The sequence below is a fragment of the Antechinus flavipes genome, chromosome 2 (assembly GCF_016432865.1).
Source record: "Antechinus flavipes isolate AdamAnt ecotype Samford, QLD, Australia chromosome 2, AdamAnt_v2, whole genome shotgun sequence".
In the NCBI taxonomy this organism is placed as follows: domain Eukaryota; kingdom Metazoa; phylum Chordata; class Mammalia; order Dasyuromorphia; family Dasyuridae; genus Antechinus; species Antechinus flavipes.
The window spans coordinates 40286529-40426419 of record NC_067399.1 but is presented as its reverse complement, the minus strand read 5'-3'; the positions used below and the strand labels follow the sequence as shown (position 1 = coordinate 40426419).

The 139891-nt window shown below is 39.9% G+C and overlaps 2 protein-coding genes across 2 annotated transcripts; one reads left to right on the top strand and one right to left on the bottom strand.

The window, feature by feature from the left end:
• Positions 1–6154: 6154 nt before the first annotated feature.
• TEPP (testis, prostate and placenta expressed) lies at positions 6155–15871 on the bottom strand. The gene is made up of 8 exons (XM_051974562.1): positions 15657–15871; positions 12420–12653; positions 11747–11808; positions 10773–10947; positions 8860–8921; positions 7672–7736; positions 7553–7585; positions 6155–6342 (listed from the first exon to the last, which is right to left on the bottom strand). Exons 2-8 carry the CDS (start codon positions 12640–12642, stop codon positions 6312–6314), a joined length of 651 nt encoding a protein of 216 aa, XP_051830522.1. The 5' UTR covers positions 12643–12653; positions 15657–15871; the 3' UTR covers positions 6155–6311.
• Positions 15872–59114: 43243 nt separating this feature from the next.
• Positions 59115–137579, top strand: CNGB1 (cyclic nucleotide gated channel subunit beta 1). The gene is made up of 21 exons (XM_051974561.1): positions 59115–59447; positions 65637–65724; positions 69217–69244; positions 79313–79582; positions 83015–83177; positions 96871–96978; positions 98335–98492; positions 100081–100239; positions 102570–102778; positions 103465–103515; positions 105399–105485; positions 107476–107540; positions 107881–108003; positions 116313–116454; positions 118340–118499; positions 122289–122386; positions 122494–122577; positions 123495–123613; positions 124095–124241; positions 129977–130199; positions 131908–137579. Exons 4-21 carry the CDS (start codon positions 79360–79362, stop codon positions 132307–132309), a joined length of 2721 nt encoding a protein of 906 aa, XP_051830521.1. The 5' UTR covers positions 59115–59447; positions 65637–65724; positions 69217–69244; positions 79313–79359; the 3' UTR covers positions 132310–137579.
• The last annotated feature ends 2312 nt before the right edge of the window (positions 137580–139891 follow it).

The window sequence follows — 139891 nt, the reverse complement described above, 5'->3', positions numbered from 1 at the left end:
TTACTCGGCTCCTAGACTTCCTGACTCTTTGCCGCACCTCGTGGACTCAGCAGAGTGGTACCTTCTACTCTCTGTGAGTGGGTATACATGATGTACACAGGAAGTGAACGCAAGGTAGTGTGAGAAGAGAGCCTGGACGCGGCGAGGGAAAGGAGAAGCTCCATCCGTGGAGACGAGGCTTTCCATACCCGCTGGGCTGTTTATATGGAGAGCAGAAGGCTTGGGATGGTTTTTGAGCAGAGTGGCTGTCAGACACCTGAGGAAGATTATTTAGCCTCCATGTGGAGTCCGAGTAGAGGAAAGAGACTGTAGTAAGGAGACTGATGAGAGAGCGTTTGTGATAGACCGTCAAGGGCTGATGAGTTCAGACAGGAGAATCAATGGAGCAGACCCAGTGGGATTTGGTGCCTCCCTAAAATTGAGGGCTTAGAGATAGAAGAGTCAAGGATGCCTCCAAATTTTTGAACCTAGATGACCAAAAGGATGGTTGGTTGTGCCCTTAATAGGAATAAAAGGAATTTAAAATAGGAAAGTTAATTGGGAAGGGGGGAGGAAAGGAGGTAAGGAATTCCATTGGCATGGTCCTTTAGACTGTGAGCTACTGGAAGAGTTGGGACTTTTCCTGATCCCTTTGTTTTCCTAGCATTTCGTGCAGTGTCTGGCGCAGAGTAGGCACTTAATACTTATGCTGATGGCTGTTGTTTTGAATGCTGATGGGACATCCAGGTGGAGATAACTAGTTGGTAGTTGGCAAAATCAAAAAGAAATGAGGAGTATATAGATTTGAATGTCGTCTGTGTAATGACAAATCCAGAGGAGATGATGAAATCACTAAGGGTATAGAGAGAAATTGGAGCCCACAATGGGATTTTTGGAACACCCGTGTTTAAGGTCATTCTAAACATTAAATGTCTTCTGTGTGCCAAGTATTGTGCCAAATACTTGGGATGTAAAGAAAGGCAAAAGCCAGTCTTCAAGGAACTCACAGTCCAACAAAGGAGACAAAACATAAAAAGGCAGGAGGGATGGGAGGGAGAGAACCTTCATGGAGCGTAGTGGAGTTGTGCAACCAGGTGGGATGCTAAAGCCGCTGAACTCCCACCATTGAGAATCTGGAAGGAGCTCTCTGACCTCCACCTTGGGAGGGAAGGGGAGGGGCTACTGAGGAACTGTGAATCATAGAATTGATTTGATCTTGTTTAGAAGGTGAATTTCTAGAGACTATAGTTGAGTCCAGGTGAGCAACCACTTGGGAAGTGATGCTTTGGGCTCCCTTCTTAAATAGAGTTCTCTGGTGTGTCTCCAGTCAGAGGGAGGCGAGGGCCATAGGGGAAGGGAGTGCTGAGAACTGTGAAATATATACTGATCATCGGAGGAAACAAAAACAATTGTTCTGCTGGTAGGAGGAGAAGCAGAGGGAGCATTCAAGCAGAGGGAGTGGCTGATAGTGTTAAAAAGCTTGGGAAAAGGTCAGTACGATGAAGACTGAAGAAAGGCCATTAGATTTAGTAGTTAAGGTAACCTTGGAAAAAGTGATTTCACTCGGGTTGGAATCTAAATTGGAGAAGCAGAGAAGCGAATGGGTGAGGTAGTCAAGGAAATGAATGGAGACAATTTTATTGGAGGTTGTCAATGAGAATTAGGGAATGCCAGGGTCAAGGGAAGGATGTATTTTGGGGAGTTTTTTTTTTTTATAAGTATGAGGGAAACCACATAATTAGAGTCAATAGAAGAAATGTCAGGGAGGGAAGATGAAGACTATAAAATCTGAGAAGAGAGCATGGAATCAAGGGCACAATTTAAAAGGGTTGGTCATGGCAAAGTGAAGGGCCATCTTTTGGGTCCTGAGGCCCCTTCTTTCCCCTTATAACATACCACAGCTGTTCTGGATTGAAGCCAATCGGGTTTTTCTAATTTCTCTATAATATCCCTAGAGAAGGAACCTAGATTTAGAGTCATGAGGGACCTCAGAAGCCTTCATGTCTAATAGCTCATGTTACAGATGAGGCAAAAAATGATCTGCCTGTGGTCTCCCATTGTGAAGATTCACACCCAGGTCTTCTGACTTCAAATCCAATGTTCTCAACACCGTAGTGAGAACACATTCCCTTCTTTCCTAACCTGACTAGATTAAATTTCTGTTTTCATCATGGGCCAGCTTCCCAGTTCTTAAAGAACTGCAATGCTGACCTACACCTATTCTGATCAGATTTTTTTGTTTGTTTGTTTTTGGTCTAAACTAAAAAGAATTGAGGGTCTGAAGTGAGCAGCCATCTACCCAGCAGAAAGGCCAGAAGCAGCTTTTGAAAAGTGGGCTCTTTCCCCTGTTTATTGCAGATGGGTTTGGAAGTAGATCAGGGTCCAATTCTGTGTCAGTTCTTTGTCTATCTGCATTCACTCATCCAACAAAATTTATTAAGCTGTATGTTCTGAATCCTGGGCCAGCCACTAGGAAGGTTGCGGAAATATGAGCTTTGCACTTAAGAATCTATTCTAATCTATTTGGAAACCAAGTTTTCTAATGGAGGCTTTTTTTAGGGGAGAGAACGAGGTGCTCAGTACCCCCATTCTGGTCCTAAATCAGCATGGGAATATGCTCATTTAACTTTGGAACTCCTAATCAGTGGAAATGTGGGAAGTTAGCTTGACTGGTATCTTCCAGTCACATAATAAGTTTGTTGAATGACTATTACTGAGTCTCTTCTCCTTTGACTAGAATCTGGCTTTCTCTTGTGGACATATATTTAATTGCCAAAAGATCAAGGATTTTTCCATGGGAGGATTTGAAAGTTGACTTTAAAAAAATGATTTAAAAAAAAATTTTGTCCTTTCCTGCCTTCACTGAAACAATTGAGCCTTTTTTGTAGCTTCCACTCATTGGTTCAAGCTCAAGTAGAAATGGCTTTCTGCTGGCCAGGGACAAAATGACATCACTTGTGATATATTGTCTTTCCATTTTGTTAAACATTCCCAATTACATTTTAATCTGTTTTTGGCCACATTTAGGAGTTTTGTGGGAAGTCTTGCATTGGACACTCTGCACTAACACTACTTAACTCTAGTTTTGCCATTTCCCAGCTATTCTTCATCTTGCTTGATGATATAGTGAAACAAAACCCAGTGGGAAATTGGGGAGCACAATTCCACTGGCACAAGATCACTCCCTGAGGCATGAGAAAGCTGCCATCCAGTTGGCATTCTGAAGAGGAACATCCTGGTGCTTCAGTAGCTGCCCCTGGGATTGAGGAGATGGGGGTGGGTGGCTGGAACCCAGGACAGATAGAGGCTTGTAGATTAACTGCTATAAGGCTGAAAAAGGAGGAGCTAGGGCGACCTTGGGCTGCATCAAGAGGTACAGCTTCCAGTTTGAAGAGATGCTAGCCCTACTATACATTGCCCTGGTCATCCTGGCCTGTAAATGATATAGCCTTTACACAGCCACTTTATATTGCAAAGAGCTTTATGGACATTTGATCTGTACAACTCCAAGAGTTACTAAAAAAAAATAGTAATTTTACAGATAAGAAAATTGAGGCAACTAGAGGTTAAGTAACATGCCTGAGATCACAGAGCTATTAAGTGTCTAAGATATGATTTGCTCTCAGGTCCTGACTCCAGACTTGGTACTTTAGCTATAGTACATCTGGAGCATGATCAGTTCTAGTTTAGGAAATGGAAATTGTAGAACCTTAAATGTTGGCTAATGGTGGTGGGGAGAACCTCAAACTTGGGCCTTGGGAGCACTGGGGATGGAGAAGATAACGTAGTCATCGTTTTCCAAGATGTGAAGAGCGGCTCCAAGAACAGGGACTATTTTGTCCTATTTGGCTCCAGAAGGAGAAGCCATGGGTGGTCAGTACAGGGAAGCCACATTGGCTTAGTGTCAGCGAGGGCTCTGCAAGCAATTGGCGCCATCCAGAAGGGAATGGGCCCTGGATGTAGCGAGGATGCCCCCATTAGATGTCTTCAATAGAAGGCTGAAGGATCATTTATCGGGTAGGGTGTAGGAGGGAGGGATTTGTTTCCCAGTTGGGTTTGCCTAAATGGCTAGAAGTCCCTTCCAACTCAGATCTCGTTTTCCTAAAACGAGCACTTTCAAGCACTTATTCAGCAAGCTTCCTTTCTCACTCATCCCTTCCTTAATAGGTAGTTTTATCATTACTAGGAAGTCCCGGGACACTTTAAACAGGTTTTCATAAGTGGAGGAGTCCACGGTGGACTTGGACCTCCAGTCCTGTGGGTCGAGGGAGGGAAGGAAGCATCTGTTATCCCTCGTGCTTTCCAGCTGCTGTTCACATGGGCAGCTCAGTTGGCACAGGGCCCCGACCCTTTCTCACCCACTTCGGGTGGCATTTGAGGTAGCCTTTCTCACCATGACACGACCCACCAGGTTCACCTCATCCCTGTGACTAATGCTTTGATGGGAAGCCAAGCCCAGAGACAAGATACCATGAGTCCAAGGAAGCCTTCACGCCCTCCCAGTGACAGAGATTGTGTCAGGAAGGTACTCTGAGCTACCTGGGACCTACGGGCCTTTAATGTTTTGAAATAGAAGGATAGCTTCCCTCTGCATCTGTCTGGCACCATAGAAAGCTGTTGAATTAAAAGCTCTCTTTAACCGAGGCCGTATCTAGAGAAAGAACACTGAGCATCTTCAGGTGTCTCAATGGAGAATTTAGAGCCCAGGTCTGGGGACCTTGGGGCAGGGGGAGACGCCTCAGATGGTCCTCCTGATTATCTGATAGGCTCTCCCCTTCTGGTCCTTCTGGCCGGACACACACACATCTTGTCCCCTCACTTGGCCTCTAGAGGTAGGTGTGGGCTAGGGGAACAGCCATCCCAGCCCTGGTACGATAGAGGGAGCCCCAGAGAGGCTGATCCCCCGGAGTCAGGAGCACAGGTGTGTGGATAGGGAAGTTGGGTGGTGAGTGCTCAGGGAGCTGGAGAGCTTAGAGCTTTCAGCTCCCCACAGAGAGGGCCCTTCCCTTCAGACCATTTTCTTGAAAATCTTTGTACATTTTCTATTTTGTGGTGAGCTGAGAAATAGTCCTTTCCCCCTTCCCCATCCAGCCTGGGGCTGCCTTATCCGCTTTGTTCTGTACTATAGCAGACATGGAAGTTATTAGTGGGTGAACGGGGAGACTGGACAGGGGGAATGACAGGGAAGCAGCTCTGGGCTCAGGGGAAATGACAGCCCTCCTCCCTGAAACAGTACCATATACCCTCCCCAGAACTAAGCACATCAGACCCATAGGGCTAGACCATGGAACAATGGGTCCCTATTTCTCTGTTTTCTGCCCCAGGTTTTCCTAGAACATTCTTATGGGACTCCTATTGCTCCCAACATCTCTTACCTTGTATTATATTTATTGACCTCCAGGTTAACCCCTGCCTCCCCTCCCTATTCTAGTTGAACTTGAGGTCGAGAATCATGTTCTCTTCCAGCTTTGTCTTCTCAGCCTGGCACAGACCCTTGAGGGGAGTGAGTGTCCATTAATTGATTTGAAAGGTTTGATAAGACCAGGTCTCTGAATTATCACACCCCTGGAGCTGGAAGGGGCCTGGGAGAGCATATTACCTGACGGAGTTTCGTAGAAGACAATCAGAAAGCCCAGAGTTCTCACGGGTATTGAAGGGAAGGGGATAAATGTTGACATAGCGCCTACTAAACGTTTCCTCTTGCTGAGCCCTTTTACAAATATTCTCTCATTTGATCCTCATAAACCACCCCCCCCCCCCAGGGGAAGTGCTATTATCCCCATTATACAAGTTGGGGAAACTGAGGCAAACAGGTTAAGTGACTTCTCTATTGTCACACAGCTAGGGAGTGAACCTAGGTCTTTCTGATTCCAGACACTGCTATTATACCACCTAGCTGTCTCCATTAAGTAAGCAGAGTCAGGATTTGCCTCTTTGCCCTTTTGACTCCAGAATAGCTGTTTTTCATGCCTTGACACATAGAGAACACCTTCCCCAATTACAGAGACTCTCTTCTATTGCCCAATCGGGAAGGCAAGCTGTAGTCTTTTCCTCCCCTGAAACAAAGGTACATTGTTCCCACGAGGCTAAGAGGAGTTGACATCCTTTGTTATGAACTCCTTAGCCCACCATCGATACATTTCTGTGATTTTGAGGTTCAAGCCTTCTTGGGTGGGTTGATTATTTTATTACTACTATTGATATAGATTCCAGATTCCTCAAGGAATTGAAGGGTTCCACTTGAGCCATCTCTCTCTTTGGGGATCTGGAGACCTAAGATGGCCTGGTCCTGCTGGCTGAAATCTCCAAACCCTCTTCCTCCTCTTGGGGGGCTAATGCCAGGGGGTCAGCTGGTTGACTTGTCTGGGGAAAAAGCAGGTGCTCATCTTGTCACAATCCTGCTGCAGAATCGCTAGTAACTTCCTCTTCTATAGACTTAAAGGTTATTCAAGCTGGGAATTAAGACATCATCCAGGGCAACCCCGCTTAATTTTAAAGAGGAGGAAATGGAGTCTAGCTACTCCAAATGGAGTGATTTAAAGGGTTTTGGAAACCACAAGTCCCTATGTCATCCTCCTCTTTCTCATTAGTATTTTCTAAGTTCTTCTGTTTGGCATTCTGCCCTGATTTTAATATTTCTCACTGCTCTCCAAATTCCCCTTTTACTCTGCCCTCCTTGTGTCCTGAAGATACCATAACTCATTTCCACTCATGCTGCTTTCCTGGCTGAAATGCCAACCCTGTTACCTTTTCTCTAAATTTATTCTTTTTCTACCTCTCTGCAAAGCCTTTCCCAAGTGTTCTCACCCTTACCTGAGCTCTTTCTTCTATGCCATGTATAGGTCTTGCTGTACAACTTGAATTTTATTTCCTACTTATAGTCCCATTTCTCCACTTAATTATAAACTTCCTGAGGGCATAGATCTTCTAATTCTCACTTATTTCCTATGGTATTCAGCTCAGGGGTAAGCACAGAATGAATGCTTAATCAAGGCTCCTTCTCCTGCTACTTTGCCTCTACCTGCCCTCTGTCCAAACTGGAAGTTAAATATCTTTGTTCCCCCCGCCCCCAACAATTCCACCAATATCTGTGTCCATTTTCATGGCCTTCTGACTAGATGATGTCTGTGATCTCTGCCCTCTGACAGCCTATATTCTATAAATGTGGACCTTGAGGCCCCAAGAGGTGAAATTATTTGTCCAAAGGCATAGTTGGGTCTTTTCACGTCAAGTTCAAGCCTTTCTGCCACTTTTCTATATGAGGACTCTCATTTCCCCTCCCCACCCCCCATTTAAGATAACTCCTAACCTCACCTCCTAAGGAACTTATGGGGCTGGACAGCTCCCCTAGGCTTTCACTGTTTTCTTTGTGACTGTTATGACTGACTGATCAATTGTTAGTCCCTTGCTCTTTCCCTGATCTTATGTCCTAGTAACCTCACACAAGCTATCACAGAACTGGCTCTCCCAAATCCTGACCAATGGGAACTAAGCCCAATCCTGCATGGGGAGCACTTGGCTTAGACATGGCAGAAGAGGGGATGGATGCTTGGCAGGGGTCCCATCCTGTTACCTGTAGGGAGATCTAAAGCTTCGGTAGCTGTTCCTGTGGGGGAAAAGCAGTATTATTTAGGTGAAGTGGAGAGTCTCTCCCCTAAGCCCCATGGACAATCCCTAAGATAGGTCACTTACGTGGTATCATTAGGCATGGGTGGCTGTCCATACTCATAAAAACTGGAGTTTGGGTTAAGAGAGTACTAAGAAAGGACAAGAGGAGATAGAAATCAGTAAATAGTGGCTTTTTTGGCCCAGATCCTCATGGAAGCTCGGAGCTTCTTGGGGAGAATGTTCACAGGGCCAAGGATTTATACTATCTCCTGCCTCAGGGATGAAGGCTGGAGTCAATGGATTTGGAAGTAGAACTTTAGCATTCACTTATTCCAATTCCTTTACAGATGAAGACAAGGAATAAGTTACTCAAGACTCCAGATATAGGGGCCAGATATAGGGGCCAAGCTGAGTCCTCTAGCTCCCCAAAGACTTTGGAGGGGTTTTGGGGGTGGCTGGGTGTGGAGTAACCCATTAATTCTGCCCGTGTTTCAGTTATGAACGCTCTAACCAGTGTTGTGGCAAAGAACAATCCCTGGCTGACCTGAGAGAGGAATGATGGTTTTAGGAAGAAGGGCCATTTCTTTGTCCTAGTTGATCATAATCCCATCTTGCACAGATAAGGAGCTTTATAATTTGATGCATGTATTCTCATCTTTAATTTGGAGAAACTGAGGCTTAAATAAGGGAATGGCATGGACGGGGCACGGAAAATCCAGAATTGTAAGAACATAAACCAAGACCCTGAGGTTGTGGAGTTTAACAACATCCTTCCTCCCTTCCCACCACTACCCTGACCTCATTCTATAATTAGGGAACTTGAGACTCATCAAGCTAAGATAATTTGCCCAATGGAACTGAGGGAGCAGAGATGTAAATAGGGGGCGGTGGTAAGTAGGCAGTTATACCAGAACTCCATTGCCTTAAAGGTTGGGAGAGCCTCCTTCCTTGTCAGACCCATCTTGTCACACAAGTCAGAGTGGGGGACTCTTCTGTTTCCCTGATTCCCCTTCCTTCCTTCACCAAAGTCCCCAGTCATTCCTCTAATCGATAAAAAAAAATTCTTTTTTCTATGTTCTGTTGCAGCCAGGGGTAGGGGAGAGATATTCCCCATCATCCTCTTCCTTCATTCCCTCCTTTCTCCCAATTCCATCCTCTCTGGGGTGTCTGGGCTGATGGGAACTCCATCCTAGTGAGATGTGTTTGGGCTCTCCCTTGACTGGGACCCAGGATCACCAGGCAGTGGGGAGCAAGGGACTTGAGCAATCCTACCCGCCAGCACTGAGTGATATCGGGCTTCAGGCACCTCACGGCGTAGCTATCGAAATCCTCAGCTGGAGAAAGAGAAAGGGGATTTTGCATGGCCCAGGCCCAGGTCTAGGCTCAGGCCCAGGCCTCTTCCACAAAACAGTTTGAGCCCATCCTACCTAGAGGCCTGCCTGCAGCACCTAATACATCTTCATGTCCCACTTGCTCTCATATCCACCCCAAACTTTAAATTCTTGCTTTTAGGTTCATTTTTGGAGGTCCAGATACTGTCTCCAAAAGGAGACCCCTTACCCCATACTAGCCTAAAATGTTTCTGGTAAGGAGAAGGCCTTATTTTATAGATCATTTGATCTAATAGCTCACAATCTGCCAGTGGGTGAGGAGGCCCTTAGAAATTGGGGCACAGAGTAAATAGGTTTGAACATGGAGAGCAGAGGAGACATCCCAGGGAGGAGACAAAGACTCCAGAATCCTGGTAGAGGGTCAGGGTGTGGGGGAGGTACTGAGAAGAATGGAAGGAGGGAGGAGAAAGACAATAGCCCAAGCTTTCTCCGGCCATAGCCCAGCTTCTACTGTGCAGAGAGGAGGTTCCCTGACTCCAGCCCCAGCTCTTCATATTTCAGAATCTGACGGGGGCTGGGATGGACAGGAAAGGGCCAACTGGAGGAGGAAGACTCTATTTCCGGATTCAGCAGGACCCGGAGGTGGGACAATATCTCTGTTGGACATCGGGAGGCAACTGCACACAGACTTCCTGTTCCTTCCTATGGGCTATGCTAAAGATAATATTAATTACTGTTTCTGTGGCACTTTCAGGTCACAAAACCCTTGGCTCCCAATATTTTTCTGAGACATATCATGCAAACATTTTTATTATTTCTGCTTTATGGCTGAAGAAAGCTGGCTCAGACTTGACTTGCCCAGGGTAACAAAGATGATCAAGTGTTGTAGCTGGGATTCAGGTCACTAAGTTGGAAATTTTAAAAAGCAAATAATCCAAACTAGCTGTGAGGGTGATACGTAGGTAAGAATGACTGACTTCTATGTGAAAAGGCTGCCATGCCCTTAAGAATGTCTTCTGGGCAGCCTTGCCAGGCTTAAACTACTCATCATCCTACTCGCAGGTGGTCTAGCATACGAATGGTTCCAAAAAGGTTTTGAATGAACCAAGTAGGTTTTTAATCTAATTAAGATAATTGATTTGACTCAATAAATCATGGTTCTACCCCATGAATACCTTATGCTTCCTATTAACCTAAACTCAATCGTGGCTTTGGCCACTGGACTCCAAAGCCACCGGTCACTTCAGTTCTTGGGAGTGAGGAGATACGAAGAAGGGAAGTTTTAACGCTTCCCACAGCCCTTTCACATTCATTCTCTTGTTTCATTCTGTGAAGCCAGAAGCAGTTGGTACTCCCACTTTACAGAGGGAAGAAACAAGGGGAGAAGGGTACTTGGGTCAACCATGATCTGCATGGAGCTAGAGGAGACACAGAGGAGCTTGGCACACTTGGGCCTTAGTGTATTTTATGGCTTTGGCTTTTATATCCTGTAGCCATAGTGTCTAATAAAGTCTTCTTTCCTTCCTTCCTTCCTTCCTTCCTTCCTTCCTTCCTTCCTTCCTCCCTCCCTCCCTCCTTTCCTTCTTCTCTCCCTCCTTCCTTCCCTCCCTCCATCTTTCCCTCTTTTCCTCCCTCTCTCTTTCCTTTTTTCCCTTCTTTTTCCTCCTTTCCTTCTTTCTTTCCTCCCTTCTTCCCTTCCTTTCTCTCTCCTTCCCTCCCTTCTTTTTTTTCTTCCTTCCTTCTTCCCAGATCCTCTCTTTTCCTCCTACCCTTGTCCCAGCCATGACTACCATATACCTCATGTTTCCCCCTCCCCACAAGGAGCCTTCAGGCTGGCCCCTGTTCCCTACAGACCCTTTTTATCCACAAGAGGAAGCTTGAACTCTCCTGAGTTAGAGACAAAGTGGGTCCAGTCTTCAATGGCCCGGCTGTGGCAGGGCCAGTCGATTTGGTTGATGCAGGGTGCTAGTGGGGTCATCTTTCCCCTTTGGAATCTCTTTCTAAGCATTTGTCCTGTCCCAGTGAATTCCTGTATAGGGAACCCCAGGCCCAGAGTGAGAGAGGAGAGACAGCTTCTTGTCCTGAGACACAATGGTTATGGAGGAGGGGATGGGGAGGAGATAGTTCCCAAGAGCATGGGCCTAGGTGGAAGAGATATGACTTTCTCCAGTGGGTCCACTCTAGAGCCAGGGCAACACTGGACCTCTGACTGAAACTGGGACTTAGGAATGGATCCAACCTCCCCCTGGCCCACTGTTCTTCTGTTTCTCCCTCACCACCCCCTTCTTCAGCCCTTCCCCCATCAATCAATCAACAACCATTTCTTATGTGCCATATGCCAGGTACAATTCTAGGTGCTGGGGAGTCAATGAGGAAAAATAATCCCTCCCCCCCATTTGGCCATATGCACACACTGGTATATGTGGCCTGGAGCCGAGCCTCAGGAACCTTCCTCCTTCCCATTCATGGCCCCCCTGACCAGGTAGTAGGGGAGATTGTTCCATAACTCTCTTGCTTAGTGGGACACAGAGAGAAGATACTCATTGGGAGTCACCTCAATCATATTCATCGCTCAGGTTTTTGTGACTAATAGTTCTGAGAGACCAATCACATCAATAGCTAGAAAACCCCACCGTGCGACTGAACCCAGAAAAGAGATTTCTAGGTGGGACTTGACCTTTGGAAAGAAAGCCAGTGGGGAGAGGGAGAGACTGACCCTTTTTTTTTGGAGGGGGTGTCCATATATACCCAGGACCCCCCTTCTCCCTCTGCTACCCACCCTGCCGCCCTCCCTCCACTTCCAAGCCAGATCTAGCAGAGCCACTCACCAATCCATTCAGGTTTTTGTTGGGGACACCCAGCAAGCTGAAGTGTGCGTTGTTAAAGTCATCTGCAGGTGAGAGAAGCAAATGGGAGAGGGGGTGCATGTACAGGCGCTTGTGTGTGGGTTTGTGACGTGTCCCATGTCTGTGCTGATTGGGTCTGGATCCTGTGTGCGGCTCGTCATGGGCAAAGTCCTTTGACAATCACGTAAGCAGTTGTATAATTGAGCTTTTACTCTTGCGCTGTGGCGATATGTCTGGAAGTTGGCTTGTGTGTGTGTGTCTTTCTGGGTAACAAAATTACTCTGTCTAGGTTACAAAAGAGTGAGATCTTTTCCTTAAATGGCTCCTACTCTTCCTGGCTTTCTCTATGATGGTGTTGAGTGAGAGTGAGGTAAGCAGGGATTAAACACTGTTCTCCCCATTTTCCAGATGGGGAGAGAAAGGGGGGATGGTCAAGGAAGGGAATATCTTAAGAGCATCGATTTAGGACTGGAAGGGACCTCAGAGGCCATCCATTCTAACTTTACAATGAAGGAATCCAAAGACCAGTTCAATGGTTTGCTGAAGGTCACCCAGTCTCCACTAGTTCTTTCTACATACCTGGACTTGCCCCTGGTCCCATAGAGGTCCTCTGGACTGGGACTCCAGACAGACCGGCCCTTGTGGGCATTATTACCTTTGGTACAGAAGGTGGACGTCTGGCAGTGCTCCTCAGGGAGTTTCCCCAAGACTGTGTCCATGTCCATTTGCCGCAGGGTGGGCAGGTAGGGGTGGTAGAGCTGCTGTTTCACCCCCGAGAGCATGTTCCTCTTTGGAGGTTTGGGGAACACGATGGCTGGGGAAATGCACCCTTTAACAGAGTTATCGTTCCAAGGAACCTTGTTAGTGATCCGTGCCATGGGCGGGAAACCTGTGGTGAGTTAAAAGCAGATGGCAGCTATTCGGTAAGAAGGCTGAGCTGTGAGATCACCAGGGACCTTGGACTCTCCCAGGCTCTTATGTCTCCCACCAAGAATTGAGAAACAGGAGAAAAAACAGAAAAAAAGAACTGAGAGCACTCCGTGGAGAGGGAGTAACTGGTCTAAGAGCCCTAGAATTTCAGAACTGCCAGTGATCTAGACCTGGTAGATTGCTGACTCTATCTAAATTACTTCTCATCTCCTTTCCTGATTGCGTTTGATGAAGGGGGGAGGAGGAAGGGGTTTTCTGGGACCCTTCCCATCTCTACCTCATGCTAATCTGAGCTTCTTGGGTTTAGAGGCGTTATTTGCAGTCAGGTCTGCACAATAGAACTGGGAATCTGTTTTTGAGACCCTGACACCTAGTCAGGTCCAGATTCTTCAGTATAACCAGGAGACTGAAAAACTCCATGATATGCCCACTAAGCAGCCAGGCCTGAGGAGAGACACTGCCTCTGTCTAACTGACCTGCCCCCCTCTCACTTGAGCTAAGGATGGCAGGATACTCACCTCCCAACTTCCATGAACAGTCTTAACTAGACCTTCTTCATCTTCATCCCAAGCCCCACTTTCACTGTTCTCTGGGTCAGGGGCAAAAGGCTTCAATTCCCACAGCCCACCCTGGCAGTTGAGAGAAGGGATTGAAGCCTTGAACTCCCGAGAGGGAAAGGACTTACATCCTTATCCCCCAGGAGTTTGATCTCATCCCTATTCCTCTTCCCCATCCCCCTCTAAAATCTCCTCCTCTCTTTCCAAGACAGAGGAAAGTCCTTGCCTCCTCCTCTTAAATTAACCAGAAAGAAGAGAGTGTATAGTATTTGCCATATGTATACCCATAGGACAAAGCTCTTTACATAGATTGTATCATTTGATCTCTATTTTACTACTTTCCCAATTTTTCCAGCCAGAGATGGACGAAAACTTCCCACTGGGCAGGGGAACTCCAGTGCATATTGAACACATCACTCTGACTCTCATCCATGAACAGAAAAATGAGCAGTGAATTTAAAAAGAAAAAAAAATCAAGCCCAATTAAAAGCTACTGCAACATAAAAGACAGAAGGGAGAAAATTCCTTCAGAACTCCAACTTGAAATATTCGTGGATTGTTATGGACCAGAACTCTGTACTTGAAGCAAGGATTCTTACAAGGTGCTAACTTAGTGGAATTGATAAGCCAGTGGTTGTCTAGTTTAGCGTGATGCTTAATGGTTCTCTGGTTCAGAATATGTGCTTAGTACTTAATATAGTTCTACAAGAGTCACACCTATGATAATGTAATTATAAGCTGGGACAAACTCAGCCAGACAGATTCACTCCATCTCACACCACCATGGTGGCTGGTCTATCCTCCTGCATTACCTCCACTGAGACCAAGCTAGTCCAGGGCCCTAGGCAAGGAGACAATAAAGAATTTGGACTTTAACACCTGACTATTATTGTGGTGATTACTCTGCTGAAAAGAAGGCTGGTCCAGAGACCTCCAGAAAACCAATCAGAACCTTACAGTGGATGACTTGGAAAAAGCTAGTAGAGGGAAAATTAAATTGGGTAACAAATATATAAATATAAATAAATAAATTGGATAAAAAGTATATTAAAGGAATTCAAGAAGGATTCTAATTTAGTTCTTAAAAACCACATACCCACAAGTCACCAGGTAGGAAAACTGTGAAAGGATACTTCCAATCTGAAAACCTTAGTACTGGAGTCATATGTGAGATCTAATTAAAGAGAGCCAAGGTCATTAGATGGAAAATCAAAATGGAAGAGGAAAGAAAGGCAGCATGGATTGCAATAAAAATGGTGGAGGGATGCATCTAGCAAAATAATTTGGAATAATAATAAAAAATTTGGAAAGCAAAAAAGTACAAATATCAGATTAAGTATGCAGAAGACATTGAAAAAATAAAAAATAAGGGGAGATGCAGTATTTGAGGAACTAATTAGAAAAAATCTCTATGGTGGTCTAGAATCTAGATCATAAAGTATCAAATGAGGGAAAGTACTGGACAACAGTTAAAACTTGGAATCATGAACATATTTAATAGATCAATGAACATTTATTAAATGCTTGCTGTGTGCCAATCTCATGCTTAGCACATGACACTTTATAAGGGCTTGTGTTTATTGACTAAATACTATGGATGCAAAGAAAGGAACCCCTCAAAAAAACCCCACTCAACTATCCCTCCATCAAGGAGCTCCCAGTTTAATGAGGAAGACACTCTGGAAACAACTATATGCATACAAGACGCATACAAAATAAACTAGAGACAATCAAGAGAGGGAAGGCACTAGAGTTATAGACAAAAGAGTAGACCAGGCTACCGTTAGAATTAGCAGCCATATTCCTGGCTCCCAGTCCAACATTCCTCTCCCTGGTTTAGCATGAGGGAGAGTCCTTCTCCTGTCCTGACTCCTATGCCTTTGTCTCATAACCTCAGTCTCCCACCTGAAGTGGATAGGTACCTGAAGATATGAGAGTTTTATAGACGAGGAAAAAAAGGAGAGAAAAGTCTGGAGCATGAGGTCCTAGAGGGGAGGCAAATGTGCAAAGTAATCTTGAGGAAGAGTGTCATATTGGAAGATTTTTGGAAGCTAGTGGGCATTATGGAGTGACCAAAGTGGCAAAGGATGGCAGAGGAAGGGAATCAGTAAAACATCACGGGATGTTGGGATTTAGAAATGGGAAATTTATAAATTTAGAATTTGGGGCTCATCAAGCTCAACTCTTTCATTTTAAAGCTGGGGAAAATAAGGTCTAAAGGGTTAATAAAGTAACCCTTTATTGGGTTGGCAGAAGTAGTTAAGTGCCCGCCAGAATTTGTTAGCAGGTCTTTAAACTCCAATCTCATTGTTCTTTCCACAAATCTGATGCTACCTCTAAGGGTTCAGAAAGAAAGGAGGGAACAAGGACTCAGAAAGGGAGGGGAGGAGTTGCTAGTAACAAACCTTGCCTACTATGAAATCCTCAGAAAGCCTGGTTTCTTTTGGTTATAAAGAGGGAGATATCCAGGGAATAAGGAACTCTGATGCCCTTGTGGCGTAGGTCTCCTATTTTATCCAAGTCACCATACATCCAAGGAAGCAACAGAGAAGTAAGAAGTGAAGAAAGATCAGTGCGCTAGCAGAAGGGATTCAAACAAGCAAACGTTCTGAAGAGAGAAGATCTATCCTCTCTAAGTTCCTCCCATTATGAGGTCTCCGTTCCTGGTCCTTCTGTTTACTGTTCCCTTTATTCACCAGGGCAACGGACAGCTCCCATCCAAAGTCTTTCCTGGGCAGGGAAAGGAGGGTTGCTAAGTTACTGGAGCTGTGTCACCAAAGTTACCTGGAAACTGGTGAACCCTATTCAGCCCAGCTGAAAGGAAATTCTCCCTATTGGGGAGGGCTCTGGCCAGCTGCTACAGAGGAGAGGAGAAGCTGTTCTTCAGGGGAATAAAAGTCAGAGAATTGGGGGGGGGCTACTGTATTGTGGAGAGCTAGGGAGGATGCCAGAGGCAAAAAGGCTCAGGGGAACCCTGTTTATCCCACCCCCAGCCCTAAGCACTGCCAAGCGGAGCAGAATTCACCTCGAGGAGGCAGGCTCAGGGAGGAGAATTTCCTCTGCTCGGGATGTTTGGGTGTCCCTTGTAAAGATTTCCTTGGCTTCAGCTCTTTGTCTCTTAGAGCCAGGTCCTGACCACATCCCAGGAATAGCTACTTTCTGAGTTAGGAGCATGGCTCAAGGCACGGTTTCAATAGAGGAACTTGGGAAAAGGGTTCAAGGCAGACTTAGAAAGCCAGGAGTCTCCACTGGGGTCCTCAGACTTTTGGCAAAAAAAAAAAAATGACTTGTCATTTCCCTAATTCTTAAAAATAGCTGAAATGTGTGATAAAGTTGGCAAGAACAATCCACAGACAGGATCTAATTTGGACCTCATAACAGCTCTGGGGAGTGGGAAAGGGAGAGGGGTGGAGGACCAGATCCCATCGTATCTGCTTGCCCTGAGCCATGTTGCAGTTCCCATCATCCTTGCTGTCCAGCAGGAAACCTTCCTTCTCTCTGGTTGAGACTTCTGGGTAATTCCTTTATTTGCAATTTGCTGAAGCCCTCTCAGGCCCACTGAACATTTTTCCATTGCTTTTTGAGAGAGCTTCAGCTTTAAATTCTTCATAAAAGCTAGTAATCCATGATACATAGACACACATGCATATATATGTGTGTGTGTGTGTGTGTGTGTGTGTGTGTGTGTGTGTATAAATACCAGATGAATACTGGTGTTTAACAGGTGAGCTTTTGTTTCAAAATGAATTGTGAGGAGCAAGTAGGTGACTCAGTGGATAAAGCACCAGCCCTGAAGTCAGGAGGACCTGAGTTCAAATCTTGCCTCAGACACTTAACACTTCCTAGCTGTGTGACCTTGGACAACTCACTAAACCCCAATTGCCTCAGCCAAAAAAAAAAAAAAAACAAAAAAACAAGGAACTGTGTGTTTTATTTTTAAATTTAATTTCATTCAATGAACAGAAATCTATTTCTCTCTATTGAAAAAGAAAAAATTTTTCTTGGAACAAATATGCATGATTAAGTAAAACTAATTTCTGTATTGTCTGCATGTCCAAAAATACAGTTCTCAGTCTGGGGAAGGGAAGGGAATAAGTTTTTTTTTAATTTATATAGCATTTATATACCACCTACTGATGATATGAAGAGTATCCCAAAATACTGAGGTTCATGAAGATCCCCAAAATGTTCCAGATATGTGACATGAGGTATCTTGAAGAATTTACAGGCTCAGACCCATCCCCAAGTCAAGAAGCAAAGTTTATTATACTTGTAACACCAATTAAATTCCAGATGAGGAAGATAACAAAGAACTAGGAGCAAGCAGATAAAGTTAAGGGGAAGTCAGAGAAATCTGGTGCTACATGTCATGAAAACGTTAATTTTATGGCTTAGAGGTAGAGTTGAGGAGAAGTTAGGCTGTTACTTTGTGCACCTGGGAGGATCCTGGGTGTAGGTGTGAGGCAGGGAGGGTGTTTTTAGGCCTGAAACATCACTAGGTCAAGGGGAAGACATCCAATTTTGTACTGAGCTTCTATTAATTTTAGGCATTTCATTATTGATGCTCATTAGCTCCAAGTATTCTGTTATCATTGTCTGGAAGGCTGTTATCTGACAGTCAGCAATGTTTTAGACTCAGTTTTCTGGCCAAGGTAAACTAAGGCAAGATAACTAAGGAAAGAAACATATCATTCTTAAGTCAAGATAGCTCAGGGTCTGTACTACATCATTCCCAAGATCATGTAGCCTGGAAGTTATTACTACATCATTCCCAAGACCAATACCACACCACCTTTTAAGTACTAAGCCCTTTGATGAAGATTTTACAAATACTATTTCATTTTATCCTCAACAATCTTGCAAGAGAGGTGCTATTGTTATTCTCATTTTACAGTTGAGGAAACTGAGATAAATGGAGGTTAAGTGACTTGCCCAGAGTCTCACAGCTAGGTAAGTAACTGAGATTGGATTTGAACTCAGTTCTTCCCAACTCCAGGCCCAGAACTGTAATCCATTGTGTCAATGATCTGCTTTTTGTTTGCTAACTCTCTGTCAGGAGGTGGATGCCATGGTTCATCCTGAGTCTTTGAGACTCATGATTGGTTGTGATCAGAACTACAATTTTCCATATTCCAAACTTAACCTGCTCCTTTCTACCAGTTTAATTTTGGATTCAGCTCATTCTCTATTTCCAGTGTCCATTCCAAATATATAGGACGTTCCCAAAGTTTCCTTCCAGCTTTAAGCTATGAAATCTTGATCGTTTAAGTCAGTGGTTCTCAAAGTCTGGTCTAGAGAATCTTGGGGATCTCTGAAACCCTTTTTAGAGGGTCGACAAATTCAAAAATAGTTTTTATTTCCAATATGGTAAATGTCTATAAATATAACCCAGATAAACAAAAACGCTTTGGAGAGATCCTCAATCATTTTTAATAGGATAAAAATACTGAAAACAAAAGTTTGAGAACCACTGGTTTAAGTAGATATGACAAGGATTTGATGTATTTTATAGAAGAGGGAGTGGACACTATGAAAGATTAAATGACCTGTCCAGTTAGTCTATCTTTGGTAGGAACAACTCTGACTAAAGATCCAACACGCAATATCCACCACAGCGCACACATCACTATTACCAGCCTACCTTGGGAAGGTGAGCACGGATGCAGAAAATGACATTTCATATCTGAAGAATGGCTATTATTGTTCCATATAATCCTCTTTCCTAGTGGGAATCCTAAGAGAGAGCCAGACATGGCAGTGGAATCAGACTTAAGGTCTACTTAGTTAAGCCTCTGTCACTAGTGTCAGTGCGTTGGATGCTGGGCTTTAAGTGAAGAAAGCAGACTTTGCTGCTTCCCCACTGTGTGACTATGGATTAGTCACTTGCCCCTTTGGGTCTCAGTTTCCCAATATGTCAAAGGAGCAAACTGGAGCTAAATCACAGAACTGGATGGAACCTTGGACACCATCTAGCCCCTTAATTAAGCAAATACATTTTTACAAAAAAACCAGAAACCCTGAAGATGATATTTAGTTGATCAGAGCCACGCAGGGGGAATAATCGGGAAACAAGAATTTGGACTCCAAAGCCAGTGCTCTGACCATTCCGATTCCAGGGTACTGTGAGCTCCTTGTCGCACCCAGGCTGTTGGTCAGTAACCGATTCTGTAGCCACGAAGTGGTGAAGTCCACAGGTTTCAGGATTGGGAGTTAGGAAGACCCAAGTTCAAATAATACCTCAGGCACTAACTAATCACGAGATCCTGGACAAGACACAATTTCTCCCTCAGTTTCCTCATCTATAAAGTGGAGATAATTATAGCACTAGCTTCCCAGGGTCATCGGGACAAGCAGATGAGATAATATATGTAAAGTGTTTTCCAAACCTTCAAATGCTATATAAGTGGTAGCTATTATAATTTCTAAGGACCTCTCAGCTCCTGAAGAGCTGTTGTAAAATCCAAGATGGAAGATAAAAAGAGGTGATTGTTGCTTTTGTTTTATTTTTTTTTTCCTTCTGTGGAAAAGCAATGGGAGGATTGTTCTGAAAACTCAGTAGAAGCGGGGAGGAGGGGGAAGAAGAGAGCTCTGACTGGCTTCTTTCTTCACTGGTATGTAAACATAGTTCCTGGTGGAGATTAGAGACTGCCCTGGAAATCCGAGGTCAGTGGTAAAAGGATCAGGAAGATTGGCAGCCTCAGCAGATCCTGGATTAGCTCAATGACACTCATTCTACCTTAGGTCTTCTGGAAATTGCCCCTCTTCCAGGTTTGTGACCTGAACAGGAAGCAAGAGGAAGATAGGAAGAAGAGAAGGTCTGGAGAGACAGACAGCCTTCCCCCTGGGCTGCTTGTCCTGTGAGACTTAGTCTACCATCTTCCCATTTAGGATGCAGAACAGGAAAGGGCTTTAGGGCTCATATGGCATTTAGTGATCACTTTTTTTTTTTTTACAGTTGAGGAAACTGAGAGCAAGAGAGCAAATTGCCTCCTTCCTTCCCCTCCTCCAACCTCTCTTACTTTCTCCAAGGGCAGGAGGAATGTGGTTTGTCTCCATGGCTCAGTGATGCTGTCTTTCACAGGCAGTTAAGAATGCCTTGGTTCTTTCCCAAGAGCTTTTATTTCTTGACAAATGACTGCTCCCTTGTCTTATCTTTTCAGCCCCCCTCTAGGACTGTTCTCCCATTCCAGTGTCAGCTGCACATCCCTGACACTCCATCCTGAGCACTTAACCTCCCACCCCCCACACCTTCACAATCTGACCCTCTCCTTACCTTTCAAGGCATTATCTCCTAGCCAGGGAGTTCAACTTAGAGCTCATGGGCTTCCTGGGTAGATTTCAGGGGGTTCATGAACTTGAATGGGGGCGGGAGTCTCTACTTCAGTACCACTGGTTTCCTTCATAATCTTGCATATTTTTTATATTTAAAAGCTTTATAATGGGGCTCACATCGTAGCATTCTCACTCTTTTTGTTGTTTACTTGCATTTTGTTTTCTTTCTCATTTTTTTCCTTTTTGATCTGAGTTTTCTTGTGCAGCAAGAGAATTGTATAAATATGTATACCTGTATTGGATTTAACATAAATTTAATGTTTAACATATATTGGATTACTTGCCATCTAGGGGAGGAGGTGGAGGAAAGTGGGGGAAAATTTGGAACACAAGATTTTGTCGGGGTCAATGTTGAAAAATTATCCATACATGTGTTTTGAAAATAAGAAAGCTTTAATAAAAAGGAAAAAATAAAAGCATTATTCTGAAATGGGATCCATAAGCCTCATCAGAGTGCCAAGATAATTTTTAGAACCTCAGTCTTAGAGTATCTCCTCAATGCATGTTGCACTCCACCCATCCCCTGAGCATGCCCTCTTCCTCCTCTTTTGCTCTTTCTATCTGCCCTAAGTACCCAAGAGTGAAGAATTAGGCTCAAAATGCCTCCTCTGAGAAACCCTACCTGATCCTGACAAGACAAGTTTCTGTGTCTCTGTATTTCTCTGTCTCCCTAAGGGAGATACAACAAAAGTGCTTCTTTTAGCTCTTCTAGAGTTCAGGAACCTTAGAGGCCGCCTCATCCAACCCGGATCAGAGGGGGGGAGACCCTGAACAGCCCCTTGGACAAGCTCCTCCAGCTTCCATCTGCAGATTTCTTACCTGGCCTTAATCACTGATTGGATATTGCCTCAGTCAAACGGAGGGAGACCTATTAAAGACCTTAGCTTAAGAAGACTGTGGTCTCCACTGCATCCAGGGCCATCTCCAGTCCTCCTGATCTGGCCACTGGACCCAGATGGCTCCGGAGGGGCAAGTGAGGCAGGCGACCTTGCCCAGCCCTCCCTCCCTCAAATCAAGTTCACTTTTATGTCACTTTTATATCCTTCCTTCTGAAGGATAAATATCAGCAACCTCCGTGAAGATCCCCAATGATCCGAAGCTCCTTAAGCTGGTCTATTCCTTTCTGTGGGATAGGAAGCCTCTCGGACCAGGCAGGTCAAGGTTTTCCCCTCTTGGAAGAAAGAATCAGTCCTCCGAGCATTTGAAGACACTATCTCTCCATCCCTCACCTCCACAACAATCTGCTCTTCTCCAGGCTCAACATCTACTCCAATTAACCTTCCACACAAAAGAAATGCTTAACACAAAACACTGGCAAACAAGCAATGAGAAAGACTGAACCTAGCGGCAGCAGCCTAAATCTATTAACACTTTCTGAAGACTGATATTTAAAACATAAAAACATAAAGCCCCAAAAAGGCATTTCATCTTCAGCTCAGCACTATTCATATTTTCTGGCAAGTCAAAACAGGAGCTGTGCTCTTCTTGTTGACATTGGTCATCAACCCTGACTCTGAGACTCAAAAGTTACTGAACTTCCCAAGGCCTCAGTTTCCTTATCTGTAAAATGAGTTACATTTATACAGGGGTCCTCAAACTTTTTAAATAGGGGGCCAGTTCACTGTCCCTCAGACTGTTGGAGGGCCGGACTATAGTAAAAACAAAAACTTTATTTTGTGGGCCTTTAAATAAAGAAATTTCATAGCCCTGGGTGAGGGGGATAAACGTCCTCAGCTGCCGCATCTGGCCCTCAGGCCATAGTTTGAGGACCCCTGGATCATTAGAAAGTCTGAAGGTTGCTTCCAGCCATTGGAGGGAGGGGATGGACTTCCTGTAGTACTGTACGAAGAACACTTTCATTTTTACAAAAAAGTAAACTGAGGCCAGAGGAGGGAAATCATTGGCTCAAGATTACAGAGACAGGAGCAGAGACTGAATTCTCCAGATTGCCACTTTGATATGCATAAAATTTCCCCACCACAAGTTTCAAATATTCCTTGGACTATGATGTAAAGCTCAGTACTAATACACAATCTTTTTTTGTGTGTGTATGTGTGCTAAGGCAGTTGGGGTTAAGTGGCTTATCACACAGTTAGGAAGTGTCTGAAGCCAAATTTGAATTCAGGTCCTCCTGACTTCAGGGCTGGTTCTCTATCCACTAGCTATCCTCATACACAGTCTTTAAGAGCCTAAGACAAGGGAAAGGTCTATAATGGAAAATCACAACTAAACTTGTCCTTTTATTAAGTTTTGCATATATACCTTATAAACCTGGTTAGATTGTAAACTTATAAGATAATGTAAAATCCTGCAAAACCAGATTTATATCTTACTTATTTTTTAATTTTCCATTATACCCCAAACCTTAACTCTAACTCGAAACCCTAATCCATGTCATAATTTTAAATCTAACAAGAAAGTTATAACCCAATTCTAAACATTAAACTTAACATTAATTCTATAACTCTAAGTCACTAATTCTAACCCTAACCCTAACTCTAAACATTAACTCTTAACTCTCTCACCATAACGCTAATCCCAACTCTAACCCTAACCCTCACCCTCACCATAAAGCTAATGCTAACCCTAATCCTATTCCTAACCCTAACTCTAAACCTTAAAGTGAATCCAAAACCTAACCCTAACCCTAACCCTAATTATAAATCTTAACTCTAAACCAAAACCTAACCGAATCCTAATCCAACTCTAATCCTAACCCTAACCCAAAATTTAACTCTAACCCTGCCTCTAAACCCTAACCTTACTGGGCTTGCCAGAGTCTGGTAAATATTGAACATTATATAATGCTTTTATAAAATTTTGTTGTTGTTGTGCAGTCATTTTTGACTCTTTGTGAACCCATTTAAGGTTTTCTCAGCAGAGATACTAGAGTGGTTCTCCATTTCCTTCTCCAACTCATTTTACAGATGAGGAAACTGAGGCAAACACAGTTAAGTGACTTGCCCAGGGTCACATTGCTAGTAAGTTTCTGAAGCTAGACTTGAACTCAGAAAATTAGAAAATCCCTTCCTCGCTGTTCATTTCCAAGGCTGATTCACTTGGGGGATGGGGATTTTTTAGCTGCCTTCCCTTGAATCACTGAAGGCATTGAATCTGGAAATATCAGGCAGACATCCCTCTTCATCCTCAGTATTGGAACACTTCCTCTGGTTCCTGCCTTCTCAAGGCTTTTTCTCTCATATACACTCAGATTTTTCTTGAATTACTGAGAGTTCCAGGGTCCCACACCTTCACATCCAAGCTTGGCTGCAGATGGCAGGGGATCCCGGGATTCTAGACGTGTCAGTGATGTCCCTATAATTTTAAATGCCCAGTGACCTACTGGATCCTTTCTACACTGAGATCCTGGGCCAGTGGGTATTGCTGGGGAGGGGCAAAGGGAGAAGATTCCCCTTCTCTGTTGTAGGGTGACCTCAGCCCCCCACTGTGACAACTACTTTTGTCTGGTCTCTCAGCATTATCACTGGATATCACTGGATCTCCATTAATCCCCTTTGTGGGAAGGCTTTTTTCTAATCCCACTAGAGCCCCCGCAAGTCTTGTAGAGGGAGCTGGCAGCAACGTGGGCCAGTGGCTGGGCACTGTCACACCAGAGAAGGTAACTGCTTGGGCACTGGGACTTCCTATGGGACCGAGGGAAGGGAGGGAGACTCCTACATTCTCCCGGAACCTTTCAGGATCCCTGGAGAGACTCTCATCTCCCAGAAGACGAGACATCAAGGTATGGGGTGGCCAATGGGCATTGCTGAGCTCTTTCTGTTTCATTCTCTCGGGTTTTAGAGAAAGCAAAAACTTGCCTTCCCTCCTGTTTGGGCAATGTCTCCTAGAGCCAAAATGGACTTCCTTGTCAGTCCCCAGAGGAGCTTGGTCCTTTTTTCTTTTTGTTCTGTGGCTCATCTGTTGGGAAGGAGATGGGAGAGAATGTGGAATTGGAAAAGTCTGATGGACAGGAGAATGAGAAGTAGGTGGGAGGAAAGCCTTTACCTGACCAGCTAGTTCCATTTTTTCAATCCAGTAGAGGGGCAATGAAGATTAGGTCAAGAAAAACTTCACAGAAAGTAGAAGCATAGAATTTCAGAGCTGGAAGTGAAGCCCCAAAGTTACTGAATGTAAGTTTGAGCAGAAAGGGAAACCTCCTTTTAGGGATATTATAGACACTCTTAAAAAGGGGCTATCCAGTCTCCACGTGGAGACCTCCCAGGTTAGGGGGCTCATCCCTTTCTCTGAGAACCTGCAACTGTCCATGATCTCTATTTTTTTTAGAATCCTTTGTTTAGATCTTTCCTTTGCTTCCACCACTTTCTATCCTGTATCATAATTACTGATTTCATCCAGCATCAGTCCCGTGTCTGGTCCATATACTCATTCAATGCAACAAATGTTCAAAAACTACTATTTCTAAAGTTTCTGCTAGATATAGAGAGTCCAAAGCCCCCAAAGAAAATAAAAAACAAAAACCAAACAGTCCTTGCCCTCAAAGGTTTATATTCTCCAGGAGAGATATGAGTCATAGAAAAGAAAGTAAATACATCTAGCTAGTGGCTTCTAGAGGTAGAGAGTGATAATATCTGAGGTTTTAGGAGAGGTCTGACCAGTGTACCCAGATTGTGCTTTGAAAGGAGGGAGGGATTCTAAGAGGCAGAGATGAAGCCATGGGAACATGGCTTGTGCAAAGAAGTGGAGGTGGGGGACAGGAGGCTTTCTTCGAAGAATAGTGAGTGGGCAACATATTTAACATATATAGGACTGCTTGCCATCTTGGGAGGGGTGGAGGGAGGGAGGGGAAAAAACGAAACATAAGCGAGTGCAAGGGATAATATTGTAAAAAAAATTACCCTGGCATGGATTCTGTCAATACAAAGTTATTATTAAATAAAATAAAATTTAAATTTAAAAAAAAAGAAAGGAAAAAAAAAGAAGAATAGTGAGTGGGCTAGTTTGACTGGGTTGGAGGGTAGGATGTGAAGGCAGATTAATGTAAAGTAATACTGAAAAGGTTCAATATTTGAGGGTTCAATGTCTATAGAGGGGTTTGTATTTTATTCACTGGGGGACAAGTGGGAGCCACTGAAGATTTTTGAGTTGGAAGAAGAGGATGAGGTAACATGATCAGATCTGGATTTTGGAAATAGCAGTTTGGTGGTTATATGGAGGATGGGGAGAAAAGGGAGAGGCTGGAAGTAGGGAAACTAATTAGAAGAAAGAGCTGAATCGAATTTATGGCATTGACAGTAATAGAATACTGTCCAAATAGGAGGTACCCACTAGGCAAGTCACTTAATTCTATTTGCCTCAGTTTCCTCATCTGTAAAATGGGCTGGAAAAGGAAATGGCAAATCATTCCAGTATCTTTGTCAAGAAAACCCCGAATGGGGTCACAAAGAGTCAGACACAACAGCAATAGATATTTAATTAATGAACAAATGAATGAGTAAATAGTTCCCTGAACTGAGACTATGACTTCAGTTAAGTTTATTCTTTGGATTCACTACCCACGTTCAACTTAACGCTCTCTACCGGAGTCCTCAATATCTTCATCCTGTCTCTGTCTTTTCCATTGAGGAACATGTCTGATAAACTATTTTGCATTCCCGTGAATGAATTTTAAAATATACAGTTTAAAAAAATTTACACAATAACTTTATTATATATTGTAAAGGACTAGCAAGCTGTATATAAGTTTTATGTCCAATCATCTATTTTTCTCATTAGTATTTTATTTTTCTAAATGCAAATAAAAATCATTTTTGTAAGATTTTGTGTTTCAAATTTTTTCTTCCTCTCTCCCCTTAGCTCCCTCTACCCTCAGACAGAAAGGTTATACATATGCCATACTTAAAAACATATTTCCATATTTGCCATGTTGTGCAAGAAAAATCACCAAAAGGGGAGAAGCCACGAGAAAGAAAAAAGCAAATAAACAAAAAAGGTGAAAATACTATGCTTCCATCCACATTCAGCTTCCATAGTTCTTTCTCTGGATGCAGATGGCATAAAATATACAGTTTAAAGGAGGATAGTAGGAAAAGACTCACTTCCATCCAAGGAAATAACTCCATAATGCTAGAATTGAAGGCACCGGAGGGGAAAATGTTTTAGGGCAAGGTAGTTTTTCCATAATCTGAAACAGAGCTTCGATTGGGTCAGTACTGCAACAAAGATGGGACAATCTGGCCTTTGGCCCAGGGCTCGGAATAGGGAGGGCTCTGCCAACACTTGTACAACTTTAGCAAGTAGAAACAATCACATCTTAGCACAAATAAGAAAGGTCTCAGGTGATCCCCTCCTGCATCATCCCCAAGTGGGTTCTCCCTGGTCCTGATGCTCCTTGCATCTTTCCCTGGGCAGCCTTTCTTTAGAGGATAACAGCCTCAGGGGGATGAAATCCTTGATGTCTCTGTCTCCGCCTCTCATCTTCCTTCCCCCCCCCGCAACTGCATTCTCTTTAAAAATTCATTTTAGTGCAGGATGCTCTTAGAAAACCCAGGAAAGTCCTTCATGAACTCAAACAAAGTGAAATGTACTATGTCCAAAGTAATAGCAATGTTGTGGGACGATCAGCTGTGAACCACTTTGCTATTCTCAGCAATACAATGATCTGTGACTTCTCTGAAGGATTTAATGATGAAAAATATTATCCAGAGCCAGAGAAAGATCTGCTTGTGTCTAAATAGAGATTCTTTTTTGCTTTTATTTTTCTGGAGGGTTTTTTTTTGGTATATGTGTGTATGGGGGAAATCTGTGTTTTCTTTTAGAACATGATTTTTTTTTTCTGAGACAATTGGGGTCAAGTGACTTGCCCAGGATCACACAGTTACGATGTTAGAACATGATTTTTACATACTTTTTTTTGTTTTGTATAACTTCACATGTGCCTTCTTAATTGGGGGTGGGAGTAGGGAGGAAAGGAAAGAATCTGGGACTCAAAGTTTTTTTTAATAACTTTTTATTGATAGAACCCATTCCAGGGTAATTTTTTTTTACAGCATTATCCCTTGCATTCCCTTCTGTTCCGATTTTTCCCCTCCCTCCCTCTACCCCCTCCCCCAGATGGCAAGCAGTCCTTTACATGTTGAATAGGTTACAGTATATCCTAGATACAATATATGTGTGCAGAACCGAACAGTTTTCTTGTTGCACAGGGAGAATTGGATTCAAAAGGTAGAAATAACACGGGAAGAAAAACAAAAATGCAAGCAGTTTATATTCATTTCCCAGTGTTCTTTCTTTGGGTGTAGCTGCTTCTGGGACTCAAAGTTTTAAAAAACAAATGTAATTTGCAGAAAATAAAAAATTTAAATTAAAAAAAGTTCATTTCAGGGCAGCCAGTGTTTTATGTGGGGCTTCCCCTCAACTACTGGTAGGTACTTCAAGTTAACATTCTGGAGAAGGGAGTTTAGGATTAGCATCACAGCTTTAGAGGTAGACATTGAGTCTAATTCTCTTATTTACATCTGTGGAAACTGAGGCACAGGGAATTTAAAGTGACTTGCCCAGAATGACACACCCAATAAGCATCTGAAGTGGAATTTGAACTCGGGTCTTTATAATTCTAAGCCCATTGCTCTACCCACTGTAGCATATTGCTTCAGAAATCATTTAGCTCATTCAATGACTTGTCAAAGTCACACAGGTAATAAGTAGCAGAGGCTAGTGAAAGTTCATGAAAACATTTCATAGAGTGGCCACCTTGGGACCCAGAAGAGGCTCAAATAAAGTAATTAATTCATCAGATTCTTCATTAATTGGGCTTCTAGACACCTTGAGGGGGGCAGGCAAAGGATCCAGGAGCCAGAACCCAGAGATTCAGTGTCAGGGATTTGGACACAGAGACCTGGCAGGCAGGTGACCCAGACTCGGTCCTCTACCTCTCTGGCGAGTTTCCATGTCACCTGGGTTGCCTAAGGCATCTCTGCGCTTGTCCCTGGCTCTCTACTGGGCTTCTTAAGGGCAGCTATCTTGTTTTAGCTAAGCTTGAAGCACTCTGGGGAGGGGCTGGACAACAGATGTTTAAGAATGTCTCTTGAATGAATGAAGAAATAAATGAGTGGGTGAGAAGGGAGTGGATGACCAGAGCTTCTGGGATCTGGGAAAACTTTATGGGATCTAGACTTCCTAGAGACCAATGGAGCTAGCTCAAGGGTCACTGTTCCCCGCTGTTCTGCAGAGCAAGTCCAGTAGTGATGTGGGTTCTGGTTTCTAGAGCTAGTCCAACTGCCTCATTTTACAGATCAAGAGGACAAAAACCTAGAAAAGTTGGGTATGGTGACTCGCCCCAAATCACATGGTTGGAAGTCTTTTCCTGGACTCCATGTTCAGTATTCTTTCCACTATCACTTTTCCTCTATTCACTGAGTCACAATCAGAGAAATGGTCACATGTGGAGTTTGGAGAGGAAGGGAGTCAAAAGAAGAGAGGGAATAGGAGATCTAGTAGAGAACAAGGAGATTGCTTCGGGTCTGTCTCCCCTGATCAAGATAAAAGCAATCCTTTGGTCTCTCCCACAATGGGAGTGTGACCCACTGTGGCTCCCACTGATCCCCAGAGGTTGGAGGCTGCTCTTTGTGGCAGATGGGACAGGCAACAGATGGCCAGGGGAAGGCCTAAAGAACAAAGTCTTCTTCCTTCGAGGTGAAGGGATGCTCAGCTGGATTGAGAGGGTGTTGCCTCAGCCCCCGGGAGCCCATCAGAAGATCGGGGCAGAAGAGGAGGCAAAGTTGGAGCTGAAGCCAGATCTGACAGAAAGTGAAGTGGAAGAGGTCCAGCCGGTGAGGGAAGAAGAGCCAGAGCAGGTAAAACTGGTCCTCAGAGCTGCCCTCTGCCTACTGTTCTCGCTGCAAGGACTGCCACTGTAGAGATGGGAAAACAAGGGCAAAGAGATTAAATGTCTGAGTGTCTGAGTAGGGTTCTAATCCAGGGCTTCCTGCCCTACCACTGGGCTACCCAGGTGCCTGGGAAGAAGCTTGGGGGAGGAAGCTGCTAGAGCACGGCATGGAAGGCCAGCTTCTCCTGCTCTTCCACACTGAAAAGTCATTTCTATATTGCCCTAATGTTTGTTCACTATACTCCCGTGATGTCAGCAGAGTTAGGATCTTTATTCCCACTTTATAGGTGAGAGAAGTGAGCCAGATGGCCAGTGTCAGGGCTGGGGCCCCCTGCCATGACCAAGCATCTCTTCTACCACCAGTCATAGCCTCCCGAGGTCTTTCAGGCCTCTCTTTCCCTCACCTTGCCCTCCAGCTACGTGGGGCCTGTTCCCATTTACCCCGGATCCTTGGGGAGGGTGGCTGAGGAGTCTGACCCCCTTCCTGTTGGAATCTTCCTAGGCTCCAAGGGAACCACCAGGATGTGCAGAAGTGCCTCCCCAGGGCAGGACCCCCGAGGGTGAGTCCAGGAAGCTCCCAAAGGGCCTCTGAGTCATTGCCTCCAGAGATCAGCTAAGGAAGGATGGAAAAAGCTAAATGTTAACAGCCCCTCCCAGCATCCTTCACTAACTGGGTCGCCCCATTCTCATGGTTCTCCCCCAGTCTCCTCTCTTTTGGTCCAGCCCCTGCCCAAGAGAGCAGTTCCATGACTTGGGGAGACTGGACTTCAATGTCATGCTTTTATTTTTCCTAGTCCCCCCGGAGACTGTGGAGTTGCTGCCCGCATCTCATCCAGCCCAAGCTCCTCTGGTTTCTGTGAACAGGTACCTTCCCTCTCCGGGACTCTTATCCTGTCAAAAGGGCATGAATGTTTTCCATGGGGGTTGGGGGGAACTTGAGTGGGAGCAAGGCATGTGGTCATTTCTGGGCAAAGACCTCAGATTTTTTCTAATGTCTGCTAGTCCCCAATAGGTAGAATGATCACATTTCTTGGGCGGTGAGCCAAAATTAGACTGGTTCCACAAAATAAGTAACCTCTGTGATCTAGCCAGAGTGAAACTAATAAGGAGTAGTTCTATCTAGGCCAGTCTCCTCTTCAAGAATCTTCAATGTCTCCTGATTGCATCTAAATAATAAATAATAAATTATCGGTCATAAAATAAATAATATAAAATATTATTAATATTTTAATTAGTAATGTAATTAACAATTTAATTATAATAATTTCAATTATTAAATAATATTAATTTAATAATTGTTTAACAATTTATAATAATCTAATTAATAAAATAAATAAATGATCTGTCATATATTACATGGACCAATATTATATATTGATCTGAACCTTAAAAGATTGAGGTGACAGACCCACAGGTGGGGTAGGGAGACTTCATTGACTTAGAGGCAAGTGCTGGAGATAATGAAGAGACTAGTCTGCCTTGAGACAGAGTGTATGTGGTAAGGGGCTGTGGGAGATGAGTTTGGAGAAGGAGAGTGGGTCAATGGCTGGAGGGCATGAAATGGCTGGGAGTGGAAGGGTGGACTTTCTGGGAGGAGGACCATAGCTTATCAATGATGAGTATGGGAAGAAGGGGCAATGTCTAGAACACTAGTTCTTAATTTTTGTTATGTCATGTCTGGGGAAGCTTATGGTTTCCTCAGAATAATGTTGTTAAATATATAAAATTTGGTAGAAATTACAAATATATTGAAAGAGATATATTGAGAGATGGAAATTTTTTTCCCATCCAACTTCATAGAATCCCTGCAATCTATCCTTGCTAATGAGCCTAAAAGATGCAAAGAGTAGGAGGGGGAATGAGGGAGAGTAGTGATCTCTGGCCTGACTGCTCTCATGGCTCTTGTCTTTCCAGCAATACCAGTGGATGGATCCTGACCTTAATGACAAAGGGGCTACAGAGAGTCGTCCCACAGCCTCCCCAGGCCCTGATAGTCCAGAACTTGGAAAGCAATACCAATGTTCCTGACAAGGTACCTGAGAGGAACCCAAAGGATATTTGGGGCTGAGTTTCCTGCCTCGGTGTTCTTAGAAATGGGAGGTACCTCAAAGGCAATTAGTCTTGAGTCTTTTTGCATTATCTGTTCTCTGCAGGCTGGAGCACAGACTCTTGGGAATGAACAAATATTGAACCCAGGTAAGGACCTACTGAATGATTGCCTTCTTCTTTCCATTTTTTCCCTTACTTTCTTCCTCCTTTCTCTGATGGCTAATCTGAAATAACTGAGAAACAAAGTTCTGAGCATTCAAGCAGATCAATTTATTAAGCAGTGTATGTCAATTATATAATAAATTGGGACCAGATCTCCTCAGCTTGGTACTGTGGCCTAAAACAGGGGGAGACAGATGTTTATTAAAAAAAAAAACAACAATTAATGGGATATAAACCAGGATACAAGGTTAGGTAATCTAATTTCTAATTGGAAGAAAAATGAGGGATTTTCCGAGCTGGGAGGAAGGAAAAATGAAAAGGTGAGATCAGAAAAAGAAGTGTCATCCTCCCACCAAGTGTCTGTATTTAGTCAAAAGAACAAGGAAACAGCAACTGATTGACTAATAAGGGGTCAGTTTGCAGAGAAGACACATGGGCGAGATGTACAATTGGGAGAACACTCTTTGCATCAATCTTTGGATTGGATTGGGGTCTGGTCAGCCTAATGTAAGAATTTCTTAGCTGTAGGGAAAGTGGGGAGGCGGGGGAGGGGGGCAGCTTCCCAGGCTGTAGGACTATGTTCAAACAGGGCGAGAGGGTTTTTTTTCCACAATTTCCACACTTGAATACAAGTTTTCTCACAAGACAGAAATTGGACTGGACTTGTAATCAAATAGAAGGAAACTAAAGTAGTTTCAGAATTGAGCTACAAGATGAAGTCATTCCCTCTCTCCCTACATCTCTCCCTCCCTTTCTACCTTCTTTCTGGCTTCTGAGACTGTGTGTAAGTGCCCTCTAAGGCAAAAGGAGACTGTATCTTTTTAGTTTTTTTTTTGAGATGTACAGCCCATAGTTCCCAGGTACCAGAAGAGGTGCGGACCCATCCTTTGATCTCTTTTGGTTTATGATCCTTGCAGGACTGGCACCAAATGACAACACCAACAGCCAGGACAAGGGGTAAGTCTCCAAACCCATGATCCCAGGAAACTGGACCAAAGTTGTGGTGAGTCTGGTACCTTTGGAGGAGAGAATGCTTTCTATGTGACTCATGGAGGGCAGCCAGGGATGGCTCCACATTTGGATGGGTTAGAATGGTTGGGCATTTTAAAGGGAGATGGGAGTTCTGATTGGATCTTGCTCTGGCCATTGACTCCCTGGCTCTTGGTCAGTGTGGTGTCTAATAGAAGCCCCTGACAGGGAGTCAGGAGACAGAGGAGGCAAAATGAGGGAAGCTAGTAATGGCAGAGCTGAAATTTGAACCCAGATAACATTCCCACAACATGCTGTCTTGTATACTCCCCGTGCAAGGGGCTTATGAGCGTTACTAACTGGTGTAGGGGTGTATGGGCTTTTAAGGGAGGACTAGCACCTCTGGTGTGAGAATTGCAGAGCTCTTTTCAGGGATTTTTCAGGAAACCTCTGTGTAATGACCGCGTATTTAAAATCAGCCGGAGTCAGGAATTCAGGTTAAGGGAAAAATCTTCAATATTTATTGAAGTGAAGAGGTGAATAAAGATTGCGATAGCAAATATAGGCAAGAAAGGTTGCGATAGCAATGTGGACAGTTGCGACAGGAAGCCAGCTAACAGAGAGAGATGTGAGCTGAGCAAACCGTGGCAAGGCAATCCCAAAAGTCTCTCCTTCCCCTTCCTTTTCCACTCCCCTGCCTCCACCCACCAAAATCGTCATTTCCTATACAACACATCAGGACTTGCACAAAGAGTGGGCGGGGGCCATTCTTTCTCCAAGCTTATATATTAATAGAGTATGGTCCAATTACTATTTAGCCTCATATGCTTGGGACCTCAGTGCATCAACTCAAGCCTCAGCCCATTACACCTCTGTCTGTCTCAGTTTTCTCAGTGAGGATAATAACAGTAGCTTCTTCCAACCAGTTGTTAGGAGCAAATGAGAGAAAATTTATAAACCCTGGCACATAATAAATGCTTGTTCCCCTCCCTCCCCTCTTCTTCACAGGGCTGGAAAAAGAGTCATGAAGTGGCTGGTGCACAGGTTGGAGAAAATGTTGCCACAGCCTCCACCCCAGATCCCAAAAATTCCAGAGGTAAGCAGGAGGGAGAGCGTCCCCTGAGGCAGCGGGAACAACTGGTGCCCCTCTCCCACCTCACAAGGTGGAACTGGGGTGGGGTGATCTGGTTTTGTCTAGGCTCCCTAATCCAGAGAGTGCTTATCCTTCTTTTTAGAGAGTTTCTGTGCTTTGGAAGCATAGAAACAAGGTTAGCATCTAGTTAGAGAGCACGGTTAGCTTGCAAAAGGAAGCTTTCTCCTGGCATGATGCTGGGGTGAGCCTTTCCTTCATCTCACCCTTCTGTCCCCCACATCATCAGGGACAATAAGCCGGGGTCCCCGCTTCCCTGTCTCCCCATCCCCTCCATCTAAGGGTATCTTTGGTCACTTGCTCCAAGGTGTAGTTTGCAGTGTTCAGCCCATGTGCAAAAGATTGCTGATCAAGTTGAGATCCCATCATCCACAGCTTTGCCAATATGTTCAAGCAGACCATTATTAGGGGAGGGCTTGGGGGAGCTTGCGACTCACGATGCCTCAGTTTCTACATATGTAAAATGGGAGAGTTAGATTGAAAGGTCTCAGGTCCATAGGTTGAAGGTGGGGCTATGTTAAGAGGGGACACCCAGACCAACAGAGCAATAATATCCACCTTCTTCCTGATTATCAAGAAGTAGGAAATTCATAAGAGACCTTGGCGGTCATCTAGCCTAAACCTTCTATTTTACAACTATGGAAACTGAAGCACCAGGGAGTTGAGAAGGGACCTCAGAATCTTTAGTCTAACTCTCCTGTTTTATAGATATGGAAATTAAGGCTCCCAGAGATTGAGTCATTTGCCCAAGGTCTCATAGCTTAGTAAATGTTGGGGGTAGGTCTTAAACTCAGTTCTACTGAATCCAAGTCTTGTCTTCTTTCCCCTCAATAAGCAAATCTTGTTGAATACCTTCTAAGTGTTCAGCCTTGTGCTAAGGAAGGCACATTGTAGGGGAATGGAATAGACAAGCACCATTGGGGTGTGGAAGGGAAAGAAGCTTTCTCCTTGCCCTCATAGGCATCGGACAATTTGAAGGAAGCACAAAGTAGGACGGTATTCAGAATAATGATATTAATATTGGCAAAGGACTTCAGAGACAGGAAATACCAATGTGAAACTGAGATAATCAGGGAAACCTCCCAGGAGGGGGTGGGGACCTGGGAATGGCTTCAAAGGATGGGTAGGATTTGAATACTAAGAAGAAAAAACAGAGAGGTGATTTTATGTAAATCCAGTGGCAAATTTTTTTCCTCAGAATATTAGTATTTAAAGCTAGAAGGGACCTTAGAAATTGTGTTGCCCTATTCCCTCGCTGCCATTTTAGAGGTGAAAAGACTGAGGTCCAGAAAGATTAAGGGTTCACACCTTTTCTTTCTCTTGTTTGTCCTTGGTTCTCGAAGAAGACCATGACATTAGGGAGATGATGCCACGATATGCAAGTGAAGTGGATTTAAATGAAGGTCACCGGCCTCACTTTCCCCTCCAGAACCATCTGTGTCCAGTGGCCAGATAGAGATCAGGAGGACTGGAACTGGCCCTGGATGCAGTGGGAGACCTTGGCCTTTTTAAGCTAAGTTCTTAGCTTAAATTCAATTGACTAAATTTGACTGAAGCAAAGCTCAATCAATGATTAAGGCTAGGTAAAAAATGAGGCAAAGAATGGCTTCTTTTACTAGTCAAAAAAAAGGGAAGACTCTCAGGATTTCTGATCAAAAGAGAAACAATTGCAATTTAATATCCACTTCAAGGCGGTCAGGACTCAAACAATGGCCAAGGGGGGCTTGGGCTGGGACGTATTGTCAGAGCCAGAGGGATCTGGTTTCAGGCATGGTCCTTAAGAGCTCTGGTCTCCGGGAGAACTTCAAGATATCTTGGGGAGTTTCAGGGGCCAGATTTATATTCCTTTGGAAGGAGCACTCATGGGAAGGGTGTGCTACCCTATGTGGATAGAGTAAGGGAAGAGAAAGAAAAAAAAGAAAGAAAAATGAAGAAAAGTTCCAGTTGGGTACCATTAGGGCAGGGCTATTACTCATAGAGATTGTAGTTTGTCCTGCTTTCTCGAAGAGAATCATGGTATCCGGGAGGTGATGTCATGACATACAAGTGAATTGGATAGGAGGGAGGGATTTGATTGGTGCAGTCACCATCTTGCTTTCTTCTCCAGAACCATCTGGGTCCATTTTATCTCTGGTTCTTAAAGAGAACCAGGACATGAGGGAGGTGGTACCATGAAATGCAAATGAGTTGGATTTAAGTGAGAGAGGGCTGTTACCAGCCTCACTCTCTCTCTGGAACCATCTGAGTCCAGTTGCAAGATATGGGTCAGGTCGCCTGGAGATGACCTCAAAGTGATCACATAGGTAGTAGGTGAAAGAACTGGGTCTAGCCAGTCAAACAAGTAAGAACTGGGATTTGGACTCTTTTATTCTCCAATTGGATCCAGGGTTCTTTCCACTACATCACAATGGGTTCAGTGAAAGTGGGAGGGGGTTGGGATAGGATTAGGTAGATATTACAGTTTTCTAGTAGCCTCAAACTTCCTGAGTTAAGTAATAAGCATTTATTAAATACCTACTACATGCCAGGCACTGTGCAATATATATATATATATATATATATACACTCTTGTAGGTGATGATGGCAAATATGGTGAGCAAAGCTTTTGTCTTTGACCCAAATGGGCCCAAGCCCAATTAGCTGTGTGCTTTTGGGACTGTTTCCATTCTGTAGATTTCTGAGCTAGGTATGACCCTTAGTGTCCCTTCTGGTTCTGATGAGTAGACAGCAAGACCATACTCCTGGGACCCTCATTTAGCTCTTCCCTTTTTGCTCACCCCTTACTTAATCTCTTATTAGATCTGGAAACTTGGGTATAAGCATTATTCCAGTAGACCTTGTGGGGCCCCCAGAATTACATGGTGACCAGTTTCATGAAGGAAGGTATTTGTGTGGGGGCAATAATTAACATTCTCAAGGCACTGTTTAGAGGCATTCTATAAGCCCCCAGCAGTGGGCTGACCTTTCCACAGTCAGCCTGAAGCTCAGGGTCATTTCACTCAAGTCTACAGGAATCTTGTCTTCTCCACAGCTGTCCAGGGTATGTAGAGTATGAGAAGGGGGAGGATTATTAGGTACTCAGTGGGTCGGGGCTGGACCCTGAGACCTTGTCCTGTACAGTTGAATTGGATGGAAGTTTCCCAGTAATCAGTGTTCTTAATGTTGATACAGGTAGCCTGTACCGGGCTAGAAGAAGAAGCTGCAGAACCAGGTAGGGATGATGATGGATGGGCTAACAGTTTATGCCTGGGTGTGATTTAACAAAGAAATCATCAGGGGAGTCTGGGGGAAGAGGGCTAACTGACCTGGACAGGTAACAGGTCTTCTGCTTATTCTAGAAACTAGCCAGCTTGGTCTAGACTTGGGACGAGGGAGTGCTGAGAAAAGTCAAACTTAGTGTTTCTTGGGTGGGGAGGGATAGAGAAAGGAGTTTTGTGGAGAGTATTTCCCTAGGACCACTCAGGGGAGGTGCTTGGGCAATTTGAAACTCTGACCCCATCAGTGCTGTCTTTGGTCTTTTTCTTGCTTCCAGTAGTAGCAGCCCCAGAAACCCCGCCGGAACCTCAGGCAGAAGAAACAGAACCTCCACCAGAGAGCCCAGTGACAACTCCTCCAGAGGAGCCACCCACCAAACAGGAGAACCAGTCAGATACCTTGTCTGACTCCTGCCTTTCTCCCCAGGAGGATGGAACCAGGTGACTTGGGGAAGGGCTCAAGTTTTCCAAGTTCCTTGAGGTTCCCCATTCCCCCAATAATCCAAAGAAGGAGTAGGAGAAAAAGTAGGGGGTGGGTAAGATCCAACCAAATAAAATAAGACAGGGAGAGTTGGAGATAGCAACTCCTCCCCTGCCTTTTTCCCCATCCAGGTTCATTCAATATGACATTCTGATTAGTTAAAACAGGATAGAGCACTGAGGAAGACTTGAGTTCAAATGCTGCCTCGTGTGCTTATTGGCTATGTGATCCTGCCTCAGTTTTCTCATCTGTAAAATGGGAATAATGATAAGCATCTACCTCTCAGGGCTGCTGTTAAGGTCAAATGAGATAATATTTGTAAAGTATTTTGCAAGTCTTAAAGCATTATGTGCTAGCTATTATTATTACATCTTAGTGTTAGCTACTATTTTTATTAGCAGTTTAGTGTCAACAGCAAACAGGTCTCCCGTCTTTCAGGAGTGGGCACTGCTCTGGTTTTTTCCCCCTCATACCTTGAAGCTCAAAAGGAAGATGGGTTTTGGGGAGGTATGGAGGTAGAAGCTGGAGGAAAAGGGCTCTTGTCCAAAGCCCCCAGATCAGATTCTAGACCAGATCTGGGTGGGGGGGACTTGGGATGAGTCAAGAAGATTGTTATTTTTGTCCTTCCTTCTCGAAGAGGACCATGACATGACATGAATTGGATTTGAGAAAGGGAGGCTGTGCAAGGTCATCTGCCTCACTCTCCCCTCTAAAGCCATCAGGGTTCAGTGGCCATCAGGATGACTGGAGATGGCCCTGGATGCAATGAGAAACCTTGACTTTCTTAAGTGAAGGTGTTCCACAGATCTCAGTTTGACTAAGGCTGCGCCCATTCGGTGATTAAGGCTAGGTAACAATTGAGGCAAAGAATCTCCTCTCTCACCTAGTCAAAAAAAAATCTAAATGAATGAATGAATGAATCTGGGAGGGGAAGATGTTCAGGGTTTGTGTCCAAAGCAAGAAGTAGAGGAGCAGGAATCTCAGATGTCAGAATTGTTTCCAAGAGAACTTTTCTGTCCTTCAGACTGTTGGAATGGGTCAAGAGGAGACTGGAGATGATGATACCTCAGCCTGTCCCTCGAGGGAAAGTGATGCAGGTGAGTGGAGGAGCCTTCCACTAGGAGAAGTTGTGGAGTCTGGGATAACCAGGGAGACCTTATCCCCTGAGAGCCGCATTCCAGCTACTGGAGCTAGAATGGGGGAAATGACCCTGGGGCTGTCATTGTCATGAGGATAAACTTCCAGGAGAGAAAGCCCCTTCTCCCCATGCGGGTAGCATTTGCTTTGTAATTTGGTGTCTTAGAGAGTTGGCTAGACCAGCGATGTCATTCACACAGAAATTGGGTCCACTATACCACACATAAAGGTCCTTGTTCCTATACATTGGCTTAAAAAACCCATATAACCATTATCTGCCTTCTATTGTATTTTTATTTATTTTGTGAAATATTTCCAGGGGCAGCTAGTTGGTGCAGTGGATTAGAGCACCAGCCCTGAAGTCAGGAGGATCTGAGTTCAAATCTGCTCTCAGACACTTAACATTTCCTAGTTGTGTAACCCTGGACAAGTCACTTAACCCCAATTGCCTCAGCAAAATATATTTCCTAATTACATTTTAATCTGGTTCTGGGCAGCCCTGGGGAATATTGTAAATACATTCTCATGTAGGTATTGCTGGACCTTCAGAATTGAGCTTTCCAGATATCAACGTCTGACAAAGTTGGTCAACCTGATCCCAGAGCTGGAATTGTTCTATGGGGACCCAAAGCTGCAGTCCCCTGCCTCAAACTTATTCTATAACCCAGGCATCCACAAATCCCATTCAGTGAATTCTAAGGGTCCAAAGCTGGAGAACCATCTTTTCTTCCTGACTCATTGACTAATACTCTTCACTTGCACACTCTGCTTACTCACAATCCTAGTTTCCTCTCTCCTTTCTCACCCTCTCCCACTCTACTTCATTCACTAAGTAATTCAGTGTTCAATGTCTGCCCTTTTATAGCCTGAAATCTTCTCTTCCCTTCTGGGGGCCTTCCCCTCCATGTTGTAAAGTCCATCTCTAAAATCTCCTACTCTGATTCTCTGATCTCCTTCAATCCAGTTCAGTGATTCAATGTACCTTTTTCTGACTAGTATTTAAAACTTTCCACAGCTTGCTTCCAATCGGCCTTTTAGCCTCATGCACCACTCCCCTCACACTGCACTCTATGATCTGGCAAAACCTGCCTTCTTGCTTTTCCTCACACACAACAATGTTCCACCTCCTTCCTTTCTACAAGCCTTTGCCCAGGCTATGTCCCATGACTGGAATGCCCTTCCTCTTCATCACTGCCTCTTAGACTCTTTTTTCCTTCAAAGTTCAGCTGAAACAACTTCTACATAAAGTCTTCCCTGATTTCTCAGGATTAGTCCCTCCTCTCTCAATGTAGACATATACACATTTATATACACATTTATCCGTACACATATGTGTATGTGGTATCTCCCCCAAATAGTAAGCACTTAATGAATGCTTGTTGATTAGGCATTAGGCAACAATTAAGGCTTGTTGATTAGGTTGAGTAGGCAGCAATTAAGTGCCTACTGTATGTCAGACCCTGTACTAGTGTTCAAAACCAAAAATGAAGCCGTTTTTGCCCATAAGAATTTTTACTTGGTAAGGGTAGAAAGAAAGAGATTTGCTCAATAGGGAGCCAGTGAGAGTTCTTTAGCTGAAGAGTTGTATTTTAATAATATAAACATGTTATTGATTATTAATTACAATTAATCATAAATTATAACCAACAATATAATACAATGATATATACATAGTATATAAACAATAAATAAATAAAATAAATAATTATAAATTATATTAAACAATATTAGCTTATATAATGAATTATGTCAATATATTATATAATATGTTAATATATAAGAAGATTGATCTGTATAAGGTCAATGGAGGGAGTGGAGTCTAATAACAAGGGAGGAACTTTTGGCAATGATTAATTTTGTTTCTTTCTGATATTGTAGGAGGTGACAGCATCCACTGAAGACACTGAAGACACCAGTCAGAATAGTAAGTGACTGACTTGGGGACCTTGGATTGGGTGGGTTTCTGAACTGGGTTAATTTGTGCTCTGTGGTGTAAGTCCATTAGGCATGGGGGCCATGCTTAGTCCAGCCTGGAGTAGATATGAGATAGTCCAGTGATGAAGGGAGTTATTTTAACATGTCCTTCATGAACAGATGCCTGATCATAGCAAGGGGTGAAGAATGACCATATGGTCAATTTAATTCCTCCTATGGGCTAGGTACCTTAGTAAATCACTCATCCTTAGTTAAGAGAGTATGTTAAAATGTCAGCAGTTCAGAAGGGACCTATAGAAAATGAGAAGTTGAGAGGTTAAAGTTTGGAAATTTAAAAAATAAATGGCAATTCTTTTTCTTAATTAAAGCTTTTTAATCTTTCAAAACACACATATGGATAATTTTTCAACATTAACCCTTCCCTTTTCCCACCTTCTCCCCTAAATGGCAAGAATTAATTCCTCCTATAGAAGAAGGAATTTTTACTCCCTTCATCTCTACAGAGAGAGGGATGTGGATTGATAAATGGGGTGTGAGATATTCTGGTTCTCCTCAGGTGATACTGGATGGGGAAGAGGCAGAAAGGTTCAAAGCACTTATTAACTCTTTCTATAGCTAGATACTATACTAAATATTTTACAAATATTATCTCATTTGATGCTTATAACAACTCTTGGGGTAGTTGCTATTATTATTTCTATTTTATCAATGAAAAATAAACTAGCAGACAGAGGTTAAGTGACTTGTCTAGTATCCTCCAGTTATGAGTTTGAAGCTAAATTGAAATTTAGGTTTTCCTGACTTTAGGTCTGCCTTTCTATTGACTGTAGCTGCCTCTAGATGGGCAGAGATGGAGTTAGGCTTGGGGGATTCCCTATGGAGAAGAGTCGCTGCTTTATCCCCTCTCTTTGTCCAGTCACCCTGGAGTAGCCCTTGCCCAATGGGCTTCAATCTTACCCAAGGATTCATGATACAATTGGGAAGTCCAGGTCTGGGAAATTCATCTCTAATGGAATTTCCCCTCCACTGATACTGCTCAGAAACTCATTTCTAATTTATGGTTTTAGAAAGTTGCTTGGGTACAGTGAGGCCACAATATATGGTTAATATGTGCCAAAGATGGGGTTGAATCCAGGTCTTCTTGGTTCCACAGCTAGTTCTCTATCTATTACTCCATAGTATTTCTCTGCCTCTATCAGTCTATCATTTATGCAGGGCACTGTGCTAAGCACTGGAAAGATCAGGACAAAAATAAAGGAGTTCCTATCCTCAAGGGGCTTATAGTTAAGCCAGGAGAAACAACAGGTGAAAGGACAGACACGTTATAGATACAGGTAAAATTTTGGGACAGAGGCATTTAGCCCTTGAGATGGTTCTTGGCCAGGACTAAAAGGATTCTGAGAGATGGAAGGAGAGTAAGTTCATTCCAGGATATAGCCTAAGGATTAATAATTAAAATGGCTATATTGCTTTAGGTCTAGTTCTTTTATTTTTCAAAATACATTGCTATGAGTTATTTCATTTCATCCTCATAATACTTCAAGGCTGGAGGGCTGGAGATTTTTATTACAATTTGACAGATGAGGAAACTAAAACCCAGAGAAATGAAATTGTTGACAAAGTCATGACTTGAACCCAGTCACAGAATCCTAGGATTTCCAGCTGGAAAGGGCCTTAGAGACCATCTATTTCAACAATCTGAAGTGAGAGATAGTGGTGAATAATGGGTAGAATGCAGGACTGGGAACCAGGAAGACCCTTCTGTTCAGCTCTCCTCTCAGATACTTTCTGACTCTGTGATTTCTCTGCCTTAGGGACTCTCTTGTAAAGTGAAGTTAGATCCAATGACTTCCAAGGTTCTTTCCAGTTCTACATTTATGATCTTTTGAATTGTAAACCTGCAGAATTTTTTTTGAGAGGCAACATGAAAACTAAAATCCCTTCTAAGTTTAAACATGTGATTTTATGAATCTGTTCATTTTATAGATGAAAAAATTAAGTTAGACAAGTTAAATGACTTGCTTGTGATCATACAGGTTTTTATCGACAAAGTCAGAATTTGAACACAGGCTTTCTGTCTTCAACTCCATCGCTTCCCCCCATGCTAGGTCTCCTGGTCCAAAATCCCTCTCCATTAGAAAATTAATTATTTTGCAATTTACAAAGTATAAGAAAATTATTTCTGAATTGTCTGCTAATTGACTTAAATAGACATTTGTTCCCCTTCCGAAAGATCAGAATAGGGAGCTTTGTCCATCAAGTTAGGAGGTAGAAACCTAGGGACAAAGGCCCTAGATTCCAGGAAACAGAAGCAGGGAGGGGAGGGTGACGTTCTGCAATGCTTTACAAGAGATATATTCTCTCTGCTTTTCATGGCAGCCCTTGAGATGCTTGGGGTGCTATCTAAAGGTGTCAGGGACCCTTTTTTTTTCACTTACACAGCTTCATTCGTACTCAGTCCTCCCTTTTCACAAATACTTCACATAGACACATAATCTAGCTAGGTTCTCTAACACAAATCTTTTAATTTTTTTATTTTAATAGTATTTTGTTTTTCTGATTACATGTAAAGATAGTTTTCAGCATTCATTTTTGTAAGATTTTGAGTTCCCAAAATTTTTCCCTTCTTTTCCTTCCCTCCCCTCTCCCCAAGAGAGCAATCAATCTGATATAGGTTATAAGTACACAATCAATTTTTTTTTTCCTGAGGCAACTGGGTTAAGCAATTTGCCCAGGGTCACACAGCTAAGAAGTCTTAAGTGTCTGAGATCAGATTTGAACTCAGATCCTCCTGACTTCAGGGCTGGTGCTTTGTCCACTGTGCCATCTAGTTACCCCCACAATCTTTTTTAAATTATAGCTTTTTAATTTACAAAACATATGCATGAGTAATTTTTCAATATTGACCCTTGGAAACCTTCTGTTTCAACTTTTCCCCTCCTTCTCCCCACCTCCTCCCCTAGCTATTGGTAGTCTCATACATGTTAAATATGTTAACATATATGTTAAATCCAATATATGTATACATATTTATGCAGTTATCTTGCTAAACAAGAAAAATCAGATCTAGACAGAAAGTTAAAAAAAAACTGAGAGGGAAAACAAAAACGCAAGTAAACAAATAACAGAAGTGGAAATGCTATGTTGCCCACAATCATTTTTAACATATGTGCATGTTAGTCATGTTGGGAAAGAAAAGTCAGAATGAAAGGGAAAAACCATAAGAAATAAACAACAAAAAAGGTAACATCAATCTTTCAAAAAACTTTTAACTTTATTTTCCAATTACACAGAAAAACAATTTTAGCCTTGATTTTTTACAATTTTGAGTTCCAAATTCTCTCCTACCTTCTCTCTCCTTCCCTCTTATTGAGAAGGCAAATGATTTGATAAAGGTCTAAGAGTAGTCTGGAGGCTATACCTGCATGTCTCCATACCTGGTTGAATCCCTAGCAGCTTGGGGCAGTTGTGAGCACCTTTGCCCCCTTGCTGCCTTGCTGACTATTCTTCCTGATGTGGGGCATCATAGGACTCTGTCCATCTCTCCTCTGAAGACCTTCTCTATCTCTTGGGTTTTTTCCTCAGAGGCAGCAGTGAAATGTGATGGTGGGTGTGGGGAGGTGTTATTATCACTTTGTCCACATTGATAGGGAGGCAAGTTTGATAATTCATGTATTCATCCAGGATAAAAGTGTTTCCAGCTTGACTGTGTAATGGATTTCCTCCCCTTGCCTCATGATATCATACTAAAAGCTAACACTCCCTTAGAACTTTAAGCTTTACAAAGGCTTTTGCAGTCCAAATCTCATTTTATCTTCACACTAGCCCTGTAAGGTGGATGCGATAGATATTCTTCTCTTCGTCTTATTGTGTGGAAACAGATTTAAAGAAATGAAAGGGCTTACCCAGAGTGTCAGAGCTAGCAAATATCTCAGGGGAGAATCAAGAGATCTCTCTTGATGCCAAATTTAGTCCGATGTCCACTCTGCTACACCAGTCATGCATCTTGGGGACATAGGAGTGCTGCACTTGGGTGTTTAAAGGGTTTAGAATTGCTCTGTTTGGCTCCAGAAGGCAAGTATATTGGGAGGAGGGAAGGAGGGAAGGAAGGAAGGAAGGAAGGAAGGAAGGAAGGAAGGAAGGAAGGAAGGAAGGAAGGAAGGAAGGAAGGAAGGGAGGGAGAGAGTGATGGAGGAAGGAGAAGGTAGGGAGGGAAGAAAAAAGGAAGACGGGAGGGAAGAAAGGAAGAAAGGAAGAAAGAAGAAAGGAAAGACAAAAGGAAAGTAGGAAGGAGAGAGAGGGAGAGAGAAAGAGAAGAAAAAAGATAGAAAGGAAGGAAGATGAAGAAGAGGAAGGAAGGAAGGAAGAAAGGAATATTGGGTGGAAAGAAAGAAGGAAGGAAGGGAGGGAGAGAGTGATGGAGGAAGGAAAGAAGGGAGGGAGGGAAAAAGGAAGGAGGTAGAGAGGAAAGGAAGGAAGGAAGGAAGGAAGGAAGGAAGGAAGGAAGGAAGGAAGGAAGAAAGGAAGGAAGGAAGGAAAAAAACAATTTTATTAAGCTCTCACTTTGTGCCAGTCCTGAGGTATATGGAGTGTTTGGGAGGATTAGCTCTTTTCACTGAACTCTCACTAGGAGCGTGGCCAGTGGCCACATCCCAGTAAAACCATTTCAATAGGCAGGCTCTACCAGGTGCAGGGTAACCAATGGGCCCAGATCTGTTGGTGTGTTAGGGGGATATCTGCCCAAACAGGTAAAGACTCTCCCTGGTGGAGAGAGTGCTTGAGCACAGTGTGTTCCAAGGGCCATGAAGGCTGCTGCAGCTGCATGCTCAGTGGAGTGCTTCGAGCTTGGGCAGACATGGGAGATGCGAAGGTCATCCAGTCCAGTTGTCCTGACTTTGCTTCCCTCTAGATTTTGATGCTCTGGAAGAGTGAGAGTGATGACTTTGCACAGCTCTGCCTCCCTTAAATCCAATTCACCAGCAGGTAAAGACATCACTGTGATGTCACTGGTCCTCTTTAAAAATGGAAAACAAATAACAACTCTGTGCCAATATTGACAAATATTATATCATTTTGTTCTTACCACACTTTTACAGTTATCACACACAGTGAAGTGAGCTGCTCACACACATAGTAAATGTCTGAGGTCACATTTGAATTCAGATCTTTCTGACTCCAGGCTGAAGGCTCTATCCACTGCATCATCTAGCTGCCTCTAAATCTGCAAAAAAGCAAAATCAACTTCCAAATAATGAGAGCTGTTGGAAAGCCAATGGGGAAGGAGCACCATTCCTTTCTCCCTAGAGGTCTTCCATCAAGGCCTTTATGACCATTAAATTCAAGCAGAGGTTGAGCTACAGGATTTGGGAGGTCTCATCCCCCTCTGAGATGCTGTGATTCCTGTCCTCTCAACTTTCTTTTCATTCTTCCTATAATTTTGATGACTTGAGATCTTTCACTAATACAGATAGCACCTTCTCTTTAACTGTGTAGAGAAGCCTTAGGACATTTCCAGAAAGGCTTAGAAAAATTAAGTAAAGTAAAAGGAAAATTGAGGTTAGAGATAGTATTAAACTAGGAGATTATGTGTTTCCCACAGAGAGTGGGATATGAACTGAGGCTTGAAAAAAGCCAGAAATTTGATGATGGAGAGAAAACAAAGGCATAGAGTACAGTGTGTGTGTGAATGCACCAAGATAGGAAATGGTAGGAAAAGTTAGTACTTTGGTTTGATTGGGATATTGTTTGTGAAGTGAAATAATGTGAAATACAACTAGAAAGCTAAGTGGAAACCAAACTATGGAAGCCCTTAAACGGCAGAAGGAAAAGTTTATTAGTCAATGGGCAATACAAAGCTGTTGAACCGGGCAGAAATATAATCAGATCTGTGCAAGGTTATTTTGGCAGATGTGTGGAGAATGGATTGAAGAGGAAATATACTAGAAATAGAGATTCAGATTATAAAGCTTTTACAATAGTTCAGTGTAGACATGATGAAGGAATTAATGGGATGACTTCAAGTAGAGAAGACAATGCCCTTTGATTTGAGCTATAAGGATAGCATTGATAAGATTTTGGAGTTTATTAAACATAGAGTCTATGAGAGACTACTGGAGAAGCAAAATCAAGGATAACTGAAATTAGAAACCTTAGTAACTGGAGGAAAATGGTACCTTTAATAGAAACAGGGAAGTCTGTAGGAGGAACTGGTTTAGAGTGAAAGATGAGGAATTCTGTTTGGGACATACTGAATTGGAGAAGCTGTCTGTCTAATATAAACACTGTAGTTCCTGAGCACCCATTGGTATGTTGCCCATTTAAAGTAATCAGTCATGATGATACCATTTTAATTATGAAAAATTTAGTAAGAAAGAAAGCAGAATCAAGAATAATCATAACATAACAGTTTTCTCATAAAATGGGGTCACGTGTTCCAATCAATGCAAATAGTATTCATGGTTGGGGGTGAAGGGGGAGCAGGGAATGGGTACAAACCCATAGAAAATCTAAGTTGTCCAGGACAACTCACAACTCTGCATTTCAGGTCTTGAAATTCTTTCTTTCTTTAAGAAATGACTTGCACTCTATCCAGAGCTTCTTAAACTTTTTCTACTCATGACCCCTGTTTGCCTGAGAAATTTTCACTCAATGCTGTTTTGAATCTGAGCTGAGATGTGCATGTTGTGTGTTCAGAACCAAGGCCTCAGTGAAGTTGTTTAATGCAACATGGGCAAATGCTTCCAGAAACACATCAAATTCATTATGTATTTGATTTTGAATTAATTTTTGGTTGTCGCATTCAAAAACCTTTGACTGTTGCCAAATTTTTCGTGACCCCCACATCCAGTTATATGATTCCATATGGGGTTGAAACTCAGTTTAAGAAGCTTCGCTCTATATCATCTGCTAAATAATGCTTAGCACAGCATCTGACAACTAATACTTAATAAATGTTTATTGACTTGAACCAGGACCCTCTTTTTCTGGGCTTCTTTATTCTCCTACTAGATGTTGCTTCTTTAGGGCTACTAAGATAGTGTCAAGCCTTTAATGAAAGCAGAGATTCTAAGACTAGGATCTTCAGAGCTGTTTAAGTCTCTTCTTTTGGTCTGTCCTAAAGCAGTGTTAACTCTTTCAGCAAAACAATTTCTCTAAGTTAAGAATCCACAGAGAGAGTCAGGTCTGCTACCCGATTTGTAAGCGGTTTTCCCTTTTCAGTCCATATATAGCAATAAAAAACAATTCCGATAAGCCTTCTCAGAAAGGTTTCTACCTGTTAAACTGTGTAGGTAACAACCAAGGTCAATGAAATCTAATGTTTCTTTTCTGCAGGAAGTTCTTCAAACAACTTTTTCTCTCCTCTTATCTGCTCTTTCTAACAGTAGAGCTCTTCTCCAATCAGATCAGCTCTTAGAAACTCCTGTTGTTATGAAATAAGTTGAGATGAGTCTTTTAAGAAAAGATTTAATTTTTCTCAGTTACATATAAAACAGATTTTTTTTATGTTTGTTTTTAAAACTTTGACCTCCAGATTCGCTCCCTCCTTCCACTATTGAGAAGGCACATGTGAAATTATGCAAAACATTTCTATAAAAGTTATGTTGCAAAAGAAAAGATAGATTTCCCCCCTCAAAAAAAAGTCTCAAGAAAATTAAAACTGAAAAAAGTATCTGTATTGAGACACAATCACTTCTTTCTCTGGGTATGATGACATTTTTCATCAAAAGCCTTTCAGTGTAGTCTTGAATCATTGTAATGCTGAGAATAGCAAAGTCATTCACAACTGATCATCCTACAATATTGTTATTACTTTTTACACAGGATATTTCACTGTGATCTTATGGAGGACTTGCCATATTTTTCTTAGAGTATCTTGCTCATCATTTCTTATAGAACAACAATAATCCATCATAAGTTCATACCGCAATTTATTCAGCCATTCTCCCATCAATGGGAAGCCCTTCAATTTCTAGTTCTTTGCCCAGAGAAGAGACCTGCTAGAAATACTTTTTTACATATAGGTCATTTTCCTTATTTTAAAAAAATCTCTTTTGGGATACATGTCTAGTAGTGGTACTGTTAGGTCAAAGGGTATAGTATGGTTTTATAGTTCTTTGGTTATATTTCTAAATTGCTCTACAGAATGATTGATTCAGTTCACAGTGAGTTGAAAAGAGTCTTGAATGAGATTAAATAGTCTGAGAGACACAGATGAGGAATGAGTGAATGGCAAACATGGGGGAGTAGCCTGAGCAAAGGCATGTTGTGTGTGAGGAACAATAAGAAACTTATTTTGGCTGGACCGCAGAGTAAAGGTCAATGCATAGTAAGACTAGAAAGGTAGGTTGGGACCATGAAGTGAAAGGCTTTAAATATCAAACGGAGGATTTTTTTGGATCCTATAGGTAATAGGGAACCATGGGAATTTATTGAGTAGTTGAATAGGGGAATAACATCATTGGATCTGGATTTTGGGAACTGTGTGGAGATCAGGTTGGAATAGGGAGAGAATGGAGGCAAGAGGATCCAAGTGAAATGGGGTAGCTAGGTGGTGTAGTGGTTAGAGCACCAGCCCTGAAGTCAGGAGGACCTGAGTTCAAATCTTGCCTCAGACACTTAACATTCCTGGCTGTGTGACCCTGGGCAAGTCACTTAGCCCAAATGTCTCAGAAAAAAAAAGGATCCAAGTGAGAGGAGATAAAAGTGTAGGCTAAGGAGGTGGATGTATGAGCATTGGTGATGTTTGAAGGAAACTAATAGAATAAGGGTTATATTTGAAGGAAACTTGAAGGGAATGAGTTAGGAAGGAGGAAGATTATAGATATTCTCTATTATTTCAAGTCAGTCAACACCTCTGCTGATTCATCCCATCTTCTCCTTTTGTTTCAGGGGTGAAGTCACTTGGAAGCCTCTGAAACAAACAGAGAAGGGGAGCCTGCTAGGACTGTTTCTGGGCTGAAGACGTAAACCCAAATTTGGAGAAAAATACGCCCTTAAGCATGGTCATAGGGGAGGTGGTGAAAACAGAAGTAACTCCTCTCTTTGTACAAGATGTCTAAGGAGAGTTGACCAACAGTAGGGCTTCTTAACTAGAGACAGATTTTTCTCTAGTCTCCCTCTTGGAGAAAACACAGGACTCTGATTCCTCTGATTCTTATGTTGAAAGGCTTCTCATTTGGATGGTCCTGGCTGGCCAGCTCCAGAAGTTTTCCAAGACTTCTTTGGATGATCTGATTCCCAGATCAGAGGTTAAATCTCAGATCATGATTTAGCCCATGCTTCTTTCTTTTTGGTGCCTGGATGTCCCCATCTGTAAAATGGGGAGAAGTGTACTAAACTGTCCAGCATGGGGTTATGAGGGATCCCCATCAAACATCCTTGGAAAGGCTTGGGCAGTGCTAACTGCTTTCTGAAGGACTTTTGAACTCTGCAGAGTGAATCCGCTGCCTTTGCAAGAAATCTCTCCTCCCTTCAGCTCCCTCTCCTTCTTTGTCATAGTGAATTGACTAATAAAAAAATAAAAGTGGATCATCCCAATGGCTTAATGCTTGCTGAATTTAAAGTGCTCTGTTGATGTGACATAACATTATGCATTGGATATTAATAATATTGAGCTAATAGGGCGTGTTTATTACTTTTGAAGACGGTACCCTCATAATGACACATTCTATTGCTATTAATAATAGTGATGTTGATGTTTATACTTCTGCAGGGCTTAATGATGATGTGCAATAACAAAGTAACAACAAATACCCAGAATCCAACCACTGTGTGAATAACATTGATGCTTCTCAAGAGAAAGCATTTCCCATTGGACCAGCCCTGCAGAATTCATTTGTATCTTTGGCTGAGATGTTCCTCTGTGTGTATGTGGGGGGGATTGGGGAGGGAACCCCTTGTTTGGCTCTCTGGGGAAGGTCCCTCCACCCTATTCTCCTATTAATCTATGTTCCCTTAGTAATATGGCTGAAGGAAAGAATTCTGGGCTTGAAATCAGAAGAACCAGGTTCTGAGCTAAAGCAATGAATTCTATCAAATTTCAGCAGAGGGTGTGTATCGTGTCTTAAGATCTGAGGACTTCTGGTGTGCTTAAGGGAGACTGGAGTCAGAGGTTGTGAGAACTCAGGTGTATGAGGTAAAGGAACGAGCATTTATTAAGCATTTACCTATGTAAGCACTGCAAGTGTACAGTGAAGGTGGGAGAACTGGGAGCTGAGGGTGTTTGAAGGAAGCAGGTCTGGGATGGAGAACCGTGTAGGTGAATGGGAGATGTAGATGGGAGATCCGTGTAGGGAAATGGGAGAGTGGTTGTCCACTGGCAGCAGGAAAAAAATCTCCTCAGGATTGAGTCAACTTTAAAAGAGAAGAGGTGGATATTGGGTAATGGCAGCTAGGGGGCATAAGTGGATAGTTAGAATGTTGAACTTAGAGAGATGAAGATAAATTTGAATTCTGCTTTAGGCACTTTCTAGCTGGGTATCCTTGTCAGCCTCAGTTTCTTCATCTGAAAAAGGGGACAATAATAGCACCTATTTCACAGGGTTGTGAAAATCAAATAATATATATGTGTGTGTGTGTGTGTGTCTGAGGGGGGTGGACGGGGAGAGAGAGAGAGAGAGAGAGAGAGAGAGAGAGAGAGAGAGAGAGAGAGAGACAGAGAGTAGGAGGGAGAGAGGAAGAGAGGAAGAGCGAGAGGAAGAAAGAGTATTAATATATATGATTTGAATTTAAAATCCTTTCAAATAGGGCCCTTTCATTCTTTGCACTTGTTATCTCCAGCACCTAGCATAGTATCTAGCATATAGTAGGTACTTAATAAATGTTTGTTGATTGATCTTTTGATATGAAATATCAACTGTTACAATCGTCCACAAAAATTTATTAAAATCCCACTCAGTGTGGGAGGCTATACTTGTACTTGGAGGTATTGGAAAAAAACAAGGGAGACTAAACTAAACCAAACATTCACTTTTATTTTATTTTCAGTTCCCACTCTCTGCCTTCCTCCTCCTCTTTCCTCTCCCCCACACAATAAGAAAGCAAGAAAAACCCAGCCCATTAAAAATGTGTATGATCATGAAAAACAAATGCCCAAATTAGCCATTTGCAGGGGAGGGGAGGGGGCAGTTGGGCCATTGTTCATAGCCTACACCACTGCAAACCAGTACAGGTGAGGGAGTTGGGTTGGGGAGGGGGCATCTTGCTTGTTGCCAGAAGAGTTGGTCCCAGCTATCAGACCCTGAGGGCTGGCTGCTTAGGGCCTGGCAAGACTTCAGAGTGAATTGGATGGGTTGGCACTGTGTCAGGGGGAGGAAACCTACTTCCCCAGCTCTCAGTGCCCGGGGTACAAAGCTGTAGCTACTCTGTGCTTGTTTTGACTCTGGCTGGATTAAAAGCTTATTTCTGATACTTCCTAGCCAAGTGATCCTGGTACCTCAGTTTCCTTACCATTAAAATGGGACACTTCAGGGCACTGACCATCACAAAAAGTTGTGAGAAAAATGCTTTGTGTACTTTAAAGCGAAAAAGAAGGCAAATTAGGGCTTCTGAGAGAAGAGCCACAAAAAGGGAAATTGCACATCTGTACAGATGCCAATTGCTTCCAAAGTAAACTGCACATGTATCCTTAGAGTATCCTTAACACTCTGGTTAATAAAGACTAATGATTTATGTTTAGCTTATGGGCCACAAGAACTCCCAGATCTTTTTCTGCTAGATTTGTGCCTAACCAAGTAATTCCCCATTAGACTGTTAAGGATCTTGTGAGTAGAGATTGTTTTATTCTTTGTCCTTGTACCTAACACAGGGCCTGGCACATAATAGGGTCTTCATCAAGTCTCAATGATTAATTTCTGCCTTTTAAAACTTGGTTCTAGCTTTCGTGATTAAATTGCTTTTAACCATTGGACAATAGAAATATTAGAATGTAGAAGACTGGAAACCTAAGGAGAGAGCCCTTTCACCTAAACAGTTGAGGAAATCCCCGGAGGGGTGGGTTCTATTTATTGGCCTCTAAGTCCCCCAAAGTGCTGGCCACTGCAAGATAAAAGCCTCAATCAGTTTTGTTGTCATTGGTCCCAGTTTTAATCATCTCTGTGTTCTACCTTAAATGAGTACTTTCTCTTATTTAAGTGTTGGGAGAAAAAAAAATCGAAGTCCATCTCTTGTGACATTGATTTTTGTTTCTAGAGAAGTTTATGTGAAGGAGTGCCCACTAAGAACAGCAATGAGCAATATTTACTCTAAACCTAAGAGGGGACAATAAAAACACATGAAATGATTGAGAAAAAAAAGAATATTTATATATTCATTCAAACTCTCAACTGGCAACTAACAAAGTTCATAGATCCCAAACTGGAAGAAATCTCAGAAACCATCTTGTCCCTCCCCCCTCATTTTAGAGAAAAGAGAAACTGAGGCCCATGAGATGGATAAGTGATTTCCCAAGCTCCCCAGTACTAATCACGGGATTTGAACACAGTCCCTTGGATTTGACTCCAAAGCCATTGCTTTTCCTGCTCTACCACCAAAATCGTCCAACTGTTCAGTAGGTACCTTTTCACCCAAGTCTGCTTAGAAGTGAAAACAAAGTTGATAGTAAGAAAATTGTAATTATTTTGGGTCTTGATCAGAATTAGGACAGACATATCTAGCTGCTGCAGATCTTAAATTTGGACTTGATCTACAAGAGTTTTGTGCTATGGTCTGGATGTAGGAACATTTCATAATCTCCCCTTTCTCTGCTCCGTATCCCCCCTCTCCTTCCCACTGTAGCCAGCATTATTCCCAGGGCAGAGATGAAGTTGGACCTCATTGTAGAAGATGTAGATCCTGATTGGGAAGAGCAAGAGGAAAACCAGAATGGCTCTCCCACCGACTGCGGGGACCACGGGTGCAAGGAGGCTGCCCCGATGGATGAATTCATAGAGACTGCTGGAGAGGAGATGCTCAGGTAGGAACCCCAAGGATTTTCACACATTTATAAGCTCAGAAGATGTTAAGTGGAAAAGAATCTTAGCTTTCCAGAGTTCAAGGGTGGGTGACTGACGGCCTTACACCACAGGCGCCCCAGAGGACCTTAGATCTAAGGTTGGAAGGGACTGATTGGTGAATCCATCCAGTCCTGCCCCCTCATTTTACAGGAAAAGACATTAAAATCAAGAGGAGGGTAACTTGTTCAGATCACAAGGCTGGTAAGCGGCAGGATTTCTACTCAGGTTTTTATGAGTCAAGCTCCAACACTACAATTGATAAAGTATAAACAGGAAGGCCTGAATTCAGATTCTGTCTCAGGCACTTACTGAGTGAGTCTGGGCAAGTCACTTAATACCTCTGTACCTCAGTTTGCCTATTCGTAAAAATAAATCTGAGCATCATAGCACTTACCTTCCATAGCTGCAAGGAAGATCAAATGGGATGATATTTGTTAAGTGCTTTGGAGACTTTAAAGCTCTATATAATTTCTATTATTATATTCTGTCATGCTGCCTTTTATGGTATATGGTGCAGGGGTCCTCAAACTTTTAAAATAGGGGGCCAGTTCACTGTCCCTCAGACTGTTGGAGGGCCGGACTATAGTTTTGTGGGCCTTTAAATAAAGAAACTTCATAGCCCTGGGTGAGGGGGATAAATGTCCTCAGCTGCTGTATCTGGCCCGCCCTAGTTTGAGGACCCCTGATAGAGGAATAAGCACCTGAACTGGCTAGAATCAGTAGACCTAGAATTGAATCCTGAAGTTGCAGTTGACTTAACCTCTCTGGTCCTGTTTTATTTCTTTAAATATTTCTAAAATCTTAATTTTTATTCTGAACTTACAAGTACTGGAACAATTAGAACTTCCATGTGTATAGTAGAACAGAATGAGAAGTTTGTTCATGAAATCGCAACATTCCTATTTATGTACAACTGACTTTTATTTTTAAGTACACAATTAAATCAACTTGTAGTTTTCAAAACTGTACTGCTTGGCTATGCTTCTTTCTGACCTTCCTCTGTTCTTCATTTTTAAGAAATATGCCAATAACCTTTCTTCCCCTCCTCCTTCCCTCCCTTCCTCCCTTTTTCTCCTTCTCCTCCTCCTCCCTCCTCCTTCTCCTCCTTCTCCTCCTCTTTGTCCTTCTCTTTCTCCTCCTCCTTCTCCTCCTCCTCCTCTTCCTCCTTCCTCCTTCTCCTCTTCCTTCTCCTCCTCCTCCTCTTCCTCCTCCTCTTTTTTCTTCTTCTTCTTTCACTCTTTTTTCTCTTTTCTTTCCTTCCTTCCTTCTTTTATCCTTCCCTTCCTTCCTTCTTTTATCCTTCCCTTCCTTCCTTCTTTCATCCTTCCATCCTCCCTTCCTTCCTTTCTTCCTTCTTCCCTCTCTTCCTTCCTTTCTTCCTCCTTCCCTCCCTTCTTTCCTTCCTTTCTCCTTTTCTTCCTCCATCCCTTCCTCCCTCCTTCCTTCTTTCCCTTCACTTCCTTCCTCCTTTCAGTTTTCCTCTCTCCCTTTCTTCCTTCATTTCCTCCTTCCTTCCTTCTCCCTATTCCTATCTTCCTTTTCCAGCATGGGTGAAGGAGGGAGACAAAGAAAAATAAGGCCTGAATAGCAGATATCCATAGTTAAGTAAAGCAAATCCCCACATCATCTGAAAATGTGTGCCTCATTCTGCAGCTGGATTCTATTCCCACTCAGTTGGGAGATGGATTGAGAGTTAGCTGCAGTTTTCGAATGAAAGGTTTGGCAGGCAATGACTTCTGAGGTCCCTTGTAGCCCGAAATCTATGCTCCTAAGTGTATACTTGGGACTCTTTTAGCTGAAATAAATGAATGAGCCTTTCTCTACCCATGTGTTGACTCATCCCATTCAGTCCTAGATGGATTATATAATAAAGACAATGAATCACTACTTTGGGAGGAAAGTACAGTTCTAGCCTAGAGCTCTCATACTTTCATTCCCCAAACTCAGAGTCCCTCTGTGGCCTTCTTAGTCATTCTCCATTTCTCCCCACCTCCTCCTAAGAATTTGCTGTTACCATGGTTCCTCCCCCCTCCCTTATTCCATCCTTCATCCCTTCAGGGCCAGTTTCTCCCTTGTTCCAAGGTAACCGTTAACTAATTTGACAAATTCATTGAGTTCTTGTGGTAATTAGAGAAGGCTAGAGCAAAAGGGCTAGAGTGAAGGTTCCTTTTGGGCCCTAAATCATGGAGGAACCATAGGAAAATGCCTTCTGGAGACAGCAAATACTTATGAGGTGCTCTTTCTATTGTACTGAATTACCTCATTTAAGGCTCACAGAATCATAACTGTAGAGCTGAAAGAGAAGCCTTAGAAATCATTTCATGAAATCCCCTGCCCAGAGAGCTAAGTATGTATGGTTCCCACATGGGTAACAGAACCAAAATTCGAATTGAAATTCTCCGACTTAAGCCTTCTTTTTAACAACCATTTGGGAAAGGAGCTACAGAACTTCCTGTGACTTAGTTGGTAAGGACTGACTAAATGTCAGAGGTCTTCGAGACTCTAAGCCAAGCTCTGAACATCGCACCCTATTGTCTCTATAAATTAAACGGCATAATGGGAATGCATACATCAGTACAAGCGAGCTTCATGTTAAGTCTCTGGCATCAGAACAAAAACGTGGGAATGTATACAAGCCTTCTTAAATGTGTCCATCCACAAATAAAATGCAGCTCTTTAAAATGATATATAAATATCATTTAAAATGATATATGATGTATAAAATACAGCTCTTTAAAATGTGATAGCCTGATAGTATTACCCCCAAAGGTCTTTTTCATCATTTTCATCGTCTCTCCTCCTTTCATCATTTTCATCATCTCTTCTTCTTTCAGGGAGTTGCCTACGATTCAAGAGAATCTGGAAGAGGTGCTGGAGGAAGGAAATGGAGAAGAGGAAGAAGAGGAGGAGGAAGAGGATGAGCTAGAGTAATCCTGGCACAATGAGGGAACCAAGGAAACTGGGCAGCTTTCAGGCTGCCTTGTGGGAGTGGGGATCTCATATGTCTCATGGAGCGATATGTCTCATGATGGCATGGGATGACCCTGGCTTCATAAAGATTGGACCAAGAGACCACAAGCTTTACCAGGTCTCAATGAGTCAAAAAGGCTTCTATCATGGCTCAGACTGTGTGTCCATCAGCTGAGGTCTAGCCTAGTTCAGTTCACCAAAAAATCAGCCCCACCAAGTTGGCCTGGCTCCTGGACTATTTTTGGCCACAGCAACTTAGATGCACTTGACTCAATAAAGGCAGGGAAGGGGTCAAACAACCAATCAATCCACAAATATTTATTGCCTACTTACTATATACTGGGCTCTGTGTTAGGAGCTGGGGATTCAAATACAAAGAATGAAAGAGTCTTTACCTTTCTTACATTCTAAAGAGAAGAAATAATACACATATAAATAAGTATTCACAGAATAAATATTTTAAAAAACCCCAAGGAACTTGGGTTCTCCATTTCCTTTTAACCCAAGAACTTTTCTCTTTTCCAGAATGCAGGACTTGTGTGACACAGAAGAAGTGGCCACGGGGTGAGTGCTGCTGGGACTAGGATATAATATTAAGTGCCTAAGTGCTAGAGGTAAAAAAAAAAAAAAAAAAAGGCAAAGGGTTTCTGTCCTCAATGAGCTTACAGTCTATTGGGGAATATAACATGTAAATAACTTATGTATAGACAACTTAGAGACTTGGTTTCATACCAGAAGATAATATCTGAGCTTGATCTTAAAGGAAATGAAAGACTCTGGGAGGAGTGCGTGTGTGTGTGTGTGTGTGTGTGTGTGTGTGTGTGTGTGTGTGACAGAGACAGAGAGAGAGAGACAGAGAGAGAGAGGGAGACAGAGAGATAGAGAGCTACAGAGAGAGACAGAGAGAGAGAGAGAGAGAAACAGAGACAGAAAGACAGACACAAAGAGACAAATAGAGACAGACAGAGAGAGACAGAGATAAAGATATATATATACACACACACACAGAGAGAGAGAGAGAGAGAGAGGAGAGAGAGAGAGAGAGAGAGAGAGAAGCTAGTTTGGTTGGATCATATAATGTGGTGAGGGGAGGAATGCATAATGAAACTGGACATAGAGGTTTGGGGTAAGATTGTAAAGGGCTTTAAATTTTTATATTGTTCCTAAAAGTAATAGGAAGCCATTGGAGTTTATTGAATTAAAGAGTGCCATGTTTAGATATGCACTTTAGAAAAATCATTTTGGGGACAGTTAGGTGGTGCAGTGGATAAAGCACCAGCCCTGAAGTCAGGAGGACCTGAGTTCAAATCTGGTCTCAGACATTTAACATTTCCTAGCTGTGTGACCTTGGGCAAGTCACTTAACCCCAATTGCCTCAGCAAAAAAAAATAATTTTGACATAATTATGACTTGCAGGGATGGATGGAACTTTCAAATTGATTCATTCATATAACAAATATATAGTTATCAAATCATGTACACTTGAAGCAAAGGGGGCAAGAAGAAGCATCCCACCAAAGCTGGTTTAGGGATTTTTAAATAATCTCTGTGTGCCTCAGTTTCTCCATGTACAACATACCCTTAATCTCCTAGGAATTTGGGGAGGTGGATCAGATAGAATGAATGAGGGGAATTTTGAATGAATCCTGTGGGACCTATATTCTCTGGAGTGGGATGGAGGCTTGTACCTCCAGGGTCTGATCAATATGCTCCATTTCCTTTTAACCCAAGAACTTTTCTCTTTTCCAGAATGTCGGCCTTGTGTGACACGGAAGAAGTGGCCACAGGGTGAGTGCTGCCGGGACTAGGACATCCAAGAGACATCCAAGAGATGTGTATATATTTGCTTTGTATACATGTGTTTGCATGTTATCTTCTCCTTTAGACTGTAAGTTCCTTGAAGGAAGGACAGTCTTTTACCACTTTTTATTGCCCCAGAGGTTGACACAGTGCCTGATACATAGTAGGTACTTAATAAATTCATATTGATTGATAGATGAAAGAAAGAGACAAACTGACAGAAAGAAAGAGACAGAAACAGAAAGATAGAAACAGACAGAGACAGAAATAGAGAAAGACACACAGAGAGTGTGAATGATTGAGGGAGAAAGAGAGACAGAGATATAAAGATAGAAACTCAGAGACAGAGACAGAAAGAAACATAGAGATAGAAAAATGCATAGGTAAAGAGAGAAATGGAGAGGTAGGAGAAAAAGAAGGAGAGAAGAAGGGGGAAAAGGGAGAGAGAAAAGAGAAAGAGAGGAGAGAGAGAAAAAAGAGAGTGAGAAGAGACAGAGAGAGTGAAAGATGGGAAGAGAAGAAAAATAGAAAGGAAAGAGTGAGAGGAAAGAAAGATGGAAAGAAAGAAAGAAAAAGAAAGAAAGGGAAGAAGGAAGGAAAAAAGGAAGAAAGGAAGGAAAAAGAAAGAGGGAAGGAAGAAAGAAGGAAGGGAGGAAGAAAGAGGGAGGGAGGGAGGGAATGTGAAGCAGAGAGGCATAGTTCCCTGGCCAAGGAAGGATGCTCTTTGCTGGCTCAGTTTGTTCAAGGGGTTACTGCTGACGTGAGAGCCCTGGTAACTGGCCAGATGTCTCCTAGCGACAGGGTCTCCTTCCCGGCAACAGTGAGGCTCTCCTTAGCAACTGCAGCCTTTTGGTCCCTAACTGGCCTCCCTGTGGGAGTTTCTACAGCAGCTCCCTGAACATCAACTCAACCTGATTAGGACCAGACAGGCTTCTGGACTAATTTATACACTCCCAACCCAGGGCCGATCCCGAGCAGGCAGCTTCAGGCTTTAAGCAGGCTCGGGGCCTTTTCAAAGTATGTTTATATGAACCGTGCTCAAGCTTGCCATGAATGTTTCGGAGCCCAACTGAAGGTCGGAAGCATGTGTTTCGTTATCAGCAAATGTCACTTCGTGCAAGTAGGTGGATTCTTTTCATCGTGGGTCTCCCCTTCCCCTCTTGGTATCCAGGGAGGAGCTTTACCTGAGGCCGTCGCTGGGCCCATCTGGAGGGAAGTCTGTTCCCCTCTGGAACATTTGCAGGTGGTTCTGGTTTGTTTCTACCCAAGCCTTGGGTTTTAGTCAGAAAGGTGAGAATGATGTCCCATTTGGAATGCTTTGCCAGTTCGGAAGTGTGCTGGGACTTGGGAATTTTATCCCTCACCAACAGGAGCTTATTGAGCTCTAGAACAGAATAAAATGATAGACTGACTGTTTCAGAATTTTTAGAATTATTTCAGTCTCTTCTGGTATATAACATCCAATTAGTAAAACTGATAATTATGCTTATGTGTAAAGATAAGAAAAATACTGCTAACAATGAAATATATTTTTATGACACTTTGAACTTTTCAAATAATTTTTCCATAACAACAACAACAAATTACTTTCCTATGATACTTTGAAGTTTCCAAAATGCTTTGTGGGACATTATACCATTTGAACAACCCTTACATGCACCCACCACTGGGTAGATACTAATAGGAGGAAAGAAAGACATTAACCTTGTTGTCTTCAGTGTTTTAAAGGAGTTTGTGTAAAATATTTCGCTAACCTTTAAACACTGCATATTATTAGCTATTATTACTGTCCTCATTTAATAAGTGAGGAAGTTGAAGCTAAGTAGGTTTGATGGCTTGTCCATGGTCATGGCAGAGAACCCAAGTGTTCTTGATTCTCACAATAATCATGATGGATGGGTAGGGTAGTTCTTATGCTATTTTGACAAAAAAGGAAACCAAGATGCAGAGGGAGGGTAATTGGATTTCTTTTCGATCAAAGGGTGATCAAGGAAACTGTTAAAGGTTCCCAAGATTTTTTCAGGAGGTTCATGACAACAAAACAGTTTTTTTTAAATCATGATATGACTACTTTTAATAGTATTTAACTTTTTTCAAATATATTTTTAATAATAATACTAAGGTTGTAAAATTTCTAATCTAGTAAATCTCTCTCTCTCTCCTCTCTCTCTCTCTCTCTCTCTCTCTCTCTCTCTCTCTCTCTCTCTTTCTTTCTCTCTCTCTCTCTCTCTCTCATTCACATTATCAAAAGCCAAATAATTTTGAATAGTGTTAAAAAAAAAAGACCAAAAAAATTTGAGAATTATTCTTTAAGATCACCAGGGAATGAATGCTTTGAGTAGGAATTTAATCAATTTTTGATTCAAAATAGAAGCATGAAATAACAGTAACTCACATTGAGATAATATTTTTAAAAATTCACTGTTGGGCCTCCCTATAACTTTTTGGCAATACCATTATCTTCATTTTATACATGAAATAGGAGTTTAGAGGATGGATGACTAAGTAAATTTGAGACCTCTAAGAATCCTTATATACAGTTTATCAGTCCCCTGTTTTTATGTAACATCAGTAGTCTAAATCATTCTTTAAATGGATGAAATTGGGTACAGCCACAGCTTTGGAAACCAAAGTCCATTCTATTCCAGCCCCTGTGAAAACCTCTACATAAATATCCCAACTCATGGTTGGGATAATGTTTTTTTTTTAATTTTATTTTCCAAATATACACAAAGATAGTTTTCAACATTCACCCTTGCAAAATTTTGTGTTACAAATTTTTCTCCCTCCCTTCTCCCACCCCCTCCCCTAGACAGCAAATAATCTAATATATGTTAAACATATGCAATGCTTCTATACATATTTCCACATTTATCATGCTGCACAAGAAGAATCAGATCAAAAACTGGGGGGGGGGATGAGAAAGAAAAAATTAAGCACACAACAAAAAAGGTGAAAATGCTATTCTGTGATCCACATCCAGTTCCCATAGACCTCTCTCTGGAAGCAGATGGCTCTTTCCAACACAAGTATACTGGAACTGCCTTGAATCACCTCATTGTTGAAAAGAGCCAAGATTATCACAGTTTATCATCATATAATCTTGTTATTGTTATGTACAATGATCTCTTGATTCTACTCACTTCACTAAGCATCAGTTTGTATGAGTTCTCCAGGCCTTTCTGAAATCATGCTACTCATCATTTCTAATGGAACAATAATATTCCATTACACTCATAAACCATAATTTATTCAGCCATTCTCCAATTGATGGGCTTTCACTCAGTTTCCAGTTTCTGGCCACTATAAAAGGGCTGCTACAAAAATTTTTGCACATGTTCCCACACCCTTTCCTTTTGTATGATCTCTTTGGGATATAGACCTTTGGGCATAGTTCCAAATTGCTCTCTAGATTGGTTGGATCAGTTCACAACTCCATCAATAAAGTATTAGTGTCCCAGTTTTCCCACATCCCCTCCAAGATTTATCATTATCTTTTCTTGTCATCTTATTCTATCTGAGAGGTGTGTAGTGGTACCTTAGAGTTGTTTTAATTTGCATTTCTCTAATCAATATAATGTAGAACATTTTTCATATGACTAGAAATGATTACTTTTTTGTCTGAAAATTGTTTATATCTTTTGATCATTTATCAATTGGAGAATAGCTTGTATTGAATTTGAGTCAATTCTCTATATATTATAGAAATGAGGCCTTTATCAGAACACTTGGATATAAAAAAAATTTCCCCAAGTTTTCTGCTTATCTTCTAATCTTGGCTGCATTGGTTTTGTTTGTACAAAATCTATTTAATTTAACATAATCAAAATTATCCATTTTGCATTTCATAATGTTCTCTATTTCTTCTTTGGCCATAAATTCCTTCTTTCCTCCCAGATCTGAGAGGTAGAGTATCCCTTGTTTTCCGAATTTGCTTATGGTATCACCCTTTATGTTTAAATCATGAACCTGTTTTGACCTTATTTTGGTATAGAGTGGTAAATATTAGCCAATGCCTAGTTTCTGCCATATTATTTTCTATTTTTCCAGCAATTTTTCTCAAATAGTGAGTTCTTATTCCAGAAATTGGGGTCTTTGGATTTATCAAGCACTAGGTTACTATAGTTATTGACTATTGTGTCTTGTGAACCTAATCTATTCTACTGATCAACTGTTCCATTTCTTAGCCAGTACCAAATGATTTTGATGACTGTTGCTTTATAATGTAGTTTTAGGCCTGGTACAGCTAGGTAGATGGTATTTTTTCAATGATACCTAGTAAAGATTAACAATGGAATGTATGTATAATGTATATTTATATACAATCTAAACACTCTAGACTAAGCAACTTAATAGACTGGGAGAAGGATCTTCTTTACCCACAATGGTAGAGCGTACCTCAAATTTACTTAGAAAATCACATTTTAACATTATCTATGTTCTACTATATTTTTATTTATTTTGTTAAGTTCTTCCCAATTTTATTTTAAGCTGGTGTGGACTGCATTCAGAGGTGTTGTAGGTTGCATATTTGCCACCACTGATCTAGATTATTGAAGATAAAATATTACTTCTGAAAAATTTAGATAACTGAAGGAAAAAAATGGGTATAGGCAGGGGTCTGCTGGAGCCAGATTAGCGACTTCAGAAAGAGCTGACTTAAATTTTCTGTGTGATCATTTACACCTCGAAAAGAAATCAAGGCTTGATTTATTATTTTGTTGACTTAAGAAAGTGATTGAAAAAATATTAATAATGTAAATAGTATTTAAAAATATACTCTTTTTTTCAGAGAACTGGTTGATAAACATTTACCTGCATACTCTTGGTCACAGGCTTTTAATTATCCAGATACTAGTTCCAATTCTCCATTTTATTTTGTGCTGTGTAGACATAGGGTGACCACTGATTCTAAACTTTTGAAGTTCTACCATACTATCAGATCTCCCCCGCAACCTTTCCTTGAATTCTTTTCTCCTTGCCTCCCCAAAATGTTTGCCTTGTTTAAAGATAAAAATGAATTAAAATTAATTTTGTTTGGAGACATTCTTAAGAATTTTTAACACCTTTCATGTCATGGAGACAATGGGGCTTAATGTAAATAGTGCTAGGTTTTTGGAGAATTTGGATTTGAATCCTGACTGATTTGAATCCTGTTCTGGTTAATTTTGGTTAATTTCCTCAAGGATGTTAGGGAATTGGATTAATTGACTTCTAAGTTCCCCTTCAGCTAGATGGAATAGAGTGTTGGACTTGTCTTCAGGAAAATAAATTCTTCTTCAAACACTTGTTACCCTGAACAAGTCACTTAGCCTGTTTGTCTCAGTTTGTAAAATTTGTAAAAAGCCTCCATTTATAAAATAGAGCTAATATTAGCATCTACCTTACAGGGTTATTGTGAAGAACAAATGAAATTACATGTAAACAGCACTTTACACACCTTTAAACATTAGCTGTTATTATTGAATCGGGGACAAGAATAAATCAATCAAAGAGCATTTATTAGACACCTACTCTGTGTAGAAAGCTAGGTGACACAGTGCATAGATCACTGGTATTGGAGTCAGTAAGATCAGAGTTCAAATTTAGCCTCAGACATTTTCTAGCTGTGTGACCCTGGGCAACACTATTTGCTCTCAGTTTTCTCATCTGTAAAATGAACTGGAGAATGAAATGGCAAATTACTCCAGTATCTCTTGACCAAAAAAACTACAAACAAGTTCATGAAGAGTTGGACAAAGCTGAACAATATCAACTATGTGCTAGATACCAGATCCCGAGTTCTAATCTGGTTCACTTTTTTTTCCTTGTTTTTCTTTTCATTTGTTTGTTTCTTTTTCTTTTTCTTTTTTTTTTTATTATAGCTTTTTATTTACAAGTTATATGCATTGGTAATTTTACAGCATTGACAACTGCCAAACTTTTTGTTCCGATTTTTCCTCTCCTTCCCTCCACCACCTCCCCTAGATGGCAGGATGACCAATACATGTTAAATATATTAAAGTATAAATTAAATACAAAATAAGTTTAAATTGCTGTACAAAAAGAATTGGGCTCTGAAATATTGTATAATTAGCCTGTGAAGGAAATTTTTTAAAAATGCAGATGGGCAAAAATATAGGGATTGGGAATTCAGTGTAATGGTTCTTAGTCATCTCCCAGAGTTCTTTCGCTGGGTGTAGCTGGTTCAGTTCATTACTGCTCCATTGGAACTGATTTGGTTCATCTCATTGCTGAGGATGGCCAGGTCCATCAGAACTGATCATCATGTAGTATTGTTGTTGAAGTATATAATGATCTCCTGGTCCTGCTCATTTTACTCAGCATGAGTTCGTGTAAGTCTCTCCAGGCCTTTCTGAAATCATCCTGTTGGTCACTGGTTCACTTTCTAATATGTGATCTACTATATGAATCATTTAAACTCTCTATGGGCCTCAGTTTTCTTCTTTCTAAAATTCAGCATTAGATTATCTTTAAGGTTCCTTTTAGCTGTGATTTATTTGGAAGAAGTAGGATGGAAAAATGTCTAGGTCTGTGATTTCATCCATCCAGGGTACACCTGTCAGGAAACCTCCCTTCACCAACATAGAATGGCAAGTGATCTGAATTTGTACCTTTAAAGACCAAGAGATTAAGTGATTTACCCATGATCACACAACTCATTGGTGTCAGAAGTAGGACTCGGCCCAGCTCATTCCTCTAGCCACCATGCCCATGGGATTCTCTTCCAGTAGCAGCATTCTATTCTAAACATGAGATGGTATTATTCTAGTTGTTTGTCACACATCCCCAATTGAATATAAGCTCTCTAAGGGCAGGCACAGTTGTTCCATTTGTCCTTAAAAGCCAAGTCCCTAGCACAATGCTATGGCTGGAGATTTTTCCATGCTTGATTCTTTATGACCCAATTTAGAGTTTTCTTGGCAGACATACTGGAGTGGTTTGCCATGTCCTCCTCCAGTACATTTTACAGGTAAGGAAATTAAAGTAGACAGAATTAAGTGACTTGCCCAGGATTCCACGGCTTGTAAATATCTGAGGCTGGATTTGAACTCCCAAACATGAGTCCTCCTGATTCCAAGCCTACTGTTCTACCCACTGTGAAACCCAGCTACTCTTATTAAATGCTTGTCGATTGAATGTTGCCTTCAAGTTCAAGGCCTTTGGCTTTCTTTATATTGCCTGTTTGTGAAGCATTTTGAGAAATGTGAATGAAATTGAATCGAATATTTCATTGAATGCTGCAGTCCTATCAAATCTTCAATCAGGATATTTCCCCTTCTTTGTTTTCTTTTTGGGATTTCCACAGTGTTCTGCTGGATAGCTGTCTGGTGGATGTTGCTGGCTTCAGCTGGAGTGAAGTAGGGGAGATCGAGGACCAGGAGTCTTCCCTAAAGGTACAAAGTCCTTTTGTAGTTGTTTTATGAAATGGGCCAAGAAATGGGCTGGAGTAGAGAAACAGATCCCTATTGTTGGGTTTTTGATTCTGAAGGGCTTAAATCAATGTTACTTTTGCTTATGGTCAATTTTATCTTAAGAGGAACAAACATCTTCAGGAAGGAGATCATGCAATGGCTTGACCAGCTGTGGCCTGCTGACCCTTTTAAAGTATTCAACAGCTACTCATGGCTAGAGAAAACTGTGCTTTCTTTCTTCTTTATTAAAGCTTTTTATTTACAAAGCATATAGATGGGTAATTTTTCCAACATTGATCTTGGCAAAACCTTTTGTTCCAAAATTTCCCCTTCTTCCCCCCACCTCCTCCCCTTCCCGGCAGGTAATCCAATACATGTTAAATATGTTGAAATACGTTTAAATCCAATATATGTACACATACATAGTTATCTTGTTGCATAAGAAAAATCAAGTCAAGAAGGAAGAAAAAGAAAAACTGAAAAAGAAAACAAAATGCAAGCAAATAACAACAGAGAGAATGAAAATGCTATGTCGTGTTCCACACTCTGTTCCCATGGTTTTCTCTCTGGGTGTAGATGGCTCTCTTCATCACTGAACAAGTGGAACTGGTTTGAGTCATCAATGTTGAAGAGGGCCACGCCCATCAGAATTGATCCTCGTATAGTATTGTTGTTGAAGTGTATAATTGATCATCGTATAATCTTGTTGTTGCCGAGTATAATGATCTCCTGGTTCTGGTCATTTCACTTTGCATCAGGAAAACTACTTGCTTACTGAGCCATCATTTCCATGTGGGTAAAAATATGGGAATTTGATTATGAACTGTAAAGTACCTTGTAAGCTTGAACTACCATTAGCGTTTATTTATCATCTGAGAATCGTTTCACAGAGAATGAACTTTGAAGGGTTTTAGACAAGTAGTTGGCCAGATAGATTGCCTCAGCTGGAGTCCAGATCAAGGACCCTCCTTATACTTTCAATTCAGGGGATGCTGGTTTCTGGCCCCAATGTTAAAATCACTAGAAATGACCCATAGGCCTCAACAGTTACATAAACTTCTTCAGACCATGTCACAGGGATTCCAAATAGACTCCCTTTTGAGAATTTACAGAATTAATGTAAGGTGAGAAATTTAACAAGCTGAGATGATGATAATTCGAATGTTTTTGTGTGTGTGTTTTTTTAATTGCTGACTCATTCTACCTGTGCAGTTGATGAAGCATTAACTGGCAGTGGTTTCTTATCTAGCATCCTTGGACTCAAAATGTCAGAACTGGAAGGGGGGTTAGCGGTGATTTAGGAAATAGGGTCAAACAAAGAAATATGGGCCACAAAAATCATGTGTGAAAATCGCCGCGGGCTTGACTCAGTTTTTAAATGTAATACCCATGTTTTATTATATTTCCATTTATTTGTTAAATAGTTCTCCATAACAATTTTTTCTTTTTTTAAATCTCATTTATTTATTTAATATTTCCTGCTGTTACATTTAAAACATTTTTTTCATTTTTTAAGCTTTTGAATTCTAGATTCTCTCCCTTTATTCCCACCCCCAGGCCTCATGAAGAAACCACATGTGAAGTTGTATAAAACATTCCATAAAAGTCATGTTGTAAAAGAAAACATAGATCTCCTGCCCTAATAAAAAACTCTAAAGAAAAATAAAGTGAAAGAGAAAAAAAGACAGAGAGAAGAGAGAGGAAAAGAGAGAGAGAAAAAAGAGAGGGAGAAGAGAAAGAGACAGAGGAGAAAGAAGAAGAAGAGAGAGTAGAGAGAGGGAAAGAGACAGAAAGGGAGATATAGAAAAAGAGAGAAAGATCTAGAGAGACAGAGAGAAAGAAGAGAGGGAGGAGAGGATGAATGCTTCAGTCTGTATTAAGACAAAGATCTCCCACGCTAATAAAAAAAAACTAAAGAAAAATAAAGTTAGAGAAAGAGAGAGACAGAGAGAGAGAGAGAGAGAGAGAGAGACAGAGAGAGACAGAGAGAGACAGAGACAGAGAAAGAGAAAGAGAGAGAGAAAGAGAGAGACAGAGAGAGAGAAAGACAGAGAGACAGACAGACAGAGAAAGAGACAAAAAGGAGACATAGAGAAAGAGAGAGAGATCTAGAGAGATAGAAAGACACAGAGAGAGGAGGGAGGGAGGGAGAGAGGAGAGAATGAATGCTTCAATTTGTATTCAAGCAGAGATCGCCCACTCTAATAAAAAAAAACCCTAAAGAAAAATAAAGTTAGAGAGAAAGAGAAAGAAAAGAGAGAGAGAGACAGAGAGAGAGAGAGAGAGAGAGAGAGAGGATAAAAGAATGAAAGCTTCAATCTGTATTCAGATACAATCAGGTTCTTCTCTGGGTATGGCTAGGATTTTTCATCCTAAGTCCTTCAGAGTAGTCATGGATCATTGTACTAATGAGAATAGCAGTCCTTCACAGTTGGTCATTCCAGAATATTGCTATTACTTTGTATACAGTACATTTCACTTTGCTTGAGTTCATGAAGGACGTTCCAGGTTTTGCCTCCAAAAGCATTCTGCTCACCACTTCCCATAGAACAACAATATTCCATGAGAGTCATTGATTCAGCCGTTCTCCAGCTGACAGGCATCCCCTCAATTTTCAATTGTTTGTGTGAAGAAGAAAACCGCTACAAATATTTTTGTACATATAAATCCTTTTCCTTGCCGCCCTTTTAAAATCTCATTTGTCATTCATACTAATAGTGGTATTAAATCAAAGGATATATATGAATTTATAATTTTTAGACATGTATCATATCTTTGATCATTTATCAATTTCCCCTTACATTTTAATCTGATTTGGGGGCATTTGGGATTGTTATGAGATTTGAAGTCTGAGGGCTGATGCCTCTGACCTACTACAACTCTCTCATTTTGCAGATGGAGTATTGAGACCTCAGAGAGAAACAGAATATCCCTGGTCAAGGTCACATAATAAATTAGTAGCAGAAGAAGGATAAGGCACTGAGTCTTTTGATACTTAGTCTGAGACTCTTTCCAGCACCCCATTCTTTAGTCCAGCTGCTTTCTTCCAAAGCTCTGTCTGGCTGAGTTCTGAATGCTTGAAAGCAAGCATTTCAAATGGAAATAACTCATCTTTTTAAAAAAATCTTTTGAGCAAAGATAACTTTTCCTAAACCTTATTTCACCAACTCCATTCCATTCTAATACTCCTCTCTACTTTGGGCTGCCTCAGGCAAAGTGATTTCCCTATTCTAGGGGTTCTTAACCTGAGATCTTTTTTAAAATGTATTTTGATAGATGTTTTAATGTGTTTGATGTCTTTTATAATTCCATGTATTTTATTTTATGCATTTTAAACCATAATTCTAGTTTAGTCTAGTGTAGTCTTTCAAGACTACACATTAACCAGACTGCTCGAGGGATTCAGGATAGAACGAAGCTTAAGAATTCCTTTTCTAATATCTATTTCTCTTGATTTTATTAATGGTAACACAGGAGAAGGCTGAAGTCGCTGGCACTGGAGGTAAGATTTGCTGTCCTAAATGATGCTTTCCCATAATGACTCCTAAGGCTCAGTAAAGACTCTCTCCATGAGTCTTTATCCTCTTGTTTTTCTACAAAGATCCTAAATCCTGATCAAAAGAGAAAAATCCTAGCACTGGGAGATCAAAGAGGCAAAACGTGAAATAATTGCCTCCTCTCACTTTTTCCTATGATGCAGAGGTACAAAGAATCACTGCTCTTAAGAACAGTGTGGTGCAATGGAAAACGCCCGGAATTTGGATCAGAGGATCTAGGAGCTGTTTGCTTTCTATTCACTTGTGGACATGTCCCTTACCTTATCTGACCTCAGTTTCCTCATCTGTAAAATCACAGTGAAATAGATGATGTCTAAGGTTACTTCCAGATGAAAATCAACAAGACAGTTTAATTTCTTCACTTTACAAATGAGGAAACTGAGGTGAGAGCCAAACCTAGGTCTCCTCTGACTCCAGAACTGGTACTTTGATCAAGAAGCTTTCCCCTTGAAATGAATGTGAACTATTTGATTTTTGATTTTCTTCCCGAGTTATTTTTACCTTCTGAATCCAATTCTCCCTGTGCAGCGGGAGAACTGTTCGGTTCTGCAAATATGTATTGTATCTAGGATATACTGCAATATATTTAACATATATAGGACTGCTTGCCATCTTGGGGGGGGGGGATGAGGGAGGGAGGGGAAAAAACAAAACATAAATGATTGCAAGGGATAATGTTGTATAAAAATTATCCTGGCATGGATTCTGTCAATACAAAGTTATTATTAAATAAAATTAAATTAAAAAAAAAGAAAAAAAAAGAAAATAAAATTCATTATCTCACTAAAAAAAAAAAAAAAAAAAAAAAAGCTTTCCCCTTTTACAGTAGTTCCTGTAATCTGTCCAGGGTTGTGATGGGGAATGCTTTCTTTTGGTGGAGGGCATCAAAGAATAGAAATAACAGCTGAAATATTAGGTTTTTAAGGCCAAGATTGCTGTAGACTCAGAGATTTGGCCAATGGAAACTTTCACAGGGTGTGCACTTTCCAGGCTCATTGCCTTCCTCTCCAAACCTCCCCTTTAAATGGGGAATCTTTCTTCCACTGGACTGTTTAAATGGTGAGCCACCCAGGTTGGAGCTAGAGAGAAGGCAATCAGCAGAGCTAGTATGAGAGAAGCTCCACAGTTTCCATGCTTCATTCATCGGCCATTTTCCTCAGAGCCAAAGGTTTCATTGGGCTCTTAATTCCCATTGATTAGCCACAGTGAGAATTATCAGATCCTGTCTTTGGCACAATCTGTGGGACTTTAGGCCTGGAACCTCTGCTCTAAAGAAGCATACAGTCTGCAGGGGCTGGAGGTAGGGACAAGACAATAATGCAAATAAGCATTTCAGAAAAATTGAAGAAGAGAGAATTCTAACAGCCAAGAAGTATCAGGGAAGGTTTCAAGGAGGGCATGGCATTTGAGCAGAGCAGAAAGGAAAGCAAGGATTCTGTTAGGACCACAGAATTTTAAACCAGATAAGTAACCTTAGATTTTCTTGTCCAATTGGCTCATTTGACAGCGAAGGCTCAGTTTGGGGAAATATCTTGCTAAGGATCGTATATCTGGTGAAGAAAAGAACCAGGATTTGAATCTGGTCCACCATTCTTTCCAATTGGGAAGGCCATTAGTATAGCAAGCTGTGGAGCTTGGGTTGAATTCTGTAATCAATAGAAATCCAAAAGAGATTTCTGAGCAGGTTATGGTCCAAGTGGCACTTTAGGAAAATTGGACTGATAACAAATTGTAGGATGAATTAGGGGAGGAAGGCTTGGTTGGAATTAACTCCACCCAAATCATCAATCAATAAACATTTATTAAACACCTACTATGTGCCAGGCTGATGATAAATGAAGCAAAAGACATCCCTGCCCTCAAAGAGCTTACAGTCTAATGGGGAGACAATGAGCAAACACATAAATACGAACATGAGATATAGAAGATAAATAGGAAATAAGTATCATGGGGAAGATACTAGAATTAATGGGTGTTGGAAAAAGCTTCCTATAGAAGGTAAGGTTTTAATTGGGACTTAAAGGATGACAGGGGAGCCAGAAGCAAGAGCAGAAGAGAGAGAGAGCATTCCAGACTGGGGAATGGCCAGAGAAAATACCCTGAGCAGAGACATGGAGAGTCTTGTTCATGGAGCAGCCAGGAGGCTGGGACACTGGATTGAAGAGTAGGTTTGGGGGAGTCAGGTAAGGTAGAAAGGATTAGTATATGAAGGGCTTTGAATGCCAGGATTTTATATTTGACCTTAGAGGTGAGAGGAAATCAATCATTGGAGTTGATTGAGTTGGAGTGTGTGTGATATGGTTGGACCTGAATTTTTGGAAAATCACTTTAGTGGCTGAATGGAGGATGGACTGCTGTGGAAGAGATTTGAGGCAAGAGACCTGCCTCCAAGCCATTATAGTAATCCAGATGTAGGATGATGAGAGCCTTCACTGGAGTGGGGTCAGTGACAGAGGAGAGAAGAGGAGCACATTTAAGAGATGCTACAAAGGCAACAGCTTGAGTATGGGAGAGAGATAGTGAGAGTAAGTGAGAAATCCAGGATGATACCTAGTTTGTGAGCCTGAGAGATGGGAGGATGGTATTGTCCTCTGCAGTAGTAGGGAAGGCAAGAGGGAGAGTTTAGGGGGAAAATACTGATTTCTATTTTGGACATATTGAGTTTAAGATGTCTGCTGGACATCTAGTTTGAGATACCTGAAAAAGCAGTTGGAGATGTGGCACTGGAGATCATCAGAAAGACTGGAAGACAGGTAGATTTGAAAATCATCAGCATAGAGGTGGTAATTTAATCCATTAAATAATCCAGGGATTGCTTAACTAGACCTCTTCCAAATCTTGCGGTGATACTAATTAATCGATTTGCAAATCGAAGGCATTTATTAAACAATTGAAATGAGCAATTTAATTTTGTGTTAAGTGCAGGATATACAAAATCAAAAAATCCTATCCTCAAAAAGCTAATATTCTAATGGGCAAGAAAGGAATATGTAAAATACATACAAAAAAAGACACCTTGCCTAGAAAAGAACTAGAGACTGAGGGTATTCTTACAAAAGGTGGTATGAAAACCAAGGAAACCAAGAGGAAGCCTCCTAAACATGGAGGAAAGTCAGTGCAGGTCCTAGATATGGGAGAAGAGAGTTATGTGTGTTCTATAGCAAGCAAGGTATGGTTGTGTCAAAGTAGACTGGAGAAGTAGGAAGAACTTTACAGTTTGAATAGATGAACTTATTTTTGGTCTTAGTAGGAATAAGAAACTATCTGAGGTTGTCGAGTGGAGGAGCAGTAGAGTCAAACTTGCCCTTTAAAAAATAATTTTGGTTACTGGCTGGAGGATTGGAATAGGAAGACAATTGGGGCAAGAAAACCCCATATAGGCGGATATTATAATTGTCCAGGGCTGAAAGCAAGAAAGATAAGATCAAATGCAGAGAGAGAAAAACAATAAGATTTGGCAACTGATTGGAATAAAAGATGATACTGATTTTTCATATCTGGATGATTGGGAAAATGATGCTATCTTTGACAAAACTAGAACAATTCAGAAGGGTACTGAATTTTGGAGGAAAGATGATGAGTTCTGTATTGGACATGTTGAGTTGAGTATGTAATCAGTGATATGGGATTGGTGCTCAACAGAGAGACTAGGATTGGAGATATATATAACATATGTATATGATTATATACACATACATAGATATACATACACACATGTATATTATATATGTATATATACATATACGCATATATATTATATATGTGTACATATACATACATATATTTGTATGTATGTGGGGGGCATATATATGATATATATACAATTTGTATATGAATGATGATTGAAACCATAAGAAATGTTGAGATAGCCAAATGAAGGAGGGTAAAATGAAGAGGAAACATTTCAGGACAGAGATTTGGGTTAAATACAAGTTAGTGTAAAAGGAAAAGGAGACTGAGAAGGAACAATAAAAAAGAGAGCAGAAATAATAGAGAACTGAATCAGAGAAAGTCAAAGGTATCAAATGCTACAGAGAAGTTGAAAAACAAGGGGACTGAGAAAAGGATGTTGGATTTGACAATTAAGAAGACATCACTGGTAATTTTAGAAAATTCAGTTTCACTTGAGTGATGAAATCAAGTCAGATTGTAGAGGGTTTAGAAGTAAGAGGAGAGAAAGTGGAATTACTAAGTGTAGATGGCTTTTTCAAGGAGCTTGACTAATAAAGGAAGGATAAATAAAGATGGCAGGAATGGTAGAATTTATTGAGTTTTTTAAAAAGTCAAAGTTAACTAGCTGTCTCTCTAAGTTTTGGCTTTATTTGAGGGCAACAGTGAAAGAACAAGTAGATATGGAGCTATTTAAGGTTATAGACTGAGGGAATCATACTTGGGTCAATCAGCTGGAGAAAACAGGAAATGGGATCAAGTGTGCCTGTAGAAAGGTGGACCTTGGAGAGGAGAAGGGCCACTTCTTCATCAGAGATTAAAGTAAAGGAAAAAATAGCCAAAAATGGTGTTAGGGTTAAAACTTGTTTCTTTCCAGGAAAAAGGACAGTCATTTTTATTTTTATCTTCCTGTAGGATTTTACATATTTGCCTGAGCAGCAGTAGAATAACATTTTCCTTGAAAATCTGATTTTCTTAGAACATGGGAAATATAATATAGCCTTTCCAGAGACCTGCCCTTTGAGTCTCCTTCCCCTTCCTCTCTCAATTCCTTAGAGAAGATTTCCTTTCAGCTGAAAGGTTCTTGTTGGTTTGGGTTTCAGCACCATCTGCTGACCTGTGAAGGCTTTGCTGAGGACACCTTCAGTTCTTCTGGATAGTTGAAATGGATACACTTCCCAATCCTAGCTGGCATATAGCCCATTAGTTGGTGGGTTACAATATGCTTATTCTGATCTTATTATACAGCAAATTATTAGAACCTTAACTAGGGTGAAGTGAAAGGGGTAACTGCCCTTTAGGATGTTCCCTGGACTAGGGCATCAAACTTGATAGTTTTTTTTTTAATTTTCAAATTTGGTAGTTAGTGACATGAAAACAAATTACCATTCCATGTCCTAGCAGAATTCCATAGTCAAAAAATTTCTGAGTCAGAAGGGAGATCAGAAAAACCATTGGGTACAAACCCATATTTCATTGAGAATCTCCCACTTCAATATGCCCCAAAAGTGAGTCTTCCACTTTTGCTCAAAGACTCCTGGTGAAGGAGAACCTGAGGAAACCCATTCTCCTTTTGGATGGTTTAAATTTTAGGAAGTTGTTCCTTGCATCTGGTCAACATACCTAACTGTGATTTCTACCCATTTTTCCAAATCTGTTCTTGGAAGCAAGCAAAACATACATAGCACATGGTGGGCACTGAATCAATGTGTAATTAATCACATCCCTCTGAAGCTTCTCCTTGTTCTAGATTGAGCATTCAGGTTCCTTCAACTGTTCCACCATAGAGTAGGAACTTGGAGTCCTCCACCATCTTAATTGCCCTTCTCTGGATCTTCTTCAGCTTAGTGATGTCCTTCCTAAAATGTGGTGCCCAGAACTCAACACAATATCCAGATGCAGTCTGATCAGAGCAGGGTACAAAGGATCTCCCATCTTCCTAGTTAAGTCTTTCCTAATGTAAACCAGGTATACACACACACACACACACACACACACACACACACATATATGTATGTATATATATTTTGGTTCCTTGTCATTGTTGACTCATAGCTTGCAACCCACTAGTATCCCTGGATCTCTTTCAAACTAACCGTGTTTTTCCCAAATTTTATTATGAAGCTGAATTTTTGAATTCATATTTAATTCTTTAAATTTCACCATACCAATATCTCTAGATCTTTTTGGATCTTGACTGCCATTTAATAAGTTAGCTATCCTTTCGGGCTTCATGCTATCTGCAGATCTGATAGCTATGATGTCTGTATCTTTAGCAGTCAACCATAACCATATCAAACAGCAGAGATTCCTGGGAGCATGCCATTGGACACCGAGTCATTAACGATGAGTCCTTGTGTCCAACTATTCAACCAAATCCACCTACACTTATTATTTCCTAGCCTGTGTCTTTCCATCTTATCCACAAGAATATCATAAAATATCTAATCATAGGCTTTCCTAAATTATAGGAATCTGTATCTGTATGAAAGGCAGTGATGTGTAATGGTTCGAGAGCTGGCTTTTTCGAAGTCAGGAACACCAGGATTCAAATCCTTTTTCTGACACATACTAGACAAAGGACTTGGGGCAAGTAAATCAACTTCTCAGTGCTTTAGATTTTGCTCTCTCAGGTGCTAAACTCTACTGGGAGAGGGAATTTCATAACTAATAGCTCCTTATATTTAGCAAATCACAGCTCTAGTCCCCATCTCTGTTTCTGTAGCACCACCCTGTGCTATACTACTAGGTGCTACAGAACTCTACCAAGTCATCAAAAAAGGGAAGGAAGTTGGATGTGTTGCTTTGATGAAGCCATTCTGGTTCTCTGTGGTCACTCTTTCTTTCTCAATTTAAAATCAATAATATCTTTAATAATACATTTTGGCTTTTTTCCAGTAATTCAAGCCAAGCTCCTTAGTCTACAGTCTGTAGATTCCACTCTCTCTTTTTAAAACATTCAGGCGGTGTTTGATTTTCCTAGCCTCACAGCATTTCTCTCTTTCTTCATAATTTTTAGAACTAAATGACAATCACTCAGGTATTATATCTGATGGGTTTTCCAGCCACTTGCAATGTAGTCATTGGGGCCAGATGACTGGAATCCATAAGGGGCTGCTAGGTGCTTTCTCACTATTTCCTTACTAATTATGGGTATTAAATCACAGCCCATTTTTTGTCCTTTCTAGTTTAAAAGATCATTCTTCTTATTAAAATAAACAACAGAAAAAAAAACTGAGCATCTCTGCCTTCTCTCCATCATCCATTAGTATTGTCCCATCCTCAAAAACAATAGTACTATCCCTTCTTTTATCCCACTCTTTCCCCCTTAAAAAAAAGCTTTTAAAAATCCTTTTCCTCTTTTTTTAATTTTCCTTGTTAATCTCATCATATTCTGACTTTTGTACTTCCTTCAGATATATGCCACGATTTTGTATTCAGTCTGTTATCTGCCTCCTTTTCATCTCAGTCTGTCTGTCTCTCTGTTTCTGTTTCTCTCTTTCTCTACCCTCTCTCTCTCTCTCTCTCTCTCTCTCTCTCTCTCTCTCTCTCTCTCTCTCTCTTTCTCTGCCTTTCTCTGCCTCTCTGTCTTTGTCTCTATTTCTCTCTGTCTATCTCTTTCTCTCTCTGTCTTTCAAATTCCCTTTGTATCCATTGTCTATTTAAATAAGTTTCCCCTCCTTTTTTCTTCAATAGAATTGCTTGTTTTGATGCCTTCTGCTTTTTTTTCTTTGAGCTTTTCCTCTCCCCTTGCTTGCTTGTTTGGTTGTTTTCCCTCAGTAGCAGATGGACTCAGCCATCAAGACAAACACAAAAGACCACCTGGGGTCCTGACAGAATGCCAGAATCTCAGAACTAGAAGAGGTACCAAAGGTTCTCCATCATCTTCTAGACTAAGTGTTTTCTGCCCAACATTGCTGGTAAATTGTTGTTGAACTTCTGCTTGAAGAACTGCAGTGAGAGAGCCCACTGACTTCTGGGGAAGCCTCTTCAACTTCCGAGCTCCTCTCATTGTTAGGAAGATTTTCCTTATATCAAGCCTAAATCTGCCTCCCACTTTTGCCCTATAAGGCCAGGTGGAGCAAGGATTATCCTTCTGCATGAGACCACTGATTCCTCACGTCTTGTGTCCTGTGTCCTGGACTTGAAGTTAGGAAGTCCAAATCTGTATGATCCTGGGAAAGACACTTAACCTCTGTCTCAATTTACTTATCTATAAAATAGGATAATAATAGTACTTACTGCACAGAGTTGTCAGGAAGCTCCAACAACAAAACATGTAAAAGATTCTGAAAACCTCAAAGATAGTTATTATTACTCTTCTTACTGTTGCTGTTATTCCACAGGACAGGTTGACACATACTTGGGACTAAATTCCCACAATCCCCTCAACAGAAATTCTCATATGCTGTAGTCTCCAGATTCCTTACTTTCCTGTCAGCTTCTTGTAGTTACTCTTTCTAAAGTATGATGTACAGAACTGAACACGGGGCTCCAACTTAGAGCCTGACTAGTGCAAAGAACAATAGGACTATTGCCTCTTCCATTCTGTGCAGTGTTCCCTCTAATTTTGCCTAGGTCAGTATTAGCTTTGCAGTCATATAATAGTGTTGCATTTGTAAATTGTGGTCCACTTAAACCCCCAGATCTTTTTCATATAAACTGTTGTTTAGCTGCAACTCCTCCATCTTTTTCTTCTGAAGTTGATTATTCCACTCTTGCATGAAAATCAGGTCAGATACACACACACACACACACACACACGACTCTTATTCTCTAATCCTTATAGTCTGATCTTAGACTAGTCTGCTCCATTTAACAATCTGATGCTGCCCAAAGGCACGGCAGAATTCTATATTTCATTTGTGTCCCATGGCCAGCTGTATGAAATTCGTAACTACCATTTAGGTCACTGTCATAATGAGTGCTGTGTATTCCACCTACTGATAAAGTGGTGAAGAGCTGCAGAGGAACATAATAAGAGCTGACCCCCAGAAGCATTAAGTCTTCAGCCTAAAAGCTGCTTTATCCCTGGGTTTTGCTGCTCAGTATTTGGGTTGTATGATTCAACTTGACAAGTCTTTATTAAATGGTGACCAAGTTCCCAACTAACCCTTTGCTGGTCCTCATGGGAGATAACAGAGGTTTCCACCTTTTGGGGATCTTTCAATCTGGTTTGCATGAAAAAACTCCCAATGTCAGATTCATTTGAGGAACCACCCAAGATGACAATAAAGGTCAAATGTAAATCCCTTGCAATTAGAGATTGTCCATTCTAGTATTTGCATCTTGGATTCCTAGCATGGTGGCCAGGGTATAATAAACACTTAATAAATACTTGTGGGGAGGGGGCAGTTAGGTGATGCAGTGGATTGAGCACTAGCCCTGAAGTCAGGAGGACCTGAGTTCAAATCTGGTCTCAGAAACAACACTTCCTAGTTGTGGACCCTGGGCAAGTCACTTAACCTCAATTGCCTCAGCAAAAAAAAAAGAAAAAAAGAAAAAAAACATTTTCAAAAAAAAAATAAATGCTTGTGGATGGAGGGTATAAAAGCAGCAAGATGACTTAGAAGGATGAACTTTGTAATCATAACCAGAGCTGTCCAACAACAGAATGATCTGCTTCATGAGAGACAGAGGCTTCCTAAGTGTTTATTGATTGGTTGGTTGACAAGATACTTGTCTCATGTCTGTATAATTCACATACTCAAGAAAGACAATGGAGAGCTACTTGTTGTCAAGAGAATTGGCTGGGCTGGGAGACTGGGCAAAGCCCCTTCTGATTCTGAGATGCTATGACTGTTTTGCTTTTTTGGCAGGAGCTATATGATCTAAGATCCTGAATCTAAGTAGCATGGGTAACCTGGAAGGAAAAGGGCTCAGGGTTTCCTGGGTTCTATGCTAGATTTCTAATGCTCAGATAGCTCCTTTTCATATAAATCCTAGGGAGGAGAATTCAATTCAATTTAATTGAATTGAATTTAAACCAATGAAAACAGTTCCCACTCTCAAGGAGTTTACAGTCTACTAGAAGACATGTAAATAACTGTGTTTGTACAAAAGATACAGGATCAATTGAAGATGACCAGGAAGGACTTCTTGCAGAATCCAGAGAATCCAGGAAGTGGGAGAAGAGAGTTCTAAGGATGGGAAACTAGGGACAAGGGTGCTAGAGGTGATATTAGGACCGATTTAGAAAGTCTTCATGGACATGAGTCCAGACAGAATTTATTCCTGGGAGCTCCAGCCACAGGACCACCGATGTCTTGCTATATAAAGGGACCCACTTACCCAGCAGCCGCCTCCACGTCGCATCTCACATGATTCTGTGTTTCTTGTTACAGTCTCTGGGGTCCTGGCCTTTGCTTGAGGCTCCGAGGCCTCTTGTGCCATGTCTAAGCAAAGCCGAGATGTGGAGTTAGATCGCCTGGTCCAAGACAAGCCGCTTAGCCACAGAACCCCCCATGCCGCTTCCCAAAACATAGCCGAGCATCTCCCCAATGTGCCGAGCTACCGGTACCCCACCACCCGCATCCCTGTCCTCGTCAACAGGAGGACGGGGGTGTCGAAGCCCAGTTTCGTGAAGGAGGCAAAGCGCTCAGTCCGCCGCTTAGGTAGTATGACCCTTCCCTTGCATGGCAGCCCTATAGGGATGGTAGCGCATGCCAGCTTTGGTATCTGCATGTTCTCAGCTGTGCCCTCCTTAGCAGTGTCGTGGCAGGTCCTTGGAGTGGTCTGCTTGCCTGGGATGTGAACTTGTGCTTCTGGGGGGAGATGGGTAAGGGGTGTGCCAGCCGGGATAGCGGGCAAAGGTTATGGGTTCGTTTCCGGCCAATTGACATGAAAAAGGAAGGAACGTAGGTCACCATTGACCATCACCTGATCCAGGGCATCTTTGTGGGACGCTTTTAGTAGAGTGGTGGCTTTTTCTGAATAATGAAGTGAGTAATACAAGGGAATATAAATAAACTAAATGAATGATGTAATTAAAAATAAGTAAAATAAGTGAATAATTAAGTGAATAATGTAAGTAAATATAGGTAGAATAAATAATTAAGTGAACAATGTAAGTGAATATAGGTAAAATAAGAATAAATAAATATATATTTAATTTAATATATAATATATAGAGATATATATATAATATATATATAATAAGTGAATAATATAAGAGAATATGGGTAAGAGAAGTGAATGATGTAAATGGATATAGGTAAAAGAAGTAAATAATTAAGTGAATATAGGTAAAATAAGTAAATAACTAAGTAAATAATATAAATGAATATATATAAAATAAGTGAATAATGTAAGAGAATATGGGTTAGAGAAGTGAATAATTAAGTGAATGATGTAAATGGATATAGGTAAAAGAAGTAAATAATTAAATGAACGATGTAAGTGAATATAGGTAAAATAGAATAAATAAATAATGTAAGTGAATATAGATAAAATAAGTAAATAACTAAGTGAATAATGTAAATGAATATAGATAAAATAAGTGAATAATGAAAGTGAATATAGTTAAAGTGAATAATTAAGTGAATGATGTAAATGAATATAGGTAAAATAAGTGAATAATTAAGTGAATGATGTGAGTGAATATAGGCAAAATAATAGGTGAATAAAATAAACTATCTAAGATTACAAAGGAAACCAATATATGGAAACATAATTATCAAAATATCAAAAAAGAAAAAAAAAACAAGCTCATGGGCTCCAAGTTAAGCACTCCTGATCTAGATTTTTGACTATGTTCCTAAAGGTCATTTGTGTGCTCAAATCAGGAAGCATCATGCAAGTGGAGGAAACTTTATTGTCCCTTCAGACACAAACTTCTAAGGATTTTAACAATATTTCTAAATTGTCTAGTGCTTTGACATTTGAATAAAATCGGCATCTGATTTAATCATAGACAGAGATTGGTAAGGGATCATAGAGATCAGTTAGTCCAATTTTCTCATTTTACAAATGAGGGAATTCAGGTCCAGGCAGGAGAAAAGACTTACTTCACACAAAGAGTCAATCACAGACTCATAGAAATAAAGGTGAAAAGGTGAAATTAGATGTCATTAACTCAAATCTTATACATGGAACCAAAGGCCTAGAAATGCGTGGTGACTCCCTTTGGTCATATAGCTAGTAAATGCCAAAAGTGAGACCTAGCAGGTCTCCAGTGCATTGTCCATTAATGCACTCAGGTCTTCTGACTTCAATTCCAACAGTTCTTTCTATTGGGGAGTCAATGAATTGGGTCTTGAGCACACAGACTTCTATTATAGAAATTAGAAAGAATTTTCTAACTCTAAGACAGTTAGTTGGCTGGAACCAAGGATTTTAATCAGGCACTTTTAGCATGGGACCTTCTGCTGGTTTTTGTTGGCTGTATTCTGGCCGGCACCAACCTCACTGATCTCTCTTTACCTACAACAAAGGCTGGCAGAAGAAGCAGATCATTAACTTTAGCTTCTGATTTAAGGGATGCCACAATTCCACATGAATTTATTAAGTACTTGCTATTGTTTGAAAAAAATAGATATAGCCCAACCACCTTAAAATCTAGAAGTCAGGAGGATCTGAGTTCTATCTGTGTGATCCTGGGCAAGTCACTTAACCCCAATTGCCTCAGCAAAAAAAAAAAAAGTCTGGAATAGAGTGTGTGGGTTGTATATATACACACATATATGTATATACACACATATATGTATACACACATACATGCATATACATGCATATACACAGATATGTATCTATCCACATATATATGTATATATACACACATATGTACATATCTATATATGCATATACATATCTATATATCTATATATTCATATGTATAGATATATGTATTAATAGTTATATGTAAATAAGTGTATATAAAATATGTATTTAAATATATAAATAAGTGTATATATATATATATATATATATATATATATATATATATATGTATACACAGATGGAGAACAAAATAAATACAAAGGAGATATTTAGGCAGAGTCTTAGGAGAAAATAGGAGAAAGAGCTTTCACCTGGAGCATCAAGGAAGGCTTCACAGATAAAGTAGTACCTGATTTGGGCCTTGGAGGAAGGAATTTCAACAGATAGAGAAGGATGGTTTACTCCTCCAAAAAATCTTGTCCATGGTTACCTGAAATATCACCATTAATGACATATTAATTAACATCCCATAGTGTGAATGATTTAGGTGAATCATCTAAATGATGATGTGACACTCCATAAGGGGAGAGGCTGGATCCCTCTCTGCATCTGTCTGCCTATCTGTCTATCTGTCTCTGTGTGTATTTCTCGTCTTCCTCTCTTTCCTTTTTCCCTTTCTCTCTCCTTCTTCCTCTCTGTTTGTGTCTCTATCTTTCTGTTTTTCTCCCTTTCCCCCCTTTTCTCCCTTTCTCCTTCTCTCTTTCTCTCTCATGTAGGGGATAGAGAGAGAGGTGCTAAAAGTGGGGAAAGAAGCCTACTTTTGTGAAGTAGGACTCACCAATGCCACACTTCCAGACTTTAGAATTTGATTGTGGCTCAGGTTAGCCACCACCCCCTTTGGTCCCCGTGACGGATGCTTTGGCAGGGCGACACTCACTGAGTGTAGCTCCATTTCAGAGAGCTGGCTAGGGATTCACTCTTAGGCACCCTGCTTTCTCACTGATAGCACCCAGGACTTTGAAACATTTTGAGCTTAGGGAAATTTGCAAATGAAACCAAGGGAGAAAACTTCAAAATTGGGCTCCTCCGGGCAGATCCCGGCAAACTTATTTAGAAGTGATGTAGCTCACAATCTGGGAGCAATAAGAGCCTCTTCCAGGTCTGGATAGAGTTTGCTGGGCAAGAAACCTGATGTTTAGAAAGCAGGAAGGTGACTCTGCCAGAGGAAAACAAAAACAAAATTTTCACATTTTTCTCCAGGAGTGGCTCCTCTCCCCAACCAATAATTAGTACGTCCCTGGAGGCTCTGCTAAGTGAGTCAATTGGGAGCTCTTTTCTCTCTGACTCTTTAATTTTTTTTTCTCCTCCTCCTCCTCCTTCTCTCCAAGTGCCTGCCACAAGAGAACACCCAGCTGTGAAAGTTGAAGATGCTGATGCTGAGAGTGAGCCCCTCCAGGTGGAGGAAAAGTCCCCAAGCCCAGTGTTGCCGCCACCATCCCCAGCCAAATCAGAAACCCTCACGGTGCCTGGCGGAGCTCCGGGAACTACCAGGTAATGGATGGTGTATAGCCAGGCTTTTCCAATTTCCTTCCCATGGCTGTGCTTTTTTTTTTTAATAACTTTTTATTGACAGGGGTAATTTTTTACAGCATTATCCTTTGCACTCACTTCTATTCCGATTTTTCCCCTCCCTCCCTCCACCCCCTTCCCCAGATGGCAAGCAGTCCTTTACATGTTAAATAGGTTACAGTATATCTTAGATACAATATATGTGTGCAGAACCGAACAATTCTCTTGTTGCACAGGAAGAATTGAATTCAGAAGGTAAAAATAACCCAGGAAGAAAAACAAAAATGCAAGCAGTTTATATTCATTTCCCAGTATTCTTTCTTTGGGTGTAGCTGCTTCTGTCCATTCTTGATCAATTGAAACTGAATTAGCTCTCTTTATCGAAGAGATCCACTTCCATCAGAATACATCCTCAAACAGTATCGTTGTGGAGGTATATAATGATCTCCTGGTTCTGCTCATTTCACTTACCATCAGTTCATGTAAGTCTCGCATGGCTGTGCTTTCTCACAGCCGCTTAACATCCTTGTGAAATAAGCAGGGTAGGAAATACCATTCCCATTTGCTGAGAAAATTAAGACATGAAAAGGATCAGAGACTAGCTTTTCTTAGTTAAAGACTAGAACTTAGAACTTGGGTTTGATGCCTGAGTGATATGCTGATATACAGTCAGCCTGGTGGGGTAGAAAAAGAGCTTTGGATTTGGGATTGAAGATTTGGATTCAAATCTAGCCCTGCTACTTGTGACCCATGTTGATTCTGGTCAAGACATTTAACACTTTCCTCATCTATAAAAATAAAGGGGATTTAGGCTAGATCTTTCCAGCTCTAAATCTATGAACTAATGACGGATGGCATTCGTCATCTCCTCACCCTCTGGAATGTTTGGAGATTTACTTAACAATCTGAAAGCCAGCCCATCCTTATTTCAGAGGGAAGAGTAATGCTAACTTGACCAAGAGCTCAGACTCTGGTGTATTTTTCATCCAATCCTATAAGAAATCACATGGGATCATTCCAATAAGGTTTTCAAAAACCTTATCTCTCAAGTGCTCTATTCAGTAGCTTGGAAACTTGTGACTTGCTGGATGGGGGGGGGGGGGAGGAAGAAGGAGGGGAGAAAAGACACACACACACACACACACACACACACACACACACACAAACAGAAACAGAGAGATAGAGATACAAAGGAGTCAGATAGAGACAAACAGACACTTAGACAAAAGCGGGAGAGAAAGGGAGACAGGAGAATTGGAATTAGAGAAATACAGAGAGGGGAGAGGAAGAGGGAGAAAGTAGATAAAGAAGAGGAAGAAGAGAAGAAGAAAAACAGAAAGACACAGAGAGAGAAATAGAGAGGAGGAAAGGTGAGGGAAAGGAAGAAAGGAAAGAGATGGAGACAGAAATACAGAAACAGAGAGAGATACAGAAGTAGAAAGAGAAAGGGAGAAAAGAGGGAAGAGGGAGAGAAACAGAAAGATAGAGACAGAAATAGAGAGAAAGAAGGAGAGAGAAAGGAGAAGAAAGGGAGAAAAGAGGGAAGAGGGAGAGAAACAGAAAGATAGAGACAGAAATAGAGAGAAAGAAGGAGAGAGAAAGGGAGAAGAAAGGGAGAAAAGAGGGAAGAGGGAGAGAAACAGAAAGATAGAGACAGAAATAGAGAGAAAGAAGGAGAGAGAAAGGGAGAAAGGAAAGATATGAAGACAGAAATACACATAGAGACAGACAGATAGGCAGACAGATGCAGAGACAGAGTCAGAGAGAGAATCAGAGACAGAGAGACAGAGACAGAAATAGAGAATGGGAAGAGAGGGAAAGGGAGAAACGAAAGAGATAGAGACAGAAGTACAGAAACAGAGAGACAGAGACAGAAATAGAGAGAAAGAAGGAGAGAGAAAGGGAGAAAGGAAAGATATGAAGACAGAAATACACATAGAGACAGACAGATAGGCAGACAGATGCAGAGACAGAGTCAGAGAGAGAATCAGAGACAGAGAGACAGAGACAGAAATAGAGAATGGGAAAAGAGAGGGAAAGGGAGAAAGGAAAGAGATAGAGACAGAAGTACAGAAACAGAGAGAGATACAGAAGTAGAAAGAGAAAGGGAGAAGAAAGGGAGAGAAAAAGGGGAAGGAGGAGAGAAATAGAAAAACAGAGACAGAGACAGAAATAGAAAGGAAGAGATAAAGACAGGGAAAGGGAGAAAGGAAAGAGATGAAGCCAGAGAGAGAGAGACAGAGACAGACAGACAGATAGGCAGAGACAGAGAGATAAGAGATAGAAATAGAGAGGGGAGAGAAGGAGGAGGAAAGGGACAAAGGAAAGAGAAGGAGACAAAGAAAGAGAGAGAGACAGAGAGGAGAGAGAGTGTGTGTGTGAGTGGGAGAGAGAGAAGAAGAAGAAGAAGAAGAAGAAGAAGAAGAGGAGGAGGAGGAGGAGGAAGAGGAAGAAAGATATACAGAGTTAGAGAGACACAAAGAGAGGTGCCACAATGTGTGGCACATAGTAGGTACTTAAGTCAGAGAGTCAGAGAGAGGGAGACAAACTGACATGGGGAAAGAGGGTGATAGAGAAAAAATAGTGAACATTGCTGAGGCTTAGGAATGATGGTGGCCCTACTGTAAATCCTTTCTAGCTTCCCTTTCTCTCTTGTCTCTGGCGAGCCTGACCGCAGCAGCATTTCATCAGCCTCGAGTAGTGTTTAAGATCTAGCTCAGATGAAAGGGGATGGCAGATTTGGTTTTTCTTCTCAGGACTTGGAGACCACCCATCCTGCAGAAGCAGAGATGCCCTTCCCCCACCATGCTGGGAAGTTGATTAGAAGTGAAAAATATGCCCTCAGACCTTCATTAGAAGCCCCTCCCTGTGAAGAGCGAGCAGCAGATTGGGGGGTCTCCATTGAGGGAGGGTCAGGGGGGCTCTTTCCCCCGCCTCTGCTGAACAAAGCTTCTCCCTTGACAATGCAGCTCGGCCAAGGGACCAGTTGGGCTCTGCCTGCCAAAGAGCAGACTAGAGAATGGGCCCCCAAGTCAAGATTAGGGACTTGGGACACTAACGGGGAGGGGACAATGAGAGCAGGGTAGCGGGCTAGCCGCAGGGGGAGGCAGAGGGTGAACCCTGATTTCTCGGCATCTTAAGTCAGTGCCGTGAGCTGAATGCTGAACGCTGGTCCCTCATAGGGCGAATGGGAGGAAACTTCCAAAGCAGTGCCAGACATTAGCATCCTTATTATTAACATCCTTATTATTACTCTGGGTTTCAGACACATAACCCTTAAAATGGGATGTATCTAGGCCTCCTGCAGAAAGAAAGCAGGGTATATTCTAGCACAAAGAAATTGGATTTGGGAAACTGAGCACTGGGACTTGGCTCTTAGCTTTGCCCATTACCTATCTCACTTACCCTCTTTGTACCTCAGTTTCCCCATCTGTTAAATAAGGAGTTTTAGACTAAGTGGGCTCTAGCTTCCTTCCAGTTCTCAATCCTATGAACTTGATTCAGAGACAATTTTCTCCATGAGGGGCTGTAGTCACAGCCCAGGAGACTGGGTATGTTGGTCAGCGATGGAATAAAAGTGAGGAGAACTTGATTGAGGTGGAAAAGCTGCAGAAATTCCCGGCTTTGATGAATGGAATGTGATGTGTTGACAGGATGATCCCTCTCTTTCATCTGGTGGCCACTGTCTCTCTTCATCCTTCCCCCACTCGCCCTCATCCCCAGTAAGATACTACTGTTCCCCACTCATAGAATTGAGCTCCTCCAGGACAGTAAACATCTTCTGCCTTTTTTTTTTTTTTTTTTATTTCCAGCACTTAGCACAATGTGTGACACATAGTAGGTACTTATTAAATGCTAATTGGCTGTCAGGAACTGGGAGAAAAGGCTAGAACTCATAAGTGTAAGTGTCTGAGGCTCAATTTGAAGTCAGGTTTCTTGATTCTAGACTCTGCACTCTATCCACTGAGTTACCTAGATGCCCATTTTTAGGATTTTAAGTTGGGATCTAAAAGAATTCAGGGAGGTCAGTAAGAGCAGCAGTAAAGAGAAAACATTTCAGACTTAGAGGTTTGAATGATCTTTGATTTTTAGAAAACTCTCTTTGCTCCCTCTGGTCTGACTCAGTAGAGAGGATTGACTGAATAGGCCTTCCTTTTGGTGGTATGTGGCCTTTGAAGAACAAACAGGAAATGTTTGATTTTGAAAATATGAGGGAATTTCCAGCTCTCTCTAGAACTGTGATTCTTAACTTGAGGAGTGGGAACCTTTTTTTTTGAGGAGCATAGTTCCTTTTTAAAAAATATATTTTGGTAATTATTTCAATATAATTGATTTCTTTGTAGCCCTAAGTATTTTATGTTATTACCATACTTCTGAAGTGTCCACAGACTTCCCCAGAATGCCTCAGAGTCCACACCATTGAAAAAGCCTAAAAACCTCTGATCAAAATCAGACCCGTGTTATGAACCAGCAAAATTAAACAGAGTAATTGTCTCTTTTGAAGCTATTTTTGAGATAAGGTGAGATTATTTTTCTTGCCAGATTAAATTTGTCATCAAATCTCCGCTTAAGAGAAGGTGAGCAGGCTGGAGAGACAGCTAACATGTTGGTTCTTCCCATGCTGGTCAGATTCAAATCCCTGAGAATTAGACTCATTAACAACTCAACTCTTCTTTCTTTTTTCTTTTTTAAGCTCTTATATGTTTTTTTTAGGTTATATATATATATATATATGTATATATATATATATATTCATTTTTATGTATCTTCTTATGCGTCATTCAACACATCTCTTTCACATTCACATTGTGAAAAACACTGTGCTGTGTCTTGAGGACATAAGTGGGGGGGATGACAATTTCTGATTTCAAGTAGCTCACATTTTATCAGGAGATGCAGAATGCAATAAAAAACAAAAATATATGATAATTTGAAGAGAGAACTAGCACTACCACCCCAGAAGTCCGAGAAAGTCTTCCCATAGAGGACGGAACTTCAGATGAGTCTTGAAGGAAGCCAAGAGGTGGAAGGGAGAAGCCAGGATGCTTCAAAGTGTCCTTTGCAAAAGTATGGAAATGGAATAAGAATGAGTTCAGAGAAATAGTTGAGTGGGAAGGTGGAGTGTGAAGGGGAATAAGGTAAAATCAATCCTGGGAAGAAAGGTTAGAGGCCAACTGTGAAATAATATACAAGTTCTGAATCCGAATGTGAATAATATACAAGCTTGTGGATCTGGGAATTAAAAGTCCCAGATGCATGAGCTTGTATATTATTTCAGAGGCAATCAGCTGCTTCTGGAGATTTTTAATCAGATAGTAACATGAGCAGCTAGGTAGTGCAGTATATAGAGCTCTGAGGCTAGAATCAGGAGGACTCATCTTATTGAGTTCAAATTTGGCTTCCAATCAGGTATGATCCTGGCAAGTCACTTAACCCTATTTGCTGTCTCAATTTCCTCATCTTTCAAGTGAGCTGCAGAAGAAAATGACAAACTACTCTAGTAACTTTGACAAGAAAACCCAAATGAGGTCATGAAGAATTGCATGCAACCGAATCACAAGAGTGACATGGTCGGACTTGTACTAAATACAGACTTCAGATACTTCTGTTCACTACTCACAAGGATGAGCTCCTCCAGGACAGGAAAACTCTTTTGCCTTTTTTATATTAGCACGGTGTTTGGCATACAGTAGGTACTTAATAAATGTGAATTGACTGTCAGTAGTTGGGAGAAAAGGAGGATGGAAGGAGAGATTGGAAGGAGAAAGATAAATTAGGAAATCATTGCAAAAGCCCAGAGGAGAAGTGATAATAATGAAGATGATAATAGCTAATATTTATAAGCACCTACTATGTGCAAAACACTGTGCTGAGCTCTTTACAAATATAATCTGATTTATACAATGAGAACTGAATTAGGGTAGTGGCCATGTGAACAGTAAGAAGATGGATGCAAGAGATGGAAGAAAAGTAAAATCAAGATAAACTGTGAAGAGGTTGAAAGACTGAAAAATAAGAGATGATTTTATGATTGTAAGCCTTCTTGAATGGAAATATGATGGTGCACGTAACAGAAATAGGGAAGTTTGGAGGAGATGAAGGGAGAATTTAACAAGTTCCATTTTAGACAATGATGAGATGGATACCTAGGGTACATCCACGTGGAGATGGTTAGGAAATAGTTATCCCTGGGACTGGAATTCATGAGATGATGGTTTTTGGGGAAAATAAATGATAAAAATCAAGATAAAATCTGCAAGTTATCAGTTTGGGCATGTCGGTGTTTCCTATTACTTCATTTTCCTATATGTCCTGGCTCAGGACTGAAAAGTAAGATTCTTTGCCTGCCTGTTTGCTTTAAGAAAGATGTCTTTCCCATGTTAAAATTGCTTCTATTCATGAATCAATGATAATAGGATTGATTTCTCCTAATTACAACTTACATTTATTCCACATTAGATTTCCCGGCTCAGTCAAAACTTTCATGCTCTGGCAAGCTTTCACCAAAGGCATATTTATAGGTCTCATTAAATGAGGTTTCATTTATAAATGATTAACCTTCCCAATATATAGGTCAGAGTAGTGAATATACTAATTGTTCTTCCCTATAGCAAGAAATGACCATTGTGGGAACCTTCAATCCTTCTTTACAAATGTAGTCTTTGTTCTTAGGGATCATAAATAATATATATATTTTTTGAGCTATCTCAGCTTCCTTACTCTGAAGCTCAAGGCTTTTGTGACTCTTAAAGGAAATTTTCAATGGAGCCAAGAGCCCTATCATCGCTGGGCAAAACCCCCTGGCCCAAGATCAAGAAAATCAAGAAAGAATTAAATCCTTTGAGTTTCTTTGTTCTAAATGTCAACCTGTCCCAGTCAGTTTGACCAGGAGCCAACTGATGGACTCTGATAAACTCCAGAAACTGTTAACAATTGCTGTTGGGTAACCACCAAAATCCTGCCACCATGGAAATGCATTCATTTATTCACTCAGTAAAGAGTTATTAAGTATCTACTATTAAATTGTAAGCTGATTGAGGGCAGAGACTATCTTTTGCTGCTCTTTTTACCTCTCGGATCTAGTATTCACTTAATAAATGTTTACTGAATATTTGATTGATAACTATGAGACTCAGTTTTCAGTTTGTGGAACAGTTAGCATTTGGTATCTAATACCCACTAACTGTTTCCTCAAAAATATGATCTTAAGCAGTATGGGGACACTTTGTTATAATTTATTAAATGCCACAATGTTTCACAGTCTAATAGAAGAGTTTAGTTAGGATTTATTAACTGAATTAATAATATTATTGGAGATAGTGATCCTCAGAACATAATGTGTGGGCTATGGCTATAAAAATGCTTGCTCTGCCTACTTTCAAGGATCGTCCTGAGAAAAGAACTTTCTAATCTCAAAGAGCTATAGAAATGAGAGCTGTTGTTGTTACTATCATTATCTTTATTATTATGAGAACAAGTGTGATTATGATGGAAAGAATACTGAATTGTGAATCAGAAGACCTGGATGTGAATTATATTTATATGATCCTGGGCAAATAATTTCCTCTTTCTGGGCCTTGGTTTACTCATCTGTAAATGAGAGAGTGAATCAGTCTCATGTAGCTCAAATGTAGTTGATCTTGAATCTGTTCTGCTTCTCCTTCTCCCTTTGGTTGTATCATCTAGGTAGCATCATTTTGCTTTTTCTAGCAATTCATTGTTGTGATTGTAGTCAGGGAAAGACACTTCTTTGGATGGGTTAAGAAGGCCCCGTGGGATGTGTATTAGGTAATATTTCCAGCTGCTTGGTGGCCAATTTGGTCCCAGAGATGGATTTTCATTTTGCTGACGTTGCTAGCCAGATGACTTCCATAAAAAGAGTTGGACTGAATAACCTTTAAGGGCCTTTCTCCTTCCTTTCCCCTCTCAAGTTCCTGGGTCCTTATGGGACTGCTGAAAAGGTGCCTAGAGAGCTATTGAAGGCAATGCATAGCTTATGGTATAGCAGGGGCTTTGAATCATAGCCAGATCCTCACCCGTGGCTAAGGGCAAATCAGCTCTAGGGCAGATGGGAAGTATTTCTCATTTATTGAATGTCACACATGGTATAAGAAAGATGGGGATGGGGGACCCCCAAGCTTCTGCTACATAGCAGAAGATATTTAGCTAGAATATAGTATTTAATATGATACATTATATAAGATGTTGAATATACTGTAACAAAATATTAACAAGCAATACACAATACATTAATATATAGTTATTATATTATATGATTTTATATAATATAGCTAAATGCAACATAATAAAATATGATTATGATTATTAGTAATCCTAATATTTTAGGAGCAACAGTAGTAATCAGAGGAAGAAAGTTGGTCCCTAATTTTATAGGCATGATCATTCAATGAATACTTTTGTAATATTACATTTGTATTCTAATAATAACTAATGTTATTAAAGGGCAACTAGATGGCACAGTGAATAGAGTGTCTAGCCTGGAGTCAGGAAGACTCATATTCCTGAATTCAAACTTGGACTTAGACATTTTCTAACTGTGTGACTCTGGGCAAATCATTTGACCCTGTTTGCCTCAGTTTCCTCATCTGTTAAATGGCCTGGAAAAGGAAATAGCAAATTACTCTAGTATCTTTGCAGAGAAAATTCCAAATGGGGTCACAGAGAGTCAGCCAAGCTACAGAACAACAATAGGCATTATGAATATGAGTGCTAGCCAGAAGAAAGGTAGTCTCTGCCCTCAAAATGATTGCATACTAATGAGGAAGATGTCCCAAGAATTGGAGCTGAAGGGGGTGATGGGTTAACAATTGAACTGAAGACTCAGTTGGGAGGAACCAGCCAATCAGAGGGAGAGGTCACAGGAACAGGGGACACTCCTGTCCAGGGATGGAGTGAGCTTTCAGGTTTCTGGTTTGGTAGAAAGAGATTTTTATTGCTGCTCCCAGGCTTTCTCCCCAGGAAGCAAGCTGGCTCTTTCCTGGGAATGTCCTGTAAGAAGATGCCTCTTTCCCAGTGGATCAGAGGTAGCAACTTTATAGCCTGAACCCCTGGAAACTAGTTCATGATCCAGTGTCCAGCTGGCTCTGCCCATTTAAGGTAAAATACATGAGATAAAATCTAGACATTGATTTAACAACAGCAGGAGACAGATGAAAAAAATTTTTTAAACCCCTAGGGCTTTTATACCAACTTTCCCCTTTGCCCCCCAAAAGGAAATTCCATTTAGCCCAGTTGATTAAGGTCATAAATTTGTACCTTCAGTTCTCATTGTAAGTTTCTGGTTTACCTTGGAGGTTGTGACACCTCGGGAGAAAGCCAGGAAATCCAGGGATACTGATGGTGTTCTCCTGATAACTTACCTCTATTGTATGTCTGTCCCCTTTTCCTTCCCTGGTGTCGGAAAGGGAGAGCTTCTAGATGCATCTGTAAAGTAACTCAACTTCAAATTTCCTGGTTTGGCCCAGTTGGTGCTCCAAATGTCAGGGCATTTAAACAAGGCGATTTCCTTCAACGGCTTAAGTGTTTTTGATCCCAGAGCGGAAGTACAGAGTAAGAAATCTTCTAAATGAATCTGAGGACATCCTGTCAAGGCATAAAACTTTAGCAAGAAACACTGGAAAACTCAGTTTACATTCCAATTCTTTCTAGTTTGCCAGAATAAAGATTTATGGACATTTAGATTTAATCTGGCCAAGGGAAATCCTCATCCATCTTGCTCAAGCCATATCCCCGAGCCATACCTCCTACAACACCCTTTTCCTGAAGACCTTGAATAAAGTGGAAACACAGCTTCCCCAGGCTGCTCATTCTACTTTGGTATTGCTTTAATTAGTAGGAAGCCTTTTAAGATATCAAGCTGAAATTTTCGTCTTTGCAACTTCCACACATATGATTCATAGAATTTGAGACTGCCCAAACTGAAAAAAGCCCTTAATGATTATGATACAGTGGGGAAAATGCTAGTTAAAGGAACTCAGCTCATGACTCACATCCCTCATTTATTATTTGTAGGAGTTTTTGAGTCAGTCACTTCAACTCTCTGAGCCTCAGTTTACTCATCTGTCAAATAAAAAAATTAGACTAGGTAATCTTTAAACTTCCTTATAACTCTGGATCTATGGTCTACAAAGGATCATATAAAGGAGAAAATAATCAGTAAAAGGAAGTGCCTTACTCAGAGCCACAGAGCTAATTTGCATCCATATTCTAGATCAACTTTTATACAGGAGAAAACAGAATCAGTAAAAGGAAATGACTCACGGAGAGTCACACAGACAATTAATGTCAATGCTAGTATAAGAAACCAGATTTCTAGATTTTTTAATCCAATTCTTTTTTCCCATCTGGTAAATTGTTGATATAGTCCAAACATGAGGTGATGAACTCAGGCAGGAGTGATGTCAGTAGAAGTAAATGGTGTGGATAGAAAAGATAATGGGAGAGTATAATTTAAAGGATTTCATTGGATATGGAGAATTATGGAAAAGGAAGAATCAAAGATGAGGATTCTGATAGTGGAGGCTAGAAAGATGGTAGGGGTATCTTTCTGACTTAGTTTATTGAGTTGGATACTTTAAAAAAAATCAAAATATTATTACATATTCTGTTCTATCTCTTTTAAAAAGTTTTATTTTACATTTTATTTTCAAGTTTGATTTATTTTACTCAAGTTTTATTTTATTTTTCAGATTGCCAGACATTTATTTTCTCTTGCTCCCAATCTTTCCCCAATTTAGAAAAAAGAAAACCAAAACTTTTTTTTTTACAAACATTCATCATTAGCCAAAACAAATTCCCACATTGGCCATGTCCAAAACTCCATGTCTTATTTTATCATCTACTACCTCTTGGTCAGAAGCCAGGTGATATAAATCCTTAGTTCTCTAGAATTCATGGTTGATCATTGTATTAGGGTCTTAAGTCTTTCAGAATAGTTTGTTTTTTAGCACTGTTGTTATTGTAAATAAATACTTCTGATTCTGCTCACCTGATGCTGCATCAGTTTTTATAAATCTTCCCAAGCTTCTTTGAACCCACACCTTTCATTATTTCTTACAGTACAATAGTATCTCACCAATCCTTACATCATAATTGATTCAGCTACTCCTATCCTAATGAGCATTCCCTTAGTTCCTAGTTCTTTACCACTACAATAAGATCTGTTATAAATTTCTTTATGTATAAATGGATCCTTTCCATCTCCTTGATCTCGTTTGGAGGCCTATAAAGGCAATTTGTCCATTTTCTGACATTATTCTTTCAAATGATTTAATGATCCCTGTCCTTAAAAGGCCCTAATTACCTAAGTCTTGAGTGAATACTGCCTAAGTTTTTATTCAAATCCTTTTCAATCTGAACCTTTTCCCTTGGATTCTGCATTTCTCTTAGTAACATTCTACAACTGTAGAAACATCTGTGATATTAAAAGTGAATCAATCAGTCTTCTTCCCAGTGTTCCCACTACGTTTCAAATAGAAATATCTAAAATCTGAAGTTCAGTGTTCATTTCTGGGTACCACATTTTAGGGGAAATAACCTGAAGGGTTGGATGGAGCTAACATATTTAAGGCATATGAAGGAATTAGGATGTCTATCCCTGAGCAAAGAAGCCTCTATATATAGCACATAGATGACATTTAGAAGACAAACAGCTGTCTTCCAATATTTGAAGGATTGTCATAGAGAATTAATGAATGGATGGATGAATGAAAACATTTATTAAGCCCTTACTATGTACTAAGCATTCTGCTATGCATTGGCAATACAAATAGAAAAGAAAGACCATCTTTGCTCTCAAAGAGCTCTGTGTTATTAGGAGGAGACAACAGATGGGAGAGAGAGCAAGGATGGAAAAAAAAGGGAGAAAGAAAGAAACAGAGAAAGAGACAGAGAGACAGAGAGACATACACAGAGTCTGAGAGAAAGAGAGAGAGAAAAGGAGGGGGAGAGAGAGAGGGAGGAAGGGAGGGAGAGAAGGAGAGAGAGAGAGAGAGAGAGAGAAAGAGAGAGAGAAAAGGATGGAGGAAAGGGGAGAGAGAGAGAGAGAGAGAGAGAGAGAGAGAAAGAGAGAGAGAGAGAGAGAGAGAGAGAAGAGAAAGGGAGGGAGGAAGGGAGAAAGAGAAAGGGAAGGAAGAAGGGAGGGAGATGGAAAAAAGAAAGGGGGGAGTAGAAGGAAAGGAAAGGGAGTATCTGAACATGAATGGGGTGGAAGGGGAAGTGGAGAAAAAAGGAGAGGAGAAGAGAAGGGAAGGGAAGAAAGATCAGCTTCATTTGGAAATTAAATGGAAAAGCCATTGTCCTTAGGGTAGGGCAGCAAAGCAGATGGTAATTCATTTTATTTAGTCTTTTTCCATTGATAAAATTATATAGTATTCACAGTGCCTAGGACTTTGGTGATAAGAACTTATTTTCTAGGTTTTCAATATTTATGGCTTCTGGTATGTATGTATGTAGGGGAAACATATGGTATCTGCAAAAGCTATTGTTAGGTTGCAACTTCATAAGTGTCTCTTCCTGTCCATCTCATCAAGGAAATTATGTAGATCTTTTCTAACATACATGGGGTTTTGGTTTAAGTTCTTTCTGACTTTTTGTGACCCCAATTGGGGGTTTCTTGGCAAAGATGCTGGAGTGGTGTGCCATTTGCTTCTCCAGTTCATTTGATTGATGAGGAAACTGAGTCAAAAAACAGGGTAAAGTGACTTGCCCAGGTTAATACAGCTAAAATGTAGGAGGCCAGATTTGAACTCAGGTAGAAGAGTTTTCTTGATTCCAAGTCTTTTTTTTTTCCTTTTTTTTAAAAATAACTTTTTATTGATAGAACCCATGCCAGGATAATTTTTTACAACATTATCCCTTGCACTCACTTCTGTTCTGATTTTTCCCCACCCTCCCTCCACCCCCTCCCCCAGGTAAGCAGTCCTATACATGTTAAATAGGTTATAGTATATCCTAGATACAATATATGTGGGCAGAACCGAACAGTTCTCTTGTTGCACAGGGAGAATTGGATTCAGAAGGTAGAAATAACCCGGAAGAAAAACAAAAATGCAAGCAGTTTATATTCATTTCCCAGTGTTCTTTCTTTGGTGTAGCTGCTTCTGTCCATCCTTGTTGATTCCAAGTTTAACGCTCTATCCACTGTACCACCTGACTGCCAAAATATAGAATACATTTCCCATGTCCTTGATCCTAAGTGAGAAATCCATCCATAGTTAGAATATTCATATAGTGTGCCCTTTTTTCTCCATTTGCCTATCTATTAGTTTGGAATGGAGAAAACAAGCCTTACAATCTTTATTTTCCTAGGGGGGAGAGTTGTCTAGGGTCAGTGCAGCTATTCTGAGGGCTCTTGCTGGTGGCTCCTTCTTTATGAGGATTGTTTCCCTCAATATGAAAGAGCACATGCTTGAGTACACTGCAATTTGTGACTAGATCAACATAGTAAAAGAAAGATGATTCCCTTTTAAAAGCCTCCTGCTCTTGCACCCACTTTGGGGAATCAGAGGCCGCACTGGCTGCCTGGAAGGCTGTCCCTAATGACACCGCTGACACATGATTCTGGTTGTGTATTTCTCATTTGTGGAGCTTAAATAGATGTTGCCTCCATGAGTCCCTCTGCATATGGCTGAAAATGTCTTGAATTTCTCTCTAGGAAGAGGCTGCCATCACAGGATGAGGAGGTGGAGGAGCTCAAGGCCCTGTCTCCAGCACAATCTCCGGTTGTTGCCTGGTCCGGCCCATCCAGTCCCCAGGGAAACGAGTGAGTTGAAAATGTTTCTAATAGGAATAACTGAGGCTAGCTCAGCATTTTGATAATTCTTTGATTAAAAGTGGAATATAATGAATTTTTTGACGAGGCAGAAATTAGCTTATTTTGTAATGACGTTAAGCAACATGTTTGGGTCTTAAAGGGTTAAGCATGAGAGGCAATAATATGCTGTGGTTTGCAGTCAGGTCATCTGGATTCAAATCCTGATTTTGCTACTTGAATGAATGCTGAAAGGCATTTATTAAGTGCTTGCTGTGTGCTAGGTACTTACTTTAGGCAAATTACAGCATTTCTTTAGGCCTCAGTTTTCTCATCTCTAAAAAAAAGGGATTGGACTAGATCTAGCCTCTTCCAACTTCCTACTCTATCTATGATGTTATTTTTCTTCTCTTCTACATGAACAGTGTCTCACAATTTGTTGTTTTGTATCTCATTGCTGAAGTTTATATTCCTTTGTTCTCTCCTTTTCCCTTCCTTCCTTCATCTATCCATCCATCTATCTAATTTATCATCTATCTACCTACTTATTCATCTGTCTATCTGAGCATCCATCCATCTATCTATCTATCTATCTATCTATCTATCTATTTATCTACCCATCTATCCATCATCTATCTAATCTATCATCTATCTAGTCTACCTACTTATTCATCTATCTGTTTAACCATCTATCAGTCTGTCTATTTATCTATCTATTTATTCATCTATCTGTTTAACCATCTATTTACCCATCTATTTATCTGTCTATCTATCTATCTACTTATTCATCTATTTATTTACTTATTCATATACCTATCTTAATTATCAGCTATCTATCTACCTACTTATTCATCTTTCTTTCTCTCTTTTCATTCTTTTTTTTCTTTCTCACTCTCTTTCTCTCTTTCTCTCTCTCTCTCTTTCTCTCTCTCTCTTTCTTTCTTTCTTTCTTTCTTTCTTTCTTTCTTTCTTTCTTTCTTTCTTTCTTTCTTTCTTTCTTTCTTTCTTTCTTTCTTTTTTTCTATCCAACTAGCTAGTTAAAGTTTTCAAGGGAAAAAAACCAAATCAACAAATCTCACTAAAAAGTTCAAAGTAGAGTTGATCCTATACTCTTCTCAAATTTTTGAATTGAACCAAAGCCAGAAAATGCCAATATTCCCAGAACCTCAATCTAACTAACGAATCCTGAAACAAAATGATACATTTTTTTGTTTCCAATATAAAATCAGAATAAGGGCAGGATTGAGAGGTTGAACATAGAAGGTGATGGGAAAAAAGCAGGCTTTATTCTCCACTTGTTCTTCTACATGGATTATTATTGTTGTTATTAGTTAGGATGTTCAGTATGTTTTGCTTCTCCTTTCACAGTGGTGGTGAACGTGCTGAGTCCACAGCCAGCCAGAATAGTGCGGTCATCAATGACCGGCTCCAGGAGCTGGTGAAACTCTTTAAGGAACGGACTGAGAAAGTAAAAGAGAAGCTTATTGATCCAGATGTCACTTCAGATGAGGAAAGCCCTAAACCATGTGAGTGAGTAATGAAGCAGGGAAGGAGGGAGGAATCTTGGACGCAATTCCCAGAGTGTTGCTCATCCTTCATTCCCAAAGAGGACCAGTGATATTGTGGAGGTGATGTCTTGACTTGTGCATGATTGTATTTAAGGGAGGCCGAGCTGCACAAAGTTCATTCCCAGAGAGATGAAAAACAAAGCATTTTAATCTTAGTAGAATCATAGAATGTTATAACTTGAAGACACCATTTAGCACCTTATTGCAATAAGTGATCTTACTGAAGTCAGTCATTAATCATTTATTAAGTGCCTACTATGTGCCAGGTGCTGTGCTAAGCACTGAGAAAAAAAAAGACAAAATCAATCAATGTTTATTAAGCAGCTACTGTGTGCCAGCCATTATGTTAAGGATGGGTATACAAAAAAAAAAAAAAGACACAAGACAGACCCTGCCCTTGATGATCTCAAAATCTAATGGGAAAGACAAACTAATAAAGAAACTGAAAAGGGGGGAAGAAATCTGAGGCAGGGGCACAGATGAGACAGGGGCAGCCAAGTGGAAAATTGAGTTGTCCTAAGGAAGACCTTCTCCTTAAGTGGAGAATCTGGAAAAATCCATACCCATGCTTTCCAAATAGAGGGGAAAAGGGGTCCAATGGGCAGGGCTTCTGAAGTGGAAATTTCAAAGTTGATTTGATTTTGCAAGAAGATAAGTTTTTGGAAGCAATTTTGAAGTCTCTTTCCTTGTACAGATGAGTAAACTGAGGCTTGGAGAGAATTTGACCTTGATTCTTTCTTGAATCCAAAAGCCAGACTTTTTTTTTCTATCACACCACATTGACTTTCTCACACTAGCTCATGTTTATATAAACATATTTTTTTTTCTCATGACACTCCAGCTGGGCTAGGGAGGTGCAAAGAATTAATAACTTCACTTTTCAGATGGGGATATAACACATTTGGAGAGATGAAAGATCTTTCTCAGGGTCCTAAGTTTCAAGTCCTCTGACTCCTGATCCACAGCTCTTCCTCTCCTTCAAGGGCTGTCTCTCCAAAAGCCTCCAGGACCCTTCAGGGAAAAGCTAAGATCTCTTTGATGGTACCCAATATTGTACCTTGATGCTCATTTGAGATGCCCAATTCTTCCTCATTGCCCCTTCCCCAGATGCTCTTGATTCTGAATGACTCTAGAGGAGAGCATCCGAATTCTTAATTGGCAAGAATTTCTGGACTGCTGCCCAAGCTCTCTGAGGAGAGAACACAATAATCTGTCCCAAGAGAAAGCGCCGCTCATTGCTTGGGATGCTGGAAGTCCATAATGACCACTTTACTCAATTCTTGCAATATGCTTTCTTATAGTTGTGTTTGGTACAGGTTGAAGAACAATTTCTGAGCTAATTGATTTGTTTCTCTGAATGTATCCTGCCCTGCTATTTAAAGCAGATACACTTTTTTCTCCTTTTCTCCTTATCTTAGAAAGAAAAAAGGGCAGGGGGTTGAGGCAAGGGTGTAGGTGTATTGCTAGAACTATGAGGCTGAACGAACTGGGATAAAATGATTATAGTTGGTTTGGATGGAAGAGTTTTTCCCATCTTTTCTTATAGCCCCAGCCAAGAAAGCCCCAGAACCAGCGCCAGAAACCAAAGCTGCTGAGGCTGAAAAGACTGGAGAGGAGGAACATTACTGTGAGATGTTGTGCTGCAAGTTCAAACGCCGCCCATTGAAGATGTACCAGTTTCCCCAAAGCATTGATCCCCTCACCAGTAAGTCAGGGATGGAAAGTTATCTGATGCAAAGAATGAGGAAAAGGGGGAAGGGGGTGGGGAAAGAATAGGGAAGGGAGGATGTGCTGGGAATGATGGGAAGAGGGAGGAAGACATACTGGTATGCACGTGATCCATGGGTGAGTGTACCTGAACTATAAAGATGGGTTAAAGAAAATGCCTTTGATCAGGGATTCTTAATCTAGAATCCAGGAACTTTAAGTTTTCCAAAAACACAACATAATTGGTTTTCTCTGTAATCATATGGATTTTATTGTGTGCTTTATTTTGAGAAAAGATCCAAAAGCTTCACTAGATGGCCCCCAAAATGTTATACCTACAACTTCTGCTTTTCAAAAGAAAAGAGAAGTAGTATGGCATAATGATTATGGCAGAGCTAGTCTCAAAACCAAGAGAGCTTGTATTTGGCTCACTGTGGGACTCTGAACAAATCTGCTCTAGGAAATTCTCTAAGACACTACGTTGTAGGAAAAAAGGCAACCTACATTAGTCAATAAACATTTAATAAGCATCTACTATTTGCCAGACATGGTGTTGAGGGCTGGATAAAAAGCTCACTTTTTTTTTTGAAGGAATGGTTCAAATTCTGTTCTTCTGCTGAAAATCTATCTTGTTAAACTGATGTAATTAGACTTAAATTTGAAGGGTATAAGCTTATCTTTTTGGGTTTTCAGAAAATCATATTTTCAAAGTTTTGATTGATTTCTCATAAATGAGTTATTTAAATTGATTTTCCTTAGTTGATAAAAAGCTTCCTATTGCTGCCTGAAATAGTTGGCTGACATTGTAGTTCTGATATTTGACTATTTAAATGTCTTTGTGAGTTAAACTTGGGATTCTTCTCTGCTTATAATCTGTGGATTATTTCTTGAAATATGATATGCTTTTAAATTCATCTTTTTTAAGGATACTTAAATGATCTTTGTAAATATTTCAATATTCTCTTTCAATTCTATTCTGCCAAATTTTCTTTCTTTTCTATACGTATAAGAGATGCCAGATCTGTCTTGTGTTGGAGAAGGCTTCTCTACCATATGTTCTAAATTAACTATTCTCTTGTTTGCGGTTTTAATTTCTTTTTTAAGCACTCTCCTATCTATTCTAATTTTCATCTTATTTTTTCATTTTAATTCTTTCAGTTTTAATCTGAACCATTCTGGAATTTCTTGTTGGTTTTCCATTATTTCTGGGAGTCCCACAGAATTTATTGCTAAACTTTTTCATTCTTTAGGGGTTTCCAAGTTATTGTCTTTCATTGCATAATATATATTTGTTGTGATTGTTTTCTAATTTTTCCTCCTTAATGAATATCATTACTAATTTATCTTAGTAGAGCCTCATTTATACTCTCTTTTTATCCCAGTTGTTTTTCCACCCATTTCTTCCCTTCTGATGATCATATTGTATCAGTCCCTTTAAACTCCTCCTCCTTTTTCTCTCCTCCTCCTTGTTTCTTCCTCCTTCTCCTTGTTTTCTTTCTCCTTCACCTCCTTGTTTTCTTCCTCATCTTTGTTCTCTTCTTCCTTCTCCTCCTTTCCCTTTTTGTTCTCCTCTTCCTTCTCCTCCTTTTCCTCCTTCTTTTCTTTCTCCTTCTCCTCTTTCTTTTTCCTTCTTTTCCTTTTCCTCCTCCTCTTCTTCCTCCTCCCCCCCCCCCCACCACCCCGCATAACCTGGGGAAATACAGTTTCCTTCTTTCCTTTTTCTTGTAATTATAATCACCTTATTTGCACAGTTCTTTGTGTCCTGAGATGATGAAAGAGACAATTAGATTGAGATGGATCTTCTCACCCTGACCAATTCATCAGAAGTCTGTTTACTCCTTTTTGCACATCATTGTACTTCATCTCCTGCGGTTGCCTCCTTTTGCATAGAGTTTTTAATCTATAAGAAAAGAAAAGAACAAAAGACCTTCTTAATGTCAGTCTCACCCTTCTTTTGCTTCGATTTACATCTACATTGTCTCTTACTCACTTCTCAGTAGGAACAGAGAACACACATAATCTGAGGCAATAAATTTGGAACTAAAAGGATCGTTAGAAATCATCTAATTTAAACATCTCCATTTTACAAATGAGAAAACTGAGGCTCACTTAAAGAGGTTGAGGAGGCTCCTCCAGGATTACAGCAAGTGCCCAAAGTAAAATCCAAAGCAAGAATTTCCTGACTCCAAGGCCAGTCCTTTGTCCAACGTACCACTTTGTTGCCTAATGGCCCCCTTATCATTTTCCATACTAAATATGAAAAACCAATCTTACTCACAAGCCCCTGAGCTTATGTGTGACTGACCGCCATCTCTCTCTTTCTCTTAGACCTGATGTATATTCTTTGGCTCTTCTTCGTGGTCTTGGCCTGGAACTGGAATTGCTGGCTCATTCCTGTCCGCTGGGCTTTTCCTTACCAAACCCCAGAAAACATCCACCTCTGGCTAATGATGGATTATCTGTGTGACCTCATCTACTTGTTAGATATCACCGTGTTTCAGGTTCGCCTGCAGTTCGTCAAAGGAGGAGACATCATTGTAAGTTGCTGGGCAGCCACGAGGTTCAGCCCCCATAGTGAAATTTGTTCACTCTCCGTAGTGCTTGACAATTGACAATTTACTCTTAACTGTGTTTGGCATAAAGAGCTGGAAGCCCGGGCATTGATCTCAGTTTCAGCCTTAATCTTGGGCTCCTTTGGTCTCAATTTCTTCCTCTGTAAAAGGAGAGGGTTGGATTTTAGAGTTGTTGAAAGAATCTTAGATTTGTGTGATCTGTCCTCAAGAAGCTTACATAGTATCTGGGAAAAACATATAAGTATATATATAAGTAAATAGAAAATATTTTCAAAGTAATTTGGCAAGTGAGTCAGGGAGAGAGGTATATTTAGTTGGAAGGACCAAGTATAGAACATGATACTTGGATAGGGCCCAGTTGAGATTTAAATGAAGCTAGGGATTCTAAAAAGCAGAAATAAAGAGGAGAGTATATTCAAGGAAGGAGTGGAGTGGAGGAAGCCTGTACAAAGACATGTGAACCACAGTGGTTAAATCTGGTGCCTTTTATTGCCCTCTGAGAAACAAAAATCAGAAACAATAGTTTCCCATAATCTTCTCCTCTGTATTTCCCAACAGATTGAGAGAAATATACCCTAACATGGTCAGTCAGTCAACAAAAATTTATTAAGCATTGGTAATGTGATGATCATTTGTCCATTCTCTTTTAGACAGACAAAAAGGAGATGCGGAACAATTACTTAAAGTCTCGTCGTTTTAGGGTACGTATCTTATATATCAGCTTAAGATGCATGATTTTCTAGAGGGCATTCCCATTTAAAGCTGATCTTGACAGATTTAAGTGGGTCACTCATTTATTTGTTCTACAAACATGTATGTCCCACTTGCTACATTAAATACTGTATGCTAGACACTGAAGGGATATGAAGAAAAAAAGGGAAAGGAGCAAGTATTTGTTGAGTAACTACTATGCATCAGACACTATTCTAAGTACTTTATTGATATCTTAATTGATCTTTACAACAATCCTGGGAAGTAGGTGCTATTATGATTCCCCATATTAATGAAACACATTCTCTAGCTTCTGATGAATTTCTAATTCTAATCAATGAGCTGCTGAAGTGAATGCCTTGGAATATTTCTTCTTTTTTAAAAAATAAGGTGGTTTTTTTTTTTTGATGTCTTCTGTTCTTTTATGTTATCATAGTTACTCTCCTAGAAATCTTCCTCTTTTCCTTCTCAAAGATCCTACACAGCAAGTTGTGTTTTTTAAAGAACAAAAAACAGAAAGAAAGAGAAAAGAAAAGAGATTTCAAAAAATTAGCGCAAGTGACCAATACACTTTAAAAAGTCTGAAAATATGTTTAAGTGCTGTAGACTCCTCACATAAAGGAATTGGTTGGGAATGTTCTCTCTTCATTTAAATCATGTATGTATTTTGAAAAATAAAAAGCTATTATAAAAATAAAACACGATTAAACAACAAATATAATATAATATAACAATGTAATATAATAAATAATAACAGTATAACAATATCATTTTTTAAATTTAAACTTTTGGTATGTAGTTGTTCTTTCCATTTATATTGTTATACTATTATATTGTATTTGTTGTTTTCTTGGCTTTGCTTACTTCCCCCTGTATCTATTATTTTAGAATTTTTCATACTTTTTCATATTCATCATTTAAGTCATTTCTTTTTTTAAACAATGTCAATGTTTAATTTTTTATAATAACTTTTTATTTTTCCAAATACATGCAAAGATAGTTTCAACATTCACCCTTGCAAAAGCTAGTATTCCATTTTTTTCTCTCTCCCTCTTTAACTCCTCCCTCCCCTATACAGCAAGTATCCCAGTATAGGTTAAACATGTATAATTCTTCTAAACATATTTCCACATTTATCATGCTGCACAAGAAAAATCAGATCCAAAAGGAAAAAATGAGAGGAAAGAAAACCAAGCAAGCAAATAATAACAATAACAAAGGTGAAAATACTATGTTGTGATCCATATTCAGTCCCCATAGTCCTCTCTCTGAGTGCACATGGCTCTCTCCACCACAAGCCTATTGGAATTGGTCTGAATCATTTCATTGTTCAAAAGAACCAAGTCCATCAGAATTTATCATGGCATAATCTTCTTCTGCTGTGGATAATGTTCTCTTGGTTACTCATTTCACTCAGCATCAGTTCCTGTAAGTCTCTCCAGGCCTCTCTGAAATCATCCTGCTGATCATTTCTTATAGAACAATAATATTCCATAATATTCACATACCATAACTTATCCAGCCATTCCTTAGCTGATGAGCATCCATTCAGTTTCTAGTTCCTTGTCACTACAAAAAGGGCTGCCACAAACATTTTTGCACATGTGGGTCCTTTTTCTTTTTAATGACCTCTTAGGGATATAGACCCAATAGAGACATATCATTTCTTAGAGCACTATAAGATTTCATTACATTCACGTACCACCATTTGTTTTGTCATTCTCCACTTGATGGATATCTGCTTTGTTTCCATTTTTTTGCTCTGGCATATTTCTCATGCCATCTTTCCGTGTATATTGGAAGTCCTAAGGTTCATAGTTATCTTTATTTTGTGACTTTTTTCCTATTTGTGATTTAAAAATTTTCATTTTAGATGGATATGATTTGTCTCCTGCCCCTTGACTTGCTCTATTTGAAAGTTGGTGTGAATTCCCTTTTACGGTTGCCACGTTGCTTAAAGGTAAGTCCCATGGTATAGGTTAGTTGGCAAAATTTGGATACTATCATCTCCCATAGGAAAGTACATTCTTTCTGTTCTGATTTTATTGAACAATCAATGAAAGGGACAGAATTTATGTTAGAAGTTCTCCCTTCATGACAGGATGTGAAGTGAACATTTACCATTTTAAAGTGTTCAATGTAGACAGTCAACTTTGTTCTCTCAGTTCCACTGTGGATTTTTTAGCTGTCTATTTTGATCAATGGAGGGAGATATTTGAATGGCTAAGTGGATAGAGCTGAATTCACATTCAGCTTCAGACATTTAGCAGCTATGTGACCCTGAGCAAGCCACTTAACATCCTTTTGGCTTAATCCACTGGAAAAAGAAATGGCAAAGCACTCCAGAATGTTTGCCAAGAAAATCCCATGGGCCATATCAATATATGGCCTACTGAATCATGAAGAGTTGGAAATAACTGAATAACAATTTTGACCAGTAAAAGGATAATGCCATCTTGGAGAACATTTTAATGATAAGAGCCCAGGCATAAATTTAATTTAATTCAATCCAACTAAAATTTATTGAGATCCTATTATGTTCCAGGTATTATACTAGGTTCCACGAATACAAAGACAAAAATGAAACAGTTCCTGCTCTCAAGGAGCTTACATTTTTACTAAAGGAAGCCACATGTCCACAGAGAAGTAAATACCAAAAGTGTATTTACGTCCTCTGTGGTTATCCCATACCTCATTCACATTGTCAGGCTGCCTTCTATGTGCCTAATGATTTCTCTCTTCAGGGTTCTGGTGGTAACTGTTAAGAGTTGAACATTTCTATTATTGTCACTCTTGAGCTCCCATCTGGTGTGTTGCCTAGCGTTTATTAGCCAGCAAGAGTTAATTAGCTTTCACTAAGAAATATTTACTGAAGGGTAAAACAAGAAGAATTAGTACAAAATCAATCTCTCTAAGAGTCATAAACAAACTCTCCCAAAGTACTTTCCCAGAACAGTGACCTCAAGCTTAGCAGAGTAATAAGGGATAAATCACAGGTATATGGATAGAAGCCCTTTTCTCCTTCTGTGGAATTTGAACTCAGGTCTCCTGACTCCAGAGCTGATGATCTATCTACTATACCACCCAGCTGTCCAACTGACTACTTTTTTGCTCAGATTCCTCCTCTGATATCCATAGATCCAGAAATATGTCTAATTCTTTCAATCAGGCCTGATACATTTATTCATGGGATCATCTGATTTTAGAGAGACTTATTCACACTTAGTTTATTTATTTATGTCTTTAATTTAATGATTAATTTAGTAATGGAACCAAAAAGGCATTCTCTCACTTGAGAAGGTATAAGAGCTACAGCCCATCTTGATAATTACATTAATTAGGATTGAGGATTCTTCTTCCACAGACAAAATAAATATAAAGTGGATATGGGCAATTCCAATGGAGCAGTAATGAACTGAGAACCAGCTACGCCCAGCGAAAGAACTCTGGGAGATAAGAACTATTACATTGAATTCCCAATCTCTATATTTTTGCCATTTTGGATTTCCTTCACAGGCTAATTGTACAATATTTCAGAGTCTGATTCTTTTTGTACAGCAAAATAACAGTTTGGACATGTATACTTATTGTGTATCTAATTTATACTTTAATATATTTAACATCTACTGGTCATCCTGCCATCTGGGGAAGGGTGGGGGAAGGAAGGGAAAAATTGGAACAAAAAGTTTGGCAATTGTCAATGCTGTAAAATTACCCATATATATAACTTGTAAATAAAAAGCTATGAAATAAAAAAATAAAAAAACAATAATAGATAACCTAAAAAAAAAAAAAAAGTAGATATGATCTCCTCTTGGGGGATCAGGCCTTTTACCTTTGGAAATGATACTTGAGCTGAGTCTCATTGAAAGAAACTAATAGTAAATAACCAAGTTCCTCATTGAAGTTTATTCTATGTATTCATTGCCTTCTCTTCTTCTCATTTATAGTACATGGCTTTCTTTGAGTTTAATAATCGGCTGGAAGCTATCCTCAGCAAGGCTTATGTTTACAGGTGAGATAACAGTGGCCAGACACTGCTAGTGATGGCAATACACAAGGGAGGAATTTTGTCAAGGAAATGGGTTGAATGCTTTTCTTATCCAAATAATTCCTCTTTGCAAACACATCTGCAAGTCTAAATCCCTCCGAGGAAGGAAGGCTGCTAAGTTATTTTTCTGAGAACTGTGAATTTCCAATTGTCTTATTGTTATGATGCGTATTCCTCTCCCAGAGGGAACAGACAGTGGTCTCAGAGAAATTGCCCCATACCTTCATTTTAGATGCAATATGTGATTTATCTCCTTGTTGACCTTCTCCTCCCTGGTCCTGCAAAGCTATTCTTTCTTTTACAGAGTCATAAGAACCACAGCCTATCTGCTCTATAGTTTACATGTGAATTCATGTCTGTATTATTGGGCGTCAGCCTACCAAGGAATTGGCTCTACTCATTGGGTTTATGATGGAGTGGGAAACAGGTAAGTCACTATTTTCTTCTTGCTACTGGCCTAAGTCAAAGTGTTGTTTCTTCATAGCATATATGTATGTGTGTGTGTGTGTGTGTGTGTGTGTGTGTACAACTGAGGCAAATAGTCTGAGTTGAAGCAGCATAATATAATAAAAGGCACACAGGGATTTGAAGTCAGGAGAACTGAATCTGAATCCCTGCTCTAATACTTAACTACCTGTTGATGGTTTGAAGGACTTAAGGGAACCCCCCAAATATTGGGGTTCTCGACCAATATTGTAAGGTATCTCCAAAGAGGCTTAGAGATCCATCTCTAAGTCAAAGGGCCAAGTTTATTATAACTGTAACACCAATTAAAGTGGGATAAATTCCAAATGACAAAGATAGGAAGGAAAGGTATTTTTAGAGAAAAAAAAAATTCATGATATGTAATTTCATGGCTTAGAATTGGAGCTGAAAAGTGGTCATGTTGTGCACAGGTATAAAGAAATCATGGTGGGGGTGTGTGGAGAGTATCCTTGGGGAGGTTGTTTTTAAGCCTGAAACACTACTAGGTCAAGGGGTGGGCACCCAATTTTGTACTCCACCTATATTAACTTTAGGCATCTCGTTAGTGATGCTCATGATCTCCAAGCATCCTGTTATTACCAGCCAACAGGCTGTTATCTGACAGCCAGCAATCTTTTGGACTCAGCATCCTGGGTGTACAAGGTAAACTAAGGCAGGATAACTTAAGGGAAGAAATATATCATCTGTAAGTCAAGGTCGCCTTGTACCACATCATGTTTTCCAGTCAAGGTAGCCTGGGGGTCATTACCATATCATTCCCAATGGCTGCACTACCTCACTGAGTCACTGAGACTACTTTCTCAACTGTAAAATGGAGTTAAGAATATTTGTACCCAGTGTTTAAGCTGAGTCAGGAGGATCTGAGTTCAAATCCAGACTCAACCACTTACTAATTATATGACTCTGGGGAAATCACTTAGCCTCTTTTCTTTCTCAGTGTGAGATGGGGATAATCATTGCACCTTTTCCCTAGGATTGTTGTGATGACCAAATGAGACAACAACAATTGTAAAGTGTCTAGTACATACTAGACACCTAATGAATGCTTATTTCTTCCTTTGTAGTTGTCATGGAGAAAGTGACAGAGATGTGAATAATCATTATAACTAAAAATTGCCTATGTTATCTGCCTTCATTTTGTTTCTAAAGTTTTGAGTTAGATGAAACCTTTAGTTCAACCTCCTCCCAACTTTATGAGACTCTTTGCTGGAGGTACGTCAGGTAGCAAATGATAGACCCTTTGACTCCCGATTCAGAATGAAAGACCATCACCAATAACAATAACAATCACCCATTATGGCAATTCACTTATTTTTTGAGCTCCATTGGCTCTTTCAGCCAAGAAAATGGCTAAAAACATTTTTATTGTAGCTTTTTATTTACAATCTATATGCATGGGTAAATTTTCAGCATTGACAGTTGCAAAACCTTTTGTTCCAATTTTTCCCCTTCTTCCCCCTCCCTCCTCCCCCAGATGGCAGGAAGACCAATACATGTTAAATATGTTAAAGTATAAGTTAAATACAACATAAGTATACATGTCCAAACAGTTATTTTGCTGTATAAAAAGAATCGGATTTTGAAATAGTGAACAATTAACCTGTGAAGGAAATAAAAAATGCAGGCGGGCAAAAATAGAGGGATTGGGAATTCTATATAATGATTTATAGTCATTTCCCAGAGTTCTTCTGCTGGGTGTAGCTGGTTCTATTCATTACTGCTCTATTGGAACTGATTTGGTTCATCAAAAAATGGTTTTTAAAAATGATTTTAATTAGGATCCCAGGGACATTCCTGGCTTTATGATTCTGTGCTTTGGCTGGAGGACGAGAATGTTGTTAAATTGATCACTTGTTGATGAGTAGAGTAGAAGATTTATCAGAATGGGACCCCAGACCAGCCCATCTTCATACTTAGGTAATCTTTGTGTTCCTTAGCAAGGTAAGAAGGCACAAGAGGACTAATGTAATCACTGTCAACATTTTTCTTACCAATGTGTGATGATCGCAATAGCACCCTGGATACCTTCTTTATTCTTGGTCTTTAAAAGTAGAAGTGAATTAGATGGACACAGAATCTCCATGATCTCCTTCTTCCTCATCTACCACCAAAGAAGTGACTCTGGCTAGTCTTACTCCACCCCCTAATCCCTCCTACAATTCTCTATATACACCAATTATCGAGCCAGCACAGAATAGTGGGAAGGGCCATTTTCCAAGCATATGCCCATAGAGTATTGGTCAATCAGTAATTAGCCTTAAGTGCTCGGTTGTCCTTTCTCAGTACATGAACTCAGAAGTTTCAGCCCTTTACACCAATGTGTTGACATTTCCTTGTAAATAACATCAAAATTGAGAGGGATCCCATTTTTTGTTCTGAAATGCAGTTCTGACTCTTAGGTGACTCTTTGGGAAACAAGTATTCTTTCAAAATAATAAATGCAAAAATCATAAGTTATCCAAATTAATCAAGGATGGTTATGAAAGAAATGAATGATTTATTTTTTAAATCAACTTACAAACTGGGTATTAGTAAATCCTTTATATAGAAATTCTAGTGCCTTTTGTATCCAGTATCTATCATAATACTCTATCTGTAGCCAGTATACATTTGGAATCCCTGTCATCTCTTATTGAATATAGTGTTATATTCTCCCCCGGAGCTTATACCTTTCCTGGATCTCAAGTGGATTCATTCCCAACCTTCTCCTCAATTTAGCCTAAAACACAGAATCATTGGGTCATAGATTAGAGTTTGAAAGGAACTCAGATGTCTAATCTAGCCCTCTCATTTTATGGATGGGGAAACAGAGGCACAGAGAGGCTAAATCCAAGGTCACATGGATGGGATTTGAAATCCCCTTCTCTGGCTCTAAATCCAGTCCTTCTCTTGCTTATTCTTCTTAATTCCTTCTGTGTGACTTTCCATTTTGAGTCTCTGCTCCTGACATTGCTGGGTTCCACAGGCTTGTCCCAAATAGTCATACCAAGTCATCATTCACGTATTCTCCAGTAAGCTGGGGGGGAGGGGGGGGAAGGTTGTATACACAAGTTCCAAGAAGCCAAGTGGCCAGAGAAGGCTGGGCCACCAGCTTCTGATGGCCCTGACCCAGCCAGTTGGGAGGTAGGGGAGGCTATGAAGTGGATTCTCCTTTTTTCCTATAGTATGTGTCCCTTCTCTATAGCTCTGGCTCCATTTTGTCCCTGAAAAATTATCTCTCTTTACCCCTTGAGTATGAGGGCTGTAGGATGCTGATCTTTACTCTAAAACTTCATTGATTTAGAAAAAATGGAATGGAAAGTGAGCAAAATGGGGAGTGACAGATATTCTCCATCCTCTTTCTGCCATGGCTCTTGGACCCTTGTGGAGCTTTTTAGAAAGTGGGGGAAGGAGACATCCCTCGTTGATTTATATCATTGAATTACATCATAATTCTGAGAATTCCCCTTGATGGGGAAATGCTTTGTATACTCTCATTTTTCTCAATAGCATACTGGGAAAAGAGGGGTGTGGATGGGAAGGAGGCAGGATCTGAATTTAAATCAATGTTTTAGTACCTGCTAGCAAATCACAGAATTTCTTTAAGCCTCAGTATCCCCAGCTGTACAATGGGGCTAATACTTGCTACTGCTACTTGCAAAGAGTATTTAAAGCAGCATCGAGGCAGCAAAATGGAGAGAGCACTGGCCCGGGAATCAGGAGTTCCCGAGTTCAAATTCTGCCTTAGACACATTAGCCCTGAACAAGTCACTTAAACCTGGTTGCCTCAAAAAAAAAAAGATTAGGGGGATGGATCATGGATCTTTGTGGTCCATTGTCATCTATAAAGCATGCATTTTTGCTCAAGATCCCAAGTAGTCCCAAGAGTCTGTTGGGCTTGATGATAATTAATGGTGTCCCTAAGTGGAATAGGCTGCCTTCAGGGAGTATGGGGGGTAGTTCCTCTTCCTTCTTAGAAGTCTTTGATGAGCCCCAGGCTGTGAGCTGGCCAGATATGTCCAACTCCCTCCTCTCTGAGCATTTTCCCAAAATATTCATCTGACTTTAATTTGGATCTTGACCTAAAATTGGCACCAATGCCCAATGGTTAGATGATGTCCCTTTTGTATTTTCCCCCTTTGTTTTTCTTTCCATAAAACTGGAAAATGTGGCTGACTTTTTAGTTTGGGAACTGAGGCCTCAATCCAAAGCAAAAATTTCCAGCTTTGTCTTACATCAGAAAAACCACATCTGCAGTGGTGGTTCAGTGGATAAAGCTCCCCATCCAAGAGTCAGGAAAACCTCAGTTCAAATCCGGCCTCGGACACTAGCTATGTGATCCTGGCCAAGTCACCTCATCCTACATGCCTCAGTTTCCTCATCTGTCAAGTGAATCAGAAAAGGAAATGACAATCCACTCCAGTATCTTGGCCAAAAAAATCCCCAAACACAGTGGAGAGGTGACTGAAAATCAGTGATCAACCATAGAATCTAGTCACATTCTGAATTTACAATCCATCAATAAGCATTTATTATGTGCCTACTGTGTGCCAGACGTTGTGCTAGACACTATAGTTGTAGAGAAAGACAACAAAATACTCCTGCCCTCAAGGGAGATAACATGTAAACAACAATGGCCAAATAAGACATATAGTTTAAAGGGAGGGTCATCTAGAGATCAGGCAGGGGCAGTGGAAAGGGCTGGGAAAGCCTTCTTGCAGAAGATGGGATGTGAGCTGAGCATTAGAGATGCTCCAAGGCATGAGGAGGGGGTCCGAGAGGGGCTGAGCACTTCTGGTTCAGGTTGAACCAGCTCCCTCTGGTGGTTAGTGATTATTCTACCAGCTAGAGAAGTCATGAATTCTTGGTTTCTTATCATTACAAGTCCATTGATTTCAATTAAACTTTTCAATAGCACCCGTTGTGGTCTGGGACCCATGTTAAGGGCTGGGCATTTAATATAAAATACAACATGGCTGCTTATTTGGGAGAGTGCAATAGAATCAGAGTTCTTATCCTGGATAGAATGGCTCCATTAATAAACTACAAGGGGTTCTGATGGACGTGTTTCTCTTCAATAATGAGATGAACCAAATCAGTTCCAGTAGAGCAGTAATGAATTGAACCAGCTACATCTAGCAAAAGAACTCTGGGAGATGACTAGGAACCACTACATAGAATTCCCAGTCCCTCTATTTTTGTCCACCTAAATTTTTGATTTCCTTCACAGGTTAATTGTACACTATTTTAAAGTCCGACTCTTTTTATACAGCAAATTACTGTTTGGACATACATACTTATATTGTATTTAACTTATACTTTAACATATTTAGCATGTATTGGTCATCCTGACATCTAGGGGAGGGGGGGAGGGGGAAGGAGGGAAAAAGTTGGAATAAAAGAATTTGCAACTGTCAATGCTGAAAAAAAATTAATAAAGACAAAAAAAACTACAAGGGGCTAGAACTTGGATGGGGAAAAAAATTACATTCCTATTTTCATTAATCTGGAATTAAAATTTGTGATTTCCCTCAACTATTTAAAAATATTATTGTGAGAGGGCTCCATAGACTTTACCAGACTGTGAAAGTGACAGAAAACATACAAGTTTAAGGAGCTCTGATTCTGGAATTCAGGGAGATGCACAGTATATTGGAAAGATTGCTCCCTAGATTTGGGTTCAAATCCTTGTTTTGTCACTTCCTAGTTGTGTGAACTTGGAAAAGTCACTTCATTGGGGGGATCTCATCAACAAAAATGGAGTTGGATAATGCTCAGTACCTGTTACATAGTAGGTGCTTAGTAAATGCGTTTTGATTGATTAACTCAGATGACTTATTGACTTTAAATCTAGACTCTGTATAATCAGGTATGTGATGGTCTTACGGGGAGTAAGCTTTCCTGTTTTCGAGAAACACTGCAGACATATATAGCTACGTGACCCCGGACAAGTCACCTAATTGCCATTGTCTTGCTGAAAAGAAAGAAAAGGAAAGGAAAAAAAGAAAAGAAAAAAGAAACACAGCTTAGGAGAGGAGCAAGGATATATAAAAATAAACAAATATAAAGGCCCTTCTGGTCCCTTGATTTTTATAAACAACTAAAGGGGAAGTTGAAAAAAGGGTACTTCCTGAAATGGTTGCACAGAATTTAGAAGACTTGTTTCCAGGCAGGCTGAAGAAGGTATTCTGTAAGGGATTCTTAGTAAGTGGAGAGAAAAGGGAGCTTGGAATCAGAAAGACCTGACTTTGTTTTTCTTTTCTTTTTTGTAGTTTGCTGATTTTTTAAAAAAGTATTTATTTATTTAAAACTTAAATGTAAAACAAGAAAAAAAAACAAAATAGAAAAAGAAAGACAGAAAAAACATCCCCCCCCCAAATTTTTTTTTTCATGTGCTTGGCAAAATATCAGGGAAGAGTCAAAATTTGTAACAATAAATTTCCATTTCAAGAAAGCTTATATAATAATAGAAGACATTGTATTTAGAACTGTTCATCTTTTCTTTGCTTCCTTGTAGGTTATTCTTTTGCACGGGTATATTTATGTATACATATAGAAGATCTTTTAGATCCAGCCTTGGACACATACTAGCTGGGTGATCTTGGGCAAACCACTTAATTTTTGTTTGCCTCAGTTTCCTCAACTATAAAATGGGGATAATAACACCTATCTCTCAAGGTTACTTATAAAATGCTTTGCAAACTGTAAAGTACTATGTAATTGCTAATTATTATTATTAATCTAGAATTCATGAACTATAAAAATTTTATATCTATTTCAAGTATAATTAGTTTTTTAATCTCATGTATTTAATTTTATGCATTTAAGATTATAATTCTGAGAAGTGGCCCCTAGCTATCACCAGCTTCTTTTTTTTATTATTATTAAAGCTTTTTCTTTACAAAATATATGCAACGGTAATTTTCCAACATGGACCCTTGCAAAACCTCCAAATTTTTCCCTCTTTCCCCCCATCCCCTCCCCTAGCTGACAGGTAGTGCAATACATATTAAATATGTTAAAATATATGTTAAATCCAATATGTTTATATATATTTATGCACTTATCTTGCTGCACAAGAAAAATCAGATCAAGAAAGAAGAAAAAAACTGAGAAAGAAAACAAAATGCAAGCAAACAGCAACAGAGAGAATGAGAATGCTGTGTTGTATTCCACACTCTGTTCCCATGATTCTCTCTCTGTGTGTAGATGGCTCTCTTCACTGAACAAGGGGAACTGGTTTGAATTCTCTTATTGTTGAAGAGAGCCACGTCCATCAGAATTGATCATCTTATAGTCTTGTTGTTGCTATATCACCAGATTCTTAAAGGGACCAAAGACACAAAGCTTATAAGCACTTAAGAATCTTCTGTTTCCTGTACCAGATGTATACTTATGAGCATGTGTTGTAGTTCAGTCATTTCAGTTGGGTCCAATTCTTCATGACCTCATTTGGAGTTTTTTGGGCAAGGACACTAGACTGGTTTGCCATGTCCTTCTCCAGCTCATTTTACAAATGAGGAAACTGAGGCAGGCAGGGTGAAATGACTTTGCCTAGGATGATACAGCTAGTAAATGTCTGAAGCTGGATTTGAACTCAGAAAGATGTCTTTCTGACTCCAAGCCCAGCATTCTATTCACTATGGTGCCACCTAGTGCCCTGTGAACATATGGATGCCTCTTTTTATTTTTTATTTTTTAGAAAGAGTATCTTTTAAAAAAATGACTTCTTGAGTCAAGAAGACATGAGTTAAATGTATTGGACTATTTGCCATCTAGAGGAGGGCGTGGGAGCAAAGGAGGGAAAAAGTTGGAACAGAAGGTTTTGCAAGAATCAATGTTGAAAAATTACCCATGCATATGTTTTATAAATAAAAAGCTATAATACTTAAAAAAAAAAAGACATGAGTTAAAATATTATCTCACTAGCTATATGACCTTGGATTTGTCACTTAACCTCAGTTTACCTTAGTTTCCTCATCTGCAAAAGGGGGATAATAACAGCATCTACCTCCCAGGATTGTTGCAAGGATCAAAAATGGATAATAATTGTAAAGTGCTTAGCACAGTGCATAGCACATACTAGGTGCTTTATAAATTAGCTATTATTATTTTTACATCGCCATAGTTATCCCCAGTATGGGGTGTGGGCACCTCTTAAGCTAAGATGTACAAAAATAAAGAAGGAAAAAAGTCTTCTTCAGCTCCTCCTTTTCCACAAGCAAATAGTGATTGCTCCAGTCACCCTCCCCCTTCTCTTTCTCTTTCTAGTTACATTCGCTGTTATTATTGGGCTGTCAAGACCCTGATCACCATCGGGGGACTGCCTGACCCTCAGACTCTCTTTGAAATCGTTTTCCAGCTGCTGAACTATTTCACGGGAGTCTTTGCTTTCTCGGTGATGATAGGACAGGTGAGTACAGGCAGGATCAGCAGTGGCCTCTGCTGGCTGATTTGGAAAGATCCTGGGAAATCGCTCCCCTCAGACCTCTCTCTGGCCCTGGCTGACCCGCTTCAATGCCTAAAATCTCCCCTCAGCCGTTCACTCTGCGTGTCTGTCCCCCCTTCCTCCAGATCTCCTGCTGAGAGGACCCCTGCTAAATCCCCAGTTCTTGAGGAATGGGTTTCTTAGGTGCACTTCCGGAGGGATCAGAGCAGTTGGAGAACACCGAGTGAATGGTGGGATGCAGGTGCTAAAAGGGGAGGAAGTGATGGAGGGAGAATGAGCAAGATTTTGAGGGTACCAGAGAAAAACTTCACATTATGCTTTTCCAAAGGGCCAGTCTTATGGATTCAGGCTTAGAAGTGGTTTAAGGATTTCAGCATAGTGTGACTGGAGTCAGGGAGACTCATTCTTCTGAGTTCAAATTCACTCTGAGACAACTACTAGTGTCTAGAATACTAGTGTACCTACTAATCCCTTCATACTGTCTGCCTCAGTTTCCTCATCTGTAAAATTAGCTAAAAAAGGAAATGGCAAACCACTCCAGTGTCTCTGCCAAGAAACCTCCCGAAGGGGTCATAAAGAGTCAGACAGACTGAAAGGACTGAACAACAACAAGGATGGAGTATGGACGAGAGTGTGAAAAGAAGGGAAGATAAATAAAGGAAAGTAGGGAAAGGCAGAAAGGGAACTCTGAAAGGATCTGCATCTCTTCAGATTTATGGGAGCAGAGTTAAAGCCTTTCCATTTTTAAGTGGTAAAAATGGGTAGAATCCTGGGCATAGAGGCAGGAAGACCATTTGAAAATTCACATATTGAAACTCACTGAGAGTAAAGTGTGATAGGGCAGTCCCCAAAACTAGTGAATCTCAAGCTGGGTTGAGAGAATCATGGTGCCCCAATTGTGTACAGTGAGAATCTTATTCTCCTTAAAGAATGAGAGTGAGAGTTGTTGTTGTTCAGAGAGAGAGAGAGACTTTCTCTAAGTTATAGTGCACACACACACATATATATATAATTTAAAAATGAAAAATAAAAAAAAATTATAGTGTTCGATTCTGGGTACCTAATTTTAAGAAGACCATTGATAAGTTAAAACATATCCATGTCAGGGATAACAAGATATTCAAGGTTCTGGAGACAATGTTGTGTGAAAATTAATTGCAGGAATTAGGAATGTTTAGTATGAAGAAGAGAAGACTTAGCTATAACATGATAGAAATCTTCAAATATATGAAGGGTCCTCATAAGTGAGAGGAAGTAGTTTTATTTTGTTTAAGCCCAAAAGGTAGAGCTAAGAATAATGAGTGGAAATTGAAGAGGGAGCTTTATGGGAAAACTTCCCAACAACTGGAGTTGCCCAAAGTGGAATGGGTTATCTCAGGAGTTGCTAAGCAGTCCTCCTCTCCACCCAAGCAAGGTCTTTGGGAAGATGCTGGATGATGACAGGGTTCTTTCAACTAGGATTCTGTCTCGTTCTGTCTTGGGCTAGCTGAGTTCTGAGCTCCCTCTCAAACCTGAGATTCTATGATTTGTAAAAGCATCTTATGCATTGAGTTTGATTGAGGGCGGTCTCAGTAAAACAAATTTCTATTATAAAGTATAAAAATGACTAACTGAGAATTTAAGACATCTTTCATTTTTTAAAAAAATTATTTATTTTTTATTTTCAGTTCCAAATTCTCTCCCTCTCTTTACCTCCCTCTTTTACCCATTGAAAAGGCAAGAAATATGACATGTATTATACATATGAAGTAAGAAAGTCTCTTTAAAAGAGGATACCCAGTCTAATCTAATTTAAAATTGCTAATGTTTTTCTTAATTTTACTTGGACTCTCTTCTCTGCCCTTCCCAGATGAGAGATGTAGTTGGAGCAGCAACTGCAGGACAAACATATTACAGGAGCTGCATGGATAGTACTGTCAAGTACATGAATTTCTATAAAATCCCAAGATCGGTTCAGAATCGTGTTAAGACCTGGTATGAATATACGTGGCATTCTCAAGGCATGCTGGGTAAGATCTGTATCCCATTTGAAGTTTCTACTTCCATAAGGTTTATTTGCCTAATGTATCTAGTCAGTGGTATTAAAAGTAGCTCCCATTTGTATGTTTTTCTCCAAATTTCCTTACATTGTGACCTTTCAGAGGAAGTGTACAAGACATATGGCTATATCTAAGTAAAAAGTCCACTCTGGGTCACTCTTCAAAGCCAGTCAGACTACATCTCTCCATCAAGTTTCTAGGGCACCCTGAGGGGTTTGTGGGTATCTCTTTGATGCTTACATCAAAGCCCTCAAGTATCAAAGCTCACACCCTCGCCAGCAGTGTCCTCTATATTGCTACATATCAATGATTGGCACTGCAGTTTCATTTAATATTAGGCAGGAATATTTCCTTCAAAAATATAGCAAGAATAAAAGTATACATTTTTCCTTCCATCTCTTTAGGGTCATATACCCTTCCCTCTCCATTACCACATTAGTATCTATGAAGAAAAGGTACACAGCACATTTCCTACATGAAATAAAGTTCATTAAATGCATATCTTGATTTTACAAGACTTTTTGATGAGTTCTCATTCAATTACCCTGTGTTAGATCTTGAAAGTCGCTCCCAAAGTTGAGATAGAGAGATTAACAAAGAGAAGAAAGAAAAAGAGAGACAGAGAGAGACACACAGAGAAAAAGAGACACAGAGAAAGAAAGAAACAGAGACAGAGAGAGACTCATACAGAGAGACAGAGAAACAGAGACAAAAAAAGAAAGAGAGAGAGAGGAAAGAGAAAGAGAAAAGAATGAAAGAGAGAAGAGACAGATAGAAAATTCACAAGAAGACAGAGTCACTTCTTTTAATGACTACTGAGCAGATCATGGTTCACAGCCATTTTTCTTAGACACAAAACTTTGTCATAAAGAGGGGAGCAGAGGGACCAAGAGATTACTTCATCATTCCAAAGTATAAGACTTTTGGATCTAAGCTAACATGTTATCAGAAATGGAGAGTGTCCATAGGATGCTCCCCTGTCCATATTTCATGGAATATACTTAACTTTAACCACAGTTAGTATAAAATGAGAAGGCTTCTTCTAGCCCTCAGCCTCTGGCAACAACTCAGCCTCTGAAGTTCTTTACAATTCTGAGATTCTGTATAATTCTGCTTTCCCAAATGCGGTAAGGTTGGGTGAGAAAGACATGTCCCATACTTTTATTTGCAAAGCACTTTGTATTAGTGAGAAGAGCTGGAAGAACAATTTACACAATAACAACAAGATTATTAATACAAACAAGTTGGAAAGACTTAAGAGCTCTCATCAATGCAGTGATGACCCATGATTCCAGGGAGACCAATGATGATGCATATAGTTAATGGACTCAAGATGCAGACAGACACTTTTTTGGACATGGACAGTGTGGGAATTTCTTTTTCTTGACCATGCATATTTGTTACAAATGTTTTTTTTTTTCTTTTCGATGTGGGTGGAGAGATGAGAAGAAGAGAAAATAAATGTTTGGCAATAAAGAAAAAAGAAGAAGAAAACACTTTAAACTATTCAAATTCTCACATCTATTTCTTCTTTTGATCCTAATAAGATCCCATCAAAGGAGTATAGGAAAAAACAAGTTCATAGAAGTTATGACTGACTTGCTGAAGGTCCCACAGATAGTTAGAAGTAGACCAAAGAGAAAGGCCAGGTTATTGGCTTATAGTTCAGGGCTTTTCTTACTGAATCACGTGGTCTCTTATCTATGCTTCCTTCTCGAGAGATAATTACAATGAAATATTAACAATGAAATCCAAGGAGGCCACTTGTAAGTGCTAGAAATGAGTTATGGTTACTTTGCATAACTATCATTTCATAGCCTCAAAATCCTAGCTGTGTTTTTCTTCCTTTTTATTTATTTATTCATCCTTTTAAAATGTTCTCAATTGAGTTTTTGAGTGCATCTATGAGAAACATATTTCTACTTAAATATTTGCAGCCTTTAACAATGAAAATGCCTTTTCTGATTTAATAACTTACATATTTAACTTTCACATTTTGTTTTCTATTGCTTCACAAAAAAAAGTAAATTCATTTATTTATAAGATGAGGGATCAGAAATAGAGATAATCTTTAAATAGCCAATAAAATAGAAATTATTTTATTCAGACTTTAGAGTGCTTTTGAAGCAGAGCAATAATTAGGTATAGGTACTAAGAGTTTTGTCCCAGGATAGTAAAATTTAGTGGGTGCCAAAATTTAAAATAATTTTAAAAGAGTGTATAAATAAATAAAGTTTTGTTACCTTTATATCTTGCTAGTTCTTGTATTCCTTTAATAGCATAGAAACAATTGAACTTAGCACACAATAAAAACAATTAGTTAAAATCTGAAATTATCAGCAGCAATTTCTCCCTGGCTCTGCTCTCATATTCCTTTTTTCCCTGCCCCTTTTCAAGCAGTACAACTGAGCTGTATTGTTCTACTAACCCTGACATTTGTTTCAATCCAGTTGATAAATACCTCATCAGTATTTTTCCATTGTCCAGGAATTCTTACAGGGCTTTGTTTCCTAGGGTCTTCTTCCCACCAACTCAATTGCATTGGCTTAATATCTCACAAAGGGAGATAATTTGGTCTAATGAAGGGAACTGGTCTCAAAACTAGGAAGACCTAGATTTAAATCCTGCCTCTGACTCCTACTTACTGTATGACCCTGGACAAGTTGTTTAATTTCTCAGTACCTTAGGCTACTTATTAAGACTATATTGCAGAGAAGGGCTGTTCTGCCTTGGTAGAGGCAGTTTCTTACTGGGAACTCCTTATACCAAAGAAATCACAGATCTTATCTTTATCTCTATTATTTTCACATTGAATTATATAGGAGAATGCTATTTGCCTCGAAGCACCAAAATCGCTAGCCAAGGTTCTGATTATACAATTCCTATTTGGCTTACATCCCTAGTTTTGTTTAACATGGCTTGGTCTCATAGGATCTTATATTGATGGGACCTCAATGATCATGTGGTCCAAATTCCTACATCTTGTAGGAATATTCACTAAGACTTATTAAGTGAATGATCACCCAGTGTCTCCTTAAGCATTTAGTGGTGGTGAGCTCATTACTTCATGGGGCATCTTATATTATGTTTACACAGTATAACTTCATATCAAGCCAAAATTAGCCTCCCTGTACCTTGCCTCCTGCTGAGCCTAGTTCTGCCTCTCCTTAGATAATTTTATCCTACTTAAGTTCATTTAGAAAGTTAGAAGAAATGTCTCCAAGTCTCAGGCAGCAGGGCTAAAATAGCTCTGAGATATCAGACTATCAATAATCTGCCTTCAATCAATCAAGAGTTGGACCAGTATTCCTATTCAGTCTTTTTAGTACCACATCTCTCAGGTACATGGACTTTAGGATTATAATTCTTGGAAATGGACAAAATAATTACACTTTTTTTTGAGTTTCTCAGAATTCTTCCAAATCCAGAGAAAGAATTTTTTTTGCCCCTGGATTATAGAGGAAAAAACCATCATCATCACCAATCTCCTCCCTCCACCAACAGTATAACAGTGCTCTGTTCTGTTATGGTAGCTGATCCTGGCCTATACCATCCTTTGGAAATTACAGACCCCTTCTTCCATATATAGACACCCTCTCAAATTCTACCATAATTTGTATGTGTTTTTGATCAAAAGACCTAAATGTAATCCTCCACATTCATTTAGATACTGATAGGATACTGAACTCATGTGTCATCCAGTGTAAATGAACTTTCAAATAAGGAATAAATGATGTATTTCTTCTTCCCATTCATCAGATGAATCTGAGTTGATGGTGCAGCTCCCAGATAAGATGCGACTGGATCTTGCCATTGATGTCAACTATGACATTGTCAGCAAGGTGGCTCTTTTTCAGGTACACATTTGCCAGTTGAGTCAAAGTTAAACCTCATTAATTATGTGGATTCCAATCTGTTTGTCTTTAAATCCTGACTCTTTTCCTCTCTCCCTTTCTTGGAATAGGGCTGTGACAGGCAAATGATTTTTGATATGCTAAAGAGGCTAAGGTCTGTTGTTTACCTGCCCAATGACTATGTGTGCAAGAAGGTATTTATTTATTTATCCATTCATTCATTCGCTTGTTTATTCATTCATTAATTTGTTTATTTATTTGTGTAAATGACAAAGAAGAAGTCAGAAGGAACAATGGAGACTATATGAAAGAAAGAATGATTGGAAAGTCATAACTGGAATGTACAAATTGTCTACTTGCAAATAGATGATTATGCTAATTATTATCAGTAGTACTAATGCATCATATGAGCACAACTGCTTATACTTTTCAAAAAATGTTGATATCTAGCATCTTGTTTGATCAACCATGTGAAGTGAGTATAGTAGAGATGGTAATAATAACAGTTATTATACTGATATTATATAATGCTTGAAAATTTGCAGAATGCTTTACATATGTTATGTCATTTGGTTCTCCCATTTGGTGTTATTATTTTATCCATTTTATAAATGCAGAAATGGAGACTCAGAAAGCATCAATACCCTGGTTATGGTCACACATCTAGTTAGAAGAAATGTGACAAAGTCAGATCTTGATCTTGTATGCAGAAAAGAGCAGTGAGCTCCTTGGGAAGCTGAGGCTGATGGATCTCTTGAGCTCAGGAGTTCTGAGTGTCATTGGGCTAAACTGATTTTAGCATTAAGCATTAAGTTCTGTGTGAATATGCTGAGTCTCTTGGATCAGGGGGCCACTAGGTTGTTTAAGAAAAGATCATAGATAGAATGGAACAAAACTTCCATGCCAGGGAAAGCGGGATTAGGCCATGTGAGTAGTTCACATGCACTTGGCAAGATAAGAAGACCAAGTCTTGAAATTAATAAATAACTAAAATAAACCAAAGCTCTGTAATGAATAGGTCTGATTTGGGGGTGGGGGCTTTTGTGATTAAAATATTCCTGTACAGTATTTAAACATTAGCAACTTTTCTTTTTTTTTTTTTTTATTTCAGGGAGAAATTGGAAGAGAAATGTACATTATCCAAGCTGGACAAGTCCAGGTACTAGGCGGGCCAGATGGCAAATCTGTTCTTGTGACTCTGAAAGCAGGATCTGTATTTGGAGAAATAAGGTTAGGAAGGAACCAGGGGTGGGAAAGAGGTGGGGGTAGGGTGGAGGAGGGGAGAATTGGGGAAATGAGGTCAGACTTTGGGATGGTGGGGTGGGGGTAAGAGAGACAGTAATCAATGAAACTAGGACTAGTGAGACCAGAGTTGAAACATTCCTATAATTTCATTGAATTTCCTTTCAATGGAGTTCTAAAACCAGCTGCCAATTGCTAACAAATTATTTTTCTTTCCCTGCATTCCCAGATTGGGGCACATAGTCTTTTAGCTGCTTTGGCGACTTCATGGTGGTTTAAGGGAGGGGAAGAAGACAAAGGAACCAACATTGATTATTTATTTACTATGTGCTAGGCACGAGACTAAGCACTTTACAGATATTGTCTCATTTAATGGTTGAGCTAGCAAGGTCAGACTAAAGATTTCACAACCACACAATTCAAGCGCTCAGTGGTTTTGCCTGCTCTCTTTATTCTCTCAAATAATTAGCTTGTTGGCTGTTGGTGGAGGAAATCGTCGCACAGCGAATGTAGTGGCTCATGGGTTCACCAACCTTTTCATTTTGGATAAGAAGGATTTGAATGAAATTTTGGTTCACTATCCAGAGTCTCAGAAGTTGCTTCGGAAGAAAGCCAGGTATGTGATTCCTTAGAAATGTGGTCAATAATTTGGACACTTACTGGAAGACCATAAACTAAAGAAAAAGTAGTGTTCTATATGAGTAGAGGAAGTTTCTTCTTCTGGGAGTCCCCAGGGAAATCACAGGTCTGTCTACATCTATACAGAATGTTTTGTAAAGAATTTTGGAATTGTACAAGAAGGGTATAGAAATTTAAAGGAGTTTTTGTTGATTCCATATCAGAGAAGTCCATTATGGCCCTATTTATGGTCTTCAATAAGTTTATTGTTGATGTCACATATTCTAGTGGAGCACACCTCACAAATCCTATATATTCCATTGCATTGCCAATACACCACACCCGTCCCCATGGCTCCTGGCAGTGCCAGCTAGAGAGAACTGCTTCCTAAATCATGGTTTCTGGAGTGAAGGTAGAGATTGGAAGAGATATCAGAATTGACCTTGGGCTCTTTTTTTTTACTGCCATTTCTGTTTTTAGCAAGTCAACTCTGTCTCCTTTATTCTCAGAATAATGAAGCTGGACTAAATAATCCCCTAACATTCTATGAATCTGTGGTTCATACCCTCCTCTTCCTTAAAGAATCTAAGAATTAAGGACATTACTGTACCAAGAATAATTGGAAAGATGCAGTTCACTTGCTTTAGGGCAGAGCTTCTTAAACTTTTTCCATTTGCCTTTTCATCTAAGAAATTTTTACACAACCTTGGGTGTATACGTATAAAAAATAGACATACAAATCAAGTATTTACTATTAATAAATTATAATTTCATGACCCTCATTTACATGACTCCATATAGGGTCATGACCCACAGTTTAAGAAGCTTTAGAGAATAATATTAAGCTAACATGATTACTCTGACCCTTTATAGAAAGACAAAATTTATTGTGAATTCAGCATTTCTGAGGGAGAGGAGTCAGAGAGGTGAAATATTTCATACTTACCTTAATCTTTAAGTTCCAAAATGGAAAGATTCAAATTCTGTGCCATTTCCAACAATATGAGGACAAAAGAGATCATCAAAATGGTAGAATAGAATAGAATGAATGACAGCATTATCCCAAAGTTGCTAAATAATAAAGCATGGTTGATATTAACTGCTGATCTAGAGGAAATTTATTCTGAATGGACAAGTGACAGGGGCTTTGTAGCATTTCATTGATCCTTGTACAACCTCTTTCCATATCATAGGAACAATGTGACCCCATATTAGCCAAGTGCCTTGGTTGTCTACTTGTCCAATTTATAATCATAAAATATAGTAGATATGCAAATGTGTTCCTTTCCCTTTGTACACCAGGATGCCCTTTGTGGGCTAGGATGCACATGTGCTAGTAGGGGGCTATTTTTGGATATGGCACGTGGATGGGTAAAGGAGCTGGGGATTGTAAGCTTCATCTGGGACTTGGAGAGTACGGTTCTTTCAGGAGGACTGATGATTTGTTACTAGATGGAGACAATGAATTGGTGGAAACTATAGAATAAAAGAAGACCTAATAAATGTCCATGCTATTATCGGAAGGATTAATACAGCAAAGAATCATGTGCACTGAGGAATGATCATGTTCCAGGAGGAGGAACAAAACCAAAGGATCTTGTTCTTGCTGGTACTGCAGAGATCAGTGCACCAGGGACTGGATGCTCCAAGGAGCCACACAGAATTGTCCCCTCCTTCTAAGTTAGGTAGAATGTTGAGAGAAGGTAGAACATGGAAGGGAGAATTGCTGGATGGTTCTCCAGAAAGTAGAGAAGTTTTCTGATTGCCTGACAGAAGCAGCAAGGTGTTGTGGTAAGGTAGAGAATTGATCCTGTAGTGAATAAGACCTGAATTCAAATATAACCTAAGAAATGTCTTAGTTGTATGATCAATTAACTTCTGCCACCCTCAGTTATCTTTAAAATGGGGTGGACGCAATTAGGTAGTGCCATGGTGCACCAAGTCCTGGCCAGGAGTGGAGAAGATTCATCTTTCTGAGTTCAAATACAGCCTCAGAAACTTAACAGTTGTGTGATTCTGGTGCAAGGGATCTGGATCAGAATAAATAAATAAATATAGAATATTTATATTCTAGAATAATATAATATAGAATATAATTTTAAATAAATAAAGAAGTTGTACTAAATAATCCCTTAACATTCCCTGATTCCATGATTCTTCAAACTCCTCTCCCTTAAGGTGTCCAAGACTTAAGGACATTATTACTCTATTAGGCACATAATTGGAATGATTAGATTCAGCTACCTTTAAAAGAGGAGCTTCTTGAACTTTTTTCCACTCTTGATCCCTTTTCATCTGAGAAAATTTTGCACAATTCCAGTTACATAGTTATAAAAGATAGATATACTTATTAATATTAATTTATAATTAATTTATAAATTTGTTAATAATTTACTTGTCTTTCTTTTCTTTTCTGTAAAATAAGCTGGAGGAAAAAAAAGGCAAATCATTATAGTATTCATGCCAAAAAAAAGCCTGAGTGGGGTCACAAAAAGTTGACCATGACTGAAAAATGATTCAACTCTCAAAATGGAATTAATAACACCTACTCCTATGGATATTACAAGCATCAAAATATTTGTAAAGTACTTTTTACAAACCATAAAGCACTATACAAATGCTTAATTTTATTATTTGAGGGATTCCAATATAAACCCAGCCTACATTTCATTTCAGATCAAATGAAATTTTTGTTATATTCTTATATATTTTTGTTATATTCTTATATTAATATAAAATACATTCTTATATATATATAAGAAAATTTTTTATATTCTTAGAGCTTGGGGCGCTAAAGCAAGAATAAGCCCTAAATAGATGTTCCCAGAGTTTCCTTGATCCTGTGGGCGAGTAAGAAAAATTTTGTGAGGGATCTCTGCAAAGTGCATCTTGTTCAATGTGTCCTGACACAAGGCTCAAAAGATACATAGATGACATTTTAGGGGCTGGTCCAGAATTATTGATTTGTAATAAGGAAGGATGAGAGTGGTATTGGAGAAGTGATTTCTGACCTGCCACCTGAAGTCAACAGAAACATGTCTTCAGTTAATAGAATGAGCCATCAAGCTATACTGCCTGATGGAGCTTCCTCTAACAATTAGGATTTTTCTCAGTAGATTGTGTCAAATAAGATAATGGGGTTACAACACTTAGCAAATCTTTAAGAATTTTATGATGTTTGTTATTATTATTATTAGTTGTTTGAACCATGTCAAGAACATGCCATAGGGAGACTTCAGGATGGGCAGGTATCTGATGTAGACATAATGTAGCTATCAAACGGTTATGTTCAAAGGATAAGTATATTCATTTTGGAATTCATAGCCAAAGAGCACCCCTAAAGAAGCTGGCAGTATTTTGCTACAACTACAGACAAGCTAATTTTTGTTTAGTTGTTTTCAGTCATATCTGACTCTTTGTGACCCCATTTAGGGTTTTCCTGGCAAATGTTCTGGAGTGGTTTGCCATTTCCTTCGCCAGCTCATTTTACAGATAATGAAACAAAGTTAATGAGTGTCTGAGGCTGAATTCGAACTTAGGTTTTCCTGACTCCAGGCCCAGCATGCTATCCAGTGTACCATCTAATAGTCCCAGACAAGATAATATAAACTTCAATTATTTAAACATCCAAAGCAGAATAGCTAATAACCTCTTGACCTATCTTAGAGATGATCTCAGTCTTCAAATGATGGTAGAATTAAGAAATAAAAACCCAATTCTGCACCTGATTCTCATTAATGTGGAGAAATCGGTTTCCATGGTGATGATGTGATGAAAGTGATCACTCCATCCTAAAGTTTTGATAGACAGTTTTGATAAAGGAGAGGAAATCTGGACCCCTTTTGACATGTTCTCTAGATTTTGGGAAAGCAGGGTTCAGTGGAAAGACAAGTAGAATATGCTATGCTAAAATGCTTCAGAGGAAGTTGTCCCAGGTGGGATAGAAGATGCTCAAAAATTAAATTCTGAAGAGTCTACAAGAAGCAGTTAAAAAGAGGTGGTAAAGGAGCATGTGTTTGATTCACATTAGGATCAATGTGGATGCACAGGGTACTCACCAAACAACTTAGAATTTTAAACTAAATATACAGCAAATGGAAGCTAGGGCAGGTAATGGACAAATGTCAGGAATGTTCATGGTAGAAATGAGTTGAAGCTAACATGGGGTTCCAAAGACAATTGCAAAAGGATGGGTGATTTTTTTTAGCTGTATTGAATCTTTGGGGTGGATAGATGAATATTAAATGACAGTAAAAAAAATCATCTTTGCCAAGAAAACCTCATGGACATTATAGTTGTCCAGGGTCACCTAGAAGTCAGACATGATTCCGTGATTAAACATCAAGAGACAATTGATACAGCATTTATTAAGCACTTATTATGTAGGTGAGGCTCTGTTTTAAGCACAGATACAAAGACAAAACTGAGGTTCTTCTTGCAAAAAGATTTTACTCCAGGGAATCAGACACGTATGAATACATACATGTGCACATATGCACACATGACCACATGTATATGTGTGGATGTATAGAGAGAACATAAGGTGGTTTTTGGAGGTGTGCCCTAGCAATAGGTAAGGGTAAGAACGATTAAGAAAGACCTCAGAAAAAAGTTTGTACCTGAGCTAAATTCTAAAGGAGAGCAGGGATTCTAGGAGGCAAAAGGAGTATGTTCCAGGTATGCAAAGGGATGGAAGATGATGCTTTATACAAGGGAAACACATTAAATGGTCCAGCATAATTGAAATGCAAATTTTGAGGTGAGGGCACTAAAGTGTGAATCTTGAAAGGTAGAAAGGAACCAGCTTCAAAATGTCAAACTGAAAAATTTGCATTGGATACTTGATGCAACAGACTCCTGGGCACTTAGGCCTTCTGTAAAAAGTAATAATTCATTGGCTTAAGCAAGACCTTGAGGCTTCCTGAGAATTGTGAAATACTGACTATGGGGAAGGGTTGGGAGACAGATGGGGAAATCCTTCTTAGAAAAACAAGCATTGCATTGCATATTGATGATGCATTGGAATTGGAAGGGACCTTTGGACCACAGAATGCGAACTGGAAAACAACTCGCAACTCATCCAGTATGTCTCATTGAATCATGATTTCTCTTGTTTAAAGGCACTGGTGACTATAACAAAGGAAGAACAAAAGAAGTTTTAGCAAATTATTTTAGTTGACAGTATAGGTTGATGAATCCTAATGATTAAATTTGCTCATTAGGAGTGTTGGATTATTAAATGTTAGACTAAGTTTCCCCTGACCCATGTTCATGATTACGCCCTTTACAGAACAGCTCATGGAAACCTTTCTTGCTAATAGGTTGCAAATAGTCCCTCCCAATGTTGCTTTCCATTGTAGCCTGGTCTTATGGAGAGTGTGAGAGGTAATAGATGTGTAGCTCAAGTGTTCCCCTGGCAACCACCCAATATTAAAAGGAGAAAAGGAACATCGTCAGTGTTTTGGATGAGTTCTTGATGGAGTATTTACAGAGAGACATGTATGGAAAGACTTGTATAAGATGAAAAGGCAATAGTATGCTCATGGTCTGGACCAATAGTGGAAGTACCATCATCCATGATGTTGTATTTATGATACAAGCCTATGTTTAGCCAAAGCATTTATTTCATAGTCATAATATGCAAAAATTCCCTGCTGACTTTGGGGATTTGCTGGTGACATTTGATTTTTGGATTTTTTCTGAACAAGTATGAATTACTATTATCTTTTATAGGAGGATGCTAAGAAATAACAACAAACCCAAGGAACAGAAAAGCATACTCATCCTTCCTCCGAGGGCTGGGACTCCTAAACTTTTCTCAGCTGCTCTAGCAGCAGCAGGAAAGATGGGAGCGAAAGGAGCAGCGAGAGGTGGGAAACTGGCCCATTTACGAGCAAGGCTGAAAGAACTGGCTGCATTAGAAGCAGCTGCGAAGCAACAGCAAGAGATGGAGCAGGTGAGCACCCAGACTTGTCTACCTTGACATGACCTTGGGATCTAGGAACTGGCTGATGGAAATCTAGCCATTTGTAGCATTACTTTCAACCAAATTTTGAAGAGTTGGTTATGATAGAGAGAAGCCTGGGTTTTATTCCCTGTTTTTTTTTTTTTAATATAGTACTTATGAAACCAGTGGGTATAGTTTTCTATGCTGGATGTGTTAAACTTGCATGTTCTCAGATGCCCCCGTAACATCTCTTAAGTGTTAGTGATTACTCATGTTCCTTCTTGGTTTAAAATATTAGTTTGCAGCACAGTTGCATATCAAGTATCTAGAATAAATAAAGCTAAAAATACTAAGTTTATTAAAGGCTTCAGAAAAAAATGCTCCAGTCAAACAAATTTGTGTTCAGGTAAATATATTTTTGTAATGTAAATATGTAGAGCATATATTCTGCTTTTAAAAATATTTTATATGTATTATGTATATGTATTTTTATTATACATATATACATATATTTACATGTATTCATTTATGCCAGATATTCATTATTTTAAATATTAAATACCCAAATAGTGCTTTATTTTAAAATGTGACATGTTGATGTATAATGCTCATAATTTAATAGTAAAATTCATTGAAATGTGATGCTAAAATAGCACATTTTTTGTAAAGTATTAATGTAAAATACTTTGATTCACTATTTGGTTTTTCATTGGAATTTATCAAAGTTCATCATATTGGATATATGATTGATTATTTTTTCAGTCTACAGTAATGACTGGAATAATAATCCTCTATCATAAAATGTTAATAATAAAGTGAAATTTAATGCAAAAAAATAGGACTGATGAAAATTAAGATTCCCAGAATATAAAATAGCCTCTGTTTGCAGAAATAATGGGATTGATTGCCATTCCTCTCCCTGTCCTATTTCTCCTGTTCATTGCCTTTCGCTCAAAGAGTGTATTACAAAAAGGTCTTCATTTCCAAACGTGGCTCTTTTAGTGATTTGATACCAAGATCAATCAATCAATATGCATTTATTAAACACCTGCTATGTATCAGCCATGTATGTCAGGCATAAAAGTGGGGCTACAAAAAGAGGCAAAGGCAGAATGATAATTAACATTCTTGAACCAGTTATGGCTATAAGTTTAGAGAGGTTTTGAAAATAATGTAATACAATTTCAAGATTCTTTCCTTGAAGTTGGGCTTTTTATGCCTTAGGAGATTTTGAGATTTAATTGGAATTAAATTTAAGAGAATTGTAATTGAGTATTTTCTGCATTATAGAAACCTATTTCCCTTTCATTTTAGGGTATTTTATTGCACATCTTAAGCATCTTAATCTAAACCCTTTTACCACCTACTAAAAATAAATTGCCAGGGTATTTAACAACCTACTTCACAGATTAATAATAATCATAATCATAATAATGATAGATTAGATGAAAGACTTGTGTGAAAAGATTCGAAGAAATCAGTAATTCATTTTAAAAAGAGAATGCTCTGGCATTGTTTGACAAGATAAAATATTACCTTTAAATTTTATAAATTTTTCATATTTACTAAAATCAAGGAAATTTGTGCATCATCTTGAATTAGCAAATTATTTTGCTCACAAGTATATTCTGTTCTGTTAGATTTCTCATAATTGGCCTTGATTTTTCTCTCCAACTCTAGAATACACATATTTAATCATTCATTTTGTTATTTCCAGGCCAAGAGTTCTGCTGCCTCAGCAGCTCCAGATAAGCCCGAGTCAGCAGCTGCAGATAAACCAGAATCGGTAGCTGCAGATAAACCAGAATCGGTAGCTACGGATAAACCAACATCTGCAGCTCCACACGAACCAGAATCAGCAGCTCCTGATAAATCCCAGTTGGCAGTTCCAGAACCATCAGCTGGACCAGAGCCAGCTGGACCAGAGCCAGCCGCTCCAGACCCACCAGATGCCCATCCTCCATCTTCCTCCTCCCCCAAGAAATCAGAGGGAGGAGATGATGGAGAAATTGTGTCTGAATCTCCTGATCACTCTGTCAGGATTCGAATAAGCACTGCCCCGGAGAGTGATGAACAGATTCTCTCTGTAGAAATTCCAGAAAAGAAGGATGACAAGTGAAATCCACCCCATGCTAGTTCCTAGAAAGTCATCTAACATCTGGTCCTCTAATGTTCCAACAGGCTACCTACATTTACCTATTTAAGCTAGAGAAATGGTTTTACTTTCAATAGCTTCTAATTTCTGGTTAGTGGCCACAAACTTCACTAACACAGCTAGGATTTGGTTTGCCTTTTCTTTGTCCTTAGCTTGCAGGACTAATATCTTAGAAATGAAGACCATAACCTCTTTAAGAGACTTGTAATCCTGTATAAAGCTTCTTGGATCCCAGAAAGGATTCTACTGATCTCTGCTATTTACTTTCCCATTAAATACTTGGTCAACCGTCTTTCCCCAGATTCATTCATTTATTTATTTTTATTGAGGGAATCATAGAATCATGTTCATTGATCTTTTAGCATCAATGATTCATCAGCAACTATTTTAATAAATTATAAGGGTTCCCTATCTCTAATAACAGGACAGCTAGGTGGCTCAGTGAAACCAGAAATCAGTAACTTATCTTTGTGAATTCAAATCTGGCAACAGATATTTATTAGTATCTGACCCTGGCCAAATCACTTAGCTGTTTGCCTCAGTTTCCTCATCTGTAAAATGAGCCAGAGAAGGAAATGGCAAACCACTAGAGCTTATTTGCCAGGAAAATTGCAAACGGGGTCAAGAAGAGTCAAATATGATTGAAATAACTGAACAACCATTAAGAATTATTGAAGCATGCTGTTTTGAGCCTCCCACACTAAAGTAATACATTAGATCTAGGTATGTTTTAAATGATGAAACACACACATATGTTTGCATGTATATACACACAGAGTCCATTTAATCAAAGGGATGGGTTGGAAGATGTGACTGTAGTCAGGGAAATTAAGAATAAATAAGTGTGTGGATTTCATCCTCAGGTGATTTCCTCCCCATTTCATGGGAGGATGATACATGTGGTTTTGTTTAGTTACTTTTTTTTTGGACTTAACTGTTTCTCAGAAAATTATTTTTAGAAATAGAAAATATATTTTTCTTTCTTTGGCTTTGTAAGAATGATATTTTTGTACTCATCTTCTCACCTAATTATATTGTCTATTCTTATTAACCTAGGTCATTTGAGATTGAAATTGGGCCAGTGACAGAGATAGATGAAAGGTTCTAATATTTAGGACACCATTATGGGAAAACATAAAGGCAGGATCTAAGCCTCTTGTTAGCTAGGTCTATTGCTAGTTCTAGTAGGTTCCCTGGCTTTAGGGATAAGACTACTTTCAAATAATAAAAACTCATTTTGAAAGTGCTTACCTCATAACAATCTGTGAACTAGGTAGGAAAGTATTATTATTGCATATTTTTATATAGATAAGGAAACTGATGCTCAGCAAGGCTAGATGATTTATTTAAGGTCATATAATTGGCAAGTGGTAGAACTGAGATTTAAACTTAGATCATCCAACTTGAAGTGGGATGCTGGTGTTTTTTTTTTTTCTCACAAAACCATGCAGCCTCACTAGCATTCATAAGGTGTGATGGAAAAGTCTCACTTGAGACTTATGGCTTGGAAAAAATAACCCATTTAAATTAAAGAGAAATTTCTTTGAGAAGGTCATGTTAACAAGTATGAGTCAAGAAAATGAAAAGGGTAACAGTGATGGCTGTGATCAGTATAAATGCTTTACTAAAAATGATCCCTATTAGAGAATTCCTGACTGTGTGAATCCCCTAAATAAAGAGTTATAATTCATTTCATGTTTAAGGCAGAAAGAGTCAGAGACAGAGACAGAGAAAAAATAGACACATGGGGGAAGAGAAAAGGAGACAGAGACAGACAGACAGACAGAAACAGAGAGAGATAGATCCAGAGAGAGAGAGACAGAGAGACAGAAAGAGACAGAAAGAAAAGCCAGTAGTCATCTGGAATTGCATGCAGGAAGCAATCATACTTGGTTTTTCATATATGCCTTTGTCTAATTTTTAGTTGTTCCTGTGGTTTAACATAATTTTGGTACCCAGTTCAGTGTCTACCATCAAACATTCTGCTTGGGTTATATAATAATACACCTTGAGCTTCATTGGGAGAAAGTCAGGCTCTTAGAGAAAAGTTAGGTCTGAATTGGACTCTTTTCAACTAATTTGATTTAAACTCATCCTATTTTAAAATACAAAACTATATTTCATCAATAGCATTGTGAAAATATTGAAATTGGGGGAATGGATGTAAATGATTTGGAAACATGCTTTTATTTGTTTTTTAAAATAATGATACCTACTAAGTGCAAGGGAGTGTGTTGAGTGCTAAGGGGGATGAAATGAAGAGTAAGACATCACTGTTGTGGAAATATGGAAAGTAAAATATGAGAATACAATGAAATATAAACAGTCCTGAAAAGATAGAGATTACATTCAGCCATAGGGGAATTAAGAAAAGCTTTATTTAAGTTAGACTTTGAAACAAGGGATAGTAATTAAATAGGTGGATTCATGGGAAAGGGCATTATGGATGGAGGGATGTCTGAACAATTGCATAGAAGTGAGAAAGCAGAACACATGTTTGGGGAAGAGAAAGTCCAGTTTGGTTGCCACAAAAAGGGACCAAAATAAGATTAACAACGTAGATTGGATCCAGAAGCCTTGAGTATCAGATTAAGATGTTACTAAAGGGTATATGTGTGACATGATCAGAGTTGTGTACTTTAATAAGATAAATAGACATTTGTGGAGCCCCCACCATAGGGAAAGGCATTGTATTAGGTGCTATGGAAGATTAACCTGGCAAGAGTGTAGATGAATGGTCAGGGAATGAGTGGTGAAGGTAGTAGAAGCAGAGAGATGACCAGTTAAGAGGCTCTTATGCAAGGGAGAGCTAATGAGGACTTTTGGACTAAAGTGGGCTCTGTGATAATAGAGTGAAGAGGATGAATGTAAAAGATACTTTGGAATGGTAAAAGATGTGAGGATTAAAGGAGCTCAGAGAAATGATGGCCAAGGAAATAAGAGGAAGGGGTGGAAAATGAGGGAGAGGAAGACTTGAAAGCTAAATTTTCTCAGCAAGTAAAAGACAGAATCTCCTATGGAAAATAAGGACCAGCACAGTTGAGGAAGATGGAAAAGGGGTGAAAGAGATTCTGTAGAAAAGGTAAAGAAAGATAGATAAAAAAGATTGCCAAGCAAGCTGGAAGGCTAGAGAGTAGGAATCTAACTTGGAAGTAATTAGCCTGATTTTAGCTAGGTTTTGTCTTTTTCCAGTCGGTTATGGAAAAGTTTGTTCATCCAAAGGCAACATATTAATGTCTTTAGTTTTTCCACCTACCTTATATAATTAACAGGAGGGATGATCTCAAGTTGGCATAAATATTTTTAAATACAAGGGGAGAAGGATAACTAGAGTTCATTGCGGATTGCCTTTTGACATTTTCCATGTCATGGCAGGTATTCATCATTTTAAATGTAATGATGATACTCTTTTAATATATGGAAAGTCTGGGTTATATACAGAGGTTTTTTTTTTACCACCCACTTTTTATATGCACCCTGTATCTTGACCATGACCAGAACAAAACACAATCCAAGAATGATAAACCTAGTTAAGGCACAATTATCTAGCAAGTATTTACAATGAACTTTGAGCAGAAGTATATTATTCTTTTTTTAAGATGGCAAACCAAGTTTTAAATCCACCTTCACTGAGAGTGCTTTTATGTGGAAACTTTTGATAATATATTTGCTTATACTTTAAGATTCCAACTCTGTAAAAATCCTTGGGCATACTTCTCATATAAAGCCATTGTATAGTTCCCTAGAAAGTTTTTTTTGGGGGGAGGGGGAAATACATTTTGAAATGAGATCAGCAGCATCCTTGTTATCTTTTTATACCTGACTCATTTCAACTGCTGCAGATATGATATAAAAGTGAGGTTATCACTGTGCTTTATACACCATTTGCCTGAAATAGGATCTTTGAGTGCTTCAATTTACCTTTTTTTTTTTTAAAGCATTTCCTGCATTTTGGTAGATGTATGCAGTAGCTTATCTTTTTACTATATAAATATTTTAAATAAACAATCACAAAACTGTTAAAAGTTTAAATCTGAAAATGGGCTTGACAATTTATATTTTGGTGTTTCATTAATGAGCATGAATGACTATGAAGATCTCTGAATCCAATGACTTCCAAAGCTAAATACACTTAAATCAAAGTATTTAGAAATATGTTCTTGGCTTGTGGATTCATTTTAGAAATTGATTGTGTATGGCAGATGAGTGAAACATATTAAAGATATTTGGGAAAATCATGTGACTATTTTTTTGTATGATGGGAAACCAAGTGTTAAATGTATTTTCACTGTCATCTTCTATTGAAAAAAATATATAACCTTTCTGCCACAAAGTAGGTGCTTAATAAATGCTTATTGATTTGTCTTAGGAATTTTTAGACACTTCATATTGCCTCTTAACAAATCCAAACCCCTAAACCTGTCATTCAAACCTGCTTTCCAAATGGTCCCTACAAAATCACTATTCTCATTTTTCATTCTCTTTTACTTGAACTGCCTGAGTTTACTGTTTCTAGATCCCAATGAGAATAATCAATTTTCTGCCCTTTCTCTGCATTAACCTCTTTCCTTGCCTTCCAAACCTGTTCAAAATTGACCTTCTCCCATCAGCTTCTTTTGATTGATCCCCAACGTTGTGCAATCATTGTTCCTTCTCATATGATCACATGTTGCCCTGAAAAAAGTGTCATTTTGTGTTTTTTTCTTGGCTCTCCAGTAACTAGGCAGACCATCAAGGAATTGGCCAACTATATCTTTTGCTTTTGGTCCTGGAAAAAAGTCTATGAAGAACATAAAAGTTGACTGAAATTTGAAAAGGGCTTCCTTTTTTTTTTGGCAATTCATCGTTTTCCCTAGTATATAAATTCAAATTTAGTCCATTTCAAAAAGTGTTCATTAAGTACCTATTCCCTGTGCAAGGAACTTGCTGTGCTAGGAGCTGAGGGGCAAAATAGGTGGAAAGTAGTCCCTTCTTTGGAATCTATATACCATCCTTTTGTTAGGAATAGAAATCAGGGGTGAACCTAGGGAGGGTGTTGACAGATGAGGAATTTCCCTCTATCAAATCAGAGCTGTTACTTGTCAGCCACTTAGACAATTAAGCAAAAAAAAGGTAGGGCAGAGGGGGAGAGAGACATACAGAGAGACAGAGACAAAGACAGGAGAGACACACAGAAAGACACAGAGAAATAGAGAGGCAGAGAGAGTGAGAGACAGAGACAGAGAGAGAGAAAAAGGGAAGAAGGAAGGGAAGGGGAGAGAGAAAAAGAGGGGAAGACAGAATGAGAGAAGAAAGAAGAAGAGAGGAGAGAGAAGAAGAGAGGGAAGGAGGAAAAGGAAGGGAGGGAGGAATGGGGAGAGAGAATTTTTTATTAAAATTAAACATTTTTAAAAAAACCCTATAGGAATAACTCCAAAATCTTAGCCAACATTCATGTTTCCTTTTAACCTATATGGTAAATAGACTACCAGCTCTGCTCTGACTATCCTCTTAAAATAAAGGGTTTTTGCAATGAATAGAACATCAGCCTTGGAGTCGAGAGGATCTGAATTCAAATACCTTCAGAAACTTGACATTTATTATCTGTGTGATCCTGGAGAAGTCACTTAACCCTGATTGCCTCATCAGAAAAAATAAAGAATAAAGGGTCTTACTCTAGAGTATGTAGACAGATTTCTGGTATGTCCTGAATTGAATGGGAACAATTACATATATTTTAAACAATAGCTTTTTTTTCAAAATTCATGCAAAGATAGTTTTCAACATTCAAAAAATTGCAAAACCTTGTGTTCCAAATTTTTCTCCCTTCCTCTCTTCCCCCCATCCCCTCCCCTAAATAGCAAGTAATCCAATATATGTTTGACTTGTGTAATTCTTCTATACATATTTTTACAATTATGCTACACAAGAAAAAATCAGATCAAAAAGAAAAAAAATGAAAAAGAAATAAAAGGAAGCAAACAACAAAAAATGATGAGAATATTATGTTGTGTTCCACATTCAGCTCCCACAATCCTCTCTCTGGGTGCAGATGGCTCTCTCCATTACAAGTCCATCGGAAATGGCCTGAATCACTTTGCTGTTGAAAAGAGCCACGTCCATCAAAATTGATCATCAGAATCTTATTGCGGTGCACAATGATCTCCTGGTCCTGCTCATTTCACTCAGCATCAGTTCCTGTAGGTCTCTCCAGGCTCTTCTGAAATCCTCCTGCTGGTCGTTTCTTACAGAATAATAATATTCCATAACATTCATATACCACAATTTATTCAGCCATTCTCCAACTGATGAACATCCACTCACTTTCCAGTTCCTTGCCACTACAAAAAGGGCTGTCACAAACATTTTTGCCCGTGTGGGTCCTTTTCCCTTTCTTATGATTTCCTTGGAATATAGACTCAGTAGAGACACTGCTGAATCAAAGGGTATGCACAGTTTGATAGTCCTTTGGGCATAGTTCTAAATTGCTTTCTGGAATGGTTCGATCAGTGTATCAGTGTCCCAGTTTTCCCACATCCCCTCCAATATTTATAGTTATCTTTTCCTGTTATCTTAACCAATCTGAGAGGGATGTAGAGATATCTCAGAATTATCTTCATCTTTGTTTTAATATAACTGATTTCCTTTGGTTAACACACTTAAAAACATTATACTATATAACATTATACAGCCTCCACAGGAGGACTATAGGATACCAGTGCTGGAAGGGTCTTACAAGTTCACCAAAGGAATCCAGGACACCAAAAAGACTAAGATCCCTGGCCTTTGAAGAAGGCTCAGAGAATGCCTGTAGATACCTCCTAATGATCCCAGATTCTTGGCTTTGAGGCAGGATTTTTGACTCAGCACATGCATCGTGGGGGGTGTTTAAATTAAAAATCTGACAACCTAATTCTTAGAGCTGGTGCACGAGTGACAAGTTTTTTCAATCAAGATTATTGATAAATCAATTAGTCAATGAACACTTATTAAGCACATGAATTACTTGTGCTCAGAAGAACATTCCGAGCTCAGAATGGTCTCATCAACCACATTGATGCATATTGTAATTTGACTCCAACATAGGGATGTCATTTTGGTCCTCTTAGAGCAGGAAGAACAACAATCAACTATTAAGCACCTACTATGTACCAGAACCTGTACTGAGTACTGTCGATACAAAGAAGGGTATAAATAATCCCCACATCTCAGGGATGGCTCAAAATAATGGGGGAGACATAAGACTGGCTTCTGGGTGAATGATAAAGTCTTTGGGCACAATTTCCTGAAGAAAGAAAGCACTTGACACCAAAGTCCCCATTACTGCCACCATCAGCTCTACCTGTCTAGGAGTTGATTTGATTCAAGAGGTTTTATTTAACTTAAGCCTAGATGCAAGACTTTCCTGTATCACTTAATTTACTTAATTTTTTACTTTTTAAAATTATTACTTACTTAAATTACTCTGCATACGTAATGGGATGCCCAATTATATTCACCTCACATCTGGTCTTCTCTTTGTGTGTGTGTGTGGGGGGGGGAATAAAATTATTTTGTTTGTGGCATC

What these genes read in the sequence shown, in the direction of transcription:
- TEPP (XM_051974562.1), bottom strand. Translation starts at nt 12,642, where the DNA reads ATGGCACGGATCACTAACAAGGTTCCTTGGAACGATAACTCTGTTAAA. An exon ending in GTCCACCTTCTGTACCAAAG is followed by an intron (nt 11,809 to 12,419) that starts GTAATAATGCCC and finishes TCTCACCTGCAG; the next exon opens with ATGACTTTAACAACGCACAC. An exon ending in ACAAAAACCTGAATGGATTG is followed by an intron (nt 10,948 to 11,746) that starts GTGAGTGGCTCT and finishes TTCCCTATACAG; the next exon opens with GAATTCACTGGGACAGGACA.
- CNGB1 (XM_051974561.1), top strand. Translation starts at nt 79,360, where the DNA reads ATGTCTAAGCAAAGCCGAGATGTGGAGTTAGATCGCCTGGTCCAAGAC. An exon ending in GCGCTCAGTCCGCCGCTTAG is followed by an intron (nt 79,583 to 83,014) that starts GTAGTATGACCC and finishes CTTCTCTCCAAG; the next exon opens with TGCCTGCCACAAGAGAACAC. An exon ending in AAGCATTGATCCCCTCACCA is followed by an intron (nt 100,240 to 102,569) that starts GTAAGTCAGGGA and finishes TCTTTCTCTTAG; the next exon opens with ACCTGATGTATATTCTTTGG.